Genomic DNA, 144,179 nt, shown 5'->3' with positions numbered 1-144,179 from the left:
CAATACAGTATCGTTAGCTAAAGGAACTACACTGAAGAGCAGACCTCCAGAATTTATTAATCTAACAATGAAACTCTGTACCCTTTGACCTTCACCTCCCCATTTTTCCCTACCCACAGACCCTGGAAACCACTATTCTAGTCTCTGCTTTTAGAGCTTGACTATTTTAGATTCCACACACTAGAAGTGAGATCTTGTCATTCTCTGACTTCTTTCACTTAGCATATTGTCCTCCAAGTCCATCACATTGTCACATATCACAGGATTTCTTTCTTTTTAGAGTCTGAATAATATCTCATTGTATGTATATAAAACACTTTCTTTACCCATTCATCCATCAATGGACATTTAGGTTATGCCATATCTTGCCTATTATGAGTAATGTGGTAGTGAACATGGGAGTGCAAGTATCTCTTCAAAATCCTGATTTCAATTCATTTGGATAAATATCCAGATGTGGGATTTCTGTATCATATGGTAGCTCAGTTGTTTATTTTTGGAGGTATGTCTATACTATTTTCCTTAGTGGCTCTCCCAATTTGCATTCCCACCAACAGTTGCCAGGGGGTCCTTTCCTCCACATCCTCACCAATGCTTGTTATTTTCTGATTTTTCGGTAATGTGCATCCTAACAGGTGCGGGTGATATCTCATTGTGGTTTTTTTTTTTTTTTAAGTTTTTATTTATTTGACAGAGAGAGAGACAGCCAGCGAGAGAGGGAACACAAGCAGGGGGAGTGGTAGAGGAAGAAGGGCTTCCAGCAGAGAAGCCCTGATGTGGGGCTCGATCCCAGAATGCTGGGATCACACCCTGAGCTGAAGGCAGACGCTTAACGACTGAGCCACCCAGTCGCCCCTCATTGTGGTTTTAATTTGCATTTCCCTGGTGATTAGAGATGAAAACTTTTCAGTACTTGTTGGCCATTTGCATCTTCTTTGGAAAAATGACTATTCAACTCCTCTGACCATTTTTTAATTAGATTGTTTTTTACTTTTGAATTGTACAAGGTCCTTATATATTTTGGTTATTAACCCCTTATCTGATATATGGTTTGCAAGTATTTTCTCGCATTCTATATGTTGCTTTTTCATTTTGTTGTTTTATTTTCAGAAGCTTTTCAGTTTAATGTACTCTGACTTGTTTATTTTTGCTTTTCCTGCGTGTGCTTTTGATATCATATCCAAAAAAAATCATTGCCGCAACCAATGTTAATGATTTTCCCCCTATATTTTCTTCTAAAAGTTTTATGGCTTAGGTCTTTAATCCATTTTGAGTTTATTTTTTTTTGTATGGTATAAGATACAAGTCCAATTTCATTCTTTTGTATATGGATATCCAGTTTTCCCAGCACCATTTATTTAAAAGGCAATCCTTTCCTCATTTTGTATTCTTTGGTGTCCTTGTCAAAGATCAGTTGACCATATATGCATGGGCTCTCTATACTGTTCCACTGGTCTCTGTGTGTTTTCATGCCAGTATCATAATGTTTTGATGACCACACCTTTGTAAAATAGTTAGAAATCAGGAAGCATGATGTCTTCAGCTTTGTTCTTTCTTAAGATTTCTTTGGATATTTGGGGGGCTTTAATACCACTGGAATTCTGATAGGAACTCGTATTGAATATATAGATAGCTTTGAGTAGTATGGACATTCAACAATAATTATTAATTCTTTCAATCCATGGACACATAATATCTTTCCATTTATTTGTATATTCTTCAATTTCTTTACTTTTTATTTTGTTTATTTTTTTAAGTTAAAGTATGGTTGGCATACAATATTACATTAGTTTCAGGTGTATAACATAGTGATATGATATTTATTTACATAATGAATTGATCGCCATGATGACTATACTTACCATTTGTCACCATAAGAAGTTATTACAATATCATTGATCATATTCCCTATGCTATAATTCACAACCCTGTGACTTATTTATTTTATGACTGTCAGTTTGTACCTGTTAATCACCCTCACCTATTTTACCCAACCCTCCACCCACCTCCCATCTGGCAACCACCAGTTTGTTCTTTATTTATGGGTCTGTTTCTGTTTTGTTTTTTATTTTTTAGATTCCACATATAAATGAAATCATATGATATTTGCCTTTCTCTCTGTTATTTCACTTGGTATAATGCACTTTGGGTACATCCAAGTTGTTGCAAATAGCAAGATTTCATTGCTTTTTATGGCTGAGTAATATTCCATTCCACATGTATATGTATATATACACCATATACATACACCATATGTATATATATATACACATCTTCCTTATTGATTTATCTATTGATGGACATTCATGTCACTTCCCTGTCTTGGTTATTGTAAATAGTGTTGCAGTGAACATAGGGGTGCATATATCTTTTAGAATTAGTGTTTTTGTTTTCTTTGTATAAATACCCATTGCTGAATCATATGATATATCTATTTTTGAGTTTTTTAGGAATCTCCATATTGTGTCCCATAATGGCTACACCAATTTGCTTTCCCACCAACAGTACGTGAGGATTTCCTTTCTCTACATTCTTACCAACGTTTGTTATTTTTTGGCTTTTTGATACTAGCCATTCTGACTTGTGTGAGTTGATATTTCATTGCAGTTTTGATTTTCACTTCCCTGATGATTAATGATGTTTAGCATCTATTCATGTGTCTGTTGATCATCTGTATGTCTTCTTCGGCAAAATGCCTATTCAGGTCATCTGCCCATTTTTTTAAACTGGATTGTTTGTTTTTTTGGTGTTGAGTTATACAAATTCTTTATGTATTTTGGATATTAACCTATATTATTTGCAAATATCTTCTTGCATTCAGTAGGTTGCATTTTCATTTTGTTAATGGTTTACTTTGTTGTGCAAAGCTGTTTAGTTTGATATAGCCCCAATGATTTATTTTTGCTTTTGTTGACTTTGCCTAAGGAGACAGATCCAAAAAAATATTGCTAACACTGATATTCAAGGAAGCCTTTTTTTAAAGATTTTTAAAGATTTTTTGTTTATTCATTTGAGAGAGAGAGAGCAAGCAACAGCATGAGTAGGAGGGAGGGTCAGAGGGAGAAGGAGAAGCAGACTGCCTGCTCAACAGGAAGCCCAATGGAAGGCTTGATCCCAGGACCCTGGGATCATGACCTGAGTTGAAGGTAGATGCTTTAACTGACTGAGTCACCTAGGCTCCCCAGCCTATGTTTTCTTTTAGGGGGTTAGTGGTCTCAGAGGTTACATTTAGGTCCTTAATCCATTTGGAGTTTGTTTTTATTTATGGTGTAAGAATGTGGTCCAGTTTCATTTTTTGCAGGTAGCTGTACGATTTTCCCAAAACTATTTATTAAAGAGATTCTCTTTTCCCTGTTGTATATTCTTGCCTTCTTTGTTGTAGATTAATTGACCATATGAGTGTGAGTTCATTTCTGGGCTCTTTATTCTGTTGTATTGATCTATGTGTCTATTTTTGTGTCAGTACCATGCCGTTTTGATTACTAGTTTTGTAGTATAGGTTAACATCTGGGATTGTGATACCTCTAGCTTTGTTTGTTGTCAAGTTTGCTTTGGCTATTCAAGATTATTTTGTGACTCCATACAAATTTGGGGATTATTTGTCTAGTTCTGTGAAAAACGCTATTGGTATTTTAATAGGGATTGCATTAAATCTGTAGATTGTTTTGGGTAGTATGGACATTTTCAGAATATTATTTGTTCCAATTTATGAGCATAGAATATCTTTCCATTTGTGTCATCTTCAATTTCTTTCATCAGTGTTTTATAGTTTTCAGAGTATAGGTCTTTTACCTCTTTGGTTAAGTTTACTCCTAGGTATTTTACTCTTTTTGGTGAAATTTAAAATGGGATTGTTTTCTTAATTTCTCTTTCTGCTACTTCGTTATTAGTATATAGAAATGTAACAGGGTTCTGCATATTGATTTTGTATACTGCAACTTTACTGAATTTATATCAGTTCTAGTAGTTTTTTGATAGAGTCTTTAGGGTTTTCTATATATAGTATCACGTCACCTGCAAACAATGACAGTTTCAGTACTTCCTTACCAACCTGGATGCCTTTTATTTATTTTTCTTATCTAATTGCTTTGGCTAAGACTCCCAGTACCATTTTGAATCAACGTTGTGAGAGTGGACATACTTGTCTTTTTCCTGATATTTGAGGGAAAGCTCTCATTTTTTCACCATTGGGTATGATGTGAGCTGTGGGTTGTTTTTATATGGCTTTTATTATGTTGAGATATGTTTCCTCTAAACCTACTTTGTTGAGGGTTTTTATAATTAATGGATGTTGTATTTTGTCAGATGCTTTTTCTGTATCTATTGAAATGATCATATGGTTTTTATCCTTTCCCTTGTTGATGTGATGTATCACATCTATTGATTTGTGAATATTGAGCCACCTTTGCATTCCAGGAATAAATGCCGCTTGATCTTGGTGAATGATTGTTTAAATATAGTTTTGGATTTGGTTTAGTAATATTTGTTGATGATTTGTGCATCTGTGTCCATCAGAGATATTGGCTGGTAGTTTTCTTTTTTTGTGGTGTCTTTATCTGGTTTTGGTACCAGGGTAATGCTGGCCTCATAAAATGAATTTGGAAGTTTTCCTTCCTCTTCTATTTTTTGGAATAGTTTGAGAAGCATCGGTTTATTGGAGATTTTTCTTGCTTCTTGAGGTTGGCTTGTATAGCTATAATCTTCCCTTTTAGAATGGCTTTTGCAGCATCTCAAAGATTTTGGACCATTGTGTGTTCATTTTTATTTGTCTCCATGTATTTTTTTTATTTCTTCATTGGTTTCTTGGTTGACCCATTTATTATCTAGTAACATGTTATTTAACCCCCATGTGTTCATGGTCTTTCCAGATTTCTTCTTGTGGTTGGAAAAGATGCATGGTATGATTTCAAACTTTTTGCATTTGTGGACACTTGTGAAACTGGTTTTTTCTAATGATGTAAGGAAGAGAGAGGGAAGAGTGAAATCAGTTGCAGGTCTATGGTATATTTCAGTTGCTATAAGTTATTTACAAATTGAAGGGTATAAAATAGTCAAAGACAATGAAAAGCAGAGGCCCCCCAAAAGCAGATAAATAAGAAAGATGTGCTATAAATAATGCTGGTTTTCCTTTGAAACAAATTTTTCCCTATAATCTCTCATCTTAAAAGAATCTTAAAAGAAAAATTATTGTTTATCACAAAACAAGGCCAATTTTATTCGTTTTGGCCTGATTGTTTGTATAGATACAGCTAAAGTGTTATTTTACCATCTAGGTCTTTTAAAATTGCTTAATTTTGCATCTACTTATTTTTATTCAGTAGGTATGTCCAAATCTAAGAACTGTGTATGTGTTGTATTTATATTTATATTTATCTCTCCATGCATATTATTTGTGCTCTACGTGTAATATAAATATTATATACATAAAGTTGTACATTTAATCATTGTATAATTTGGTCTTTATCTTGCTAATGTTTTATATACCCACTATTTTATCCACTAAAATGCACTATTTCACCTATGGAGTAGTCTCCTTTACCTCAATAAAATGAGGTCTATTGAGTATGTTCATTCCCCCATATTCTTTTCTTCCCTCTGCCCTCTGCTCCTCCTATTTTTCTTTTCATTCTGTATTTCAAGTCATGTAATCCAATCACCCATTGAAGGACATCAGTTTTTGGCTATTACAAATAAAGCTTCTTTGAACATTTATATATAGTTTTTTGTCTGAATTTAACTCTTCACTTCTCTAAGTTAAATGCCCAAAAGTGAAACTGCTAGGTTGTAGAGTAGTTGCATGTTCGGTTTTTAAGATTTATTTATTTACTTACTTACTTACTTACTTATTTATTTATTTATTTTTAATTATTTTGTTTATTGACAGAGAGACAGCCAGTGAGAGAGGGGACATAAGCAGGGGGAGTGGGAGAGGAAGAAGCAGGTCCCCAGAGAAGTAGGGAGCCCAATGAGAGGCTCGATCCCAGGATCCTGGGATCATACCCTGAGCCGAAGGCAGCCGCTTAACGACTGAGCCACCCAGGCGCCCCAATATGTTCAGTTTTTAAAGAAACCTCCAAATTGTTTTACAGAGTGACTGATCCTACTTTCTATTCCAACCAGTGATGTATGAGCAATTGATCAAGTTTTTCTGCATTCTCACCAGCAGTTGGTATTATCACTATTGTTTATTTTAGTCGTTCTGAAAGATGTATAAATGATAGCACACTGTGGTTTTAATTTGCATTTTCCTGAGAGCTAATAAGGTTGAACCACTCTTTATGTGTTTATTTTTCGTATGTATATCCTGTTCAGTGAAATGTTTCTTCATATTTTGTCTACTTTCTATTGAGATTTTTTGGTTTTCTACCGTTGAGTTTTGAGACCTCTTTATATATCCCAGGTGTGAGTGCTGTCTTAGTCCATTCAGGCTGCAATAACAAAGTATCACAGACTGGGTATCTTATAAATAAGAGAAATTTATCTCTCACAGTACTGGAGGCTGGAAGTGTGAGATCAGGATGCCAGCATATTTGGATGAAGGCCCCCTTTTGTGTTCCAGACTTCTCATTACATACTCACATGGTCGAAGGGGCTAGGGGCCTCCATGGAGCCTTTTTATAAGGAATTAATCCCAATCATGAAGGTGGAAAGTTCATGACTTTTTCACCTCCCAATGATCCCACCTACTAATACCATCTTCTGGGGGTTAGGATTTTGACATATGAATTTTGGGAGGACACAAACCTTCAGACCATAGCAAACCCCTTGTCAGATGTATGGTATACAAGATCCCACGCTGTAGCTTGTCTTCTCATCCTCTTCATGGAATCTGATGCAGAATAATTTTTTAATTTAATGAGACCCATTTATCAATTTTTCCTTTCATAGGTTATGTTTTCATTGTCAAATTTAAGAACTCTTTGATTAGACCTAGATAGCGAAGACTTTCTCCTTTGTTTCTTTCTAAAAGTTCCATAGTTTTAAGTCTGTTATTCATTTTTGTGTTAATTTTTACACAATGTATGAGACTTATATTGAGAATCTTTTTTTTTTGTCTGTAGATGTCCAATTGCTCCAGCACCATTATTGAAATGGTCTGCTGAACTTTTTTTTTTTTTTTTAAGATTTTATGTATTTATTTGAGAGAGAGAGAAAGGGAGGGCAGGTGAGTGGAGGGAGAGGCAGAGGGAGAAAAACAAGTAGACTCTGCACTGAGCACGGAGCCTGACATGGGTCTTAATCCCACGACCCTGTGATCATGACCTGAGCTGAAATCAAGAGTCCGATGCTCAACTGACTGAGCCACCCCAGAGCCCCTGGTCTGCTGAACTTTTTTTTTTTTTTTAAGATTTTATTTATTTATTTGAGAGAGGGGGAGAGAGAAGGAGCAGTGGGGAGGAGTAGAGGGGGAGAGAGAGAGAGAGAGAGAAACAGGCTCCCTGCTAACAGACTCCCTGCTGAGCAGGGATTCCCTATGTGGGGCTCATCACAGGACCCTGGGATCATGACCTGAGCCAAAGGCAGATGCTCAACCAACTGAGCCACCCAGGCGCCTCTGGTCTGCTGAACTTTTCAATTGGAAAATTATTTTTAAGTGTTGTACTTGAATCCCTTTAAGTACTTTTATTGTTTGTCCATTTTTTTATATTCAGATTTTTATCTGTCTTTTTCCAGCAGTTTAGTTTAATCATTATTAAAAACTCCTGTGTCCCTGGCCTTTCTCCCTCTGGGAGCTATAGAATGACTATCCTTTTTCTTTATTTTATCATTGAGCTTCAGGTCTGCGTATCTAAGTATGCTGATGAGCAGAAAGGCTTTAGGAGGTGAAAGGTGAAGAAGTGCTTAGTCCGTGGCAATGCCCAGGCAGGCTAGCAGGTCCTTGCTAGGATACCTGAGGGAAGTTCCTCTCTTCCCCATTCCCCCTGTGTTCTTCTAGCCTCTGAGACAGGGGGGATAAAAAGTCTACTGAATTAGTAGCTCTTTTTTAGCACACTAATATTGGTATTCACCAGGGAGTTCTGAGTTCTTCACATGAGTCATCACTCCCAATAAAGACTAACGCCTCACCCAGCTGCTTTTGATCCCAGGAACTATTTGGCGTGGGAGAGGAAAATAGTCTGGGGTTGGAAATGCAGGGGAAGGAAGATCTATTTAGTTCCCAAGAATATGTGCTTCATGGAGAGTCTTTTACCTTATTGTTTTTAACAGCTGCATAGTATTTCTCATGTGGGAAATACTGTATTTCTAGCTTTGTCATTGAATAGCCTTTGCAGTGGTGTTATCCTGTGTTCCACCAGTGTTCAACTAGAACAGTCTAACATACATCCCTAATACTCAAATTTCAGTCTCTAACTATCCACTGCTCTAGGGAACCAGTATTCCTTGTAAAGTTTTTTTTTTTTTAATTTCTTATCTCCATACAGGGAACTTTAAAATGGGCACAGAACATCTTATTGCCAGAATCAAAATTCTGGAGTACCAGTGTGAACAGGCATAGGAACAACTGAGATCTCTCTGGCCAAACTGTGATAATTTGAGCATTCAAAGGATGATAATTATACTTTATTGGAATAATTTTAATCTAGAACAAAGTTATGAGTGCATAAAGATACTCCAAAGGAAAAGCATTAAGAACAATGTACCAGACTAAAATGGCAGTGTAGGAGACCCTAGCCTCTGTCCCCCTGTAAAGATCAACAATTAAACAGCTATCCGTGACCAAAAACAGCTCTGGAGGAGATGTGGAGTCCACTTAAAAACTCCAGCAGCACAGTGGAACAAAAAAGCTGGAGAATTCCTACACAAACAGGGAAGGAAAACAGCTTCATTTTTCCTGCATCATTCCATTTTCCAAGTGGGGCATCACTCAGTGCCAAGTGGGAACTCCCAAGCCAGAAATAGTTCCCTTCACTGAGACAGGGAGAGCAGAGGGAGCAACTAGCCTCCCGAGCCTTTCAAGCCACCCACCCCCTACAGTCCATGAAGGACCTGCTTTGGTTTCACCCCATGCAGAGACAGGCAAAGTTGAGATGTATAGAGATGGCTGGGAACAAGGAATAAAAACAGGAACTACCAACATCAGGCTCTCGGTGGGATTGACCTTGGTTCCCAGCGACCAGTACTACGGGGTATTCTAGCAATGACCAGCACAGCTGCTACAGACCTCCTGCAGATCTTACCAGTTTTCCACCCCTGCACATATTCCCATTCCCAGATGCCAGATACCTGAGTCTCTCCCAGCCCCCTTAAGCATCCTCCCCACCCCCACCCCTACTACCCCCCACCCTGTGCCTGCTGTAGCGCCTCTACAGCTGACGAATGCAGGATGCCAGCCCAGACCCCCATAGCTGTCCTCCACCAATGTGGGTGCCCTTGAGGATAGCCCCTCCAGGTGTACACTGCACGCCAGTGGCCTGGTGCCTGTCACTAGCCTCCACTGATGTGTGCAAGCACATGGCAAGATCCTGTGGCCAAGGAAAATGCATGTTTACAGCCAAGATCATCATAGCTGTTTGTGGGTCCAGATTCAGCTGATCTCCTTTTACTGGCTGGCAATACTGGGCTCACCTATAGCTATCTCAGCCTTGCTGTGCACCCGCATGTTCCTGCTTTGACTCACATCACTGGCCTCCACTGCCATGCACCTGTGGAGAGACCATGGAGCCAGAGGAGTGTGTGCCCACAGCCAGGGCCCCCACAGCTTCTTGTGGGTACGGATCTGGCCCTGTCTCCTGCCGCTGGCCTATACAAGGAGGCTCACCTGCAGGTAGCCATCCCTTCCATTTGTATACCTGCATGACCCCAACCTGACTCCCAACCCTGGCCTCCTTTGCCATGTGTCTGTGGCAAGACCCAGCAGCCACAGAAGTGCATGCTGACAGCCAGAACCCCTATAGCTACTATGTACCCACAGTTGGCCCCAGCCCTTGTTGCTTCCCCTGGCTCTACCAACTACATTTGTATCTACAACTGGCTCTTGCCACTACACAGACACCTACAGCTTCCAAGGCAGAATCATTAAGAAATAGAAAATCAGAACTGACCAATAACAAATAAGGAGATTGACTCAGTAATCAATATTCTCCAAAAAAAAGAAAACTTCAGGACCAGACGGTTTCAGTGTGCATTATACCAAACATTTAACGAAGAATTAATACCCAAACTCTTCCAAAAAATTGAAGAGAAGGGAACACTTTCTATCTCATCTTATGAGGCCAGCCAGACAAGGACACTGCAAGAAAAAGAGATTACAGCCCAACTTCCCAGATGAATACAGAGGCAAAAATCTGCAACAAAATACTAGCAAACTGAATTCAACAGTACACTAAAAGGATCATACACCATAAGCAAATGGATTTATTCCGAGGAGACAAAGATGGTTCCACATATGCAAATCAATAAATATGATACATCGCATTAACAGAATGAAAGACAAAACCAGATGGCCGTTTCAGTAGATGCAGAAAAAGCACTTGACAAAATTCGACATGCATTTGTGATAAAAACTCTCAACAGACTGGGAATAGAAGGAATGTACTTCACCTTAATAAGTGCCATATATCCCAAAACCACCACTATATCATACACACTGGTGAAAGGTTGAAAGTTTTCTCTCTAAGAATCGGAAACAAGACACTCTCACTCTCATGAGTCCTTTACAACATAGTATTAGAAGTCCTGACCAGAGCAATTATGCAAGAAGAAGAAAGAAAGCATCCAAATGGGAAAGGAAGCAGTAAAATTCTCTCTTAGCTGATGATATGATATATATGTATACAAAATCCTGAGACAACTACACCAAAAAACTCTTAGAACTAATAAACGAACTCAGTAAAGTTTCAGGATGCAAAATCAATATACAAAAATCAGTTGCATTTTTTTTTAAAGATTTATTTGAGAGAGAGAAAGAAAGAGAGAGCACGAATAGGGGAGAGGCAGAGGGAGCAGAAGAGGGAGAAAATCTCCAACAGACTCCCTGCTGAGCACAGAGTAGGACCAGGACAATCCCACAACCCTGAGATCATGACCTGAGCCGAAATTAAGGGTCGGGTGCTCAAATGACTGAGCCACCCAGGTGCACCAGTTGCATATTTATACATTAACAATGAATTATCTGAAAAAGGAAAAAATTCCCTTTTGCAATAGCATCAAAAACTACCAAATACCTGGGAATAATAAATCAAGGAAGGAAAGATCTATACACTTTAAAGTATAAGGCATTTCTGAAACACATTGAAGACACATAAATGGAAAAGTGTTCCATGTTCATCGATCAGAAGAGTTAATATTATTAAAATGTCCATACTTTTCAAAACCATCTACTTCAAAATCCCTATCAAAATTCCAATGGCATTTTTTTTTACAGAAATAGAAAAAACAATCCTAGTATCTATGTGGAATTACAAAAGACCATGTATAACCAAAGCATTCTTGAGAAAGAACAAAGCTAGAGGCATCTCACTTACTGATTCCAAACCACATTACAAAACTATAGTAATCAAAACGGCATAATACTTGCAGAAAAACAGGCAGAGAGACAATGGAACAGAATCAAGAGCCCAGAAATAAACTGATGCATATATGATCAATTAATATTTGATAAGAGAGCCAAGAGTACTCAGTAGGGAAAGGACAGTCTCTCTTTAACAAATGATGCTGGGAAAATTGGAAATCCACAGGTAAAAGAATTTAAATGGACCTCTGTTTTATAGCACTCACAAACATTAACTCAAAAAAGGATTAAGGACTTAATTTAAAACTGGAAACCATAAACTTCTAGAAGAAAGCGTAAATGATAAGCTCCTGACATCAGTCTTGGCAATGATTTTTTTGTGTATGACATCCAAAGCACAAGCAACAAAAGCAAAAAAAGAACAAAAAAGAACAAGTGGGACTACATCAAACTGAAAAGCTTCTGCACAGCAAAAGAGACAATAAACAAAATGAACAGGCAACCTATGGAACAGGAGAAAATATTTGTAGATCATTTATATGATAAGGGGTTCATATTCAAAATATATAAAGAACTTCTATAACTCAATAGCAAAAAAAATTCAATTATAAAATGGGCAGAGCACTTGAATAGGCATTTTTCTTTCCAAAGAAGACATTCAAAATAGCTCATAAATACATGAAAAGGTGCTCAACATCACTAATCATCAGGGAAATGCAAATCATAACCATATGAAATATCACCTCACACCTGTTAAAAAGGCTATTCTCAGACAGAGAAGAGAGCAAATACTGGCAAGAACGTAAAGGAAAGGGAACCCTGTGGGCTGTTGGTGGGAATGTGAATTGGAAGAGCCACTGTGGGAAACAGCATGGAGGTACCTCAAAAGAGTAAAAGTGAGTTTTAAAAATGAAAACTGCCATATGATTCAGCAACCCCAACTCTCATTACATATCTGAAGGAAATGAAATCACTATCTTAAAGAGATATCTGTACCCCCATGTTCACTGCAACATTATTCACAATACCCAAGACTTGGAAACAACATAAATATCCACCAATGGATGAATAGATATATAAATTTTGGTACGTATATGCAATAGAATATTATTCGGCCATGAGAAAGAAGGAAATTGTTCCACTGTGGCAACTATGGATGGACCTTGAAGGCATTACGCTAAGTGAAATAACCTTAAAGATGAATACTGTGTGATTTCAGTTATATGTGAAATCTAAAACCACTGAAATCCTAGAAACATAGAGTAGATCGGCAGTTGTCAGTGGCTGGGTATTGGAGAGGTGGGGAGATGCTGGTCAAAGGAGACAAACTTCCAGGTATCAGATGAATAAATTCTGGGGATGTATTGTACAGCGTGCTAACTAGAGTTAACAATACTGTATTGTGTACTTGGAAGCTGCAATGAGAGTAGAGTTTAATGTTCTCATTATAACAACAAAAACAAAATGATAATTGGTGTAGTTTTTGGAAATGTTGGTGAGGTTGGTGGGGTCCGGAGCTGACGGCCAAGAAAGAATTCTTGAGATGTCTTTGGTGCAAAATGGTGCTTTTATTAAAGCCTGGGGACAGGACCTACAAGCAGAAGGAGTTGGGGCCACTGCTGCCCCGGGATTGTGAGAAGCAAGTGATTGTATTCCTTGGGATTGGGAGGAGAAAAGATAAGGGAAGATCCAAAAGGACTTTCATATGTTAAAGAAGATTCAGGATCCTAGAGGAAGGTCCTAATCTGACTGTCTCAAGTATTTGTCAAAGGGCTGCAGGTTATAAAGACATTTAATTTTATCTACATTTCCGTCTGCTTATCCACTTTCCTCCTTGCCTTTGTTCCCCATATCAGTAATTATGTTAGATGATGTGTTAACTAATCTTATTGTGGGAAACATTTCACAATAAACACGTGCCCCAAGTCATTACATTGTACACCTTAAACTCACACAATGTCAATAAAGCTAGAAAAATAAATTAAATGAATAAGTAAGTAACTAAAATCCTCTCCAAAAAAACCCCCAAAACAACAAAACCCAAAAATCAATGTACCGAAAGGGTAGTTGTAAATGCCCACGCAAAGAAAGTGGCTCTGTTAGGATGTATTAACATTTAATCTTGTTATTCACCTTGTTTTTATTGATTAGTATTAGTATTAGTTTTGCTGCTTTGTGCTTATTACAGATGAACAATACAAATTATTATGTTAATTTTTGCTTTAAAAGTCCAAATTTAAAATTAAAAGGTAATAGTGTAGCTTATTAATAGGAGGGAGATTATCAATAAAATAGCTGTACAATGATGGTTGATGAGATCTCTAGGGAACATAAAAGAAGCCACAATGTCTCTTCAACAGAAATCAGGCAATGCAGATACTGATTATAATTCAGGTAAGAATGCTAATCTGATCATTCTTAATCATGTCATATGAAATCACACAGCAAACTGAAGTAAGAAAATGGGTAAGGTTGAAATTTAAGATATACCCTGAGGACACATAAAAGTTACACAAAATCCAAACTTACTCTAAATCCTAACTGAAAGTCAGGGACTTGGGTGGGATCCCTTGTTACCAAAGCGGATAGATGACGACAACAAGAAGGGCTGGCGTGTTCCGGCAAAATAAAGCAGAATTATCCTGGAAGTAGCATTCTGAACCCATGTCCCAGTCCAGAGTCTCCGACTATAAGCCAACTCTCCACGCAGTTCTGAATCACAGACAGGGTGACCTTAGCAAGTCTGACAATATTGCTGTTCTTTTAAGCTGAGAAAGTGACTTTTCAAGCCCGGGAAGAGGTGGAAATAAAGATAGAAATGTAGAAAAAGTTAAAGTAAATTAATACCATGGTATTAGTACTTTACTGCTTGGTTTAGGAATAAGCTTTACAGCAATTGTGTAACTTGTCTGTGTCATTTTTGTACTTTAAAATGTTTAAAACTGAGAGAATATAGTTGTAATTTGACATACTTGATAGAATGCCATCAGAAAGAGCTGACTTAGTAAACTGCTATGTTGAGAAGAGGTTTGTGGAAGCCTTCATGTCCTAATGAAGCTCTGTCATCATTGCTCTGGAGTTGGTGTTGGTTTTGGTTACTGTGTGAAACGCTTGAACAATCTCGATATATTGAATTTGTGCAGGTGGTTTAAAAAGTTTAAGAGAAATTGCTTAATAAAGCTTGCATATGTTTGGGAAAGATTTAGAGAACTTTAATCTGTCAAAATTATAAACTAATTGAGCATTAACAAGAAGAAGTGAAAGAGGGTATTTTTAAAATTTTAATACAAAGTATACTTGATTTATAAATGAACTAAAATTTGTAAGTTGAGCTTAAAGGCTTCTGACAAACTCTGCTGTTGATTTCAAGTTTAATACATTGAATATGAATTTAAACACAAATAGCATATTGTTCTTCTCCCTTTGCCTGGTTAATGTCTAGTTTTTGGCTTTCAGGTTACATATTTTTCAGTAAAGAAAGCATCTGTGCTGGTTAGAAATGCATTTGGTTGGGAGTAAATAAAATCAACAGCGACTTAAAGATGTAATGGGTTTATTTGTCTCACAAAATAACAAATACAGGGATGGTGTAGTTGCTTAAAGATATTTATAAGGGGGCGCCTGGGTGGCACAGCGGTTAAGCGTCTGCCTTCGGCTCAGGGCGTGATCCCGGTGTTGTGGGATCGAGCCCCACATCAGGCTCCTCCACTGTGGGCCTGCTTCTTCCTTTCCCATTCCCCCTGCTTGTGTTCCCTCTCTCGCTGGCTGTCTCTATCTCTGTAGAATACATAAATAAAATCTTTAAAAAAAAACATATTTATAAGGACCCAGGATTCTTCTTTCTGCTCTGCCATCCTTCAGGTGTGCCTTTTGTCCTTAAAATCATTAGTCCTCGGCTGCTGCATTTAAAGGCATGTGCCCAAGTTCAGGCAGGAAGAAAATGATAAGAGACAAACGGCAAAGAACAAAAGCCTCTTGTGAGACTTTGTCTTTTTTATTCAGGAAAGATAATGTTTCCCCTGGGACTTTTGGCTACCTCCTCATTGGCCAGAAATGTGCCACATGGTCTTCCCTAGCTGCCAGAGAGAGGCAAAAGAGAAGAGAACTGGGAGTGGGTGCTGAATAACTACCTCTGATCTCTGAGACCGNTTTCTTTCTTTCTTTCTTTCTTTCTTTCTTTCTCTCTCTCTCTCTCTTTCTTTCTTTCTTTCTTTCAGAGAGTGCATGTGCATGAGCCAGGGGTGAGGAGAGGGGAGGGGCAGAGGGAGAAGGAGAATCTCAAGTAGGCTTCATGCTCAGCATGGAGCCCAATATGGGGCTGGAGCCCAACAGGGGTCTCCATCTCGTGACCTTCCAGTCAAGACCTGAGCCAAAATCGAGTCAGACGCTAAACCGACTGAGCCGCCCAGCATCCCTTCCAACACCTTTTTTTTTTTTTTAAGATTTTATTTATTTATTTGGCAGAGAGAGAGAGAGTCAGAGAGCACAAGCAGGAGGAATGGCAGAGGGAGAAGGAGAAGCAGGCTCCCAGCTGAGCAGGGAGCCCATCCCGGGGCTGAATCCTAGGACCCCGGGATCATGACCTGAGTTGAAGGCAGACACCGAACCGACTGAGCCACACAGGTGCCCCACCTTTTTTTTTTTTTAAGTAAAGATTTTATTTATCTACTTGAGAGAGAGTGAGTGAGAGAGTGAGTACAAATGGGGCAAGGGGCAGAGGGAGAGGGAGGAGCAGACTACACTGCTGAGCAGGGAGCTTGAGGCAGGGCTCAATTCCAGGACCGCAGGATCATGACTCAAGCAGATGGCAGCCGCTTAACCCACTGAGCCACCCAGGTGCTCCTCCAGCAGCTTTTCCTGAGGAGCTTGCTGTTCAAAGTGTGGTCACAGACCGGCAGTGTCAATATCAGTGGGGAGCTTGTTAGAAATGTAGAATATCAAGCCCTTCCCACATCCATCAATCAGAATCTGTATTTTAACAGGATTCCTAGGTCATTTGCTCTCTGGACTTCCCAGTTACATAAGTCAATGCATTTCTTTTGTGCTTAAACTTGTTTCTGCCGTTTGCGGCTGAAAGAGTCCTGACTGATAAAGACAGTAACTATGTATCATTAGGTGCTTTAGTCTTTACAGTGATTCACACATTATTGTTGTTTTGTATTTATAATGGAATCAATCAATTACATGCAGTTGGATCACAAAACAGATACATTAAGAATAGCAAATACATTTCAACTCTCATGCTAACCTTGGTCAATTGTTAGTGGCTCCCTGGGCACACTCATTGTGTTTGCATATGGGGACACTGATGCCACCTTTTTTTTTTTTTAAGTTTTCATTTTTATTTATTTGACACAGAGAGAGAGAGAGAGGAGAGAGAGAGAGAGAGAGAGAGATAGCACAAGCAGGCAGAGCAGCAGGCAGAGGGAGAGGGAGAAGCAGGCTCTCCACCAAGCAGAGAGCCCGATGTGGGGCTCCACCACGGCCGAAGGCTGACGCTTCACTGACTGAGCCACCCAGGTATCCCTGATGCCAACTTTTTATCTCTGGGGCAGATTCACATCTCACAGTGCAGTGAGGGTTGGTAGGAATAGTCAGGTCGGCTTCAAGGTTGCTCCTTATTCATGGATTCAACAATTCATATATTCTTTTCCTGCACAGACAGGTAAAGTATGTGCATAGAATTGTAAAATGTGGAATCTGAAAGTAACCTTGGGACTCTTCTAGTCTACTATTCTGCTACCTGAACTTAAGCGCTCTACCAGTAAAGGTAAAAAATAATTGTCATAATAAAAAGCATTAGCCTAGTAGTCATAATCTTTCAATTTTATGTTTTTCTTCCTCCACATTTTTACACAATTTGTGCTTCCTATTTTAAAAATCAGAATCTAGATAGGACAGCATCTGAATTAGAATAAAATTACATATTAACTGTTAAAATTATAAAAGAATTCTTCTATGGTGTTCCTGTAGGAACATCTTGACTTCCAGGTGCTGGGTCTCTCATGTAAGTTTAAGCTCTCCAACTTCTTACTTTCATAGGTGAGGAAGCTGAGACTTCCTTGGTTATGAGACTCGTCCAGATGGAAGCCTGTAAACTGTGTTCTGAATACATTTCCTTCTTTCCCACTACCCAGAGGGATTTCTCTCCTTATTCCCTCTTCCTCTTTCTTTTCACTGCCAGACACACGTCCACAGATACAGGAGTCATCCTTTACCATATATTTGCTAGGGTCAACTGGTCAGAAATCAGAGATGAGAGGAAACTTAAATGAGAAAGGACTTGGATGAGAACCCAGGATGACATGGAAAGAAAACAAAGCGATATAAAGGAATAGCATGAAAGAGCTTGTTGGGGGTGATGGAACTCTTCTGAGTTCCAGTTGTGTGGTGGCTGCATAGGTCTCTACAGGTGCTAAAATTATTAGAACTGTACACCTCTCCCCCAATTTTACTGTATGATAATTTTAGATAAAAATAAATAAAATCAGAAAACAAAGTGTTGGGGCACCTGTGTGCCTCAGTCAGTTAAGCATGGGACTCTTGATTTCAGCTCAGGTCATGATCTCAGGTTCATCAGATGGAGCCTGCTTAAGATTCTCTCTCTCCCTCTGCCCCTACCCAGCTCTCTCTCTCTCTCAAAACAAAACAAAACAAAAAAAAAAAAGAAAAAAGAAAAGAAAAGAAAAGAAAAGAAAAGAAAAGAAAAGAAAAGAAAAGAAAAGAAAAGTGTCAAACAGTGCAAGGACACCATGCCTTCAGTCTTTCCCGTCTTCCTAAATAGTCATAAAGGAAATGTGATGAGGATGTAGGCTATATGGGGAGTGACTTGTTATAAATAGTATAGGTTAAAAGACCTACCAAATTTATACACATGCTGATTTCCAAGACTATATATTGTGAATGTTTCATTTTGTTTTTCTTTTTTTATGAGCAAAGTGCATCTTTTTGGAAGCAAGGGGTTGGTAACTCTTTTTTAGGTTGGTGTGATACATGAATAGTTTTTACAGCATGCTTTATTAAATAGTAAACTATTGTGCAATTCTTAGTATATTGTTAGTCTTATCTGGTTCCCACAGAGATCTAGACAAGTAAACCATAGGTTAATAAGGGTATTTTTTGTTTCTTTGCCTACTTGACTCATGTATGCTATGGAAAAGGTATTGACGCCAAGCTGAGGCTCTTAACCTTGCCATACCTAAATACTCTATTTTTGAAATCTGATTGCATAATCTTGTATAGTTCCTATTTACAACATTGATATTGAGCATGTTTAAGCATTTAGGACCCACTTGGCCCAAGTTAACACTACGGATTGACCACTTTCCTTTGCCTGAAGACTGTGTCTTTTAGCATCTACCCTTTCTCTAAATTAGCTTGCTTCCAGACTTGCTACATTTGATTTGCTCTGCTTTCTTTGTCCCTTTGTCCTCAAATGGGATGGCCTACATTACTGATTTTTATTACAAGTCCTCCCATCTTCTCCATCACACTTTTTTGGGTGGATCATGATTCATGTTCTACTCTTAGTGACACATGTATTTTTAATATGATCTAACAGTTGAGGAAAATGTCACCTCTCCTTCTTTCACATATCACATATTATTTATTGTAATCTGTTGCTCAGATTCAATCTCTTTCCATTTCTGAGAAATCACCTTCCTAAATGTACTATCTCAAATCATGAAATTTACAAGTATTTCTTTAAAACGAGCTCTCTTTTAACATAGGATTGTTCCTGTTAAATTACTTACCTGAATGTGACTGCAAAGAAAATATGAAGGATTTACAGGCATTTTTAAAAATTCAATAAAGAATGCTTTTTCTTTGCTCTTTAAATAGCTTTCAACCAGAATGGTCGACGAGAGGCAAAGATATAACCTGTTCATCTGGTTCCACTTCCCATATGGAAAATCTTATAGGCTCCTAGCTTTCCTGATTAGAAACCTTGTACTTTTTTTTTTTTAAAGTGTACAGTTGTGTGAGTTTTTTTTTAATTGATAGGCTTTTTTTTAGAATAATTTTGATTTACAGAGAAACAGAGCAGATTATAGAGAATTCCTATATACCCTCTTCCCTACAACCCCAGTGTTCCCTGTTAACATCTTACATTAGTATGGTATATTTGCGCCAATTAATGGGTCTATTCTGATAGACTGTAATTAACTAAAATCCATATGATTCTGATTTCCTTATATTTTCCCTAATGTATTCTCCTGTTGGAGGATCCCATCCAGGATACCACATTACATTCAGTGGTCCTGTCAATTCTTGGCCAACAATTTCTCAGCCTTAACTTGTTTTTGATAACCTTAACAGTTTTGAGGAGTACTGGTCAGGTATCTTGCAGAATGCCCCTCAACAAAATTTGTCTGATGATTTTCTCATGATTAGACTAGAATTGTGCATTTTGTGGAGGAAGATCACGGAAGTATAGTGCCATTCTCATCACATCACTGCAAGGCAACATACTATGCACAATGAGTTATCTTGTTAATGTTGACTTTAATCATCTGGCTATGTGACATTTGTCAGGTTTCTCTACTGTAAAGTTACTCTTTATTTTTTTGGAGGAAGTCACTTTAATGGTGCACAGCCAAAAAGTGGGGAGTCATGTTCCCCTTCCTTTAGGTGGAGTATATGCATAATTTATTTGGAATTCTCCTGCATGAGGTAAGATTGTTTTTTCTCCCCCATTTATTACTTTATTTGATCATTTTTTTATTAGTATGAATCCATGGTTATTTGTTTTATACTTTGTATTATAATCCACTAAAACTTTATTTTCATAGTCAAATTGTTCTGACTTTGGCCATTGGAAATTCTTTCACCTTGTGCCCTATGACATACTCCAATCAATGTGGATGTTTTTATTTTTGAGTATTCCCTTACTTTATTAAACTACAGATGCTCCCAGCTCATCTTGTGTGTTTTCTGCCCCGGTCCTATGGTCAGATAATTCTCCAAAGAGGAGTCTTGCACTTTTGTAAGCACAAAGTAGCTCCTTAATCAGCTACTCCAAACATGAAAACTACTCTCCAATATCTCATTTTTTCTTGTTTACTAAAAACAAAAGGTGGGAAAATGTTTAATAAATGATATAACCAGGAAATACAAATTCCCAGTGAAGATTTAAGGAAAGATGATTCAGATTTAGTATATAGAACATAAAAGTGAGACAAATTGTTTGAAATAATAACTGTCCAGGAATAATAAGGGCTCTTTGGGTTTCATGTGTATAAAGGAAGCTTATAAAGATAGAAGATGATTGTGGTTGGGCTCCTCAAATAGTAGGTACAGAGGGATTAGGAAATGAACTTGGAAAAAACATCTTTTTTAGAGATTTTATTTATTTATTAAAGAGAGAGAGCACAAGCAGGCGGAGCAGCAGGCAGAGGGAGAGGGAGAAGCAGGCTCTCCACTGAGCAGGGAGCCCCATGTGGGGCTCGATCCCAGGACCCTGGGATCATGATCTGAGCTGAAGGCAGACACTTAACCGACTGAGCCACCCAGCTCCCCAGAACTTGGAAAATTTTGAAAGAGAAAATTATGTACACTCTCAAGTGGAAAATGAAATAGACATTTTTTTAAAAGATTTTATTTATTTATTTATTTGACAGAGATAGAGACAGCCAGTGAGAGAGGGAACACAAGCAGGGGGAGTGGGAAAGGAAGAAGCAGGCTCATAGCAGAGGAGCCTGATGTGGGGCTCAATCCCATAACGCTGGGATCACGCCCTGAGCCGAAGGCAGATGCTTAACTGCTGTGCCACCCAGGCGCCCCTAGACATATTTTTTTTTACCGATTTATGTAATGACATTTTAAGATAGTCTACCTAAAATATTTTTCATTAATTTTCCTCTTTAAATACTAATTTATAAATTACTTTGCCTAAGAATTATTTAATGTTCTCAGACCAAAATCAGAAAGATTTTGAAGTGAAATCGCTGCCTGCAAACTAGCATATCTATCATATGATCTGATTTGCATAAACATACTTAATTATATTCATGGAAAAAATTTTGAGGAATATTTATCAACTTAAATATGGTCATCTATTTCTGCAATATTGGTAGGGTTTTTTCCTCTCTCTCTTTTTTAAAACACACTTTAGAAATAAAGAAAAAAAAATAAATGAATTCAATAAACATTTCACAAAGCCAAAACACATTTTTAGTAATATATGTAATTTCTGCTAAAAATTAAAACAAAGAAAGGATTCATAGATCAACTAGGGTTTGAGTTAGGTTTGAGGGTAAAGACTGGCCATTGCTTAAAGTAGTGGGTTGAAGGGTTGGCCAGAAACAATATCTTTTTTTCTGGAAGGAAGAACTAATACCAATTTAATATTAAAAGGCTTTGATACTTTAAGTTTTTTCAAAATGTATTTCCCTATTTATAGGTTGGATAAGCTCTAAAGGGATGAGAAATCTCTGGAATTGAGAAATAGGGTGTGTTAGGGGTGCCCGTGTGGCTCAGTCAGTTAGGTGTCTGCCTTCAGCTCAGGTCATGATCCTGGGGTTCTGGGATTGAGCCCCACAGGGAGCCTGCTTCTCCCTCTCCCTCTGCCGCTCACTCTGCTTGTGCTCTCTCTCTCTCTGTCAAATAAATAAATAAAATAAAATAAAAAAGAAATAGGGGGTGTTATAGTGATTCATGTTTGGCACCTTTCATGCTAATTCATATCTCCAGCTAGAGTTTAAAAGGAAAGTGGCAAGAGCAGGGGAAGTTCTTGACTTAAGGCATATGTTCTCAATCTTTTTGGTCTCTGGACCTTGTTACACTCTTAAAAATTTTTGAGGGACTCAAAGGGCTTATATTTATGTGGTTTATACCTAGCAATAGTTACCACGTTAGAATTAAAAAGAAATTTTAAAACCCTAATTGTTAACTGAAAAAGTAATAAGTGCAAACACAGTTTAACATACATCACATGTTTGTATGAAAAATAACCATTTTGAGATATTCTACTTATCTTGACATGGCTTTACATTTTTTGCATATCTCTTTAATATCTGACTTAATAAAAGCATTCTCTATGATTCAAGTATGTGAAGAAAATAGGAGGCCTTAGGAGAATTTAATAGTCTTTTCGGTTAAGTGTGGATATTTTTCTCTGACGTTACAGAGAATTTGGTAAGTGGTAATTTCTTAAAGGTTATTTGCAGTGAAGAATCTGAAACCATATCAAGGAATCTTTTGTACTTTGTTTTTATGTGTGTGCAACACAAGCACACATACACACATGTATGTATTGATCTATCCATTGGTCTATCTGGCACTTTGAATGGATCTTTTATCCATGAAAGATTTTTTTAATGGCCTGCATTGGTCATTTGGAAAATATTGGTTCACTGTGGCATGTAGATCTTTCATATGTTGACATATCTTATCATACAATATCAAAAAGTCCCATTTATTAATATCACTAAAGTCTGTAAGCTATTTTTTTTAAAGAGCTGCAGATCATTAAGATTTTTTATTTATTCATTTGAGAGAGAGAGAGCACAAGCAGGGGGAGAGGCAGAGGGAGAGGAGGAAGCTGACTCCCGGCTGAGCAGGGTGCTTGAGGTGAGGCTCAATCCCAGGAGCTAGAGATCCTGACCTGAACTGAAGGCAAATACTTAATTGACACCTTAGTCACCCAGGTGCCCTTAAGCTGTTGTTAACCTTACAAATCAAACTGCCAGTTATTTTAACAGCAAAAGACGGGTTTATTTGAGAATATCAGAGAGTTGCAATTGTGGACAAGCAAGCAAACAGGATTTTAAATGGGCTTTGAAGGATTGGTACAAATAGTTTTAAGAAAGAGGGTTGGAAGGGAAAGGGTTTGAAGAACAAGACTCTTAAGATCTTGTGGATACGAAAGGCAAATAAGGAATAAAGCCAGGCTTTTGTTCCCTGTGGTTCTGTGTATATGAGGAGGTGGTGGGTGAACCTACATTTTTGTCAGCATTATCGGTTAAAATTAAGGAATTAACACCTTTTAGACTGATGTGGTGGTTTTCGGAAGGTGGGGACACAGTGGTGAAGACCGTGAACGGAAGTTCCTTTATTTAAAATACATTTATGTCTCAGAATTTATCTATAGACAAAAATCCACTGGAAAAGGAGTATGTCAGACGGGAACATAATTTTGCTAATATATTTTTGACAATTTGAAAAGCCTATGGAAGTGTTGGCAAGGAGATTGTAAATGTCAGAATATTCACATAGGTCTGAAACAACTCAAAGGGAAAGTACTTTTGTTGAAAATACCTTTCTGACATATTGTTACTAGTAGTGCCAAAACTTGGTGGGTACTGAGTCTCTCGATCTCAGCGAACCGTGATTGTCTCATTAACAGGGAATATCGCAAGGAGTCACTTTGAATACTGTTTTCCGTGGCCTTTCGCAATTGCACTAAATCGGGCTCTCTGCGCTTGCCGTAACGCGGACTCTACCATTGCTTTCCGAGGGGGGATTTGGAGGTAGCGGAAGAAGGAGCCCGAAGGGTGTGTGTGGGGGGGGAAAAGCCGGGCGCTCCGGAGGACGGTTGTTTTACGGATCCCGTAACCAGCCCCTCCTACTCCCCTTTCCCCTCTCCCCGCCGCCCCTGTCCCGTCCGGGAGCGGCGGCGGCCTTGAGCTTTGCTGTATTCCCGCGGTGGCAGGTGAGCGTCCGGCGCGCGGGCTCCACGGGCTTCGCTCCCCACCCCCCGTGTCTCCTGGGCCGGTGGCGGCGGCCGGCCGGGGAGGCGGCTTCGGCGCACAGTAATGGCAGCGCTGTGAGCAGGGGAACGCGAGCTGACAGCCGCCGCCGCCGCCGCCGCCGCCCACCTTCCTCACCGGGGGCTTCGTCCTTCACTCCTTCGGGCTGCCTCCCCCTCCCCTTGTCCCCTGTCCCTTGTCCCGCTTCTGCAGAAGGTAACCCCGCTGAGGGTCGGGGAGCCGGGCTGCAGGCGCCGGGAAACTTCCCTTCCCGGTTAATGGGTGGCGGGGATGGGGCGGAGGAAAGGAGTTGGGGGCGAGAAGGGGGGAGGGGAAAGGGATGGAAGGGGGGCGGCGAGGGAAGATGGTGTCCTGTAAGTGACCCCGGCTCCCCGGAGCGCTGACCCCTAAGCCCGGCCACCCCCTGGACTGGATCCTGGGCCTCCCCTACCCGGCCTTGGCCGCCCCTCCCTCGGCCCCATTTTCTTCCGAAGGAGGGAAGGTGGGAGTGCTTGTACTCTTCTGCTTGTTTACGAGCTCACACGGATACACAACTCTGTGTTTGGGGGCGTGTGTGGGGGCATCAATTTCTTACATCCTTACCACGAGTATTTTCACTTTTGTTTCCGCAGACAGTGAAGATTGATAGCTATGGGGAGGAGTAACCTACGTGCACTCCAGACCTGTCTCTACACTTAGGGTCTGGTGAAATAAGATCCTTAGACTCCTCAGAGCACTTACACACTAGGGAGTCTGGACCGTTCCCTACAACCCCTCAGATACGTGCATGTAAATAAAACATCTGTGAATTGCACACTGTTATTGTTAAATCATCTCCTTTCCCACAGGGATTACTATTACCAGTTGATGGGTGGTACCGTGTAAGTTTAAATTTTGAACATAATTACATTAGATAACTAGAATAGATAAGATTTGAAGATATTAACGTTCACTCTAGGCTCTTTGACTTGACAATATAAAAATCTTCGAACTAGATCTGTCCCAAATGTACCTTCAGAGTAAACTCTGGGAAATAAACACTTTGTTCTCATTGATTACTGACTACCAAGTAGATACCTTAAAGCACTCAAAAGACTATTCCCTACCCTTTAGAGTCTCACATTCCTTTCCAAGGCAGACAAATTGGTTATACTTTGCCTCTTTTACCCAAATACAGTGTTTGGAAGACCCTTCCAAAAGAGTCATAGGTGAAATTACAGATGTACACAGTGTTTTGAGTTATCCTTTTTTCCTTTTCAGATGCTGTTTATAATTTGGGGAAACATTTCTGCAGTGTGCATGCGCATAGTGTGTGCAGAATGCCTTTTCTATGAATTTGAATGTTCAGGTGCATCTGAAATAATCTCTCTCTCCATCCTCTGGTGATTTTCAGTGTTTGATGAAAGTTAAGATGGTTTATCCGTGTCTTTTATCCTCACCAGTTTGTCATTTTAAAATTAAGTGATGTGGACCTTCTTTAAAGTCAGTTTTGCCTTATCTGTCAGTTAAATATTAGTACCTGGCTCGTATATCAAGTATTATTGCAGGCGTTAGGGATACAGCAGTAAGCAGAACATGTGAAGTTTCTGCCCTCCTGGAGCTTCAATTCCGGTGGGGGTTGGAGAGATGGATAAGACATAAATAAAAATAATTTCAGAGGGGCGCCTGGGTGGCACAGCGGTTAAGCGTCTGCCTTCGGCTCAGGGCGTGATCCCGGCGTTGTGGGATCGAGCCCCACATCGGGCTCCTCTGCTGTGAGCCTGCTTCTTCCTCTCCCGCTCTCCCTGTTCCCTCTCTCGCTGGCTGTCTCTATCTCTGTCAAATAAATAAATTAAAAAAAAATCTTTAAAAAAAAATAATTTCAGGGACTCATTAAGTGCAGTGAAAGAAAAAAAAAATGGGAAGTTGTGGTAGTGACTGAGAAAAGACTACTTCAAGTGCCCTGGTTGGGAAAGACTTGTCTGAAGTGACCTTTGCCCTGATACCTGGAAAGTCAGAAAGGTTTTGCCTTTGGAGTCTGAGGGAGGAGTATTCCTATCTAAGGAACAGCACAGGGAAGTTCAAAGAGGTGGTGTAAAGCTTGGGGTCAGTAAACTGAAAGAAGCTCAGTGCATGTGGACCTTAGCGGGGGATCAGAAGTTAGATCAAAGCCAAGTGCCAGATCTGGTGAGGTCTCATTGTCCAAAGAGTTTGGCTTTTATTCTTAAAGTACATTGAAAAGCTATTGGAATTTTTGTGAAACTGGAAGTGATCTTGTCTGATTTACAGTCTGACTGCAGGGAGATTGGATAAGGAGAGAAAAGAAGCAGACCAGTTAGAAGGCTGTGGTAGGTTAGGGCCTGGCGTGTTAGAGACAAGTTAAAGATTTTTGAGGTATATTTTGGAGCTAAAGGTATTGATTGAACTTGTGGCTTGCATGAAAGTGCGGTTGGTTGGGACAGGGGTGACTCCTGGGTTTTGGATTTCAGCTGGAGGGTGGTGATGCCATGTATTGAGATGAGAAAGTGGTGAGGGAAGCATGTTAACATGGGGATACGCTTGGATAGGACATGTTAAATAGGAGCTGTTAGATGTTCAGGTGGAAGTGAGAAGAAGTAGGCAGTTGGATATACAAGCTGGAGTTCAGTGAAGAGCTTAAGAAGTCATTGATTCAACAAATGTTTTTCAAGCACCTGCAGTGGACCTGGCAGTGGGGATATAGTAGTGACAAAAATCTCCGTCTTCGTGGGACTTAAATGCTAGTGAGGAGAGAAAGAGTTGGGGCGTCATCAGCTCTTATCTGTTGGTTTATTTATGTTTTGAATAAAAACTACATTCACATAATTCAAAATTTAAAATGATGGGGTACAGAGTGAAAATCTCCCCTATTTTTTGTCTCCTGTTACACCCAGTTTTTGTGGCGCTAAAAAGAGTTCATGTTTTCTTACATACCTTTCCCAAGATATATTTTATGCACATATAAACAAATATGTATATACTGTTCTCCCCACTTTGCCAGAATGGTAGCATACTTCACCTGCCTTGATGCCTTGTATTTTATAGAGTATGAAATGGTGTTTATGTTATGAAACAGATTGAGACCACCTAAGGAAAGAATGTAGAGAGAAGTGGAGAAAGCCTTGGAATACTGCAACATTTTCTAGTTGGTCCCTGCTGTCTGAGTTTTGGAGTTGTTCAAAGAGCTGTTACTCTTTGTGAGACTTTTTACAAAAGTTCGCACTGTTTCTTTTGTGTTCCACCTTTCTTATCTGCCTGTTCTCTTTATAAGCTGGAAAATGCCTGATTGTAATTGAAGGCAGTGTTTTCGTGTATATACTGTCAATTAAATTCAAGAAAATTGTAGATAGGATCATCCCTGGAATCTTAATATTATGAATACTTTTGACTGATTATTTTTAAGTCTAGGAAAAACAGGCAGAGATTTGGAATGTTAGATTTATAACAGGTTATTGATACTTGAGATGTATGACTGAATCCTTGCTCAGTAATCAGTTAATCAAAATATCTGTTCAGAGTGATCTGGCTCTTTGCCTGGGTTTGAATCTTAACAGTAATGTTTCTATTATATTGCAGATGTTAGTATAATCCTTGTATTATTATCTTTAAGAATATTTAGAGTCATCCTATGTTACTACTTTGTGTTTGGGAAGGCATATTGGAGATACTACTAGAACAGTGTAGGTCTTTTGATCCTTAAAAGTTTTGAGACAGTGAGTAGTGTTAAGATCATTAGCATTTGCTACAACCGTTGGGCTGCAGTTGAACCCTGTTGATTGACCAATCTGGAGGAGGGGAGATGGAATATTTTTTAATGAATTTATAATGCTTTATATATTGATTGACATTTTGATTTTCAGTTAGCTGTCTTTAGCCAGTGACTTGCTATGCAAATTTATCTACCTGTTTTTTCCTGAGATTGTTCTTTTTCTTTTCTTTTCTTTTTTTTTTTTAAGATTTTATTTACTTGAAAGAGAGAGAAGGAGAGCACAGAGGGAGAGGGAGAAGCAGACTCCCCTCTGAGCAGGGACCCCAATCCAGGGCTGCATCCCAGGACCCTGGGATCATGACCTGAGCTGAAGGCAGATGCTTAACTGACTGAGCCACCCAGGCGCCCCTGAGATTGTTCTTGATTTAAGAATTGTTTTGTTTGGTTTGATTTTTGTGGTCATTATTTTTATCTTTACTTCTTTTGTATTCTTTTTTGCTGGAGATCAAAGTAAGCTACTAGTTATTAGGTTGGAGAAATATAATCTTTGATGGAAAATATTTAATAGTACTTTTTGGGGGCGCCTGGGTGGCTCAGTCATTAAGCGTCTGCCTTAGGCTCAGAGCGTGATCCTGGTGTTATGGGATCAAGCCCCACATCAGGCTCCTCCGCTGGGAGCCTGCTTCTTCCTCTCCCACTCCCCCTGCTTGTGTTCCCTCTCTCTCTGGCTGTCTCTCTCTCTGTCAAATAAATAAATAAAATCTTTTAAAAAAATGTTTAAAAAAATAGTACTTTTTGAAGCATTAGACACTGGTTATGTATAAGACTACCATTTGAAATATGTGTAGTGAGTATGTTAAGCTAACTTAAATTCTGTAAATGTACAGGTGTTAATGTTCTATTTGAAGATTTCAGTTATCTAAATGATTTTCATTTATGTACTTTAACATCATACATGATGTTACTCTTGTAATTTAATCATTAGCCTGATTGTGTGTGTCAGAATTTTTTTTATCAGCGAAGTTGACAATTTATCGCTTTTGTTTCTCTTACCAGCGGTAAGTTTCTTGAAGGCAGCATCTCTAGCTCCTGCAAGTACATAAGTATCTCAATTATTTAAGTCTTGTTTCAGTGTAGGTTGCTTTTCAAATATTGAAATGTTGGATTTGCCTACCCTGTGTAAATACTTCTGAATTTCTCAACTTTATTTTAACTCACTTGAGGGAGAGAATGTATAGGATACTTAAAAATATTTTTTTTTGAATTTCGGAACATACACCTTCACCCAGGTACCTTTCACCCAGCTTTCCCTAATGTTAATAACTTACGCAACCAGGGCACAGTGATCAAAACCGGAAACTAACATTGGTACAATACTGTTAACTAAACTATAGCCCTTATTTGAATTTCACCAGTTTTTCCAATAATGTCCTTTTTCTGTTTCATGATTCAAGCCAGAATCCTACATTGCATTTAGTTGTTGTGTCTCCTTAGTCTTATCTGATCTGTGATAGTCTTTTCTCTTCTTTCATGACCTTCCCTCTTGTGATGAGTGTGTGGTCATTTATTTTGTAGAATGTCTCATTTTGGGTTTGTCTGATGTTTTCTTGATTTATTGAAGTTTTGCATTTTTGGCAAAAATACTCTAGAAGTAATGTTGAATGTAATGTTGAGTCCTGCATTCAACTACTAAGGTTGAGTACAGGATGTCAGTGTATCCTGTTCGAGATGATATTAATTCTCATTTGGTGGACGTGATGTCTGTCAAATTTCTCTACTTGTAAAGTCACCATTTTTCTTGGGGAGATTCTTTGAAACTGTGCAGATATCTCTGTTCTCAAACTTTTGCCCACTTGTACAGATCTTGCCTGTAACAATTATTATAGTGGTGTTCGTCTGATGGTGATTTTTTTCTCATTTTCTTCTACATTTATTAATTAGAATTTTTGTGTAGGGAAGAACTGTCCCTTACTTATTTAGTAATTTGTTTGTATTAGTATTGAGTCATAGATATTTGTTTTTTTCTATGGTTTATAATCTAATGCTGTCATTATTTTGTTGCTCAGATGGTTCCAGGTATGGTCTTCAGGTTGGCTCTTTGTCTTTTCAACATGCCCCCATTCTCTTTTCTTTAGGGAAACACTTCTTTTCTGGCATGATAACATTTTCTAGGTTTATCATGTGTTTCTGTGCTGAGACCCTGGAATCAGTCACTTGTCCAAGAGCTCCAGTTCCTTCTATTGGAGATCATATTTAGAAACCAAGATCTGAATGCTATGTGTGCTTATTGCTACTGAGGTGTCATTGCTCCTATTAGGCCCTCTCCGCAGACAGAGCTAGAAATATATGTATGTATACACATTAATCCACACATATACAAACATCCATATTTATTTCTGTATCTTTTTATCTATGTGTGTATTTATTAAAAACCATGAGTTCATAGTGATAACTCTGTGATTTCAGTCAAACACTGTAGAGTTTATGCTAGCTGTCCCCCTTTGTTTATAATTACTGTTTTCTGACAGTGAGAAATAGAGTATACTTTGGTATGAAATGACCAGAATAATGAATGTAACAAGAAGATCCCCAAATAGTCCTGACCTTAAGAAACATGTTAAGCTGTCTTTCAAAATATTTCTTTTATTTGGTAAAGGTCCATATAAACCAAAAGTAGTCACATTTTGTCTTCCTAGTTCTAAGTTTTGTTGTAATTACATTTAAAATTTTTTTAGAGATCACTTTGCACTGAGATTTAGATACTTTCTTTTGCATCAGAACTTTGTTGTCCATATGATCTGGATTTTAAACACTTAGAACGACTGTGCTTTTTTTGGTATTTTTTTTTATTGTGGTAAAATGTACATAACAAAACTTAACCATTTTAACCATTTTTAAGTGTACAGTTCACTAGCAGTAATTGTACTCACATTGTTTTCACAACCATCACCACTATTTTCAAAACTTTTTCATTATCTCAAATAGAAACTGCAGCCATTGAGCAATATTCCTTTTATGTGTATTGCATTTTGCTTACCCATTCTTTTGTTAATGGGCACATGAGTTCTGTCCACCTTTTGGCTATTGTGAATAATGCTGCGGTGAATGTTGTAACACAAATATCTTTTCCATTCTTTGCTTTTCATTTTCTTTGTGTATATACCTGTAAGAGCAATTGGTGCTCTCATATGGTAATTCTATATTTAGTTTTTTGAGGGCCTGCTGAAATGTTTTCCATGGTGGCTGCACTATTTTACATTTCCCACCAGCATTACATAAGGATTCCAATTTCTCCACATCCTCACCAACATTAGTTATTTTCCATTTTTGGCTTGTTTGCTTGTTGTGATAATAGACATCTTACTAGGTGGTGAAGTAGTATCTCATTGTATTTTGGATTTCCATTTCCCTAATGACTTGTGATGTTGACCATCTTTTCATGTGCTTGTTGGCCATTCGTGTATCTTTGGGGGAGATGTCTGTTCAGGATTTTTGCCCATTTAAAAATTTGTTGTTGTCAAGATGTTCTTTATATACTTTGGATATTAATCTCTTTTCAGACATATGAGATGTAAATGTTTTCTCTCATTCTGTGGATTGTCTCATTCTTGATAGTGTCCTCTGATGCATGAAAGTTAAATTTTGATGAAGACCAATTATCTGTGTTTTCTTTTGTTTGTGTTTTGGTATCATACCCAATAAATCATTCTTAAATCCGATGTCAAAGCTTTCCCCCTGTGTTTTCTTCTGTGAGTTTTTAAATTTTATATGTTTAGATCTGAAGTATAGGTCTTTCTTCCATTTTGAGTTAAGTTTTGCATATAATATAAGTAAGGACAGTGTATTTTGTGTGGATTATCTATAGATGGCTTTATATTTGCACTTAGTTATCTCCAAACTTTGACTAGCTTGGCAGTTAAATTTTAGAAGGCTAAAAATCAGTTATAAAGAAGGTAATCAAGGATTAAGGAAATTGGCATTATGATGAAAGGAATTGTATTTTTTTCCTATCTGAAATAGGTGAACATTAAAATGAACTGCTTATGAGAAAAACAGAATTAAAGAAAGCCTTTTAAATTGATATATGGGAATAAAGTATGAGAGAGTAAAAGCATATAGATTTCAGCAGTGGTACAGTTTTGGTCTTCATTAGATTCAAAAACATGGATGGAAAACTTAAATTACAGAAAAGAGTAGAAAATAATACTACCTAAACTTAACATTGTCCAGCAAACTTGAAATGTATTTATAAATATTGTCTTTACTGTTTTTATGTTGTGCAGATGGAGAAAATGAAATAGCAGCCAGCCTAGGATCACACTGTCATCGACAGAGTCAGTTTAGAATATTAGCTTCCTGATTTACACCTTTTCGTTTTTGAGACCAGTATTTTCCTTCTTTCCTTCCTCTCTTTCTTTCTCATGGCTTGTTTGTTTTCTTTTGTTTTTCAAGTAAACTCTACCCCAGTGTGGGGCTTGAACTCTCAACCTGAGATCAAGAGTTGACCCTCAGATCAAGAGTCACAGACTCTACTGACTGAGCCACCCAGGTGCCCCTCTCTCTTATGTTTTGACATCTGGCAGAAACTTTTCCACCATCCTGACATTCAGCTTTTTAGGTGGGACTTGCCTTCTTTTAGAAGGCATCCACTTCCTCTGAGCCAACTCTAGTTTCTACAGTGGCAAATAATAAATGCAGTACAGGACAGTGGATGAGAGCTTCATCTTGAAGCCAAATGGATCTGGATTCAGATTCGGGGATTGCTAGTTATTAGTTATATATGTATTTTACCCAAATTTTCTAAATGTCAGTCTTTTCATCTTTAAAACAGGGAAAATGGTAATAGCTGTTTTAGGGTTATTCTGAGGAATTGATGAGATAATGTATGAAATGTATTTAGCATGGTTTCTGGAATATATGAAGCCAATAAAGCTTTGCTATTATTATTATTATTACTGTTATTATTATTATTATTAACAGCTCTGTAATTAGATGCTTTTATGATGATTGTAAGGAATGGGCAAGGTACATCTTGCTCAGGGTCCTTCCTGTAGGAAAATTGTTGTCATTATTTTGCATTTCTTTTTATAACTTGCTGTGTTGGATTGTCTTTATTATTATTTTTTTTAATATTTATTTTTTTAAGAGAGAGAGCACAAGCAGGGGGAGGGGCAGAGGGAGTGGGAGAGAGAGAGAAGCAGACTCGCTGCTGAGTAGGGAGCCTGACATGGGACTCAGCCCCAGGACCCTGAAATCACAACCTGAGCCCAAATCAGGAGTCGTATGCTCAACTGACTGAGCCACCCAGGTTCCCCTGGATTGTCTTTATTCTTTACCTTAAGGGACACTCAGGTGAAAGAATGGGATTGTAAGAGGTTGTGTTGTCCCTGCTGTTTTTTGGATTTTTAAACAGGAAGTGGTGAGCAAAGGTGATGTGTATTCGCCATAGCTGTTTCACCTTTTCTTATTCTCCCGTGTCTGTGTCTTCTACAGCTGTGCCAGGATTTAAGTGGGAATTAATACATAGCAGCTCACAAGTATATTAATTTGAATGGAAAAAAGGACCAGTTGAGAAATAATGATAAAGTTGATAGGAATTGGAAGATGAAGCAAGGACTCTAAATTTTATTACAGCCAATAATAAACCAGTAGAAACTGATTAGTATGTGATTCCCTCCTCCATATAAAAGCTTTGTAACCCATAACAATGCAGATAAAGCAAATTATAAAATATTAAAATATTAGTCTTAGCGTCTTAGCCTATATTTGTGAGAAAAGGTTTAAATTCAAGATTTTTAAATATATGTGATTTAATTTAGCTCTCAAAAGAATAGGATGACAAATATTGCAATTCTTTGGGTAGTGCAAAGACAGGATGATTAGGGTAACCCTTTTTAATGTTTGGGTAGATCAGGCCTAGGAAAAATAGTGCTCTGGATCTTGTAATTATTTGTGGAAAGGCTGGTTGGTCACAGCTTTGTTTAGCATGCATGCCAGGGGGAGCTTGCCTGCCTTTGAGGGAGTTAGACAAATTCAAGTTCTCTAACTCATTTGAGATATTTATATGAGAATGGCTTTCTTTTTCTTTTTCTTTTTTTTTTTTTTAAGGCTGGTTGGTGTCTTAAATTCATTGCCTAAATTGTTAAGAAAAACAGTGAGAAAGCAAGTAAAAGGAACATTAAACTTCATGTTGATAAGAGTGGTGTGAAAACTTGAAAAAAAGTACAGTCTGTAGAGACTTGGGGGAGAATCTCAAGTTCATTGAGGAGAGAAGGGTCTTTAATTCCAGTCAAGTGGGTTTATTTTGGAAGCATTTGCCTTCTATAACTTACTTGTAGTGTAAATACATTCCTTACTCCCCCCGTCCTCTTTTTTTTTGAGATTTAAGGGTTTCTTCCAACTGAGATTGATGAGAGACTTCTGTATTTCTCTTTACTATTTTTCCCCTACTTCATCTTTTTTTTTTTTTTAAACATATGATGGAAATGACATTTGTGGAGCAGTTAGAGTTCCATGGATCAAATCTTACTGCAACAAAAAGCATTGTACCCCATGCCTCATAAATAACAAAGGTATCTTTTGGCTCTATTTATTGGCTCACTCATTTGAATATAGTAAGATGAAATTGTTTAGATGCAATCTTGGAGCTTATTTTTATATGAAATGACAGCATTTTTAGTCAGTGTGTAGTAGAGGTAGCATTTCCTATGGAAATGAAAATACTGCAAAGTTAATAATGTTCTGTATTGGGCCTTAAGTATTTTCTTTCAAATTATGTTAATTATAATGATATTAATTAGGATTTAACCTGCTCTAAGCTCACTAAATGTCATTTGAAAAACTAATTACGGTATATTGACTATCTGAAATTTAGGCCCCAGTATTATATTATTGGTAATTTTTGGATGGCCAAATTTTTGTCAGTGGTGATCAATACTGAAATAAAGAGTCATCATTTGGTTGTTTTGTTTTGTTTTGTTTTGTTTTTTTACTAAGAGTAGAATCACGCACGGGGTGCCTGGGTGACACAGTTGGTTAATCATCTGACTCTTGCTTTTAACTCAGGTCATGATCTCAAGGTTGTGAGATCAAGCCCTGCGTGGGGCTCCACTCTCAGTGCAGAGTCTGCTTGAGACTCTCTCTACCTCTGCCTTTGCCCCTTCCCCCCCATGTGTGTATGCACGTGCGTGTGTGGACTCTCTCTCTCTCCAATACATTTTTAAAAATGAGATAATCACAATATTAAGTGTTTAGCCTTTTAGATTATTCATAAATCGTACTTTTGGAAGTCATCTGAAATGTGGCATACTAAAGCATTTATTAGTAGTTAAGCTGTAGTCACCCTCATCAAGATGTTAAACATGGTTGTACATTTTACTAAAATAGTTTATACTTCAAATAAAATACTTATCCAATTATGTGTGTCAGTTCTGTACCTAAAATGGAATGTTTTGAGATTCTTTTACTGCTTTACCTGCTGAAATGTAATTATCCAAATCAGTTCTTTATATGAAAAATGTTCATGGGTGCCTGGGTAGCTCAGTCGGTTAAGCATCTGTTCCGCTCAGGTCCTGATCCCAGGGTCCTTGCATCAAGTCCTTCATGAGCTTTTTGCTGAGTGGGGAGCCTGCTTCTCCCTCTCCCTCTGCCTGCCGCTCTGCCTACTTGTGCGCTCGCTCTCTCTCTCTGTCAAATAAATAAAATCTTAAAAAAAAAGGAAAAATGTCTAAATGAAGAATAATATTGTTTCAAATTAAGATCCATCTGATCTTGGCAAAGTTATTTGTTTTTTATGTCTATTATTCATAAATTTGTTTTTAAAACAATTTTGTCAGGCTATGTTAACACATCATACTTTAGGTAGTAACGTGTTCTTTGGAGCTCTCTTTTAACCTCAGAAACCTAAAACTCACTGGTAAGTGAAAATTCTTAGTGACCGGTCAGCTTTTAGTATTCTGAGGAATGAAGTATGTGTAGTGAGGAGAAAAACTTAAAAGAGATTTTAGAACATTTCTATCGGAAATCTAGATAGCTCATCTATTTGATTTTCCTGATTACTTTTTTATTCTCATCTTTAGGTTACTTAGCTATTCTCTTAGAACTGATAACTTGTTTTAAAATCTTTGTCATCAGAATATTATTAAAATATTTACCAACTTTTGGAAAGATGTCAGAGTGGTAAATTAGACAGAATTTTTTTTTTGTTAAACAATAAAATATATAATGGATATTAAAGATTGTAAGTTAGTCTTTGAAGAATTTTAATCAGAGTGTGTGAAATAATCAGGTATGCATTTTGGAAAGCTTACATTGGTCATAGTTTGTGACGTGTCAAGGGGTCAAAAGAGGATACAGGCATATCACTTAGGAAGCTGTGGCAGTGATCAGGTAAGAGGCGGTGGTTTTGATTAGGATGTCATTGGGAATGGGAAGAAGTGGATGAATTCAAGAAATGGTTAGAAGATAGAGTTGACAGGACTTATTGATTGGATTGATTTGTAGAGGAGGATAAGAGAAATCAAGAATGACTAATAAAATTTCTGGCTTGAGGAACTCTGGGTGATATCATTTACTGAGATGTGGAATACTGCGGAAGGATGGACATCTTGAATTTGAGGGGTCATGTTTATGGAAGTATAACTTAGACATAGAATGTTCTTTGAATTTTGACAAATTTATATGGTCATGTAAGTACCATCGCAATTACTATCACGCCAAAAGTTTCCTATTACTCTTTTGTAGTCTTTCTTGAGCTTCTGACAACCAGTAATCTGATGTATGTCCATGTATTTTTGCCTTTCCCAGAATGTAATGTAAATCGAATCATATGATATTTAGTCAAATGAGTCTCTCCTTTCACTTAGCTAATGCTTTTGAGAATCGTCTATTGTCCGTGTATCAGTATTTATTCCATTTTGTTGCTGAATATTATACCACAGCGTGGATGCACCATGTTTTGTTTTTCCATTCATCAGTTGATGGACGTTTGGGTTGTTTCCAGTTTTGTATCTTTATTTCTAACGTATAAATACTCAGGAAGGGTATTGCTGGGTTAAATGAAAGGTGTGTATTTAAGAGAAACTGCCTAAGTTGTTATTTCATTTTGAATTTCCACTTGCACAAATGAGTGTTTGTTGCTCCACATCCTCATCGGCACTTGATTCGTCAGGTTTTTGACCCATTCCAATAGGTCATAAGTGGTATCTTATTGAGGTTTTAATATGCATTTTTCTAATGACTGATGATGTTGAACATCTTTTATGTACTCATTTGCTGTCAATATTTCTGAACTCTTTGGGTCTTTTGGCTAGTTTTTAATTGGATTGTGTGTTTTCTTATTACTGAGCTTTGAGGGTTCTTTACAGAGAGTTCTTTGAGAGTTCTGGGTACTAATCTTATGTGTGTGTGTTGTGTATCTGTCATATATCAGATCTATATCTCACAAATATTTTCTCCCAGTCTGCAGCTTTTCATTTTCTCTTCATTCATTTTTTTTCTCTTGAGGTATAATTGCCATATAACGTATTAGTTTCAGGTTTGCAACATAATAATTTCAGTATTTGTATGTATTGCTAAATGATTACCACAGTATGTATAGTTAACATCTGTTACATAGTTAGAAAATTTTTTTTCTTTTGATGAGAACTTATAGGATTTACTCTCCTAGCAACTTTCAAATATATATTATATGGTATTATTAACTGTGGTCATCATGCTGTACATCACATCCCCAGGACTTATGTATTTTATAACTGGAAGATTATACCTTTTGACCCCCTTCACCTATTTGCTCACCCTTTACTCCCCACTTCTACCAGCCACCAGTTTATGTATGAGTTTGTGTTATTTTGTTCCATACAGATTTTAGCATTGTTTTTCCTATTTCTGTGGGGAAAAAAATGCTATTGGAATTTTGATAGGGATTGCATTGATTCAGTAATTTGCGTTAGGTAGTATGGACATTTTAATACGGAATAGCTTTAGCATGGAATATCTTTTCCTTTGTGTTTTCTTCAATTTTTTGTCAATCAGTGTCTTACAGTTTTAAGTGTATGGGTCTTCCACCTCTGTGGCTCCTAGGTATTCTTTTTGATGCAATTGTAACTGGGATTGTTATCTTAATTTCTATTTCTGGTAGGTAGTTATTAGTGTTTAGAAGTACAACAGATTTTTGTGTACTGATTTTGTGTCCTACAACACTACTGAATTAGTTTATTCTAACAGTTTTTTGGTGGAGCCTTTAGCATTTTCTATATATAATATTGTTATCTGCAAATAGTGACAGTTTTACTTCTTTTCTAATTTGGATGCTTTTTACTTATTTTTCTTGTCTAATTGCTGTGGTTAGGATTTTCCATAGTATGTTGAATAAAAGTAGTGAAAGTAGATATACTTGTCTTAAGGCTTTTAGCTTTTCACTCTTGATTACAATGTTAGCCATGGGCTTCTAATATATGGCTTTTGTTATGTTGAAGTACATTCCCTAAACCCACTTTGTTACAAGTTTTTATCATAAATGGATGTTAAATTTTGTTAAATGCTTTTTCTGCATCTATTTAGATGATCATATGGTTTTAATACTTGATTTTGTTAATGTGGCATATCACATTGATTGAGTTGAGGATGTTGAATAAATTCCACTTGATCTTGGTGTATGATCCTTTTCATGTATTGTTGAATTTGGTTTGCTAGTATTTTGTTGAGGATTTTTGCATCTATGTTCACCAGGGATATCAGCCTATAATTTTCTGTTCTTGGCGTCCTTGTCTCATTTTGGTATCAGGGTAATACTGGCCATGTAAAATGAGTTTGGAAGGGTTCCATCCTCTTCTGTTTTTTGAAAGAGTTTGAGAACAATTGGTATTAATTATTTGAATTTTTGGTAGAATTTACCAGTGAAGCTATTTGGTCCTGGACATTTGTTTGCTGGGAGGTTTTTGATTACTGATGCAACCTCCTTACTAGTGATCAGTCTGGTTAGATTTTCTATTTCTTCATAATTCAGTTTTGGTAAGTCGTATGTTTCTAGGAATTTACCCATTTTTTAATACATTGTCAAATTTGTTTGCATATTATTCGTTCATAGTCATTTCCTAGCGATCCTTTATTTTTTCTGTAGTATCAGTTGTAATGTTTTCTCTTATTTCTGATTTTGATTCTCATTTTCTTCTTGGTGAGTCTAGCTAAAGGTTTGTCAGTTCCGTTTATTTTTTCCAAGAACCAGCTCTTAGTTTCATTGATCTTTTCTATTATCTTCTTACTCTTTATTTCACTTATTTCCACTGATCTTTGCTATTTCCTTCCTTCCATTAACTTTGGGCTTCCTTTGCTCTTTTTTTCCTAGTTGCTTGAGGTGTGAAGCTAGTATTTATTTGAGATTTTTGTTGTCTCTTGTAGCATGTATTGCTACAGGCGTCCGTCTTAGAATTGCTTTTGCTGTATCCCACAAGTTTTGGTATGTTGTATTTTTCATTTTCCATCCCTTTCAGTCTTTTTTTATTTCTCTTTTGATTTCTTTGACTCTTTGGTTGTTCAGTAGCATGTTGTTTAATCTCCATTTATTTGTGAACTTTCCAGTTTTCTTCTTGTTATTGATTTCTAGTTTTATGCCATTGTGGTTAGAGATAATGCTTGATAGGATTTCAGTCTTCTTAAATTTATTAAGATTTATTTTTTGGCCTAATATATGACCTATCCTGGAGAATGTTCCATGTGCACTTGAGAAGAATGTATTCTGTTGCTTTTGGATGGAATGTTCTATATATATCTATTCAGTCCATCTGTTCTAAGATGTTTAAGGTTGATGTTTCCTTCTTGATTTTGTCTAATATAAGTTAACTATCCCAGCTTTCTTTTTGTTTCCATTTGCAAGGAGTATCTTCCATCCCTTCACCTTCAGTTTGTATGTATCCTTAAATCTGAAGTGAGTCTTTTGTAGGTGGCATATAGATGGGTCTTGTTTTTAAATCCATTTTGTCACTCTTTGTCTTTTGGTTGGAGAGTTGTGTCCATTTACATTTGAAGTAATTGATAGGTATGCACCTACTGCCATTTTTTTTGTCAATTGTATTCTGGCTGTTTTGGAGCCCCTCTTTGTTCCTTTCTTTCCTTGCTCTCTCCCTTTGTGGTTTGATGACTTTATTTATTGGTGTGCTTAAATTCCTTTTTCTTTGTCTTTGTGTATCTTTATCTTTTGTGTCTCTTTTGTTTTGCTTTGTGGTTACCGTGAGGCTTACATATAACAACTTATATTTGTAACTGTTTAAATTGATAACAATTTAAGATTGAAAGCATTCTAAAAGCTCTACATTTTTACTCTCCCCCGCATTTTATGTTTTACATCCTTTTGTGTATTGCTTAACTAATTATTACGGTTGTAGTTATTTTTACTGCTTTTGTTTTTTAACCTTTATAACTAGCTTTATAAGCAGTAATCCACTACCATTACTATATATTTATCATTTTCTTGCCAGCATTATTCCAAGACCAGAAGTTGTTAATTTTGATGAAGGCTAATTTTTTATCAGTTTTTTTCTTTAATGATTCAGGCTTTCTGTGTCATAACTAGGAAATATTTGCTTAATCTTTTGCTTAGTTTTTAAGGTAATCTACATAAATTATCCCCCAATTCTCCACCAGAGCTGCTCATTCCTTGCAGTGTCCAAACAGGTTATGCAGTGAGGGTGGGGTGGGTGAGGAAGGAATGGGTCAGGCAAAATATGGCTCAGGGGCCAAATCCTTCCCTCTCCCTGTTTTTCATAAGTAAAGCTTTATTGGAACACAACCATGCTCATTCATTTGCTTATTGCCTGGCAGAATTGAATTAGTTGTAACAGATCCTGGATGGCTCTCAAAGCCTAAAGTATTTATTATCTACTCCTTTACAAGAAAAGTTCATTGACAATCTGTTAGTTTCTCCTTCCCCTTTTCTTGGGGATAATTCCCTGGAGCCCTTTATTCTTATGTGTCTCTCTGGACAGGTTGTTTTTAAACTCTGTATAGTTGCTATTCTGAAAAACTCCTGTTCCTCCTTTGTTAGATCCCTCTATTTCTGGGATCCCTAGTCATTCTTGGTTTGTTTCATCTCCTCCTGATAGATTATATCTTCTATTTTCCTGTGAAATAAGGGTGCATGGAAAGTAAATTGATATCACTCTTGATAGAGAATTCTAGGTGGTTAGTCATTTTTCCTGAGAATTTTGAAGGCATTGCTTTATATTACCTTCGAGCTTCCAGTGTTGCTCTTGATAAATCTAGACTTTCCAGCTTAGGGTTTGCTGTAACGTGTTCTTCTTTTCTGAAAACTTTTGGAATCTTTTCTTTATCCTCAGTGTTTTAATATGGCAAAAGAGATGCCTGTTATTTATTTTTAAAATCAAATATTCTGGGTATTGTGTAGACCCTTTTTAATTGGAAAACTCATGTTCTTCAGTTCTAGGATATTTTTTTCTTTGATAATTACCTCTCATTCTGATTTTCTTAGGATACATATTGATAGCATGTCAGACCTCTTAGATTACTATCTCTTTTCTTTTTTAGGGTTTTTTATTTCTTTTGTGTGCTCCCCTCACCGCATGTTTATGAAACTATTGATGAGGAGAAGGATTTTTACCCCTTTCCTTTGGAAAATTACAAATACATACAAAAAAATGAGTAGTGTAATAAACCCACATGTACTTGTCACTCATTCTAAATATTAGTTCATAAGAAAGCTGTTAATTTTTTTTACTTTTAAATATTTTTCTGCTTAAAGATTTTATTTATTGTTAGGGTGCGCGAATGCAAGCAGGACCGGGAAGCAGGTCCCCGCTGAGCAAGGAGCTTGATGCGGGACTTGATCCTAGGACTCTAGGATCATGACCTGAGCCAAAGGCAGACACTTAACCAACTGAGCCACGCAGGGGTCCTGCAAGCTGTTAATTTTGAAGCATATCTCAAATAGCATTTCATTACCTTCATAAATATTTTGGAATATGACCCTAATAGATAAGGACTCTCATTTTTTAAAAAAAAACTTCTTATTTTATAATTATTATGAAAAGTAAAAAATTATTTAAGGTCATCAAATATGCCATCATTGTCCAAGTTTCCAGGGGTATCATAATTTAATGCAGAAGACCTTGAATCTACATCCAAACAAGGTCGTTCATACTGTAATTGATTAATGTGCTTTTTAGTCTGTCTTATTTCACTTCCCCCTCTATATCTCTCTCTCCCTTTTTCTCTTCTCTCTTACATGTGTACATAGTTTATTGAAGAAATCTGATTATCCACTAGTTTCTTACAGTCTGGATTTTGCTGACTTGTAGGTTAAAGGTTAGTAATGCTTGAATATATAATATATGTAGCATAGACCGCATTCAGACAACCTCTTTTTTTGAGCAACTTCATTCACTTAGTATGTTTTTGAGGTCCATCCATTTTGTAACATCTTTCAGTACTTCATTCTCTTACATTGTGGAATAATCATTGTATGGATATACTGCATTTTATTTATCCATTTTTCTGTTGATAGACATTTGAGTTAATTTCTGCTTTTTGGCCTTTACGAATAATGTTGCTGTGAACATTTGTGTACAAGTTCTTGTGTGGCCATGTTTTCTCTTGGGTATATTTGTAGGAGTGGAATTTCTGGGTCATATGATAACCCTGTTTATGTAAACCACTTTTGTAATTATTTAATTTACTGTTGATAATCATACATATTTAGAAATGGTTCTCTGAGAAAATCTAGCCTATAAATTATTTTCAAATGTAATGAAAATTTTATAGATATTATAATTAAATAATTTGACATAATTTATTTGGAAATGTAATGTAATGAAATGGAAATGAATTTATTTGGAAATGAAATGTAATGACACATGAATTTGTTTGCAATTGTTTTCTTTTTTTAGAGCATGTGATTTATTTTTAGGGTTCATAACACTCACAGGCCTTGGGCATAGTACCTGTGTACTGCCTAAGTGTTAAAAACCCTAATATTGGGGCACCTGGGTGGCTCCGTTGGTTAAGCGTCTGCCTTTGGCTCAGGTCATGATCCCGGGATCCTGGGATCAAGTCCCGCATCAGGCTCCTTGCTCAGCGGGGAGCCCGCTTCTCCCTGTGCCTGCCCCTCGCCCTGCTTGTGTTCTCTGTCTCTGTCCAAAATCTTAAAAACAAAACAAAACAAAAACAAAACCCTAACATTGCTTGGGTGGAACTCAGAAAAAAGCTAAGGTGGTAATGTGAGAACTTTGTGAATACTCAATGGGACATAATCTAAGTGGGGATGGAAATGGTCTTGGCAGCATGTCAGTCATAGGACCATGATGTAGTCTTTAGTAAAGCACAGGGATAAAGAAGACTCACTTATTTTTACGAGTTAGCAGACAGCTTGGGAGATGTAGAAGAATAGTGCAGTGATCATGCTCCTGTTTCTTTATTTGCTCTGTATCATTTTAATATAAATTCGCCATAAATAAATTACCATGTAAACAATTAAGATGAAGGAACTTAGATTTTTAGTTAAATGAGTTTTCTGTTGTGAAGCAGAGAATTTAGGAGACAATTTCAGCACACTTTCAGCTATTGGTTTATTAATTTCTAGTATGTCTCAGTAACCTAGTGTTTTTCTCACCTTGACTTTAATATTTTCCATCCATCTAAAAATGGAGTATCAATGCATATGTACCCACTCTACCATAACCCTGTTGGTCTCAGCAAAGAAGTCAGTGTCACTCTAATTCTGTCAAAACTTGAATAAAGGTAAAAGGCAATCTATAGTAGCCTTTAAAATAATTTACAAGCAGTGGGCATAATACCATTTTTATAAGGGGAAAAAATTATTGTGAAGGGAACATTGACAACTTTTTGGTATACAGTAACAAAATAGGCCTTATCTTCAAGAAACACTCAGATAATTACAGTTCAGGTTGGTTAGTGCTCTAACGGTGGTAGGTACAGTATTTTCTCATGTGCTACATAAAATAGAGCACCTAACCTGGTTTAACTGGGTCCAGGAAAGTTTTTTAAAGACAGATATACTAGACCAAGGCTGTAATATCAGTAAGAGTTAGGTGAATGGGTAGAAAGAGGGAGGAAGAAAAAGAGAAGAATTTTAGGTAAAGAAAACAAAAAGAGTAAAGGCTGGGTGTATGAATCAGCCTGTTGAGTTTGATGACCTCTCAGCAGAGAGAAGTTACTGGATTGTGACGTCAAGGAAGGGGTCCCATGAGAAGAGGAAGCTGGAGAGATGCTTATGCTAATAAGGTCAAATCATAGAAGCTTAGTATGCCAGATTGTAAGTGAGCTTAAAGTTGGTGCTATCTGTAGTGGAAAATACCAAACAGCTTTAAGTACAAGAAAAACTCGGTCAGTTTTTTGGTTTAGGTAGGTTATTTTTGTCTTTGATTGCCAGTTCTGAGAGTCTAACCTTGAAGGTCATGAATTTTGTTTATTGACCACTGTATCCTCAGAGGCTAGGATGGTGCCTGGCAAGTATTTAAGATTCACCAGAGATGTTAGTAAAGCAGTATAGTTGCATATAGCAATTAAGAGCATGGGATGCAGCGCAGGTCTGAATCCTTCTGAGACCGCAATTAAATAGTGCTGTGACCTTAAGCAGGTTCCTTACTCACCCAATGACTCAGTTTTCTTATCTGGAAAATGGAGAGAATAATTGGACCTACCTAATCAGATAGTTCTGAGAATTAAATGAGTTTATATAAAGCACTTAGAATAGTGCTTGGTTCATAATAAGTACTATATAAATACTATAGGAATGGATGAATTTAAGAAATACTGAGGAACGCAGTTGGATAGGATGTGGTAAATAAGGATAAGAAGGAGTTAAAGTTAATTCCCTTTGTAGGGCTAAAGCTTTAGGTCCTCCCTCCCTTCCTGTTTCTCCCCTACCCCTATTCAACAGCATACATACACGACACACACACATATACACTCACTCTTCCTCTCACAGATTACTGCTCATCCATTCTAGTTAGTACTGGAAGTTTAAAGCCTGGTGGTTAGTCTCTGGTATGTTGAGGACAGACTGTTGATTCAGTGTGGCACACCCTCTTGGATTTTGTTTGGTTTCTATCTGATTCCTTTTGTTTCTTAAAGTCTCCTTGGACTCCTTGAGTTCTTTTCTTCTCAGGAGAGAAAAAAGAAGAAGGGCTTAGAGCCACCTCCAGTTGGTGGGCTGGGGGTATGTGGCCACTTTCCTCCCTTTGTCTCCTTTTTTTCTTTATGCTTCTTCCCCTTCTCCCCATTGTTTTCCTACCCCCAATTTTCCTACACACTAGAAGAGAAGAGCAAGGATTTCCTCCTTATTTGGCCTTGCCTACAGTCTAGGTTGGTGTTCACAGTTCCACTATTTCTGGAAAACTTTGGGGAGGATGTTAAAACACGTGTCAGAAAAGTATTCCCTTCTGCAATGAAATTTAACTTTAAAAGAGTTCTCTTTTAATCTGTTTTTCTGATGTGATATTGAGAAGCATTTGGAATCTAGCACTTGAGCCAAGTTTCTCTACCCTTAGGAACCTTTTTTTCAGACACTGGCTAACTTTGAGAATATAGCTTGTCTGCTAGGCAAAAGAAATCTTTTAGCGCACTTCTAGGCTAGTCAAGGTCGCCAGAACCAGATGTTCATGCTAGAGGCATGCTTTCATTAGGGGAGTGGGACTGGATACTCTGAGAATCTAAGATGGAGCCTCATCTCTCTGCTGCAACCCTGATAGTCTTTGAAATCTACAAATTTTTTTTATGTTTTTAGATTCATGTGGATTTTGCATTCTACTCTACAGTTCATTGTTTTGATAGAAATGTAAATTTCCTCTCTAATCTTTTACCTAAACTAATGCTCTGGGAAGATAAACCCTTTTACTTCCTTGTGTCTTCTTATATTCCCCCACATACTACCTGATTCTCCAGTTTAAAGAGTACATACAAGGATTTGGAGCCAAAACCTTTTTATTGAGTGTCTTTGCATATTTCTCATGATGGGAGTTGGCTTTTTGGCTAATGGGGCTCCAGCTTTTTCCCCTCAACACATTGAGTCTTCTAAATCCTTGAAACGACGACTCTTGATCATAAATAACTTGTAATAAAAGCTTTCCATTTGCTAGAGTTTGTAATGAATGTAAATATTCTATGTAATTCCTTGCCTGGATAGTCATGAAAAGATAGTGGCCAGTGTTTATTGTGTTTTTACTATATGCCAGGTTCTGTTCTCACCCCTTCTGTCTGTTATGCTGTTGAATTATGTGATGCTTTAAAAACAAGTAACTTGTTTGTAGAATTCATGCTAACATTACTATTGTTTTTAATTAACAGATTTCAACACTAAACTTGCACAATGTCTTTGAAACCAAGAGTAGTAGATTTTGATGAAACATGGAACAAACTTTTAACGACAATCAAAGCTGTTGTTATGTTGGAATACGTTGAAAGAGCAACATGGAACGATCGCTTCTCGTATCCTTTTAGTGGCATTGATAAATGTTCTTGTATTGATAGTGATATTGTATCAGTACCTGTATCAGTGAACATTGGTAAATGTCCTAAAATTGATAAACTTGTTGAAAAGTGAGAATAGGTTTTTGCTTATATAAGTGGAAGAAATGCTAGTGTGACTGCTTTCGCATATATTGTTTACGTTTCCAAGTTCACCTGTATGTGTCAGTCAACAATCTGAACCTTTCATTTAACAATACTTATTGAACACTCATGTATATGTCGGGTACTACTCGAGGCTTTGGGAATACAATTGTACACAAAACCACTTTCCCTTCATTCTACCAAGGGAAACACATTTTTAAAAAATCTGGTGCCAGTGCTTCTACTAGCAGGTAGTGATAGACTCTGTAGGGACAAATAAAGCAGGGTAAGGGCATGGAGAATGGTTGGAGTACGTATGTATGCGGCTCCCTTAGGTGGGATGGTTGTGGAAGGCCTCTCTGAGGAAGATGGTGATTTGAACAGAGACTGGACCAAAGTAAGGGAGCAAGTCATACAGATACCTGGGGGAAGAATGTTTCAGGTAGAGAGTGAATGGCAAGTTTAATGACTTGACAGCTAGAAATATATTTTTTTAATTGGGTTGTCTGTATTTGTGAATTAGCAATTTTATATGAGAATACGAATTTGTGCTTTCTCTGCAACAGTCTGAATTCCAGTGTACTGCATTCCTACATGACAGCAACCCCCCCTTTTTTTAAATATATACATACTGTATATATTACTTACATATAAAAAACACTGTGTCACCCTGGCATTCAGGATATAGACTCTGGCACCAAGAAAAAACCCCCAAACATTGAAATACTCAAGCTTTTTAGTATTTGGGAGATTAAAGGGGACTCTGGGAACCCTTGGCCACAGGTTCCTGGGGCAAAGCCATGGATGGCAGTCTCACCAGCTCTGCCAGTGTCTACCAGGGACCAAGGCTGGGTGGGCATGGGGACAACATAGGTACATTGGAACATGTTTACTGGCAGACTTCTGAACTGCCTCAGTCTCTTACCACAGGAAACATCACACATGTCCTGTCTCAGGGTAAAGAAAGGGGGTAGGTTGAGGTCTGGGTGTCTCTGGGTCCAAATGGCAAGGGCCTTGCTGGAGGCCTGGAGGATTGGATGGATACTGTAGGAACCAGGATTCTTTCTCCAGAAAGGGAAATTAGGATGTGAAGGCATTAACCAAAATATGTGCGGAGATTCGGTTTTTTCCAAGTCTGTGCTGCCCTTTGGCAGTCTTCTGTGTCTAAGGGATGGCTACCCTCATTATTTGGGCGTATGCTCTTTAGAAAAGCTTGGGTTTTAGAACAGTGACTCAACTTGTTTAATGCCTGATTCAGTTTTTATATTAAGCTGAATGTTGATGCAAAAACGGTGAGGTTCTTTTAGACCAACAGCAAACCATCTCATTCATTACATTTGCAGTCATTACTAAGAATGTTAGGCTTTTTATGTTCTAGGCACTAAAAATAAATAAAATAATGGTAATGTTTCTGGAAGCCTTCATAGTTTGCAAGGGTGTTTTATATTTTTTATATTATTTGGTGCCTCAGACAAGCCTATCAGATTGGTGGGGCAGATATAATTGTCTTTATTTAACAAAGGAGGAAATTGATACTCACATCATGCAGGTAGTAATTGAAGGAGCACAGACTTGAATATGAGATTTCTAACATCTAATTCCCTATACTTGGCGGTATATCCAGAGGATAATTGATATGGATCTGCCTTTGAAGAGCACTTATTAAATTATTCTGATTTTTTAATGGAACATCATGGATTGTTTTTGCATAGGAATCTTTTTCTTTTTTGCATAGGAATTAATAAAATGGAAAATGTTAAAGCTGCTTGTGTGCTAATGAGGTTTCACTAGACAAGTACGTAGGTAGTTTTAAGGCTGTTTCAACTAAAATAAACAGAGAAAGAAGGAGTTGGTCATGGAAATATCTGACTTCCCTGGGAAGTGTCGCTTCGGTCACTGTTATTTCTAAGATGTTTATTGTTTGATTCATCTAAGATGGTCCAGTTAACCGTTCATGAATTTTCTTCTCCTCCCTTTAAAATAAAGAATATCTGCAAAAACAATAAAATTAAGAATGGAATTTCTTTAAATTTTATTTCGGAAAATAAAGGACTGTGTTACTAATTGTTCTGAAGTAAAATCCTTTTCCCTGTTAATTTGCCCAAGAATATAAGGTTGACTTCTGACTCTTAGATATCTTAGGTAGAAGTTTAAAAGGCTATAAAACTTTAATCTTTTGAAAATGAAAAGAAGCCTCCCCCAAATTGTGTATCACCGTATGTGATAGTAATTGATCTTTTATAAAGCATTTTTGGGGTGTGTGAAGTGTAATGTGGTTGACCCTTGAACACAGGTTTGAAGTGTGTGTATCCACTTATGTGCATTTTTTAAAAAAAGATTTATTTATTTTAGAGGCTTTAGAGAGAGAGAACTAGGGAGGGAAGGGGCAGAGGCAGAGGGAGAGTAGAGAGAGAATCTCAACCAGACTCCCTTCTGAGCGTCGTACCTGATGGGCTCAGTCTCAGGACCCATGAGATCATGACCTGAGCGGAAGTGAAGAGCCACCTGTCTGACCAGCTGATCCATCCAGGCGCCCCTCCTCCCCCTTTTTAAAAAATAAATACAGTATTGAAAATGTATTTTCTCTTCCTGACAATTTTAATAAGATTGTCTTTTTTCTACCTTACTTTATTGTAAGAATACAGTATCAAATACATATAATATACAAAATATGTGTTAATCAACTATGTTTCAGATAAGGTCAAGTCAACAGTAGGCTATTAGTAGTTCAGTTTTGGGAGAGTCAAAAGTTATATGTGGATTTCCTTCTGTTGGGCGTTTGGCACCCCTCCTTCGTTGTTCAAGGGTTAACTGGTACATGTGTGGAAAAGTTCAGAGGATGTAAATGTGGGGTTGAGCAGATAATTACAATGCAAACACCTGCGTAATCACTGCACAGGTGCCAGGAACATGTCCGTCTCAGTTCACAAGCCCGCTGCTTATCTTGGAGGGAATTACTGTTGTGACTTTTGCACCTATTGTTTCCTTGTTTTGTTTTGTTTTTTAATAGTTTAACTGCTTATGTATACAGCCCTAACAATTATTGGTTCTTTCTATGTTTGGAACTTTATATAAATTGAATCATGCTGTGTATATATTTCTGGGTCATAATTTTTTCTTTCAACATGTATATGTATGTGATTAATTTGTTACCAGTGACGTTGTAAAAGTTGTATTACTAGCCCCATTTTATAGCTGAGGATGTCAAGGTTTAGTGATGGGATAAGATGACTTACTCGTATTGTGGGATAGAGTGCTGAAGTAAAATGCTCGTCTCCTTATACTCTTGAAGTGGGCATTAAGGAAGCTTGGTCTGTCAGTTGAAGTGTTTAACTTGTGGAAGTACGGAATTTATGGAACCCTGTCCACAACATTTTTACTAAATATAAACTCCATAAGGTCAGGGATTCTTATCCATTTTGTTCACTGCTATATTCCCAGCATCTGGCACACATAGGTATTCAGCAAATATTTGGTGAGTGAATAACTACTATCAGCTAAATGTCATTAAGCATACTGTACAGATGAAATAAATAACATTAATATTTAGCTACTTCTCTTATTGTGTTGATAAGCAGGTTTCTTAACACTCATCCTTCATAAATGTACTGCATCCAGGTATAATGCAAGGCATTCTGGTTGATAGGTAATGTCAATAAAATACATCAGTTTTTAAATACATAACAAATTACCACAAATTTAGTGGCTTTGAGAAACATCCTTTTATTATCTCACAGTTCTGTGGATCAGAGGTCCATGGTGTGACTGGGTTCTCTGCTCAGGGTCTCACAAAGCTGAAATGAAGGAGTTGGCTGGCTAACTCTCATCTAGAGCTCAGGGCCCTCTTCAGAGCCCATTGCTATTAATTGGGAGAATTCAGTTCATTGTAGTTACATGTCTGAGGTCTCCATTTTCTTGTTGTCTCTTGGCTGTGAACTGCTCTCAGTGACTTGTTACATCTCAGTTTTTGCATTTGACGCCCTTCCATCTTCGATGCCAGCAGTGGCATGGCAGATCTCCCTTTGTTCTCTCAGACTTCCCCTTCTGCAGTTAGCCACAGAGGGCTAGAAGCAGATGGGGATCTGCTTTTAAGAGGCTCATTTGTTTGGATTAGGTCCACCTGCAGAGTCCAGGATACTCTCCCTATTGGGGTCAGCTGATTAGTAATCATAATTCTGAATTTTTGCTCTGAGTCCCTTTTGCCATGTAAAGTAGCAGTTCCAGGTATTAGGGTGGAATATCTTAGGAGGGCATTTTTAGAATTCTGCCTAACACAAGTAGTAATACTTCCTAACAAATGCGTTAGGACAGCTTAGGGGGTTTGGGATTTACCCTTTGCTAAGAATTTCTATCAAGTGCTTTTCTATAGTAAGGCTAGGTGTAGATCCAGATTTACTATTATTTTTTTCTGGGTTGGAGTTCTTTGGCTGTTTTGGTTTACTTTTATTCATGGTTTTCTGCCTTTTGGTAGCTGCCTTTTAGGACAATTCCCAAACCCTGCTAGAATCTCTCCTACTTAAGGGCAAGTTAGATTCTAAATGGTTTTATGTAAGTCTAAAGTGATTAAGTGAAGAGAAATCTAAAATGCCTTCATGATGTATTTCTCCCAGATAGGAAAACCAGGTTTTAAACCCAGGTGTACCATTGTCCTCATTTCTCATATGTATTTTGTCAGGCATCTTTTCAAACATAGACCAGTTTGACTACATTTGAAAATATTGAAGTAGGTCATCTCCGTCTCTGACGATCCTCATAAATTTTAGGAGAACTTCTTATTAACCTTTTTCTTAGATTGTACAGATTGGGAAAGGTTTTATCTATAGTTTTCTCTGCTTGAAGCATCAGTAACATTTTAACTCTATTCCAAATTAAATCAGATTAATATTTGATTATTGTGATTCTGTATTATACACTATAAGGTTTTTCCATTTAACCAGTAATTTTATATCCTTGCTTGCTAGTTGATGATTTCATAGATATTGCATCTTTTACATGTTGCATGTTTATTCTTTTTCTTCAGAAATGTCAATAAAGATCTTTGCTTTTTATTGTCAATACTTTAATGGGTCATTGTACCATTTTCAGTTTTAAGATAAGCTTTCCTTTTTTTTTTTAAACTTACCAGCACTGTTAAAAATTTGTTTCCTGTTATATGTAATACACATAACTTAAAAGCATATCCATATAAATCTCTTACAAGCTATACCTTCATAATGAGAACCCATAAACATACAATGTGTGCTGCTTCTCCCATGGCTTCTTTTCTGTCCTTGCTTTCCCCCCCCTTTTTTCCTGTTTGTTTGTCTTAAATATTTTATTTTTAAGTAGTTTCTACACCCAACGTGGGGCTTGAACTCACAACCCTGAGATCAAGAGTCTCATGTTCCACTGACTGAGCCAGCCAGGTGCCCGTCTTTTTCTCATTTCTAATGAGAGTCATCTGTAAGTGGCCCTCAGCAGGACCAGGGCACACAGGATGAGGGTCTAGGGTGGCGGAGGGGGAGGTGAGAGCCCAGACAGAAAAAGACTAGCAGCAAGAGTTGAGGGGGAGCAGAGACAGAAGAAAGGAAGGTGGATTTTGCAGCCCAGTGTCAAGACCCCCGAAATAATAATAATACAGTGTTACTCCTCCTTTCCAAGTGGGGAATTTTCTTTCTTAGAAAATGGTTGATGGTGTGTTTCCTGCTGCTGTGGATAATCTTTACATCCCCATTGTAGAACTCATTGTTTTGGACCCAGTACACAATAGAATTAATAGTGTTGAAATCAAAATTAAACCCAAGCCTAGGTAGCACCTTTAATAGAGAAGACCAAAATAAATGATTTTGCTGCTGTCCAGCTCTGTCTTTTGGTTGTTAACAGAGTTCAGAACTTGTGCCCTGGAATAGTTTTGTTTTTTGACTGAGAATTTTTATACCTGGAAAGATCATAATAGAGGAATTTTTATATCCTGACTCCCTAAAGAGTAACTTAAGGAAAAAGATGACTTTGAAGAAGAGAGTGTTTACGTCTAAAACTGGCCATCTCCAGTTATTTCCCATATTTTGTTTTTTAAAGTGCCTTGCCTAAAAGCAAATCATAATTGAATCGTAGAGGGTTGGGTGCTTTTCCTAAGGCCTAAATATTTCCAGGGTGGTTAGATATTTGAATAGGTTAGAGGAAAAGAGCATATTTAGGAATATCTTTTAGACGGTTAAGTGACATTACACAGTGGTTAACTGAGACCCCAAACATGGTGATTTAAAAAATTAAAAGATTTATTAAGGTAGACTCTATTAAAAAGAAACCTACAAGTACATCCTCACTGAGGATTCAAACAGTACATAAATCCTGTATATGGATTGAAATGGGAAAGTCTGTATTCCCTGCCCCACACAGATCCTTTTTCCCTAAGTGGAAAGAAGGCAAGTCCTGTAGTATGACTCCTTTTAGCCAATTTTGTTTACATGTATATGCAGCGGATATATCGAGATCCTAATTTTGGTGATACAAAACATTTGGGCACATAATTAGCATATCATGCTGAAATTACGGTATTCAATCATGTTAATTTTTCAGTATCAAGTTGTGTATTCTAGAAATAAGTGTATTATGGCTTCAGGGAAAAAAAAGGTAGAGCAAATATGATAGATGAAAATTCTTGAAGTAGGTATTCAGAACTTAAAGATCTTAAATACCTTACACCTTTGCCAAAAGAATTGTTGGTGTAGATCCTGGCTAAATTTAGTCTTTATTTTTAAAAAACTGAAATTTAAGTATAGTATACACACTGACACAGTAACATACAGGTGAATTTTCATAACATGAACATACCCATGTACCAAATAAATAGGACTCCTAGTATCCCAGAAGCATTCCCTCTCAGTCAGTGGGGGTAACTACTCTCTTCACTTCTAATACATTTAATTCTGACAACACTTTTATATCTGTTTTTACTATTGTAAGATTGTGATGAGTAATTGAGATTAAATATAAATGTATATTTATAACAAAACTCTTATGTGGTGAACTAGGACTTTTTTTTCCCCCTGAGGAATTTGTAGCTGAAACCTCCAAGCTGGATCCAGGAGCTCATCTAATACATTATTTGGGAGCACCTTGCTTCTGTATTCATACCTAGCTCCTTCTCCTCTCCCCAAACTGTTATCACTTCTCTATAGAATTTGTGTCCAGATAAATTTCTAAATTCTTTCTTAGGTGATATATGTTAAAATTTCGATTTTCTTTGTAATATAAGTTAATATTTGTATGTTGTTGGTAAATAGTTCTTATATTTTACTTAATCTTCTATTTTATAAAGGTTCATTATATCTCGATTGATTTAAAGTAAGCGTAATAGTTTGTTTCTTACTGTGTATTTTTTTTCTACAAAAAATCCTGGCACAGGAGTGCCTGCCTGGGTGGCTTAGTTTAAGTGTCTGCCTTCAGTCTCACGGCATTGGGTTTGAGCCCCAAGTCAGGCTCCCTGTTCAACAGGGAGTCTGCTGCTCCCTTTCCCTCTGCCTGCCACCCCCCTGCTCTTTGCTCCCTCTCCCTCTGCCTGCCACCCCCCTGCTCTTTGTCTCTGTCTCTCAAATAAATAAATAATATCTTCAAAAAACAAAAACCTGGCACAGCAATATTACATTGTATGGATATGTTTGCTTCTTTGGTTTTTTTTTTTACTGTAAATATTTGTTTATATTTAGCACAATAGTATATTGAAGAATGTATACATATATACATGAAGATATTTTATTATTTACTAAATATATGTAATTAAAAACAAAAGGATTTAGAAGGAACCTGGGAAAGTCTGACCAAAATCTACGCATCATGACCTCATATGGAGGGGGCTGCTTGTTGTTTCTGGAGTAAGGATACTAGGTAAATAGAGCGTGCGATACTGATTCCCTACCTCCCTTCCATCACCAAGTGTTTAATAAGTGCTTTTTATGTGCCAGGAATTGTGCCTTGGAGGTGGGAATCTAGAGATGATTAAGAATAGGCCTGTGTGGATGCCAAAGGTATAAATAATTTCTATTGTATAAAAGTAAGTCCTACAGAAGAAGAATATATAAAATGTTATGGAGATATAGAAGAGGAACAATCTTCATCCCTACCTTTCTATATTTTTTTATAATGAAAGATCGTTTCTTAAAATTTTTTGAGTTTATTATTATTACTATTTTTTTAGTAATCTCTATACCCAAGGTGGGGCTTGAAGTCAGAACTCTGAGATTAAGAGTCACATGCTCTTCCAACTGAACCAGCCTGGCACCCCCCCTACCTCCATATTTTTAAGCAAAATTTTTATTTTGAAATATTTCCCGATCCTTATATTAAGTATCTTGAATATATTTATAATATAAATAAAACGATATAAGTATATTAAATTTGTGACTCCATCCCAAATAACCAACCTTATTTTCAGTTTTGATCTGCATCTCTAATTAGGCTGTTCTCAGATTGCTTCATGTGTGCTTTATCTTCAACATCTGGTCAGTGATGCGTAGTTTATGAAGCACTTTAACATTCATGAACTTACTTGGGCCTTAAAAGGATTCTGTAGAGATATCAAGAGGGGGTTTATCACCCTTAGCTTAGAGATGAGGAAATGGCAACACAGAAAGGTTAAGAGACTTGGTCAAGATCACTGGCTAGTAAAACTAAAGTCTCAGTCACATCCCGTTTCCTCTGTCTCCTGATTAAGAACTGTCTGCCACAGCAGATCTACCACTTGTGATACTTAGCAAGGTAGTTAGTTGATATTCAAAAACTTAACTGATTAATTGATGTTACTATTCATACTGTAATTCTTCTAACAGAACAAATACTGAAGGATAGTGTGTAGGTTGGAGGATGTTCTGACGAGTAGTATGATGTGGGAAAATGTGTCAAATGAGTAATTTTTGTAACTTTGTCAGAATTGCATAGACATATTTGCTTGTGATATTCCATAGCCCTTTGTTGATATTATGCTTAGGTCCATTCTTACATAAACCTTATTTTGTAGGTTTCTGGGTAACTTGATTTACCAGAATGCTGCTCTGAATTTTAAGCTCTTTGAGAAGAACCATTTTCCTTACAATGCTCTCTAATAATTCTCAAGAAATATTTGTTGAATGAATAAATGAATAACACAGTGCTTTTTAAAGTAAGCATGGCTATACATTTTACTTTTTCTATACCTGTATAATCTTAAATTGCGTGAAAGGATTTTTCATTTTTTAATGGCAAACTTGAGTTAAATCTCTTGTTTCAAAGTAATATCTCCAATGAATATGAAAACCTTAACAATTTAACTAGAGATATCTATGCTTTATGTGTGGCCTATCCTGAACCCCTTGGAGAAAGACTTTATACAGAAACTAAGATTTTTTTGGAAAATCACGTACGGCATTTGCACAAGGTAAGGCTTGGTGCATACATGATATAAATATGTCTGTAGCTGGGTGGTTATTAGACTAGTTTATTGTTTTCCAGTGCAGAACTTACATCAGATTAAGGTTATTTGCTTTGTTTCCTTAATAGCATTTTTCTGATTATACATGTTTAAAGTTTATGAGTTGAGCATTATGTTGTTAGATTCTCCCAGGGAAATGTTTAGTTATTCGGGATCATATAACTAGTAGCTAAAATTGTGGGGTTTCAAATCAAGGTTTGTTCAACTTTAAAATTTTCCTTCTACGTCCTCTGGATGGTGTTTAATAGAACCTAGTTTTCTCTTACTCTTGCATCCTACCTCTTGGTAAATCTCTGTCTTTATTATTTTCAACTGTTTAGCTGCTTCTTCATGTCCTACATAAAGTCTTACAAAAACCTAAAATGAAAAAGGAAAATGGTAAATTAAAAAGCATGATAGAAACTGTCCCTGTGACCACTTATTTTAGTTAGTATGCCATATGTACAAGGGCAACACCCAGACTTAATTTGTGTATGAACAAAGAACTTGTGGGATTTGGCTGTGGACTGTAGTTCTTATTTTGGACTACTGATCTGATCAGGAACTGGAAGAGATCACTTATTGTCTGGGCTAGAAACTTGACTCTACCTTTCATTAGCTGTGTGACCATGGGCAACTCACTTAATCTCCCTTGAAATGTAAGTTTATCTTTAAAATGGAAATAGACTAGAGGATATTATGCTAAGCAAAATAAGTCAGTCAGAAAGACAGTTATCATATGGCTTCACTCATATGTGCAATTGAAGAAAATAGAGGATCCTAGGGGAAGGGAGGGAAAAATAAAATAAGATGAAATCAGAGAGGGAGATACACCATAAGAAACTGTTTTAAATCTAGGAAACAAACTGAGGGTTGCTGGAGGGGAAAAGGGTGGGGGGATGGGGTAACTGGGTGATCATTAAGGAGGGCACTTAATGTAATGAGCGCTGGGTGTTATATGCAACTGATGAATCCCTGAACTCTACCTCTGAAACTGATAATACACTATATGTTAATTAATTGGATTTAAATAAACTAAAACTAAAACTAAAATAAAATGGAGATACAATAACACTATATAATACTGTGTCTAACCTTGGATGTGGCTAGGTGCAGGTAAGTTTTAAAGTGGTGATAACCCCAGAGCACAATTGATCATGTGATGTTTCTCTTTTAAAACTTTTGAAGCAAATATTCTTCTTTTTATTATACATGGCAGATACATTTTAGTATTCTAATATGTACATTTGTCAGCTCATGAAAGCAGTTTTGATAACAGGTACTTTAAATTGTTCTTATAATGTTTAATAATTTAGTTTACAAGTTAAAGGTCTGTTATGATCATCTTGTGAACTTTGGTTATACCATAACTGTTACCTGTGTAAGGCACTTACAGATTTCGCAGTTTTATATTTTAGCATGATTTGTGTTTCTTTAAATGTTTTATTTTGAAATACTTTCAGACTTACAGAAAAGTTGCAAAAATAATGCAGAATTCCTGTATCCCTTTACCAGCTTCTTAAGGTTAACATCTTGTATAACAGTGGTACAATTATTAACACTGGGAAATTAACATTGGTATAGTTGCATTTTAAAATGATGTGAAATAGTTTTATGAAAGTTTATAATACGTATATAATTGTATACCCTATGTTTTCTCAGATCCTGTGACAAAAAAGAAGTTGGCTAATATGTTGATGACAAAGTAAATTATTAACATAGCCAACAGATTTGAAGCAGCTTCTCCTGTGAGAAGAAAATTTTATTTGGGGGAGGGAACTTTTTTAATTACTAAAGTATTGCATTGCCATTTTAGATAATTTAGAACATACAGATAAGCAAAAGGAAGAAAATGATCACCAAAACAACACTCATAACATACTTCCAGAATTAACTACTGTGAATATTTTTTATGATCTGTACTTAAGTACACCCATTTTGGCATATGTAAATATATATATAATTTGATCCTTGTCTTTTGCATATTTTTGCTTTGTGTAGACTTCCATTTTTATTAGAAAATGGAATCGTATTATATACTTTATAATCTTTATGATTTTAATAATATTATAAGTCTCTTTCTTTGTCATTAAATGGACTTTTATAATTCTGGCAATGATTGTAAAGTTTTTCATTGTGTGGAGATGATACAGTTTGTTTAATATTCTCATACTGCTGGACATATGGATTATTTGCAATATATATAATTTGTTTTTATAAGCAATGCTTCTGTGAATATCTAGTAGCTAAATTATTTTTGCGTAGCCAAGTTTTTTATAGGATAAATTCCTAGACATAGAATTATTAAGTCATAGGTCATGAACGTTTTTTATTGTTTTAACATACAGTAACAAATTGTTCTTGTATTTATTCACCGAGCAGAGCAGTTTCTAAGGGTGCTTTTTCCCCAACATTATTAATAGTAGTTGCTGTTTTTAATTAATTTATTAATATGATGGGCAAAAAATACTATTTATAGGTTATTTCTGTCTCTTGAGCCTTAATTATTAAAATTCCAAGTTTAAAAACATAGCATTTCAGCAGAGAATTAATTAGATGGAAATTGAGGTCATGACTTCCTTAAAGTTATATGGACAGTTAATGAAAGAACTGAATAAAAGAACCTAAGATCTTTTGAATATCAGTTCAGTGTATTTTTGCTGTTAGACTAGATTTCCTTCAAAAATAACTTTTAAAAATTAGATCTCAGATTTAAGTTTGATTTTTATTTTTCAAAAAGTAATAGATTTCTGTGAAATAAATATAAAACAACTTATTTGGGGAATATAGGAAAGGTGTCAATTTTCATAAATAGTCTTATTCACATAAGTGAATAATTCAGAGTCATGATATATTTATATAATTAGCAGGATGATCAAAAGTGAGGGATTTGAGGAGGCACACAGATATGTGGCAGTAGAATTACGTCCTCTTTTAAACTGATCTTAATATAATATTCTAGCCCAAAGACAGTCTCACACCATTATATTTTACCTTTTAGAGAGTGAAACTGTTTACTCTCTAGTATGGATGCTTTATTTTCATACCTAAGACACATTTTTTTCTGGTCGTTTCAGTTTTACTAAAAGTAGTTAAATTAGAATGTAATTTGTAATTGTAATTTAGAATACTTTTTAGAACATTAATTTTTGATAATTTTCATAGTTTAGAAATGAAAATGATTAGTGCTTTCCAAGTAAAAATATATTTCTTCTTTATATAGAGAGTTCTGGAGTCTGAAGAGCAAGTACTTGTTATGTATCATAGGTATTGGGAGGAATATAGCAAAGGTGCAGACTACATGGACTGCTTGTATAGGTAAGTATGCCTTTAAACTCTTGACAACCTCAACAGTGTTGCCTGTAGTCAGTAATTGAAGGAGTTTTGGGTTTTGGCTTTTTGTTTTTAAATTTTTAAATGAATGAACAAAACTAAAGCATTCTCTGCTCAATGGACTTTGTTTGCTATGGGGAAAGGTCTGTAGTCTGGGTCCTGTGGGTCTTTGGGAGCCAGGCAGTGTATGGAAAGTTATTCTCTGAAAATTAAGACTGTATTTAATTTCATAGTTCTATTTTTTTCATATTGTTTGGGACTCTCTCTCCCTATATATATAGCACATGTTAAATCTTGACAGAGTTCCAAAGTGCAGCTTCAGCTTGGATGAAACTTGGTGGAGTAAATCCAAGCTCATGTTCCCCTCCAGTATGCTCTTATTTGACTCTAAGATCCAGTATTTTACGTTTATGGAAACACTATTAGTTCAGGCACTCAGCAGTTGTTCTCTTGAAGTTCTACCTTATCCTTTAGGCATTATATTAAATTACCTACAGTGTCATAATGCCCTGTGATCTCTCACATTTCCCTGTCTCTCCTTGTGCTATCATATCTGTCTGGAATGCTTGTCTTCCTTTCTCTGAATGACTAATTCTGATGTGTTTTTCCATCATTCCTGTCTCTGAACTTCCCTCTTCCTGTCTCCTACTTAGATCTGTTGTGTTAACTGTCACTCCGGCATGTTCCTGTGGCACTCTGCGCTGATACTCTCTAACCCGTTCACATAGACAGTGGAAATAAATTCCTGGGTACATAAGGCAGATACCTATTTATTGAAGAATAGTGGATTAATAAGGAATAGTGTCATTAAGCCACCTGGGCCTTTCACCCTTGGAATGACAGTATCTGCTCTTGAAATGGTTGTGGCCTATGATGGAGGCGGTGATCATTTTGGCCTGTGCACTGTGACATGGGCAGAGATGGACCCCTGCCTCAGTTTCTCATTGAGGAGAAGCTCCTCAGTTCTCCCCAGTGAGCAACTGAGGAGTGAAGCCGGGTGTCAGAGCATTATCTGTACAGTTCTTCATGCATTGCTGGAGTACCATACCACACTGAGGCCAGGGCTTGGTTCTCTTGGCATGTTTGTTCTTTGTCACTGGTTCATGTTCCTGTAGGTTTTTATAACAACATTGGATTTACTTACTCTAAGTTGCCTCTGTTAGAAACTGGAGCTTATTTCAACAGCCATTAGCTTTTATTTCTTCTTAGAAGAGCCAAATGTAATAAAATCAGAAGCCAGCAGTCGCTGACAAGCACAAGGTTTCCTGTGGCTTTGACTTTTATAAAACAGTGTTTGCCATACATTAAACATCCTGACATTTCATGTTTTATTTTCCCTCATCCACCAAAGTGAGATAGTCATAAATAGAACTTTTAAGAATTCCCTAGCTAAATTGTGGAGGAGAATTAGAGGAATTTTTAGAGTATTTTTAAATGTTTTTATGAAGTAATTTCTAGCCTCTTCTTTATTCTGATTGATTTATAAGATGGATATGCATTAGCATAGGTAATTTAAGGATTCTGGCTTTAAGGAAAATAATGATATTTCTGCCTCACGTTTCCCAGTACTCCATATCTCTTTAGACACTGCTGGCTCTTGAAGTGGAATACGTAAGATATTAGCTGGAGAACTAAGAACTCTTGAAATCCGGTTGGTAGTGAGTGCTAGAATATTTTGAGCCCTTTCTGCACATTTTATTTACTTTAAAGAACTCTGTATTCATGAGAACAGTTTTTGTAATGGAATTTCCTAAGATTGAAATGCTTGGTTTCTCTGAGGCTTCAAAGTTACTTTGGCTATTCATTATTGTCGGGTACTATTTTTAATTGTGTCAGTGCTAATATTTGAGGAAAGCAAAGGATACTTAGTAAGTACTTTGTTGATGAAATAAATTATAAAAACATTATAAAAATTATAAAAACTATTGCATTGTATGGGAGCAGAACAGCCAGGTATTTATTGCCTGTGTGGTAGAGTATAAAATATTTTAAAGAAATTATTGGAACGTGGTTTCTTTTATGATTTCCTAGAACATATGTCTTTATTTAAAAACAAACGTGTGGTGAATAAAATTGACTGTAAAATACTCCAGTGACTTAGAAATTAAGAATTGTATCCACATCAAAATGAAAAATTGCACTGTTTACATTTTAAGTTACATATTTAAATTATTTTAAAAGCTTGTCTATCAAGCTTAAACTTAACATCAAGAGTAGAACTCTGGAGTGAGAAAGATTCAGTTAATGTAAGCTCAAGTTTTATTCCATGAGGTAAAGAGAATAGTGACTTGTCCTATCAGAATAAAACATAAAACTCCACTAAGGTAATAATGCTGGCTCAAGAATATACATACAGTGATTCTAGACCTCTGCAGATCTAGTAGCTGGTTCTTCAGCATTAACAAACCACTATCCTGAGAAGTTTATACTTACTCTGTAGGTATAAAGGAGCTGCTTAGGATTCTGAATAGGTTAAGTAATTTTTAGATGAACTGGAGATGGCAGAAACAGGAACTAGAGACCAACCATGGGAGTGTTGCACAGGATCGAAGCAGAGAGTAAACAAAAGGCATTGGAAGAGAGAAGGAAAGTAATGGGAGAGGATGATGAGTAGTTTAGGAGGACACAAAGAGCAGCTGATTAGAGGAGTGAAATGGAAGGAGGAGAAATAAATGTTTCTAATCTTTTAGTGGGATTACTGGGATGGCCATGGTATCACAGACCAAAAAAGAAACTGGTTTGGTGCAAAGTATCCATATAGGAAGGCACATATAAATGGTAAAGATATGACAAATTCCCACTATTCAGGGAACACGTGTCACTGTTGAAATATTATATTTGTTTTTGTTTATATATTCTACCAGATGTGTAAACTCTGTGCAAGAAGCCCACATTTTTGTTTTTCATCTTTCTGTACCTGGGGCCTGGAACACTACCTGATTTAGAGTTCATGCTTGGTCGGTACTTGTTGAATGAGAGAGGGAGAACTCATGAATTTCTGTGCCAGCTCTGCCACTTAGCAGATTGACCACTGGCAAGTTCTTTAAGCTCTCTAAGCTGCACTTTTCTTACATATAAAAGGAGGACCATAATAGCACCACACATACCTGCTTCATAGTAGTCAGCCTTACAAAATGCTTAGGGGTATGCCTGACACATGACACGAGCTCAGTAAAGGTTAGTGTTTACTTTTATTTCCTGGCATTTGTGGCTTTTATGATTTGGCTCCAGGCCGCTTTTCCCAGTTTGTATTCTAATATTAGCTTTTGCTATCCCTGCTGTCTGGAATGCTATCCATTTATGTATTCAGTAATTCATCAAGGAAGTATTTTTTGAGGACTTCATATTTACCTGCCGCTGGTTCTGGATGCTGTGTTATCAAGGTCCTTGCCTTGTAGTTCTTATATTCTAGAGTGGTAACAGATGTACAGAGCAAATAAGCGAATAAAAGAATTGGATTATTTCACAAAGTAGTAAGTACGTGAAGAATATAAAACAGTTGTGTGTACTTACTTTAATGGGAGTGGGAAGTTAAAGTTCATTTGGATTGGTATCAGATCAGGCCTGAGAGAAGTGTGTTTGAGCAGAGACCTGAATGACAAAGGCCAGAGGTTAAAATATCTCTCCAGTTTATATATCCCTATTTCAGGCCGGATATCCTAGATGCTCTCTCTCTAGCTTTTACTTCTGTCTCTCTCAGGCCTATTCCCTTTTCTTCAATTGGAAGGCATGGTTGAAAACCCAGCATGAAATTAGGAGGATATGCTCCTAGAGAGAATGGAAGGAAGGGTGAAATGGCGTTTTGAAGGAAAAATATAATAGGACTTTGTAACATATGGGTAGAGGAGACTAAAATGTCAAAGAGAGTACCAAGATTTTAAGCCTTGGCGTCTAGAGGCTTGTAGTAAGTCCGTGTGGGAGTGCAGCTTGTGTAAATGGTTCTGTCTATACAGCTTTGGACTTAATTCCAGGAATTGTGTTTTTCATCATCTCCTAGAGTTGTTGGTAGAGTTATGCAGTTCGAATTTTTATTATCTTTGTTTTCAGTTTCATTTGTCTGCAGACGTGAAGTGGACTTTTCATTTTGATGCAGTGAACACTTAGAAAGTATGTTTTTTACTATAGAGATTTCGTGGTTCTTGCCTGTTTGTGTTGTCTATAGCTATTTACACATGGCAGAACCTTTCAAGTCAGTACTTTCAGGTGGTGAGCATTATAGGCATTATAGTGAAATCTAAGAATGTGGTAAGTGAGTGCTAGAATATTTTGAGCCCTTTCCACACATTTTATTTACTTTAAAGAACTCTGTATTCATCTCAGTAATTTGTAAAGTTCATTATAGTTATTAGCCTTAGAATATGTTGAAACATTATAAAGCTGTTTTCCTCTGGTAGACAAAGTGATATTATATTTGTCAGTTTTGCTCATACTTCTTACTGTCTATAATAGTCTATTTCATTTTCTTACCTACTGATTGTGATCTCTTTTTGTTGTTGTTTAAAAATGAAAAGTTACATCTTTTCCTGGTGATAGACATAAATTGAAGGACTGACTTGAGTTTTATCTTCTAACTATTTTTTTAATTCTTTGCAAAGTGAACTTATCTTGACTTCCAAGAGGAATCTGGAAATGAGCAAATTAGATTGTAGAAGGATTGTAGAAGCGCCTTGGGTAGGAGCTGTTGGGCTCTATGAGTACTGGAAATTTTTAGAGCAAAACCCTTGAGTTTTTTATTTATTTTTTTATTATAATCATATTTTTTATTATATTATGTTTATCATCATACAGTACACCCCTGGTTTTTGATGTAAAGTTCGATGATTCATTAGTTGCGTATAACACCCAGTGCACCATGCAATACGTGCCCTCCTCACTACCCATCACCAGCCTATCCCATTCCCCCATCCCCCCTCCCCTCTGCAGCTCTCAGTTTGTTTCTCAAAGAAGGGGGGGGGTAATCAGAAGGGGGAATGAAGCATGAGAGACTATGGATTCTGAGAAACAAACCCTTGAGTTTTTTAAAGTGAGGTTGAGGTAATTGGGCTTTTTTCCCCGTATTCTAGAGGTTATTCTTTGGCTGTTAAAGCCTTTGGCTGATACTTTTGATCCTTTTAAATTACATTTCTAACTCTGCATAATTTCTTTGGATCTGTTACCACACTCTTCTATAGTTGATTTATAACCCTTAAAATTGTTATTTTCAAGTTGCAAGTTATTTGTTTTCCTACTGATTTTAACATAGTGTCCAATGGTACTATATTTGTTTTTCAGGTATCTCAACACCCAGTTTATTAAAAAGAATAAATTGACAGAAGCTGACCTTCAGTATGGCTATGGTGGTGTAGATATGAATGAACCACTTATGGAAATAGGAGAGGTAGGAAATTCTTTTAATGACTGGCAAACATGAGAGTGTTTTTACATCTATTGAGGGAATTTGGTTCACTCTCCTTTTTTTTTAAGGACATCATGTTAACTATCTTAAAATTGTCGAGATTTGAAACATCCTGAATGTTAAGTTAGTAAAACACTGCAATGATTTCCTAAGAATCTTCACATAGATGAGAACAGAAGAGACATGATTAATATTATTTAGATAATTAAATTAATGATGCATGAATAAATGACAGGTTAATAGTTCCACTATGTGAAAAAGCTCATAAAAAGCCTTTAGGGAAGTACTTTCTAAAAGTATTTAGAAAATAATCTTGAGATTCTTGTAGTTAAAAAGCACAAAGGTCAAGGTGCCTGGGTGGCTCAGTTGATTGAGCATCCGACTCTTGATTTCAGCTCAGGTCATGATCTCAGGGTTGTGGGACTGAGCCCTGTGTCGGTCTCCATGCTGGGTGTGGAGCCTGCGTAGGATTCTCTCTCTCCCTCTCCTTCTGCCCCTCCCCCCACCTCATGTGTGTGCGTGCTCCCTCTCTCTTAAAAAATAAAGTGCAGAGGTCATAGGTTTAAATGAGATCCTGAAAGAGAGGAAATACAGAATTATGGATGTAACAAATTTATTTTAACTTTAAAAAGTAATTAAAGAAGTTCAGAGTAAAACAATGAAGTGTGGAGGTCAAGTAGTTCTGTCAGATTCTTGAGGTACAGTGCAAATTCAAATGTGGAAAGTTACATAAAGCATATATTCATTGTGAAAGAAATACTCCAGTACAATGTTTGTTTATTCATGGAATACATATTTATTGAGTAGCCAAACACTGGCAATACAGTGGTGAACAGACAGAAGGTCTCTGTCCTCATGGGGAAGCAGTGCCAAATAAGTACAGAAATTAATGTGAAATTGTGGTGAGTGTTAATGAAAGAAATTAACAGCCAAGATGCAGCATTAGTAGAAATTTTATTTAGAATAATCCTTTTGGAAGAAATTTGTCATTGTCTTTCAGTAGACTTAAAAATGTGCAGTATCTGTTAACCAGAAAATCCCATGTCTGGTAATCTGTACTGTGAAAATAATAAATAACGGGGAAAAAAGTTTAAATATTTTAAAGTATTCTTTGCAGGGCGCCTGGATGGTTCAGTCGGTTAAGTGTCTTCCTTTGGCTCAGGTCATGATCCCAGAGTCCTCAGATAGAGCTCTGCATCCTTGGTCAACAAGGAACCTGCTTCCCCCTCTCTCTCTGCCTGTTGCCCCCCTGCTTATACTCACACACTCTCTCTCTCTGTCAAATAAATAAATAAAATCTTTAAAAAATAATAATAAAAGTATTCCTTGCAATCATTGTTAATAAGGGTGACAAATGGGTAGGCAATCTAAATGTCTCATATTCAACGGTAAGCACCATACATAGATGAATCTGTACAGTATGATTTTGTTACAAAGGCAAAGAGGTAAATTAGTAGAAAATGGTTTATAGAAACTTTAATAAAGGGGGAAATTTTTCATAAAAATATTTGGATGCATTATATGTTTAATAGGAATAAAACTGTAGGAGAAGAAGGATGTAGAGTAACAGTTGCTTTAGTTTGTAGGATTATAAATGAATATTTCAGTAATTGTCCCTTATCACCAACACCATCAAGCTCACTCTTCCTCCCAGAGGAAATCACCGTAAACAGTATGTCTTTCCCGAATTTTACCTGTGCATTTGCATATAGATATTTATACTGTGCACATAATGGTTTAATTTTGTATTTTAAACATTAATGATATCATATGTACCATAATGATAGCATACCATCTATCATGCAACTTGTATTTTTTGCCTGTTTTGTTTTTTGGTTAATGTGTCTAGTTCTTTGCATATAAGTTTATTTTTGTGAGAGCTCAGTATTCTATAATAGGAATATGGAATAATTTATTAATCATTTATTAAACTGTTCTTAGTTTTCAGTTCTTTGTTGTTATGAACAATACTGCTGTGAATATCATTGTTCATTTATTCATTTATCAAATTTTTTTTAGCCCCTCTGTGTGCCAGGCACTTTTATATATGCTAAGAATACAGTAGTGAACGAAGTAGATACAAATCTTACACTTAGGGAGTTAACACTTATGTATATATCTCTTTGTACATGAGCAGAAATTTTCTTAGAGTGGGTACCTGAAAGTGGATTTTCTGGATCCAAGCACACCCTGAATTTTGATAGCCCCTCCAGCTTGTTTCAAAAGGCTTCTTAGTTTGTTCTCCTACCATAGCTATAACCTCTCATTTTCTTTTGTATCACCTTTTTTCCATTTGTGCTATGTAAAAAGCAAAAAATAAGGGAAAACTTGAAGAATGGCCCTTGTGGGAAGGCTGATGCTCTTACTTATTTGAAATGGAATTACCAATTGATGAGAATAAAGTTACCCCAGGGAAATAGAATAGAGAGGCTAAAACGAGACTAATGGCTGTATAGATGGAGTTACGTTGGCAACAGAGGAGCAGTCAATTTTTGGTACTGGAATAATTTGTACTCTTTATGGGAAAAATATATTGGAGTTTAAATATGAAAGGCAAAACTTGAAAACTTTTGGAAGGCAATATAGGAGCACACATATCTCTCACATTAGGGTAAGGAAGTTCTTAAAAGATGAGAAAAATATAAACAGTAAAGGAAAAGATTGATAACTTTGAGACATTAAAATATAATGTATTTTGGGGCGCCTGGGTGGCACAACCTTTAGGCATCTGCCTTCGGCTCAGGGCGTGATCCCGGCGTCATGGGATTGAGCCCCACATCAGGCTCCTCCGCTATGAGCCTGCTTCTTCCTCTCCCACTCCCCCTGCTTGTGTTCCCTCTCTCACTGGCTATCTCTATCTGTGTCGAATAAATAAATAAAATCTTTAAAAAAAATATGTATTTTTACTAAAAGAACACTGTAAAGGAACTCAAAAGCTAAGTCACAAACTATGAGTGAAATACATAAGTCTGTCAAGGGATTAATTTCTACAATATGTAATGAACTCCTAGTTTTTATTAAGAACAAGATAAATATTATGGGATAGTGGGCAAAAGAGATGAATGGGTATTTCACATAAAAAAAACTAAGATGTACAATAAACATAAAAAGATGCCGAGCCTCACACAAGAAGAAGCCAGTTAAAACCACAAGGATTTACCAAAACAATCTACAAATTCGGTGTAATCCCTATCAAAATACCAATAGCATTTTTTCACAGAACTAGAACAAATAATCCTAAAATTTGTGTAGAATCACCAAAGACTTCAAATAGCCAAAGCAGTCTTGAGAAAGAACAAAACCAAAGGTATCACAATCCCAGATTTCAAACTATCTTATAAAGCTGTAGTAATCAAAACAGAATGGTACTAACACAGAAATGGACCCTAGATCAGTGGAACAGGATAAAGGACCCATGCAAACAAATCCACACTTCTATGGTCAGTTAATCTATGGCAAAGAGTCTAGAATATGCAATGGAGAAAAGAGTCTCTTTAATAAATGGTGTTGGGAAAACTGCTCAGCTACATGCAAATGAATGGAACAATGCCTTACTTATACAGTACATGAAAATAAACTTAAAGTGGCTTAAAGATCTACATGTGAGACCTAAAACCATAAAACGCCTAAAAGGAAACATAGGTAGTATTCTCTTGGACATCATCCATAGCAACATATTTATGGGTATGTTTCCTCAAGCAAGGGAAACAAAAGCAATAATAAACTATTGGGACTACGTCAGAATAAAGTTTTTTACATAGCAAAGGAGACCATCAACAAAACAAAAAGGCAACTCAGTGAATGAGAGAAAATATTTGCAAATGGCATCTAATAAGGGGTTAATATCCAGAATACATAAAGAACTTATACAATCAACATAAAAAAGAGAAGAGATACAAGTGGTCAACAGACACATGAAGAGATGCTCAAATCACTAATCATCAGGGAAATGCAAATCAAAACCACAATGAGATATCACCTCACATTAGTCAGAATGGCTAGTATCAAAAAGACAAGAAATTGCAAGTGTTGGTGAGGATGTGGAAGGAAACCACCATGCGCAGTTGGTGGGAATGTATATTGATGGAGCCACCATGGAAAACAGAACGGATGTGCCTCAAAAAATGAAAAATAGAAATACCCTATAGTCAGTAATTCCACTCCTGGGTATTTTACCCAAAGAAAATGAAAACACAAATTTGAAAAGACATATGCACCTCTGTGTGTATTTTACCATTATTTACAATAGCCAAATTACAGAAGTAGCCCAGGTGTCCATTAATACGTGAGTGGATAAAAAACATGTGATCTGTATATACAAAGGAATATTACTCAGCCATAAAAAAGAATGAAATCTTGTCATTTGCAACAACATGGTTGGATCTAGAGAGTGTAATCCTAAGTGAAATAAGTCAGTCATAGAAAAAACAAAAACAAAAAAACAGACTTAACTATAGAGAATGAACTGATGATTACCAGTGGAGGTTGGGTGAGGGGATAAGTGAAATAGGTGAAGGGGATTAAGAGTACATTTGTCTTGATGAGCAATGAGTAGTATAGAGAAATGTTGAGTCACTATATTATACACCTGAAACTAATATAACACTGTATGTTAACTATATTGGACTTATATTTAAAAAAATATGAGAATATGTACACATTTGGTAGAACTATAGGCAAGGGAATGATTTAACACAAAATTCAGGTTTGTAGTAACCTCTGAGGGGGAAGTAGGAGGGCATTTGGAGCAACAGTAATTGGGAAGTTGTGTTTCTTAAACTGGGTGGTGAATACAGGGATGTTCTATTTTATTATTCTTTTAATTGACTTACCCTTTATGTTTGTATGAGAGGTTTTATAATTTTAAAAATCAGCCAACAGCCAAATCACTTTGAACATAATTCCGTTGTTTCTCTTAGTCTTGGCATTTATACAGTCTTTCCATAATACCAAGCATTTAACAATAAATTAGTTTATAAAAATCAAATCAATTATTTCTTTAAGATTTTCAATTCAGTTGAATTCAGTTCAGTTTCAAATAATTCAAACCTTAATTCTGTTCTTTGTGTGAGTCTGATAGTCATTTCAATTTAAATTAGAAATTTATTTTTTATGTATATTTAATTTTCGTTTGACTTTTGAAATATTAATTGTAAATACTTGATATGTATTTTTACTTTAAAAATTATTTTTAACATTTTAACAAATGTTAAAAACAAATACTAGGTAATTCATCCTTGATAATTTTTATTTTTCCTGGCAGCTAGCATTGGATATGTGGAGGAAATTGATGGTTGAACCACTTCAGACCATTCTTATCCGAATGTTGCTCCGAGAAATAAAAAAGTGAGTACTGACATTTGTCTTCTTGAGTCAATTCTAATTTGCTGTTTGAAATGGTTTCAAACAGTGTACAGTTGCATGGCTGTTAACTAGACATCGGCCTTGGTTTACTTAAACGAGCCTCATTTTCCATCTAATGCCAATATTTTAAAATTGTTTTATAATCTTTTTTTGACAGGTCTTTGGTCTTTAGCCCAATATGCTTAGTAAATAAATAAGTCCCTGAAGGAAGTGACCTGTCCTTTTTTGTTGCAAGCCTGATACCTCTTGGATCTTCCAGGGCATAGCTGAATTGTTTGAACATATTCTCTCAGTTTAAATCTTGATAAGGATAACCTACCTATTCTAGAAAACAGATTTTTCTAGGTAGTTGGTTACTTCTTAGCCCCAGTGTTAAATTAGTAACTTGTCTATATGTGAGATTAGTTTGTGGGAAAATGGCTTCCCACTCTACTCATGGCCTGAAGTGGTGGACTGTTTACCTAATTGCTGTGTGAATAGAATTTAAGATTATAAGTTTTCCTGTGGAGTACAGAATAGAACATCCTTGGGTCAGCTCTGGCCTAGAAAATTACTAAACTTCAGCTTTGGGGAATCACAAGCACTAAAAGTCAGTCATACAGATGTGTGTTTAATAAATTTCATTTTGCTGGAACTGATGTTGTAGGAATTATCTAGACCAGTGAATTGCAGTGTGATAATGGCCACTCCATCTGAAAATGCTTTCTTTAAGAATACCCAAACATGAGTTTTTTATGTGATGGAAAAAAAGGAAAGCATTGTTCTTTCTATGGGCTCCTCATAGGACTTTAAAAAAACCAACTAAATAAACAGAAACAAAAAACAAGCCACCAAAGAGGATAGGGAATATTTTAAAATTTAATGTTAATACTAAATAGTAGAAAGTAGTTGGTAGCAATTAGTAATGGTTTTAAAAAACTGTCCCTCACCCTTTTAATGAGGGAGATGGAGAGAAAAGGATAGTGAAGCAGTCAGGTGGGACAATTTTTTTCTTTCTCTTTTCTTTACTAAACCGTAATTAACTAAAAGAATACTCCAAACAATATTTGTAGGTTCTAATGTATTTATTTTGCTATGAAATATTAACTTGTTTCTCGGCTTGGAATTCAGCTATTTACATTAAGTTTATTGAAAATACTGTTAAAATTTTCTAAATGTAGTTTTTTGAAACGTCTCTTTTAATATGCTTGTCCCAACCTAGTACGTTTTCTTAAGTGTGATTGTTAGCTTGTTAAAAATGAATTGATGAAAAACTAAAGAAAATCTAACTGTATATGAAAAATAATACAATAGTAATAAAACAATAATAAAATAAAAATTAAAAAATAATACTATACAGGATATTCTGGAAAAGACATAGAGATTATTTGGTTAGAGATATTATTAGGCCAACTTGTCTTAATTTTGTTGTTATAATCAGCTTCCATGAAAATATTATTTGACATGCCCTAATGTCTCATTTTTCATGTGTACTCCATTAAGTAGGTGTTATCCCACATTTTACAGCTAAGGAAACTAAGGTATAACAACAATAACAACAACAACAATAATAAAATATGGGAGCTATGTGCCAAAAGGTGTCCTAAAAGCTTTACCTGCATTATCCCATTTAACCCTCACAACCCTGGGATGTTGGTATTACTTCCATTACCATTTTACAGATGAAGATGTCAGTGGTAGTACTCTAACAAGGCTAATTTGACTCCAGCCCCTATCTTCTTAATTCCAGGGATTCAGATATGGCTTCTGCTAACTCTAAATCCGTTATGCCTGTCTTTTAAATCTAAAGACTATTTCTTCCATTCCTAGTTCTAGTACTTTAGCTTTTATATACATTTTAGTTTTATAATGCTTTGAATATTCTAGTAATTTCACACATAATTCTTTATTTGATCTTAAGGAGGCAGGGCAAGTTTTATTTATAAGTAAGCAAATTGAACTTCAGTTAGTAGAAATGACTTATTGAATTTGAAATACCTAAGGAAAGAGACTCCATGCCTGCAAACTTCCAGTTTGGGTATTTCCATTACATTGTTTTGTTTTTTTTTTTTAAAGATTTTATTTATTTATTCGACAGAGATAGAGACAGCCAGTGAGAGAGGGAACACAAGCAGGGGGAGAGGGAAAGGAAGAAGCAGGCTCATAGCGGAGGAGCCTGATGTGGGGCTCAATCCCATAACGCCAGGATCACGCCCTGAGCCGAAGGCAGATGCCCAACTGCCTGTGCCACCCAGGCACCCCCCCATTACATTGTTTTAATACCTATTTACCCATTGTCATTTGAGATAATATGGCCAGATACCATAACTTCCATTACACGGACAGGTGGCTGTGGTAGGTATTTCCTGTTGGTAAACTTGTCTGAGCCTTATAATGGGATGTGATGGTGAATATTATCATAGGCTCATTTTACAAATGGGGAAAATGAGGCTTGAGAGGATAGTTAACTTACTCAGGTCATGTATCTAGTATATGGTTTAGTGAGAATCGGAAGTTAGGTCATTCTGGCCCTTGTGTCTGTGGTCTTACCCATGTATTACCTATTCTTAGCAGTAGTTTGCTGAAGTTGCTTCTCATTGCCATTGCTGCTAACAGAGAAGTATTTTATTGTGTGTACCTACAACTTTTTTGTGGAAAGAGCTCCACCAAACTTATGGGATAAAATCTTTTCAGATCTAGCAGAGCATATTACAAATTTGATTTCCCGTCAACTTATTCACAATTTCCTTTCCCTGTAATCATCCCTAGGTTCCTAGATATTCTTTACAAGTGTCTGAAGGGCATTACTGTGAACTTGTGGTTTCTCAGATCTGACCACTGAAAATCAAGCTTACACAAAGGGTGTTTAAAAGCATTATCTTTCTACAAAAAATTATAAAAGTAAAATATGTTGATTGTACACAATTAAAAATGTGTAGAAGGTTAAAAAGAGAAATTAAAAGACTTTCACTTTTCCCCTGATGCCTACAGTTCTGTTATTTGAAGCAAACCACTATTAAGGATTTAAAGTATTTTCTAATAGAAATTCTCTATGTGTTTAAGATCGTATACATGTGCATATATGTGTGTGTACATACGTTTATATGGATGTGCTTATGTATATATCTACACACACATATATTACATATAATAGACACATATACGTATGTACTTGCACTCACGGAGTTTACGTAAGTATTAAGAATACTTAAAAACATGTTTCTTAAAAATTAGAACAGATTAGTGGTTGGTGTGAGACTATAAAGTGGTGGTATGAGGGAGTTGCTTTATGGTGATAAAGTAGTTGTAAAACTTGAATATAGTGGCAGTAACATGAATCTAGATATGTGATAAAATTGCATAAAATTACATATATACAAACACAAATGATTGTGTATAAAAACTGAATAAGGTCAAAAATCTGAATAAGGTCTATAGGTTGTATCAGTGTTGATTTCCTGTGATTGATGTTGTATCATAATTATGTAAGATGTTACCACTGGAGAAAACCAGATGAACATTCTTAGGACCACCCTGTATTATGTTTGCAACTTCCAGTGAAGCTGTAATTATTTCAAAATTTAAAAATATATTTTTTAAGTTTAATTGGCACATAAAATGTGAATATCCCTGTTTTCTTCCTTTAAGCTGCAACTTTCTTCTCTTCCCAACTAACTACTACGGATAGTTGGCTGTACTTAAATAATTGTTTATTTAAGTACGGTGGTTTCTATTTGTGTGTGTGTGTGTAATCTTTATATTCCTTTAGGAAGATGTTGTAAGCTCTGGAGCCTCCCCACATAAAAATACTCAATATGCACATGTGCACAAAACTTTACGTACTTTTTAGAAGGTTTGTGGATTCCTAGGATCAGAATTGCTGCCTTAGCATTTACGTGGTGGACTTCTTTATCCCCAAGAGAATCATTTGGCAAATTGTAATCTGAAAAAAAGTTTCTATACTTAATATTTGTTGAATTGGAAAAGTTTTTATTGTGAAATTGTAACTCAGCAGCAAAGCAGTCATGACTTTAGCATCCTCTCTCTGTTGTGTAATCATAAACAAAGGCAAGAATTAAGTGACAAATGGAAAAAATTTTTTAACTTAATAGCTCCTGGGTTTTTTGTTTTTGTTTTTAACTCTTCCTACTTTCACCACTATTGTAACATCATACCCCTGTTAGATACCAAAGTTTCCTACAAGTGTGGTTCCCTGTCAGGGCTCTTTTCTGTTCCGTTTGTTTGTCCGCCCTTGAGCCCATACCTCACTGTGTTTGTTATTATAGCATAATAAGTCTTGATATCTGGTAAGACAGATTTGCCTTCCATAAGCCAGAAGTGTTCTTGCTGTTATTTGGCCCTTTACTCTTTCATATACAGGTCATAATGATCTTTTTTTAAAGGTGATTATTTTAAGTTACCTAGAAAAAATTTTCTGTGGGATTGAAATTGAGTAGAATATATAAGTTAGTTTGGAGGGAATTTATATCTTCATTAAATCTTCTATTCTATAAACATATCTGCTGTTTTTAATGCCTTCTTTAATATCTCCTAATACGTTTTTATAAATTTATTTGTAAAGGTTCTTCATTCGTTTTGTTTCAAGATACTTCATATTCTCTGATACTGTTACAAAAAATTTGTGTAATTATCCATTCTGTTTTCTGCTAGTGTATTGAAATACAACGCTCTTAATATGTAAATCTTATATTCAGCTACCTTGTTAAATTCCATCATTTCTAGCTGCTTCTCCAAGGGAAAAAAGTGTCATTCCTAATAATTTGTGCTTTTTTTGTGTGTGCTTTCTATGTAAGGTATCATAATCTGTAAATGATAATTATGTTTCCTTTGCCGTGCCCGCACACACCTCAGTGATCAGGACCTCCACAGCAGTGTTGAAGGGGAGTGATGATGGATAGTGAGGATCTTTGTCTCATTCCGAGTTGTAAAGGTTACACGTGTAACATTTCCTCTTTTAAAATGATGCTTCCTCCAGTTTTTTTATTAGATACTCTTTCTCAGAATGATGAAATTAATTTGAATTTGGTATTGAATTTTATAAAATGACTTGTATTTGTATTGAGTGATCATGGTTTTTTTCTATTAATCTATTAGTGTAGTAGGTTACATTTATGGATTTTTTAATATTAAACTATCCTTGTATAACTAGAATAAAACCCAGGTTGGTTGTTGTCTATAATAATTTTTATAACATTTTTGCATTTGATTTGCTAAGTAATATTTTATTTAGAATTTTGAATCTATATCCATGAATGGAATGGGCCTATAATTATTTTTTCTCATAATGTCTTTGGGTTTGGTATCAGACTCATTCTTGTAGGATGGATTAGAGGCTATTCCCTCTTTTCTTTTGAGTAAAAGAGTGTATAAACCTGGGATGATCATTTTTTTTTTACTTTATGTAAACTCAGTTAATTAACATATAGTGTATTATCAGTTTCAGAGGTAGAGTTCAGGGATTCATCAGTCTCATATAACACCCAGTGCTCATTACGTCATGTGCCCTCTTTTAATGTCCATGGGTGATCATTTTTTGGAGTGTTTAGTAAAACTCCCTGCAAAACCATCTGGGTCTAGGGTTTCTTTGTAAGAAGAATTTTTTTTTTCACATTTACAAATTAACCTTTGCCTTTATTTTCTATTATTGAAGTATAGCTGACATACTATGTTATATTAGTTTCTGGTATACAACATAGTGATTTGACAATTTTATACATTGCTCAGTGCTCACCACAATTAAGTGTAGTCACCATCTGTAACCATAGATTATTAATATTACTGACTATATTTCCCCTGCTGTACTTTTCATCTCTATGACTTACTTACTTTACAACTGCAAGTTTATACCTCTTAATCCCCTTCACCTATTTTGCCTGTCCCCCCTGCCCACATCCCCTCCAGCAGCCACCAGTTTGTTCTGTATTTAAGAGTCTGGTTTTTTTGTTGTTGTTATTGCTTTGTTTTATAGATTGTACATGTAAGTGAAGTCATGTGGTGTTTGTCTTTTTCTTTCTGACTTATTTCACTTAGCATAATACCCTCTAGGTCCATCCATGTTGTTGCAGATGGCAAGATCTCATTTTTAATGTCTGAGTAATAGTCCATTATATATGTGTACTGCATCTGTATCCATTCATTTTATCAGTAGATACTTTGGTTGCTTCCCTCTTTTGGCTCTAGTAAATAATGCTACAGTAAATGCAGGGGTGCATATATCTTTGTGAATTCGTGTTTTCATTTTCTCTGGAAAAGTACCCAGTAGCGGAATTACTGAATTATAGGATATTTCTGTTTTTCATTTTTTGAGGAACATCCGTTCTGTTTTCTGTGGTGGTTGCATCAATATACATTCCCACCAACAGCACATGGTGGTTTCCTTCCACATCCTCACCAACACTTGCTATTTCTTGTCTTTTTGATGCTAGCCATTCTGACTAATGTGAGGTGATATCTCATTGTGGTTTTGATTTGCATTTCCTGATGATTAGTGATTTGAGCATCTCTTCATGTGTCTTTTGGCCATTTGTATCTCTTTGGAAAAATGTCTGTTCAGGTCCTCGGCTGATTTCTTAATAGAATTGTTTGGTTTTTATGAAGTTGATTGTGTAAGTTTTTTATGTATTCTGGGCATTAACCCCTTATTGGATATATCTTTTGCAATACTTCTTTCATTCACTGGGTTGCCTTTTTGTTTTATTAATGGTCTCCTTTGCTGTGCAAAAGCTTTTTATTTTGGTGTAGTCCCAATAGTTTATCATTGCTTTTGTTTCCCTTGCCTGAGAACATATCCATAAATCTGTTGCTAAGGCTGATACTACTGTGTTTTCCTTTAGGCATTTTATGGTTTCAGGTCTCACATTTAGATCTTTAATCCATTCTGAGTTTATTTTTGTGTATGGTGTAAGAAATTGGCCCAGTTTCATTAATGTGCATAGAGCTGTCAAGTTTTCCCAACACTGTCTTTTCCCCATTATATATTGTAACTTCCTTTGACATAGATTAATTGACCATAGCAGTGTGGGCTCTCTATTGTGTTCTGTGGATCTATGTATCTGTTTTTGTGCCAGTACCATACTGTTTTGATTTCTGCTGCCTTTTTTTTTTAAAGATTTATTTATTTATTTTAGAGAGAGAGAGAGCACAAGTGGGGGAAAAGGTAGAGGGAAAGGGAGATAAGCAGACTCCCTGCTGAGTGGGGAGCCTGATGTGGGTCTCAATCCCAGGACCCTGAGATCATGACCTGAGCTGAAATCAAGAGTTGGATGCTTAACTGACGGAGCCTCCCAGGCACCCTGATTACTACAGCTTTGTAGTATATCTTGAAATCTGGGATTGTGATACCTTAAGCTTTGTCCTTTCTCAAAATTGCTTTGGCTGTTCAAAGTCTTTGTGGTTCCATACAAATTTTAGGATTATTTTTTCTAGTTTTGTGACAAAAATGCTATTGGTATTTTGGTAGTGATTGCATTGAAGTGGTAGATTCCTTTGGGTAGTGTGGGCATTTTGACGGTAGTGCTTTTTCCAATCCACAAGCATTGTTTGTGTCATTTGCAGTTCCTTTCATCAATATTTTATAGCTTTCAGAGTGTAGATCTTTCACCTCCTTGGTTAATTTATTCCTAGGCATTTTATTCTTTTTGGTGCAGCTGTAAGTGCAATTTTTAAAAACTTCTCTTTCTGCTTCTTTATGATTACTGTATAGAAACACAACATTTCTGGGGCGCCTGGGTGGCACAGCGGTTAAGCGTCTGCCTTCAGCTCAGGGCGTGATCCTGGCGTTATGGGATCGACCCACATCAGGCTCCTCTGCAATGAGCCTGCTTCTTCCTCTCCCACTCCCCCTGCTTGTGTTCCCTCTCTTGCTGGCTGTCTCTATCTATCTCTGTCGAATAAATAAATAAAATCTTTAAAAAAAAAAAAAAAGAAACACAACATTTCTGTACATTAATTTTGTATCCAGAAAGCTTACTGAATTCATATATTCTAATAGATTTTTGGTGGAATCTTTAGGTTTTTCTATATATAGTATCATGTCATCTGCAAATAGTGATAGTTTTACTTCTTTCTTACCAATTTGCATGCCTTTTCTTTCTTTTTTGTATTTGATTGCTGTGGCTAGGACTTCTAGTACTATGTTGAATGAAAGTTGTGAAAGTGGACATTTTTGTCTTGTTCCTGATCTTAGAGGAAAAGCTTTCAGTTTTTCATCCCGGAATATGATGTTAGCTGTTGGTTTTTCATATATGGCTTTTATTATACTGATGTATGTTTCTCTAAATCCAGTTTGTTGGGAATTTTTATCAAAAATAGTTGTATTTTGTCACATGCTTTTTCTGCATCTATTGAGATGATCAGATGGTTTTTGTCCTTTCTGTTGTGAATGCAAGGTATTACATTGATTTGTGAATATTGAACTGCTCTTGCATCCCTGGAGTAAATCCCACTTGATTGTGGTGATTATGGTGATCATGGTGAATGATCCTTTTAATGCATTGTTGAATGTGGCTTGCTAATATTTTTGTTGAGGAAATTTGCATCTGTGTTCATCAGGGATATTGGCCTGTAGTTTTGTTTGTTTTTTCTTTTGTGTGTGTGTGTGTCTTTGTCTTGGTTTGATATCAGGGTAATGCTGGCTTTGTGGGATGAATGTGGAAGTTTTCCCTCCTCTTCCAAGTTTCTTGGAATAGTTTGAGAAGGGTCAGTATAGGGGCGCCTGGGTGGCTCAGTCGTTAAGCGTCTGCCTTCGGCTCAGGGCGTGATCCCGGGGTCCTGGGATCAAGCCCCACATCAGGCTCCTCCGCTGGGAGCCTGCTTCTTCCTCTCCCACTCCCCCTGCCTGTGTTCCCTCTCTCTCTGGCTGTCTCTCTCTCTGTTAAATAAATAAATAAAATCTTAAAAAAAAATAAAAAGAGAGAGAAGGGTCAGTATTAAGTCTTCTTTAAATGTTTGATAGAATTCACCTGGGAAGCCATCTGGTCCTGGACTTTTTTTTATTGGGAGTTTTTTGATTACGAGTTCATTTTCATTACTAGTAATTGGTCTGTGCAAATTTTCTATTTCTTTCTGATTCAATTTTAGAAGAATATATGTTTCTGGAAATTTATTCATTTCTTCCAGGTTGTCCAATTTGTTGGCATGTAATTATTAGTAGTAGTTTCTTATTTGTGTTTCTGTGATGTGGGTTGTTACTTCTCCTCCTTCATTTCTGATTTTATTTATTTGAGTCTCTTTTTTTGTTTTGGATGAGTCTGTCTAAATGTTTATCAATTTTATCTTACAAAGAACCAGCTCTTGGTTTCATTGGTGTTTTCTTCCTTTTTAAAAAATTTTAGTCTCTAATTCATTTGTTTCTGCTATAATCTTTATATTTTCTTCCTTCTGCTAATACTAGGCTTCATAATTTTGTAGTTCCTTTCAGTGTAGGGTTTGATTATTTGCGATTTTTCTTGTTTTTTGAGGTGGTCTGTATCAATGTATACTTCTCTCTTCGAACTGCTTTTCTGTGTCCTAAAGATTTTGAACTATTATATTTTCATTTTCATTTGTCTCCATTTATTTTTTGAGTTCCTCTTTGATTTCTTTGTTCACCCATTGGTTGTTTAGTAGCATGTTTTTTAGCCTCCATGTGTTTGTGTTTTTTTCTATTTTTTTTTCTGTTCTGGTTTCTTACTATTGAGATTAGAAAAGATGCTTGATATGACTTCAATCTTCTTAAATTTATTGAGACTTGTTTTGCAGCCTAATGTGATTTGTCTGAGAAAACGTTCCATGTGCACGTGAAAAGAACGTATTCTGCTATTTGTGGATGGAATGTTCTGATATATCTGTTAGATTCATCTGGTCTAATATGTTATTCAAAGCTGTTGTTTCCTTTGGATGATCTGTCTATCCACTGATACAAGTGGGGTGTTAAAATTCCTTACTACTAATGCATTACTGTCAATATCTCCCTTTATGTCTATTATTTTTTGCTTTATATATTTAGGTGCTCCTGTGTTAGGTACATAGATACTTAAAATCGTTCTATTCTCCTTTTGGATTGATCCCTTTATCATTATGTGATGATCTTTGTCTCTTGGTCTGTTTTGTCTGATGTATGTGTTTCTACTGCACCTTTTATTTTCACTCCCATTTGCTTGGAATATTTTTTTCCATCCTTTCACTTCTAGTTTGTGTCTGTCTTTAGGTCTGAAATGAGTCTCTTGTAAGCAACATACAGATGGGTCTTGGTTTTTTTATCCACATCACCCTCTGTCTTTTGATTGGAGCATTTAGTCCTTGAATATTTAAAGTAATTACTGATAAGTACGTACTTACTGCTTATTATTTTGTTCATTGTTTTCTGGTTGTTTTTGTAGTTCTGTTCTTTTCTTCTTTGCTCTCTTCCCTTGTGGTTTGATGGCTTTCTTTAGTGTGTTATGCTTAGATTGTTTTCTCTTTATATTTTGTGTATCTGGCATAGGTGTTTGATTTGTGGTTACCATTGGGTTCTTTTTTTTTTTTTTTTTTAAGATTTTATTTATTTATTTGACAGAGATAGAGACAGCCAGTGAGAGAGGGAACACAAGCAGGGGGAGTGGGAGAGGAAGAAGCAGGCTCATAGCGGAAGAGCCTGATGTGGGGCTCGATTCCATAACGCTGGGATCACGCCCTGAGCCGAAGGCAGACGCTTAACCGCCGTGCCACCCAGGCGCCGCTACCATTGGGTTCTTATATAGCATCCTATATGTATAGCAGGGCATGTTAAGTTGATGGTTGCTCAAATTCGAATACATTCTGAAAGCATTAAATTTCTACTCCCTCCCTCCATGTTTTATGTATATGATGTCATATGTTACGTCTTTTTAATTTGTTTATCTCTTGACTGATTTTGGTAGATGTAATTGATTTTATTACTTTTGTGTTTTAACCTCCATAGTGGTTTTATAAGTAATTAATCTATATTTACTATATGTTTGTTTTAATTTGTCTAATTAAATACATTTTATTATTTTCTTCTAGTTATGCCCTTTCTTTCCACTTAATGAATTCCCTTTAACATTTCTTGTAAGGCTGGATTAGTGGTGATAAACTCCTTTAACTTTTGTTTGTCTAGGAATCTCTTTATCTCTCCTTCAATTCTGAATGATAACCTTGTCAGGTAGGGTATTCTTGGTTGTAGTTTTTTCGTGTCAGTACTTCAAGCATATCATGCCACTTTCTTCTGGCTTGCAAAGTTTCTGCTGAAAAATCAGCTGATAGTCTTAAAGTATTTCCCTTGTACATAAGTATTTTCTCTTGCCGCTTATTTATTTTTTAAGATTTTTTTATTAGAGAGAGAGCATGTGAGTTGGGGGGAGGGGTAGAGGGAGAGAATATTTAAGCAGACTCTCTACTGAGTGCGGAGCCTAACCCAGGACTTGATCTCATGACCGATGAGATCGTGACCTGAGCCAAAACCAAGAGTTGAACACTTAACCGACTGAGCCACCCAGGTGCCCTTACTCCTGATGCTTTTAAAAATCTCTCTTTATTATTACTTTTGCCGTTTTAATTATGTGTCTTGGTGTGGACTTCCTTAGGTTCGTCTTGTTAAGGGTTGTGTATGCTTCTTGGACCCTTACGTCTGCTTGCTTTCTCAGATATCTTTTTTCAGCTATTTTCCAATTGTTTCTTCACATAAATTTTCCAGCCCCTTCTCTCCTTTTTCAGGGCTCCCTAGCATACGAATGTAATTACTATTGATGCTGTTGCAGAATTCTCTTAACCTATTATTTTTTATTTTTCTTTTTGTTCTTTTTTTGTTGTTGTTCCTGTTCAGCTTGGTTGCTTTCCATTACCCTGTCTTCCAGATCACTGATTCATTTTTCTCCATTTTGTAATCTGCTGTTGATTCCCTCTAGTGTATTTTTCATTTCAGTTACTGTGTTCTTCAACTCTTTTTCTAATATTTTGTATCTCTTTGTTGAAGTTTTCACTGAGTTCATCCACTCTTCTCTCAAGTCGGGTGAGTATCTTTATGACCATTACTTTGAACTCTTTATGAGAAATATTGTTGATCTCCATTTTTACTTGGCTCTTTTTCTGTTACTTTATCTTGTTCTTTCATTTGGGATATATTCCTCTGCCTTCTCATTTTGTTTAACTCTCTCTGTTTGTTTCTGTGTATTAGGTTAGCTGTGTTGTGGTGTTGAAAGTAGTAGCCTTGTATAGAAGAAGTCCTGTGTTGCCCTATAGCACAGTTCCCCCCCGCCCTGGTCTTGGTGCTCCGTTGGTGTTCCCTATGTGAGCTGCATGTGCCTTCCTATTGTGGCTGAGCCACAGTTGCTATGGGCATGCTGGTAGGTGAAGCTGGCCTTCAGCCCAACTGGCTGCAATAACCCACTTTGCCTGCTGTTGGGACACTGGGCAGAATTTGCTCCCCACACTGGTGAGAGGCCCAGGTGCAAGTGGTGGTTGGGGCTGGCATTCAGCCTAGTTGTCTACAGTTAGTCTCTGCCACCATTGCAAGTGTACTGAAGGGCAAGGGCTTACTCCATGTACAGCCAGCCTGGCTGTAGGAACTGCGGGTGGGCTGGTGTATGGTGTTGTCTCCCCAACTTGTCAGGGCAGGAGTCACTTTGGAGTGGCACCGGTCTTGGCAGGGGCAGCCTGATTGGTATGGCAGGGCAAGAGCCACTCTGGAGGGATGTCTGCTGAGGTGTGTTTATTGGGTGGAGCAGGTCTATAGGGGAACACTGGGGCGGGGAGGACCTACTGTGGTAGCAGTGTAGATGGGAGAATGTTAGAACTGTGTCCGGTTATCTAGACCAGGGAGTAGAAGAGAAATGGCGCCCACCACCAGCGTAGTTCCTTGAGAAATCTTCTGCAGAGCCCTGCCGTTCCAGCACATGTCCTAAGATCAGTCAATAAACCTTCACATACACCTGAAGCACTTTTCAAACTGCTGCTTCTCTGCTATGTCTCTGCCAAGTTGTTTAGTGTGCTGGTTCTTTAAGGGCAGGGACTCAGTTTCCTGTTGCCCTCCAGCTCTCCAGGGGTTAAGCTCTGCCGATTTTTAATGCTCCTGAAGTTAAGCTGGATAATTTTCAAAGCCATACATTATGGGGACTGATTAGGGTGGATCCCCAGGGCTGGGAGTGCCCTCTGTAGGGTCTGATCCCCTTACTCTTCCTCACTTGCCATGTCCCTCCCACGTTGTAGTTAGTTGCTTGGGTTTGGTTCCAGATTGCATCTCTGCCCCTCCCACCCTTTTTGATGTGGCTTCCTACAACTAGCTGTGGAAGATTTGCTCTGCCAGTGTTCAGATTATTTTCAGAGTTAGCTGTGTAGATGTAGTTGTTGCCTTGGTGTGTCTCTCCATGGGATGAGGTGAGCTCATGATCCTGCTGCTCTGCCATCTTTCCAGTCTCTAGCGTTTTGCCGAATCTTAAGAGTGCTGTATTCCAAAACGGTTGTCTCAGACTTTTTGAAATAAGATTTTTACACTGCCTATAGTTAGTTTTTTCAGTATGATATTTATTTCTTCTACATCAGTTGTGAATTATTTTTTCAGAATTATTGGAAGTAGCTGTTGACAGTATTTTGTTTAAAAAACTTTTTATTTGGGGCGCCTGGGTGGCACAGCAGTTAAGCGTCTGCCTTCGGCTCAGGGCGTGATCCCAGCGTTATGGGATCGAGCCCCACATCGGGCTCCTCCGCTGGGAGCCTGCTTCTTCCTCTCCCACTCCCCCTGCTTGTGTTCCCTCTCTCGCTGGCTGTCTCCTGTCTCTGTCAAATAAATAAATAAAATCTTTAAAAAAAAATAAAAATAAAAAACTTTTTATTTGAAAGAACTTTAAATTTACGGAAGAGTTGCAAAGCTAATGCAGAAAGTTCCTGTATACTCCTGTTTTCCTTATATTATCATCTCACAACCCATGGTGTATTTATGAACATTAGTACAAAACTGTTAACTACAGATTGTATTTGCACTTCCCCAGTTTTTTCACCGATGTGTTCATTCTGTCCCAAGAGCCAGTCTAAACCACTGTATTGCGTTTAGCTCCCTTGTCTCTTTTGGTGGAGAATTTTTTAGTCTTTCATTGTCTCTCATGAGTTGACACTTTTTTAAAAAAATTAGTGGTCAGGTATTTTGTAGTATTTCTGTCAACTTTGATTTCTTTGGTATTTTGTCATGATGAGACTGGGATTATGGGTTTGGGGGAGGAATTCCACATGGTGATATTGACGCCCTTCTCACCATATAATATCAAAGAGTAAAGAATATCAACAGTACTTTTTTTTACGTGTGATAAACTTTGATCACATGGTTAATGTATTATTTTCTTTTTAATCCCCATCTGGAATATTTTCTTTCATACTGGTGCTTATGTGCATCTTTTCTTGATGACTTTTGTGAGAGGTTTTTATATTTTGTTGCGTTTTTTTCAGAGAATCAGTTTTCTCTTATTGATCTTCCCTATTGTATCTTTCTTTTTTTATTATTCCATTCTTATTTTTCTTTTCTTTCCTTCTTCTGGGAGACAAGAATGTTTTTGGATTAGCTGAAATAGACATAGAATCTTTGGTGAGGGGGAGAGTTCAAAATCTTTATCCAAAGTATGTTTTTACTGTAATCTGTGGTATTCATTCAGTTGAGATACGAATATATAGTGTAGAGCTTGAGGAAGGGTTCCTAATGTGAGACAATATGTAGAATTCCTGATACTTAAAAATTGTTTTCTATGTGGTAATCTCAGTTAAAGGAAATGAAGACATTAATAGTTTAGTTTATTGTAGTTTATTGTAGTTACTTAGAGCTCTGTTAATAATTTTTAAAAATATTGAAGAATAACAGTAAGAAGTATTAGTTTAATAACTGCCCATATTTCCTACTTAAGTAATGAAATTTATTTTTAAAAAAGAGCAATTAAGAGTAAGAAATAAAATAAAGTGAAAATTGATTGAAAATTACACGTTTACCAAATACCAGAGTGGAGTAATTTATTCCCCAGGGAATATCTTTATACACTTCTGTGATTTAGCTGCATTTTAGCTGCCAACTATTTTTCCTTTGATGCCAAAAGAATTTTTTTTAAATCAAGTTACTAAAAGAGAGTGTTAACAGTACCCATTTTATATTGCTGTTGTTAAGATGAAATGAGATGCTTTGTATAAAGTATTTACTACAGTGCTTGAGGCATAAGATACAATAAGTGTCAGTAATATTAGTGTCCAAGTGACAACTTTTTATAATAACTCCCTAAAGCAATCCAACTTGTGTAGGTATTCTTTAAACAGGTTCTCATGTAAAGCTTGTCAAGACAGTTTAACCTTTTAATACTTGGTAATGAATGCAGATAACTTATATCTGTTATTCTTCACATCTGTACCATTTTTTAATATTTTATTTATTTGATAGAGTTGGGGGGTGTGTGGCGGAAAGAGAGCACAAGCAGGGGGAACAGCAGAGGGAGAGGGAGAAGCAGACTCCCCGCTGAGCAGGGAGCCCGATGCAGAGCTCATTCCCAGGAACCTGGGATCATGACCTGAGCTGAAGGCAGATGTTAACCGAATGAGCCACCCAAATCTGTAATGTAATTAGCAGGTTGAAATGCCTTTTGGATCAATTTTTTTTCTCACCCTTGGGGGTTATGCTGTTTTACTTCCCAAATTCTCTACAAAGTATTCATTGATGTATTCAGAAAAATGATTCTCAACCTTCGTGGTCTTGCTCTTTCTTGATTTTTTTGCCCCTCCCCACCTTCTTTTAAATTTTAAGCATCCCTCTCTGAATCATATGTATGAACAACAGACAGATTGGTAATCAGGGCATTCTAATTTCCTTCACATACTCTGTTTCCTGAGTAAATTACTTCATTGGATTCCATACTTATAAAATAGGGAAGATTGGATCAGCTGACTTTGGAGGCCCCTTTCTGTTTTCCAATATATGGTTTTATATGAGGTCTAATTAGATTTAAACTGTCATAAATAGGATGATGAGAAAGTGTGATAATAAATATTCTGTGACATGAGACTGGTAAATTGCCAAGAGCACAAGGAAACATAGTTTGAAAGAAATGAGGGGAATTGAAGAGAAGATTATACAGTGAAAAGACTTCAGAGTAGAGAGTAATAACGAGCAAGCAATCCTTGACTGATAGAACTGGTTTTCTTCCTTAGATGGCTCTCACTTAGTGCTAAAATTATTTAATGTAGTCTGAAAGGTTATTTTTATCATAATGGCCAAGAGTTGCTAAAAGAAAAGAACACGTGGCTTTCTTAATTCTTAAGTAATTAGTATATTGTTTGCACTTAGATATTCAACATTTATTGAGTAACTGGTACTCTAAAACTGCGTTCCAGCAGCTGTCTGCATTTCATTTTAGCCCTATGATTCGTAAGCACTGTCCTTTTGCTAAAATGCTTATTACTTCTACCACATAGGTAGTTATCTGATACTAATGGGATACTCTTTTCCTACAAATGGGGTTAGATAATCGATACCTCAGTTAATTTTATGATTATAATTTTTTTTAACCGAAGTAATGTACTTTCTCTTTCAGTTGTGTAGTCTTAAGTTCATCAGTAGATGAATTAATTTGGTTGGTACCATTAAAAAAAAGATTACTTCCTAGTGTAAGTTTGGTTATGTGAAGGTGTATTAGGTGTATTTTATACCACACCATCACCCACATCTCTAGGAATTTTTGTGTATGATCTACACAGAACTATCTTACATTTCCTAATTATAAGAGAAATATATAGATCATAAAGATTCCCCAATCCCAAGGTACCTTCTTGGAAGATTTCAGAAAATTGAGGGCTATTTCAGCGTTTAAAGAGGTAAAGTTATCTGGCAAGCTAATGGAGGATTTTTCCTTGTGAGGTCAGTATCTTCCACTAAGTGAAAATTCTTATGGAGCATGAATACTGAAAAACTTAGTATAAACTGTATACAATATAAACTGTAGTTAGGATTTCATGACTTTGGAGAAAAGTTGTAATTGGGTGCGGTGGTATTTCTGCAGGAAAGACAAGAAGAAGGTCTAAAAGAACACAGACCGAAAAGACAGCAATGTATAATGATGTAAAGGGACGAAAGGAGGAGCTCATGGCTTAAAGATCATGCATCATCTGCTTTTAAGAAAAAAACTAGGACTGGTCTCTTTTTGCTTAATTGTGTTCTTGTAAAAGATTGCTTCTCTTGAGATATGTGAACACTATGGGAATAATCCCAGTTTCATGCATTTTGAAAAAAAGTGTTTTAGAGAAATACTAGATTTGCAAGTGAAATGTAGGTTGTAATTTTTTGTTGTTGTTAAGAGATTCAATGAAACAATGGTTAAAAATTTTTTTCATGGTAACTTTAAATCTGTACACACAAAATGTAATTGAAAATCCTTAAGTAAATGTGTTCCTTTTGTGTAAGGAAGAAAACATCTGATGTAACCATAGATTGTATATCTGCTTATTTTTCAGTGTTTACTTCACTTGGAAAGTTAAAAGTAATTTTATTCATATGTTAACTTATCTTTTATATTAATATAGTAGAATTGCCAACTGGGACTTTCAGTGCAGTAACAATCTAAAGTTGTTTATAACTTTAATAAATAAAAATTGTAACTTCATATATTTAAATTTCACAGTGTAAGATTTGAATATTTTCAGTGATATATAAAATGGCAAGCATAACCAAATAATTGGAAACATAAATATTGTGGAATAAATTTTCTGCAAGAACTTTAGTTTTACTTTAAAATTAAAATTGGAAGGGTGCCTGGGAGACTCTGTTAAGCTTCCAACCCTTGATTTTGGCTCAGGTTATGATCTCAGGGTTGTGGCGTCGAACCTTGTGTGGGGCTCCATGCTCAGGATGAAGTCTGCTTGAGAGTCTCTCTCCCCCTGTCCTTGCCCTCCCCTGCACATGTTCCCCCTCCCTCTCTCAAATAATAAATAAATCTTCAAAATTAAAACTGGGTATGAAATTATAGAAATGGACGAAATAGATATATTATTAAATGCTGGTAAAAGGAATTCCTTAGATTCTTAAGGATATTATTGAAAACACTGAGTTTTTAATGTTAAAGGGATTCAAAATTGCATTTCTTTTCTCCAGTAATTCTGTAGTTAACTTTCTAGTGTTGAGTACTCTGAACAAAAGTAAAAACTAAAATGAAATTCTTTCTTCCCTTTGAATTTGAAACACTCTGTAACATAGGCTGCTATGGCTAATTTGTGTTTTCTCTGATACATCCATGTGTTTGTTATTTCTATTTCTAAATTGTGTAGAGGTTGGAGACTTCATTGGGGAGAACACAGTCTTAGATACTAAGATAAAATCTAACTTAGTAGTCTTTATTCTTTTGTGTATCTGAATTCCTGAGAGATATGTTTTAAAACTTCCTAGCTCATTTTTAGATTTATTAACTTTTTTCCTTGCAGTTGTTGGTCTTCGTTTCATACCTCTGTTGTTGAGTAAATATCAGGATTGTCATCTTCATGGTTATTTTTATTGTTATGTAGTATTTTTGTCCATCTTGTACTCTTTTTCTTCATTGTGGCACATATTAATATTGTTACATCAGTTTTCTTTGTACTTTTGGGGATTTTGGTGTGTGTGTATGTGTGTGTGAACTTTTTTAGTGATACAGTAAAGTATGCAACATAATTTTACAACACACTTTTACAGCCTAATGAATTATTATAAGATGAATATTCTTGTTACTATCACCCACGTCAAGTAATAGAACCATGCCAGCCACCCCTGAAGCCTTTGCATGTGTCGTATCCCTTCCCTTTCTCCACAAGTTTATCACTATCCTGACTTTTAAGGTAATTCCTTTCTTCTTTTTCTTATGGTTTTATCACCCACATGTATATTGCCAGACTCTGAAAGAGTTTAGTCTTGTCCATCCAAAAGAATTTTACATGTCTTTTAAGTCTTTTAATCAGCAGGTTGCTTTTCCATCCTTTTTCCCTGTTGTACTTTGTTGATGAACCCTGGCTGTTTGATCTTTTAGACTTTCCCATTGTCTGGATTTTGCTGATTGCATGAGGGACATTTAAATATGTTCTTTTGTCCTCTGTATTTCCTCCAGATTGGCAGACCAGAGGCTTACTCGTTGGTTCCCTCTGGCAAAACTATAGATATTCTTCCATAGTTGTCTGTTTTTCACTTTTTTGGATGTAAGCAGCCACTGATGTTGAATACCAACATCTTTTTGTTTATTGAGGTTTGTAAAACTGTCACTTTAATTCTACCATTTTGTTTTCATTTTTACCTGGAATAATCTTATAAAGACATGCTTCCCTCTTGGTTACCCAATGGTAAAGGTCATATAGGAAGGATAAAATAACTGCTTGTTTCTTTCCTTTACTCATTTGTCAAGGTAATGAGTTGGTTTGCTGTTATCCTCAGAAAGTGACCAGTTACCTTTTTTTTTTTCATTATATTGTGATGAACTTATAGACCTAAAAACATTTGATTCATTTCTATTCATTGTCTGTCTTATTAAAGTTTAAATTGCCTCTCTTTGGTTAGTTTGTGCCATGGTCTTTTTATATGACCCTGGTCATCCTTGCTATATCTTCCTTGCTATCTAGTGTGTCAGGATGTTCCAGACTTATCTTGTACATTTTCTTCCCTGGACCTTGTAAGTAGCTACTCAATGAAAAACTTAGTTTTAAATACACAAGCGACACATAAATGCATTCTTGAAAAACTTTGAATGAACCAGATTCTTTCTCACTCAGTCTTCCTCTACCCAGAGGTAATCCCTCTTACTATTATGTTAACTGTCTTTACAAACCCTTTTCTATGAATTTTTATGTTTACATAAGTACAATACAGAGATCGTTTCTTTTTTTATGTGATTTTTTTCTAACTTTTTACAATCATAAATGATACTTATACTTACTAGCTTCTTTTTTTAATCAATTATATATCTTGATAGTTTTTCTGTTAGTACATAGTACATTTTTTTAACTGCTACTTAATATTTGATATTATTAAACTCGTCTCGTGAGTGTATTAGGTTTCCAGTTTTTCCACTAATACAACTCTTGCTTTTTCTGTGCACAAAAGTGCAGGTGTTTGTTTGGAGTCATAGCATATGTGCATTTAGAATTTTGCCGGTTTGCCCTCTGAAGTGCTTCCACAAGCGGAGTCTGAGAATGCCTGTTTCTTTACCACTCAGCAATCTTGCTCTTATGAAATCTTGCTAGTCTAAAGGGAAAACATTCCCTTGATTTCCCAGGCCTTCCTGAGGTGGAAACAGGGAGAGTAGGAGGTGTTCTCTGGTGAGGGCTGCTGCAAGTGGTCTGGTTGCAGAGGTTTCCCTTCTTTTGGGCTCCGCTGCCTCTCACGCACCACTTACTTCTCCAGTGGGGACGCAGACACAGCTGCGGCTCGGTGCCTGGCTTCACAGCCCGGCTGATGCTCCTGATAACCGAGCTGGTTTTATCACCCTTTGTGTGCCATCCAGCTTTCAGGCTCTCCCCCTTCTTTGCTTGTCTTCCTCCACTCTCTTCCCTCCTCTCTTTGTAGCATTCTTTTGTGCATTTTGGTATGTAGTTTTATTTTCCTACGTTACTCAGTCTTCTTTCCGTCTTTTTTCAATTTCTGTAAGTCCAAGGACTACTGCCAACAATGGGGTGTTAATAAGTATCCTTCTTGTCATTTCTCAGATTTAGAGTGGGAGCAGGAGACTGCATTTAGTTTGCTGGAACCCTAATCTTATTTTAAACATAAGGGTAAAGGAAGGTTTCACTAACTGATTAAGTTGCCCATTGTCATATATCAGTATCAGGACTTTTCAGAGTTCCAGCCTAACTTTTGATGACACAAATCTGGTCTGCTATTTGAGTTAAAAGCTCATTTACTTTTCTTTAAAAGCCTTGATTTTAAAAGCACAATCACAGCTTTTTTGGTCTCCTGCTTTAGTCTCCTCTCTATTAAAAATGGTTCTATTTTGCTCCTATCAGTACTTAAAATAATAGGTGATGTTTATTGTTTACTCAGGTACCAGGTACTGTGTTACATGCCTTCTTTTTTTTTTTTTTTTTAAAGATTTTATTTTTATTTATTCTACAGAGATAGAGACAGCCAGCGAGAGAGGGAACACAAGCAGGGGGAGTGGGAGAGGAAGAAGCAGGCTCATAGCAGAGGAGCCTGATGTGGGGCTTGATCCCACAATGCCGGGATCACGCCCTGAGCCGAAGGCAGACGCCCAACCGCTGTGCCACCCAGGCGCCCCTACATGCCTTCTTGAATTTGCTTAATCTTTACCACATCCTTGCATCTCCATGAGGTCCTTTTATTATCCCCACTTTACAGAAGAGGAAATCTGGATACTAAGAGCTTAAGAAATGCTTGGTGACATATTAATGCAGCCAGAACTCAAACTCAGGCAGTCTGACTTCAAAATCCTGGCCTTAAGGTCTATGCTAAATGTTCTGTTAGTCCCCATCATCCCATCTGAGTGGTTTCATTATATTGGCAGTTTCATTATGATTGCTGTAGATGTTTTCCATACAGTCCTGTTAGGATCAAATAATAAGCCACATTTCTAAAAATTCTTCATATTCTTTTCTCAAGGTTTATCTCTTGGGAACCACTGTTATTAGATGAAACTAGAGTTTTATTCATATGACCAATTTAGTCAGTGCTTTTGTATATTCCTGACAGCATCATTTCACAGTTTATTTCCTTTATTTGTCAGCCTAATAGAAATGCTGTATATTTATAATGGTCTTGTGCAGTTGTAAAAATATGTGGTGATCTTAAAGATTGAATAATTATGCCTCAGAATTTCTGCATTCAGTTGTTACTTTTTTAGGGAGGACAACTTAGTTATTAAGCACTGGGAATATCAGTGTTTCTTCTAGACAGTATGTTGCCTGATTCCAGCTTATCTGGGCCTTTTGGGATCAGAAACAAATGGCAGGAGTGTTGAGAATATCAGGAGTGGAAGTTTTCCTGGTGCTGAGCAAGGAGAATAGGTTTTGGTCATGAAAACAGTTCTAGGTAACCTGATTTTCCAGATATTCAGGTGTTTCTCATTCTTGACTGATTTTTATTTGATCTGAGGCAAAATTAAAAGGAAAAAAAATGTGTTTCAAATAGATAAGATCAGTTAGATATTATTTCACCAGATTTAATTTGGGTTTAGGAAGGAACTAATGGAAGGTGAGTAGAGGAAATGAGCTCACTCTATGTGATCTTAGAGAAACTCATTGTTTTTATTAGTAATATCAAAATGTAGACTTTGTATCTGAGATTCTATGACTGACAGAATTACTGTACCCATATTAATTCATGTACAAAAAACTTTTCCCAGACTATCCAGATAAGTGAAGAATGAAAGAGGATTAGAAGGATAATACAGAGGCAGGGAGGGACAGTGTTAGGTCTATATCCTACTATAAAGGACAAGAAGCTTTTGTGATAGAATATACTTCCTGTTGCTCTGTTTGTAAAATAATCACTGGTTCAGAGAAAAAAACGTTTTAAAGTGAGGTGAAAGATTGCCAGAGGAAGGTAAATGTTCGACTGCATAATGGTTTGATGAGAACATTAGTACTGGTGTCAGAAATTTCCAACTTGGTGCCAGACGGTTTGTGGCTTTAGGCAAACTATTTTTTTCAATTTCATTTTCCTCTTCCTGTAATTACAAAGGCTGATACTCAGGTACATTTCTTATCGTGATTAAAACTTGCATTACACATAGTGCATTGGCTAAGTAGGAGCTTACCAAATGTCACATGGATAATTGAGATGATTTTAGATTCCTTTGCAACTGTGAAGGAATGTAAAAATATAAAAACATATCTCACTAAATTTCTAAAAAGAAAAATACCTTTGTGTTTGAATGGAAAGCAACTCAGTGGCTCTAGCAGATCTCTTAAAGAACAACAGCTGTTAGTCCCTTCAGTGAGTGATAACATATAAAATGTACCTTTGAGGAATGTGACTGTGAGACCACTGTCAACATAGCTGTAATGGTTCAGACTGAGTTTGAGACCAAATCATCTTGATAGGAGAGTTTGTGGTAAGTGAATTCAAATATTCTTTACCAGCAGTATTAAAGTCTTAATGGGCTCATGTCTACTCTAAAATGAAAGAAGTGTCATTTCAGTGTCAATGTAATCAAATGTATCAATGTCACAATCAAAGCTTTTCTCTTATTTGTTGAAATGACATCCAATGAGTACTATTAACTATCATAAATATTAATTCATCTGTGATATGAAAAAATTATTTTTAAGCATCAAGCATGCATTGACCTTTAAAATACTTAGACCAGTAGACCAAGCAGCCATATTTTGGCATACTTTGGTATTTTTCCATAGATAATTTGTATTCTCAATATTTTTTTGTTATATCTTGTTTTAGTGATCGTGGTGGAGAAGACCCAAACCAGAAAGTAATCCATGGGGTTATTAACTCCTTTGTTCATGTTGAACAGTATAAGAAAAAATTCCCCCTAAAGGTAAAAAGCATCCTTTAAAAACATAATCAGACCTTTAATTTCTTAAACTACTTGTTCTAATTTTTTAAATATGATTTTAATTGATTTATTTAGTTTTATCAGGAAATCTTTGAGTCTCCCTTTCTGACTGAAACAGGAGAGTATTACAAACAAGAAGCTTCAAATTTATTACAAGAATCAAACTGCTCACAGTATATGGAAAAGGTAGGAAAGAACATATGTTAAATGCATCACCTCTTATATATCGGGCATGGTTTATTTAAATTTGTTTTCTTAGTTAATATATTTTTTTGGTGGAAAAAGGTGTGTGGTTTTTTTTGATCATTACTCTGAATTGTAGTTAATATATAATACCTATTAAAAAATCGTTGTTCTTACTGTGGCATTCTCCATGAGAAAAAGTTCTATCCAATTTTCATCATGGTTGATGCTTCTTGATAAATCCGCATCGCTTGATTTGCTTGTCTTTAAAATTAGTATTCACATTCTTGGCAAAAGAATAAATTATATTTGTGTTTAGTAGATGTTTAAAGAATAGGATAAGCATAGAAGGTAGGTGTTTGGGTTTTTATCTTTCCGTCTTTAAAATGGAAGGAAAAATATAATAATTCTAAATACTTGGATAGGTTACTCTTTTGGTCTGTTCAGGTTTTGGAAGACTGAGAAAAACCTCCACAAGAAATTTTAATTAATCCTTAAACTAACACATATTGATTAGTATTATTAAAATTCCATGTATACTTTTTTTAGTAAAGGAATAGTCGTGTTATAAAGTCAGTCATCATATAAGATGTTAAATTTTTAGCCAGGTTTTTTCATTTGTAGTATTGAATTCCAAGCATTTTATTATACCATGATTTTTGTTAGTTTGTTTAGCCAAGAAGATAATTTGTTGCAAGTGGAATAGCTGTAGAGTGGCCTCCATAGAGCACAGGTCAAGAAATATCAGTATTTACTGATATATTGTTATATATTTCACAAACCCCAGGTCTAGAAGTCTGAGTTGTTTTAATTCCCTTCCTGCTATCGTCACTGATTAGCTCTAGTAAGTCTTCTAGGACATCTTTCTCCATCTATTAACTGCAGGTTACACCAAGTCAGTGGTTCTTAGTTTTAAGCCCTTTTGCTTCCTAGACTGTCGTTAAAGATTCTAGATCCAATCCTGAAAAGTACACAGGGATTATCAGTAATACATACACTCCTTGTTATATTTGGCTCTCAAAAAGAGGTCCGTGACAAAAATATTGTATGTTCCACTTACATAGAACCATACACTGTCTAGAATATGGTATATCTAGAATAGGTAAATTCATAGAGACAGAAAGTAGATGAGAAGTTATTGGGAGGAGAGAGTGAGTTATTGTGTAATGGTTACAGAGTTGGATGTGATGAGTAAGTTTTAGAAACAGACAGTTGCGCAACAATGTGAGTGTCATTAATGCCACTGAATTGCACACTCAAAAATGGTTGCAGTGACATATTTTATGTTACATATATTTTACCACAATTTTGAAAACACTAATAATGTAATATACCCCAAAGCATTGAATTATATTTTTAAGTGAGTAAGTCATACGATAAGTAAATTATATCTCAAACTGTTAAAATGAGGGCCATTGGAAATTATGTTTGGGAAGTAGCATTCACAAGGGTAGTTCATTTAATTAACAGACTAACGTAGCCTTCCTGCTTCTCTTTCTCTATTTTACCTGTAGTTTGGGCCTTTTCTCCCCAGCTGTAAGTGGTTTTATAGCTCTTTAAAGCCCCACATTGAGACATTCCACTCTTGTCTGCCTTTCTTTTGATATGCACCCCTTTCCTGCCATTATCATTATTTTTTTTTTTCCTTTTCTCATCGTCCCTCACCTCCTGACTCTAATTCCCATGGCATTTAGTTAAGCCATAAACATTAAAGCTACAGTACACTATAGTGACTAATAGGCATAATCCTTTTAAGGGATATTTTTCTTTTAAAAGAAAAACTTTTTGACGAAAATGACTTTCTTAGTTGATTAAATATGCACTGAACATCTTTTAGTCCAAATACCTTTTTTCCTCCCTTTGGTTTCTGTGACTTTGCCCTAGACTTCTGGCTCCATGGGAGAGCATAGTAGGAAAGATAGAACCATGAGTCTCTTTTCAGTCTTTGCCTCATTTTCATCAAAAGGTATCTGAGAGGTATCCAGGAATGATGTGTTATTTCCCCTCTCAACATCAGTTTCCTTCCCAGTATTACCTTCTTATGCCCAGACAAACTCAGCAGTATTCTCCGAAGGCTTAACTGTGCATAGTTCCGTGGGTCCAGTTAAGTTCAGAAACTGTAGTTACATAGCTTCACATTGCAGAACATTTTCTAAGTCTAAACATTTGTATGTGTATGTGCTATGCCAGCATGATTTTTACTGTGAATGTAGTTTTGTTTTGAGGTAGAAATTAGCCAGATTCTCTAGTTTTTATCTTTATTAGCTGGTTCTCTTTATTAGCTGGTCCGTGTATTGTTTGTAGCCCGGTGTTTCTTATATAGGATAAGCTTTACTAAAGCTCTTGATTGACATATTTAACTATGATTAAATAATAATTGACTTCTAAAATTTTAATGAAATGTTTGATGATTATCACGTACATACTGTTTACATTTACATTTTATTAGACGAGGGACCAACATAAAATAATTAATCTACTTGATCCAGTTGATGTAAACTATTTTTAGTTTGTTAAATATTCAGAAAGTGACCATCTGTTCTGGTTTTTAATAATTTTTACCCACTTTTCCTGTTGCATGTTAGGTTGCCTGTGTAATAGGATGTTCAGGGTCAGTAAATGAGGACAAAATGCAGACCACTTAACTTTTGTCCATGTTCATAAGATTTTGGTAAAATGTAGGTGATAGTAGCCTAAATAAAAATTTGAAATGATTTATGGAATGTGGGTTTAAACGGGTTATGTAATCCTTATTTGTTACCTGGCCATCTTTAATTGAGCCATTAAAATTAGGCTACCTAAGTTACTTACTGATATTACAGATTTTTCCTCATTGTAGGTCATGACTATAAGAATATATTTCTAAAGGTTCTAGGTAGATTAAAAGATGAAGAAATTCGATGTCGAAAATACTTGCATCCAAGTTCATATACTAAAGTGATTCATGAATGTCAGCAGCGAATGGTAGCAGACCACTTACAGTTCTTACATGCAGAATGTCATAATATCATCCGACAAGAGAAAAAAAATGGTAAGTGATATGAAACAGTGAATGTGAATAGAAATTAAATTATAAACCCACTTTCTACATCATCTCCAAGCTTCCTTAGATTTCAAACATTTTTGGTAATAGTCTAAAATGCTCAATATGCCTTTTTTTACCAATTTTTAATAATCTTTTTTAAAAGACTGTTTTGGAAAGGTATGTTTTCAAAGTGTATTCCAAAGCCAAAAGAAAAACTAGGAAAAAGTGTTGGCACATTTTTACATATCACAAGGGCTGATGATTTCCTTAATACATTAATAGTTTCTAATAAACAGGAAAAAAAGCAAAGATGAAGGAAATATAAATAGATTTTAAATATATGCAGATAATCAGTTTCGTTCAAAATAGAAGAAACTACAAAATAAGGATATAAAGAAATACTAGTAATAAGCAGTAAAAAGTGGAATTTTTTTTAAAGATGTTATTTATTTGTCAGAGAGAGAGAGAGCACAAGCAGGGGGAGTACCAGGCAGAGGGAGAAGCAGGCTTCCCACTGAGCAAGGAGCCTGATGCAGGGCTCCATCCCAGCACCCTGGATCATGACCTGAGTCAAAGGCAGATGCTTAACCTGCTGAGCCACCCAGGCGTCCCAAATTGGAATTTTTTTTAAAGGAGAAAATAGCACTAAAAATTTTCAAATAACAGAGAATAAACGTAGTAAGATATGTGCCAGACCTACATAGAAAATGAAACATTGTTGAAAGCAACATAGATCCAGGAGAATCTACTCAAAACTGAAGAGGTTTTTTGGTTTGTTTTTGTTTCTTTGTTTGTTTTAATTCTGAAAGTTAAACTCTTAGACTAAGAAAAGTCAAGACAGTCTTGAAGACCGACCATCATGGGAAGACTTTGCAGGATAGCATGACTTATGATAAAAAACACAGTAGGACAATGAGACTTTGGTGTGAGGTAAACAAATAGACCAATGGAATAAAATAGGTTAGAAATAACCCATGCACATATAGATACTTGATTTAAGGCCACTGTAGAGCAGTGGGTGAAAGATAGTCTTTTTAACACATAGTGCTGGGTCCATTGGATATTCACTTGGGAAAAAGTAAAATTTGATCTCTACCTCAGATACTATATACAGAATCAATACATTATAGGCTTTTGACCTACATGTAAAACACTTTGAGAAGATAATATAGGAGAATAACTTCATGACCTTGAAGTAGAGAAAGGTATTTTAAATGAGACACACAAAATACTAACCACAAAGGAAAGATTGCTCAAGTGGACTGCATTTAAAAAAAAAAAAAATCCCTTTGAATCATTAAAAGACCATTAAAATCATCAAAAGACAATCATAGGGTAATGTATTTGCAAACACTGAAAAAGGTTTATGTCCAAAATACAAAATGGTGAAGAAATTTGCATAGGTACTACAGAGTAGAAGATATCCAAGTGGCCAGTAAACATATACAGAGGCCCTCAATCTTATTATAATAGGGGAGTGCAAATTAAAAGCCACGCTAAGATATCAGTAGTTATGTTTTGATATAAAATTTAAAAGACCCCCAATATAGTAAGTGTTGGGAAGTGCGTAGAGTAGCAAGCATTTGTTATATACAGTGGGCTCGGGCTATAAATTGATGCAACTACCTTGAAAAACTGGCATTGACTCTTAAGGCTGAATGTGTGCATATCTTCTGATCCAGCCATTCCAATCCCAGATATATAATCCCCTGCCCAAACTGCATGCAAATATATACAGAAAGGTACAAGAATGTTTATAGCAGTATTATTTGTTAATATAAACCAGAAACAACTCAAATGTCCAATAACAGTGGAATAAAGTGCAGTACTCCTACAATGGAATATTATTAGAGAAGTGAAAATGAACAATTACGCTACATACAAAATGTAGATGAGCCTTATAAACATGTTGAACAAAAGAAACCAAACATGAAGGAATTGTATGATTCCATTTTTATAAATAGTTCAGAACAGGTAAAACTGATCTGTGGGTTGGTAGTCATGACAGTGATTACCTCTGCAGAAGACCAAGAGGAACAGTGATTGGGAGGAGGTATGAAGGGAATTTCTAGGTGTAGGGAATGTCTGTTTCTTACTCGGGGGGGTGATGACATGGGTATGTATGTGTTCTCTTGTGTTAATTCATTAAGATGTATACTTATGGTTTGTACACTTTTTGTATATGTGGTATATTTCAATAAAAAGTTTAAAATAAAAAGCACTGCACTGAGACATCATTTTCAGTTGTCAATAGGAAGGATCAAAAAGTTTGATAGCACTTTGTTGGCAAGGGAACTTTCTGCTATTGGGTGCCGTGTTATAAAGATCTGTATATAAGATGAAACTCTGACACAGTAGCCCCCCTTCTAGGGTTTATACTAAGATATTCTTGCCCATATACAGGATTATTAATTGTAATATTATAATATCAAGAGATTGGAAACAACCAAATTTTCATCAATTTTTAAGAAATTATAGCCATATAATGGGGGTGCTATGTAGTTGTAAAGTAACCTTTGTGTAATGATACAAAAAAAGATCTCTAAGTTAAATTGTTATGTTCTGCAGTTGGAAATGATACATAAAATATGCTACACTATTTGTGTAAAAAGAGGCAGAGGGAAGACTATATGTATTTGTTTGAATGTGCATGAATCATCTTTGAAATGTTATTAACTACAATATTGCTTTCCTGTGGATGGTTGGGAGATGGGTGTAGGGGACTTTTTTTGCATTCTCTTGTAATTCTGCATTTTGGACCATACATTACCAAATACATTGAAATATTTTTTGAACTCTTTGGAAATTTAATAATCAAATTTCTTTTTCTCTTCAGACATGGCAAATATGTATGTCTTACTTCGTGCTGTGTCCACTGGTTTACCTCATATGATTCAGGAGCTGCAAAATCATATCCATGATGAGGGCCTTAGAGCAACCAGTAATCTTACTCAGGAAAATGTGAGTTATATAAGGAACTGGATATTATTCTCTTAATCAGATTATTATGGAGTTTTTCTTATGATTTTACTGTTTTAAACAATGATGGAAAAGTTCTACCATGATAACATATGAAACAACTTTATTAAAGTGTTTTAAACCTGTAGTTTTTTGGCCTCGTTCTGGAATTATCATATTAGAAAAGCATTGAATGAAATAGGCTTCTTCTTAGTTGCATCATGTGTTCATTTAGCAATTGTTAATTCTCATAGAAAAATATGTTTGTTTCTAAATGATTGTGTTTCTGTGTAATTGTCATTAGTAGTTGTAGTGGTAATGGTATTAATCAGTGGTAATGTAGGCAAGTTACAGTTTGCTTTCTTTATATATGCTCTGAATTTGGAAGCAAATTTAAATTAAAACAATCTTCCCTAAATATATGCTTGCTACCAAAATATTCAGCAGTGATTCTCATGTCCCTAATAACTTTCTGAGGAGTTCCCTGCCAATCGAACGACTATTTACAGCAAGGTGTCTTTCCTCTCAAAATGTGTCAATCTTTTTGGATCACATTCTTTGTTATTACTAGTGATGGCTTAACCAGTAAGATAGACATGACATGAAATGTTACTTCTCTTCCTGAAGTAGAGCTTTGGCTCTTCATTTGCAATAATTTCTGTATGGAAATCATCATTCAAGAGCATTTATTAAATGCTGATCACTTCAGTGATTTTATGTTCTGCCACAGTAATGCCTCAGTAAAACCGTTAGTTTATATTGTTAGTCTTTAACTTTAGGGTGTTGAATGATATTGGGCAAAGAGGCCTAGGGTGTGGTGTCAAGGACAAGGGGGTGGAAGTGTAAGAGTATAAATCTGTAGTAGACCCGAATAATTTTATCTGGCCTTAGTTCCCTCCATTAAGTTCAAAAACTCCCTTTTGCACTGCTAGATACTTCTTCCCTCTGAAATATGGGGGAGTTGGACTGCTTGGTTCAGCAGTCTGTTTTCACAGACTCTGGCTTTTTAACTCTTCTTTCTCTCTTAGCCTTCAGTAGCTTTGAAGACAGTTTTTGTTTATGTAATTCTCTATGAAAGTGATAGGCTTGGTAGTTCAGAGCTCTATCTTGTTACCCTGAAGATTCTGTATTCCAACACAGAGAGAAGTGTTTTTAGTGGGTTCTTCTGGCAGAAGAACTCCAGTCCTGCATTTCTAGTGTTGAATAACAAGCTAATTTCAATATTAAAGTTGTAGATTTTTAAGGCCATCTTAGCTAAAAATATTTTTGAGGGTTTGTGTGTGTGTAACGTTAATTTTCGGGGAAAACTTTACCTGTAATTAAACAGTTTTTTAGTAAGCCTTATTTTATCCTTGAACTTATTAAAATGTGATTTTGTACTTTGTATTTCATATTTTTAGATGCCAACACTATTTGTGGAGTCAGTTTTGGAAGTGCATGGTAAATTTGTTCAACTTATCAATACTGTTTTAAATGGTGATCAGCACTTTATGAGTGCATTGGATAAGGTAACTTTTTAATACATACATATATATATATATATATAATTCTACTTATTTAATCACTATTCTTTAGGCAGTTTCGGAATTAGGGCTCCTAATTATGTATATGATTTCTAATCTAGACAAAGTCAAAATAGAAATATAACTTTTAGATTCATAACTGAGTGGTTAAATTGAATGCTTGAATTATATGGGAATTGCATTTCCCATGAGTATGCTATATAGGGGGGAATTGCTAATAAACTAGTATATTCTAAAAAAAAGCATGTGTAATTTTAATATTCTTTAATGCTGACTTTTCCTTTAAATATAATACTAAGGTACTATACTGAATAATATTTGAAATAAAAATAAATATGTTTTACAAACTTTTGGATTTTGGTATACTTTAAAGGAAATTTGTTTACATGGTTATTGTAAGATTTTTAAAACTGTAGTCTTATTTTATCTATGTTCAAATACCAGTAATGAATTATGAGAATATCTTTCAGTAGGAACAGTGTATATAATTTTAATATAATTATCATGAGGAACACAGAAATTTACCCTGAGTTAAATATGAAAACAGGAACACACTACCATAGATTGCCTTGTTTTGTGTGAGGCAGTAATTTTTGGATGTACAGATTATAGCATACTATATTGAACCAGCTACACTTTTACCCCATTAGTGGGGGCTAATTACTGGTCTGTTTTCTTATTTAGGCCCTTACATCAGTTGTAAATTACAGAGAACCCAAGTCTGTTTGCAAAGCACCTGAACTGGTAAGTTTTGATGGTTGCTTAAAAGTAACCTTACGAAAAATCAAGAAAAAGAAAACTGAGGAGAGTGTCAAATTAATTTGGTTTTGTAGTATCTTTTAGAAAAATAGAGGAAATTAAATTATTAAAAATAAAAACGATTATGTACATTATGTATAATTTGGCATTTAAGGAATGCAATCGGTCATGTACTTAAAGCCTTTTTTAAAGGGATAAGTGACAGGGAAAATACTCCCATTTCACATTTGGCGTTTAAAGTACGTGTGCTTTGGAATAATTTGCATTACTTCTCATAGGGATTTTATTTCATCTGAAATCTAAAGGAAATCGTATGGTAAATTTTTGATAGTCTTTACAGGAAACTTGCTTACGAAGTTATAAGAATTTTAAAAAGTACTTGTTGAATGTAAAAAATATCAGAGCCTCTCAAAACTCATCTAGCTGTTCTTTTGAAACTTTTATTATTTATATCAGTGCTTTATTGGGCTCTGCATGTTGATTAGATTTTTTAACTTATTTCTAGTTTTTTTTATGACATGTATTTTAAGTTCTTTGGGGCATGTTCATAATTTTCAAAACATAATCTTCAGGATGGCAAAGACCCTATCCATTGATCTTACTTTGTATTGTTGCCACTTCGCCTCCTTTGAGGCGTGATACATATAGAAGGGCCCTTTCTAAGATTCACTGTCAATTTCTACCTGAGCTTGCTAAGTACTGTGACAACTTATTAAAGAAGTCAGCGAAGGGGATGACCGAAAATGAAGTAGAGGACAAACTCACGAGCTTCATTACTGTTTTCAAGTATATCGATGATAAGGATGTTTTTCAAAAGGTAAGTTGTTAACAGAGAAGCTTTATTTGTGTTTTAGTGAGCTTTGATTTAGTTTTGAACTGTAAATTCTCAGAAAGAAAGTAATCTTTAAAAAATGTTTTTAATATAGTTCTACGCAAGAATGCTGGCAAAACGTTTAATTCACGGGTTATCTATGTCTATGGATTCTGAAGAAGCCATGATCAATAAATTAAAGGTAATTTAGCCTTTGATCTGATAATGTCCTAGAAGTTATTTCATTGGCACATAAAGATGTTCATCACAGCATCATGTGTAGTAACAAAATACTTTATCCATAGGTGACTGGTTAAAAAATAGAGAACGTATATTCATGTGGGGGATATGCAAATACTATATTGAGAAGACAAAATCTCTCTTTATATATTGATTTAGAGTCATCCACAGGATATAAACAGTGTTAACTTTACAAAAGACTTGTATTACTTATTAATCAGTACACCTAAATTATTCCTTGAAGTACAAGTTTTGGGGTGCAGTTGAATTTCAGGTCATTTTTACATCGTTTTAACATACACACTGATGAGATAAATAGTAGCTGATTCATATTTTTCCTGAGTTACTTAGTAGTTGATAATTCCTGTATAGTAGACATTGAATATACTATGTGGTCCTTTTTAAATATACCAATCAATAGTCATCTTTTGATTTTTAAAAATGATGTAAACATAAAGCATTTTATGTCCCAGGATTAGAGATCCAAATTTTCTGACCTGTTGATGACAGAGTTTTGAATAATTTAAAGGAAGTGGATTTCTTCATTATTCAGTAGATGGTATTAAAAATATGCCTAAGTACCCTCCTTTTTAAACTGACTACTGGCTCAAATATGTTTACTCATCTTTCATGTGTGTTTGATACTGTATGTAAACTTTATAAGGTATCTTACGTTTAGTAATGGAGCATTTTGCAGTGTCGAAATAAGATACATGGATTTGTAAAGAAGTTTTTGTTTTAAAGGGAAATTTATTGTTTCATGAATCTGTTTTCATTTATTCTGAATGAAAAATAAAAAATTTTTGAAAGGTTTTGTTTTGAATAGCTGCTTTGGATTATGAATGATATAGGCCTTTGGAGTGAATATATAAGCAGAACCTTTGACCATAGACCTGTCAGTAGAAACACATTCTTAATAATCAATATGGTTTTTTATTTTTCTTTTTAAATCATATTTTTAAAAACTTTCTTTTACAGCAAGCCTGTGGTTATGAGTTTACCAGCAAGCTACATCGGATGTATACAGATATGAGTGTCAGTGCTGATCTCAACAATAAGTTCAACAATTTTATCAAAAATCAAGACACAGTAATAGATTTGGGAATTAGTTTTCAAATATATGTTCTACAGGTATGAGTATGTGTTCCATTGTGGGCATTTACTAACCTTTTCAAATACTCTGAAGCAAAGGATTGATGAATGGATGCCTGATTACATTTTTTTTCAATCAGTGGATGGTAGCTTCTTAAGTTACGTGTTATATTGAATTGGAATGAAATGTGTCATGATAGAAACATTGATGGGTTTTATCAACATTTTGAGGAAGGTAAAAAAAAAAGTGCTTTAGTCGCATAAATCATTTTTACAAATTTTTACTTTTAAGTTAGATATTTATCTGCTTAACTTTTTTCCTTCTAGGCTGGTGCATGGCCTCTTACTCAGGCTCCTTCATCTACATTTGCAATTCCCCAGGAATTGGAAAAAAGTGTACAGATGGTAAGTTTGCAGGAAATACGTTAGAAGACCAAAGAAACTTTAATAATTGTCCTCATGTTACTTTAAATATTTTTCCAAAGTTTTAAGGGCTCATATGATACAAAAGTATATGCACAAATGATATTTTGTTTTCCTGTAGGAAGAATGTAAGTTATTGTAGTTCCTGATATTAAAACTAAAATGCTAAGGGTGTCGTATAATTCTTTGTCAAAGTGTGTCTCTTATTTTTATTAAATCTGTTATCTGCTCTTAAGCAGTTATAAATTACAGAAATTTTTATGTTAGAAGAAAGTTTAGAACCCAGTACTTAAAACAGTCATTTTCTAATTTTTCATTTGAATTTGGAGCTATTTTTATGCCTCCACATTTATACCTTATAATAGTTATTTTTATTTCTGGGCTGAATTTAGGTAAATAAATTTGGAATGTGAAATAATCTAGAAAAATGCTTTAAAGTGTGACTGAATATAAACCTTACAATGCTTACCAAAAAGCTCTTAAAGAGACTGTATCTTCACAGCTTTATTGGGATATAATTAATATACCATATGTCCTAGCCTGTTCAGGTTGCTCTAACAAAATACCACAGACTGGGTAGCTTATAAACAACAGAAATGTATTTCTCACAGTTCCGGAGGATGGAAACCTGAGATCAGGGTGCCAGCGTGGTCAGGTGAGGGCCCTCTTCAGGTCATAGACTTCTTGTGTCCTCGCATGGTAGAAGGGGCTGTGGGGTCTCTTTTATAGTAAGCACTAATCCCATTCATGAGGACTCAACACTCATCATCTGAGCACCTCCCAAAGGCCTTACCTCCTAATACTATCATATTGGGCATTAGGATTTTAGCATATGAATTTGGAAGGGACACAAATGTTCAAACCATTGCACTATATAATTCATTCATTTAAAATACAGAATTTCAGTGGTTTTTAGTATATTCACAGTTGTGCAACCACCACACAATTTCAGAACATTCTTATTGCCCCAGAATTGCCCCTCCAAAACCCCCTACTCATTAATAGTCATTCCCCATTTTCCGCCAACTCCCTTCTCCACCCCTCCCAGCCCTAGGCAATCTGCTTTCTTTCTGTATAGATTTGCCTACTCTGGACATCTCACATAGAGTCATATCATTTGTGACTGACTTCATTCACTTAGCATAATGTCAGTGTCCATCCCATGTTGTAGCATGTATCAGTAGTTAATTCCTTTTTATTGCCAAATACTATTCCTTTGTATGGATGTACCACATTTTATTTGTCCATTCATCAGTTGATGGACATTTGGGTTGTTTCCTCTTTTTTGGTATATGAATAATGCTACTGTGAACATTCATGTACAAGTTTTTGAGTGGACATGTTTTCATTTCTCTTGATTTCCTAACTCATAAAAAGGGGTTTCTTATTTCTTGACTGGATGGAAGTTTGGGTAGCATTTTTCTATAGAAATCTTCATTATTATATTTGGGCAGTCAGTTGAGGTTGTAAAACAGAGTTATGCATACATTATGAAGTTTAAAATGAAAATAGTATTTCATTACACTATTCCCTAGAGATGTTTGCAGTGGGTAATTTGAGTCATTTTTAAAAGTGTGTTTTTTGTTTCTTTCAAAACAAGGATTATAAAGAAAATAATAGTGTAGGTTCTGGAATCATAATTTCTGGTTTCATATGTCTGTTCTGCCATTTAATATGCTCTGTGACATTGGGCAAATAACTTTCTGATATTTCTGATGATAGGAGTACTCAGAGTGTTGATATGAAGATAAAATGAAATAATGTAAAGCACTTAGCATGGCATATAGTAAGTACTCAATAAATGGTAGCTGATACAGAAGAAGTAATAGTTAATGGCAGTACTGGTAGTAGCAGAGTAGAGAAGTATAAACAACCAGGTAGATTTCAAGATACCAAGCATAAGGTAGACTTTCCAACTAGGAGTCTAACATAAGGACTTCTTGCATCTTCTTTAGAAAGGCATGATAGCACAACTGTCTTAAAAACTAAATGAAGAAAAGCATTCGTTTGGGTGGGCAGGTTATTATGGATTTTGCAAAAAGTATAAATGCAAGCTAGGGATTGGAGATGGGATAGCCACGTAAGGCATTTTGATGTACTCGCCTTTGACAGTACTAAAACTTAGTTCTTAAGAGCCTGAGTTTTTGAATTGCAATTAAGGCAGAGAATAGGGGCTGCCAGAAATAGTTTCTTTCTAACTTTATGTTGTTGTTCTCTCTCCCCTTGAAATAATTTTCCAGTAACAGTTTTTTAACCCCTTCAACTTTTATTAATGTATAACCTTCATCAGGTTTCAGTTTCCTCATTTGCACACAGAAAGTGGGTTCTTTTCGGACTATAAAATTATGATTCTAGGAATATTGTCTTCTCCATTTGGATTTTCTCTAATTACCAGTAGAGGGAGTTTGTCCTTCTGTTTTTTCTTAGTAAACCCAAGTGTTCAGTTACATAGGACTCAAAATCCATATGTGTACTTAACAGTGTACGTTTTTGCATGTAAATTAATTCATCTTGCCTTAGTGATCATTTATATATGTTACATCTTAATCTTAAATATAGCTGTTGGTCAAAAATTACTTCATTTTACACATATGAATCTTAAAACTATGGAAATTAAAAGTAATTTATTTTATACATTAGACTAATAAATCTTAGTTGTTGTATTTCTTTTGTATCTGGTCTACAAATCTAATAATACCGAAGAAATACAAAGTAGTGTGTATTAATGCAGCTGTCTATTAGAAGTGAATATGAATTGTTTATTTTTAAGATCCTTTGAGTTCTAATTAATACCTTCAAATGGTATTTAAAGGATGGTGTCCAAGCCTGAAAATTCTTTATTTTAAAATGAGAAGTTTAGGCAAGATATATTTTTTTACTAATAAACTTTGGTAACATAATTGTTTAATGACATAATGAAGCAAGGTTTTATAGCTTTTGTCTTTGAATATCAGATGAATTTATAATGTTTCCATTTTGTACTCAATCTTTTTGTTCTTGACTAGTTACAAATATGAAAATCTTTATAATCAGATTTTAATTTTAAGGATAAAGGAATGTTTTCTGTTGGCATCTATATCATTACCAATAAAACTTTATTGATAGTACTAGTTGCTAGGAGTAGAAAGAGTCAAAACGTGCCTTCGGAGCTTGGAATATACAACCTGATGCAGGGCTTGATCCCTGGAATATAAATCCTTGCACTTAATTTAAAAAGAACATTTTGAAGTTTGGTTTTCTCAATTTCAAAATGTTTTATTTTGCTTTTGTCCATAAAGTCATTATAAATATTTCATAATTAGGAGTTATATAATAAAATTGAATTTTATTGACAACCTTGGAGGTTATTAATTAGTCAAAGCCTACTTCTAGGATCCTTTTATGACATTATTTTGACTTTCATTTGTCTAGATTAGAACCAGGCAGAAAATCTTAAGTATTCCAGGCGTCATTTAAAATCTTAAGTATTCCAGGTGTCATTTCCTATTTATCGTGCCAGGGGGTTGGTGAATTTGCACCATTGAAGGGTAAGCGTGCTCAGTAAGTTTCAGCTTCCCGGGACTAGGCAGACTTGGAATGAACTGCTGAAAGAATTCACTAATTCTCTTGGCTGGAAGGTCAAACATTGCTGATAGCTTTATTGAAACTTTGTTTTGGGGGTACAGAAGGTTTGATATAAAATTAAAACCTTTAGGTGTAATATTACATGTGGTACATCGCGCTGAAAGTATGTCCACAATTCTGAATTGTGATGTGATGTGTTTGCTCATTTTTCAGTTTTATAATGAAATTGACTATTTCGGTTTTTGGGTTTTGGGGGCGTTTTTTTTTTTGGTTGTTGTTGTGTTGGGTTTTTTTTACATTTCATTGTCATTTTCTCACTATATATTAGGTGCTGACTCTTTAAAAGACATTTTTTGGATTGATGTCGTACAATTACAAATTCAGTTCAAGGAAGTTTTTTAATTTTAAAGCAACATTAATAGAATGTTAAATTTTTTATAATATCAACAAAAGAAGATAAAAGATGAGTACTTTGAAGCTTTGTTTGTATTGGTGTTTGGCTGGATTGTAGATATCATGTTATAGGTAATCACAGAAATATTAACCTGTCACTTCAGCAAGGGCATATGTTGGCAAATAGGAAAATAGAAATGAAGGTCATGATTTACGTTTTCATTTTGAAATTTATATGATAGTGTTTTTGGTCAGTAATTAGTATTTATAAAGTCCAAATTGCTATCATTCAGAGCTGATAATTAATCATTGACTATGTCATTTCTGAATTTATACAAAAAGCCAAATGTGCAGGGCTTAGTGGAGAGAACCGTAGACAAAGTTGTAAGTGAAAAGAGCTGCGCTAATATGTGCATGATCGTGGTCAGAGACTTGTATGGATATGTTTTCTCACATATAAAATGAGTAAGTATACCAGATGAGTTATAATGTCTTTCCTAACATCAACTTTTTTGTGTAGTAATAGTTAAGTAAGTTATGTTATAGTAGGTGACAATAATTAATTTTTTTTCTTTTTTACAGTTTGAATTATTTTACAGCCAGCATTTCAGTGGAAGGAAACTTACATGGTTACATTATCTCTGTACAGGTAAAATGCATTTAATTATATCTAGTGTAGTGAAATTTACCTGATACGAGTATGTTAATAATTTAAGAAAAGATTTCTTATATCCTAATGATAGTTTTTTTTTTCATAATGATGGCTTTTAACATCTTTTCCTTTATCTACCCTGCTGGTTTTCATTAAAGCAACTATTGATGAAGTTTAAGTGCAGCACTTTTTGTTTTTTTTTAAGATTTTTATTTATTTGAGAGAGAGCAAGCAGGGGGAGGGGTAGAGGGAGAGAGAGACGCAGACTCCCCACAGAGTGGGGAGCCTGCTGCGGGGCTCAATCCCAGGACCCTGGGATCATGACCCAAGCCGAAGGCAGACGTTTAACTGACTGAGCCACCTAGGCACCCCAAGTACAGCACTTTTTAATAGTGCTTTATAAAATTATGCTGCTTATATTATTACTGCATATTAAGAAAGTTTCTGAATTTTATAATAGTTTATTACATTTTTGTAATACACCAGTTTATCTAGACATTAGAAATTTTACCTAGAAACCAAGACTTGAGTCAGATACTCCTAAAAAAAACTGTTTTCTCTAAATATGTCTGAAATCCTCAGAAAGTTCTTTAACCATTATGGCATCAAAAGGCGATCTAACAATTTGATTGTTATTTGTGGTGCTATAGTGAACTGCAATAGTAAATGCTTTTTCCAAGTGGTTTCTATTTTTAGAAAAGTTTAGTCAGAATCCAGTCCTTTCTTCTTTTTGGAACAGTGAGGTCCATTTATTTGATAGTAGGATTAATACCTGAATGATCGAAGACTGTGCACAATTGCTCTGAGTTGCGTGAAGATGTTAGCCAAAGCAAGCAAACTAATTCTCTCTACTTTCGTTAAAGCTATACTTTGAAGTACATTGAATCAACTTTCCCTTTGTATAAGGAAAGGGTATATATCTCTTAGAAATGGTATAAGAAAATTTGATCAATCAGGTGCCATAACACTTACTAGGAAATTTCTGTTCACTCACACGAGAGAAATTTCATTAAGAGAAACTTCATCTAAGTAATTTCTTTTAAGTGCCATTTATTTGACTAATTTATATTTGTAATATATCTTATTATGTTAGCAATACATATTAGTACATAATTAGTACATGGTAATACTTATACAAAGTTATCTTTATTAAACAAGTTGGGCATTTACATCTTTTCAGCAGTTTGTGAAATAAAGAGATATGATATTTTTAATAAGTGGTCAGTTTGTACTTGACCTTTAATTTTACATCTGTTATGAATTTTTTCTATTCTTATTTAGTAAATATAATTGGTTTTAAGAAAAACATTGCTCAACCAGTGTTTTATTTATTTATTTTTTTAAAATTATTTATTTATTTATTTTAGAGGAGAGTGAGTGTGCACAAGTAGGAGGGGCAGAGGGAGAGAGAATCTCAAGCAGACTCCCCGCTAAGTAGGGATCCCGACATGGGGCTCAATCTCAGAACCCTGAGGTCATGATCTGAGCCGAAACCAAGAGTTGAATGCTTCACTGACTGCACCACCCAGGTGCCCCACTCAACCAGTGTTTTAGATAACTAAAAGAATTTCTAATATATCTTAATGTACTTGAATTTAATTTATTTTTACTTTCCCTGAATGTCTTGCGGAGTTTAAACTCTCTTTGTTTTTCTAATTACCTCAGCAATAATCAGCCTGTCTCCTAAAGTATTTTAATGAGGGGCTCACTTTTTTGGTGTTCAGCAACTAATTGTATATGGAAATAAAGAAAAAACTATGTATATAGTTTTTGCCATTGGAATTTGGCCTGAAAAGTGTTACCAATAACACCTAAATAGGAAAAAGAACAACATTCTTTTCCTGTTTTTAAACTATACTAAATTCCCAAGCTGGTCCATAATAACCAGTTTTTTTTCTTTTTTTTTTTTTTTTTTTTGGTTTTTTTTTTGNTAGTGTTGTGTATATGTGTCTTAATTAAAGCCAAATAGTTTATTCCTTTGGAAAAAAGATGTTAGCCTTGTAAATTCATTTCCTGTTTTGAAAGCAATGAAAATACCTGTGATCTATCAGTGAAGCCATTGGCTAAGGTTTTATTTTGGTTTTGTTTCTCATTTATTCATTTACTCATTAACAAAAGGTTCTCAAACACCATCCACCTTTAAGATGCGTGTTCTCGTGTCCCCACAGTTGTCATAAGGCTCCAGGGCTCCTTTAAAACATTGGCTCTGATTCTGGACTGATCACTCAGAGTTCTGTTTCTTGAGAACCCCTATCATTCATACTTACACGTATAATCAAAATTACTCTTTCCTAGTTCACTTCCACATTTCCTGGTATTTTTTGTATTGTAATCCAAGAGTCTTTACAATTGATTGGAGATGGTGTATCGAGTGGTATTTGGAGGAAGTTAGAACCAGAAGATATAGGGTTATTAACCTATTAAGTCTGTAACCTTGAACAAATTACTTAACTTCTCTAAGCCTATTTCTTCATCTTTATCTTTGTAAAATTCATTTATCAATTCAGAGAATCATCTTTGTTCCTAGTACTTCTGTATGCCAAGTACAGATAAAATACAGCCCTCAAAAAGCTCACATCTAATGGGAGGACAGACAAGTAAATAATTATGGTAAATGTTTTGAATGTTATAATAGAGAGGCAAGCCCAGGGTATTAGTTTCCCATAGATTGGTGATAGCATACAGCCACTGCTAAAGGAAAGCTTCTGAGTAAGTAACATCTAAACTTGGTTTTCAAGGGTGAATAGGACTTAGCTAAGATAGGCAAAGAAGAATGTTGAGAGCATATTACCAACAGAGGTAAGAATTTTAAGTAGTAAGCAGCTATGCTATGAGATGTGACAGAGCTACTGAATGAGAGAACGATGAAAACTCCATTGGATTTATGACTAGGATATGGGATAGAATTATTCTGAGAGAACAACTGGATGAAGAAATAACAAATACGGAACCCAGAAACTTATACTGTCTGGATATAAATAAGTTTTATTTATGGCACATCAAGATTTTGTAGGAATCCCAAGTCAGCTGCTGAGAGAGAAGTTGAGAAGTGAATTCAGGGAAGATAACACTTCCTTGGTTAATACATAAATATGTAGCTAATATATAAATAATACATATAATTAGATCACAGTAGCAATTAGTGGACTGTGTGTCCTATAAGTGTTGGTTATTTGCCAAAATGAAATCACACCATATTGTTGCACATACCTTAAAAGGTAGTGATTCTTTCCTTGACTGAATTCTTGTCATTATTGATTTCAAGTACTTTAACAGCTAAAATTATGAGGGATTTTAACATTATGTAATGTCCAGTCCATATGTAGATTTCCCTGACTGTCCCCAGAGAGACTTTATTGCCTGTTTTAATGTAATCTGAGATCCCTAATTGCATTTGGTTATAGTGTTTTCCCACTTCCTTTTCCCCACCACTTCTTCCCTAACCCCCTTTAGCCCTCTTGACATACTTTTTTGAAAAGACGAGACAGTGTTTTGGATTTGTCACATTATTTACTTGTGATGTATTTTATTTGTTTTCTATTCCTTATACTTCTCTAAATTAGTATTTCTAAATTAGGTCCAAAAGTTTGGTTCTATTTAAATTACATATTGTCAGCAGGAATACTTTTTAAGCAGTCCTGTATACTTCATAATGCATACATCCGGAGGCATGTAATACCAAATCGTCCCACTATTAGAGACACTAAAGTTAGTCACTTGGTTAAGGTGGTGACCACCAGATTTCTTCATTGTAAAGATACTCTTTTCCCTTTTCAATAAACAGGGGATCCGAGGGGTGATACGTAGGTCCCATGTGAATACCCTTTTTCAGGAACAACCTTACCTGATGGCTTTGGCACCCACTGATGATCATGGCTTGAATCAGTTATTCCACTACTGGCTCAAATTTGCGATACTCTGTCACTCATTCAGCATTTAGTAACTGACATTCTTCTGTAAAGAAAGGCTTTGCCTTAGAGACTGAGGAGCTGTTGGTAATAAGAGAGTAATTTGGGTGAAACTGTTGTGAGTTCTGCCCACTTGTTACTTCCTGTAGTTGTAAATACCTCTTTAGTTATGTTTGGTGTATTTTTTAAAGTATGTGTGTATCAGAATGCCTTATTCTAGTTTGGAGTTACATCGAGTTTGCCAACCTATTCTGTGGGTTAAATGACCTGTTTTGTCATTTTCCTTTTCTGTTTACATGGCAGTAATTAAATGAATCATCAAATTAGGGATGTCCTTCCCTGTGCCCTCTACTCTTTTACCAGTCTGTTCAACTGTGAGCTAATAGAATGGTGCTGAAAAGGGGGGCAAGAGGCCCATGTACCCCTAATGCCAACAATTAAAAAAATAGGAAAAAAAAAAAGAACCTTGATACAGTACTAACTAGTTTTCCTAGTGTTGCAGAATGAACTTGATAATAAGTAAATGATACTTTGACCCTTTACTTGCATTGTCTCCTAATGCTTCTTGGGTTCTGTTGGTGATAAAAGATTGTTTGGTGTGGCAAGGAGCTCGTTCTGGGTCCCAACCCATGACAGTATATTATAGCAGCAGTGATGTGTGGCCTGATGGTCTGCTTCATCGTCTAGGTGCTTGATGCATTGTTTCATACTTGTTTCTGACGTATGATTAAATAGTCCTTGTACAAATGATCCAATTTATGTGGTATTTTGCTTTCACCACATTTCCCAAACTTACATGTTGAGATGAGAGTCCTTAAAGTATTCTTTGTACTGTTGGCAGGACACTCCTAATGTTTACGTTTTACTTAAGCTCTGTGTGTGAATTGATTATTCTAATTAATGTATTAAACCTCCTTTCATCAAAATTCAGAGACCAGGAATTTTTTCTTAGGTGTTTCCAAATAATTATCTGAATAACTGTTGTTTCTGAAATAGGTTGGGGCATAATGACAGAATAGGCATCTCTGTGAGTATAAGTTGGAGAATTGACTGCATATCCTTTAAAAATTTTTAATTATATATATATAAATTTAAAAAGCACAAAATCTTCATCAGAGTTACTAATTACCACTAACAGGGAGAATGCGTAGCCTCTCGGGCAAGTTCATGTGAAACATGGCTTCCTTGAGATGTAGAGCTCTAAAACTAGATCTTGTGGTTTATTTTATAATCCATTAATGATCAAATAATGCCGGCTGTGTGTATGTGAGAGAGACACACAGATACATACCATCACTAAACCACAGCTTTATGCTTTAGGAGACAGTGCATTGAGCTTTTTATTTTACATGTTATGCAGTACATACATGTTGGTCATACTGTTTGTTATAAACTTTTCAGTGTGCTATCTCCCTGAGATGTTGCAAACCCATAGTGTGCCTAAACCTGCTGTATCCTTTCGAGCTTTCAGGGTAGTGTAGAAGCTAGAACTTTTTTATTCTATCAACTATTTGAACAAAATAATGGGTCTATCTTTTTTGTTCCTCCTTCCATTTGTTTTCCTCTAGGAAGTTACTGGGGAAAATAATGTTTGTTTATGAGACAAAATAGCATTGTTAAATTTTAGCAGAAACTGTGGGTTAGACGGCGCCATTGGAGAAGCATCTCCTGTATGCTTGTAGACCTCCCTGAGTGCTTGAACCTTGCCAGAGAGAGACAGCACATGAGGCGGTTATTGGTTGCAAGCTGTCATTCTCATCCATTGTCTATCTGTCCATTTCTCCTCCTACCCTCACCTCCTCTTAACTGCTTTTTCTTGCCCAAGTCATAGCTTTTCTAGTTGTATTTAAAAACATTGTTACCTACTGGTAGAGGTAGGATAGTTTAATTGTGATTTATACTGCACACTCAAAACTAATAGCCTTCTCTCCAACCCCCCAGACAAACAAACTGATTACACTGCTAGCAAGAGTGGCTTCATAACAATTTAATAAGTCCTTGGTTCATTCTTTCAGGAGAACGAACCTGAAATAAACAGCAATTACTCAAGTCATTTTGAAATGTTTCTTTGAATGATCAGTTTATTGTCACAATTTTGTTTTAATTGTAGGTGAAGTTAAAATGAACTATTTGGGCAAACCGTATGTAGCCATGGTTACCACATACCAAATGGCAGTTCTTCTTGCCTTTAACAACAGTGAAACTGTCAGCTATAAAGAGCTTCAGGACAGCACTCAGATGAATGAAAAGGAACTGACAAAAACAATCAAATCATTACTTGATGTGAAAATGATTAACCATGATTCAGAAAAGGTATGGGGTAGTATTTCAAGGAATTTAAGCATTATAAACATTTTATCTTTTTCATGAGATGTTTGCAGTTTTTAAAGTAAGGTTATAATTGGTAATGCCGTTTGTACTTTGGAAAGCACTTGAGTCAGCGAACAGTGCTGCCAGCTTCTTACAGCTATGACCTTCTGGAATCACAGAGAAGTTGGTGTCTGTATGCCCTTTATAGTTTGATTTAATTTGTCCTGTACAGTGACAGTGCACTGAAAATTGTGAAAGAATTGCCATCAGGTGGATTCTGGTTAATTGAGGTTAGAAACTGTAGCGTATCATTTTTTTTATGTGTTTAATTGATATTTATTTAATTACATGGTTCTGTAATAGGAAATGACCACCTATTAATATTATTTGTATGCGTATATAGCTTGTGTGACCGTCCTAAATTCTCTCACTCTCCTGTCCCTTCATTCCAGGATTCAACTAATAACCACCGTATATTTGTACTACCTGTCACAAGAATAGCAAGCCAGTAATATACTTCTTTTCTTTTTAGCTTTTTTTCCTAGTAACAAGCTTTTGTTATTGTTATAGTATATCTTGGATATTTAAGTGGTTCAAAAGCAACAGATGTGAGTTAAATCTCCTAATTCAAATTGTGCCTATAAGAAAAAAATTCTTGTAAATGAGGTGTTATTTTTATTGGTGAAGTTAGTAGCCTACTGTTTCTGTCATCAATTCATTTAATTGATGATATATTTTTTAAAGATGTGTTTATTTATTTGGGGGGGGTGGGAGGGGCAGAGGAAGAAGAGAAGCCTAAGCAGACTCCTCACTGGGTGCAGAGCCCAACATGGGGCTGGATCTCACATGACCTGAGCTGAAACCAAGAGTCAGACGCTTAACTGTGCCATCGTTGAGCCCCTAATTGATGATATTTTGTAGCCTATAATTGAACAGCTTTATTTATTTTTTTTTTAAAGATTTTATTTATTTATTTGACAGAGAGACAGCCAGCGAAAGAGGGAACACAGGCAGGGGGAGTGGGAGAGGAAAAAGCAGGCTCCCAGCGGAGGAGCCCGATGCGGGGCTCGATCCCAGAACACCAGGATCACGCCCTGAGCCGAAGGCAGACGCCTAACGACTGTGCCACCCAGGCGCCCCAAAATGGCATATATTCTGAAATTCAAATCAAGCTTTTCTTAATACTGAGAAATGATTAATTTTTCTGACTTCAGAATCCTAACAAAATATTAAATTCTTAAGATTTTAATTAAGTCAATTAGTTAATTGTAAGTTAAGCATGAATTTTTTAAAACCTAAAGTTTAAGTTTAAATTTGTAAGCTAAATTAAGTGCTTAAGAAGTTTTATAGTTTTCTAAAATATATTACTTTTGCTGCCCAGGAATGTACAAAATATAGATTGCTTGTTTGCACATTAAATTTTAATTATGAATCTGCCATTCCTTAGCAGAACTTCTTAGCTTATTATTGAGAATGAGTTCTTTTGCCAAGTGCTTCTTGATCCTGCTGATGAGAAAACTCACTGTATGATCAGAGTGGCTTTTTTAAGCCTGATAGAGAAGTTGTGATTATAAAAATTGGCGTAACAACTTTCACTTGAGAAAAGGCCACTTAAGAAAACATGAGTTCATGGGTAAACCATGAGAACAACACCAGGGTCATGTGTGCCGCTGGAAACTACTTGCTCTGTTGTCCAGTTATGTACAATCTGTATTTTGTTATGGCAGCACTTTAAAAGACATTTGGTTGTTCACTTTTTCAAAATGGGTTGATAGAAAAACTAGGAACCTAGTAGTCCATAAGAATTAAAATGTTAAATTCTCTTTAAGCCAGTGAGCTTTGACTGTTTATCCAGTGGTTATATATATAATAGTTGGGCCAGGAAATGGCTTATTTCTAAATCTTAAACAGATTAAAATTCAAGTGTAAAATTAGAAAAGAATTGTTTTTTTGCTTCTTTCTTTGTTTGACGGAAGACTTTACTTCTCTCTTAAATAATCTTTATAATGTAAAATGATGAGAGTTTAGTCATCTTTGGTCATTTAATTTTATGGCACATTATTTGCAGCAACTCTTATTTAATTTTAATTTTTATAAATATAAATGAATTATTTTTAATTGTAGGAAGACATTGATGCAGAATCTTCATTTTCATTAAATATGAATTTTAGCAGTAAAAGAACAAAATTTAAAATCACTACATCAATGCAGAAAGACACACCACAGGTAAGTGATTCTTAATCTCATTTCTTTCGGAAATATTTAAGCATTGGACTTCACAAGTGGTAACTGAGATAATGCAAAACTTTGCACATCCGAATTAATAATGTGATGCATTTTTTTCTGGTTTATTCTCTGAATTTACTAATCTTGCAGACAAAACCGCTGCCAGTATTTTATATTATAAAAATAGTAATATAATGGGTATCTAAGGAAAAAGGTGTTGCAGTATAGTCCTGCTTGTTTTTAGACTATATTAAAATGTGGAGCGTTACTTGAATTCTTCACAAAAATTCCTACCTTGAATAGTAATATAATCTCTCATATTTTTCATTTGTAAAATAAGGGAAAGGTTTGTTTCTAACATTTCTTTCAAAGAAAAGTTGTTGGAAATGTTTCTCAAAATTTCATGTGCAAATGAACCACTTGGGATCTTGTTGATACTCAAAGTGTGATCTAGTAGGTCCAGGAGTGTTCAGACTACCGATGAGCCGGTTTGCAAGGTGAACATCTGCTGTTGATTCTTTTAACTCAGTAATGTATATTGCTTTGCTATGGGATAGCTTGGTAATGTCACTTAAGTTTCTTGATTGCCTTCTATGTGCCACCCTATCCTTGCACACGGGGCAGGGTGTAAAGTTATATAAGATGTCAGGCCCTCTCCAGGAACTTAGTCCTCCTTGGGGAGACCAATGTTAGTAATTGTTAATTGAATTTGAACCCTAAAATGTTTGCAATCCCATTTTTCTCTAGACTAATGAATAATTTGTAATATGTGGATTGTATTTTATCTTTTATTTTTAAAAAGATTTTATTTGTTTATTTGAGGGGAGAGGGGCAGAGGGAGAGCGAGAGAGAATCTCAAACAGAAGTCTTGAAAATTACTGTTTTGTGTCCTTTAAGTTCTATTTTATTGCCTGTTTACATTAAATACATTTTACAATAGTGTTTATTTTTTTTAATAACCTTCCAATTTTAACCCAAGAAATTATAAATAACTCACTGTAGATATTTGTTTGGTAATGGTTATATGATAATGGGCACATGATAACTGTATAATTTTGATGCTTGGTATTGATTGGAAATTTATGTAAACTCACTGATAAAATGGATTATGAAAGGCTCAATGACTTAATATCTCATTTGCTTTTTCCCCCCCTGTAAAACAGGAAATGGAGCAGACTAGAAGTGCTGTAGATGAGGACCGGAAAATGTATCTCCAGGCTGCTATAGTTCGTATCATGAAAGCACGAAAAGTACTTCGGCATAATGCCCTTATTCAAGAGGTAAAAGGGGGGGGAACCCTCAAGGCTTTTTGGGGTAATGGGTATTATCAATGAATGGATTAGGAATGTTTCTTTGTCAAAATGATACATAAATAATAGGACTCCCAAATAGCATAAAGAAATGCCTCATTACTTAATGAAAACAGTACTCACTTATAATTTCAGTATTAAATTCAGGTTTGCTTTGACTTAGATTTAGAGGTCTAAAGTTCACCAGTATTTTGAGCCTTCTGTCCAATTACTGAAGGAAATTGCCAATTTCAAATATTCATTCATAAATATATGAGTGTCTGCATGTGATGTGGTTCCTGCCCTTTTGGGGTTCACCTTCTAATAGGAAAGAAATACATTATTGAAATAGTATTCGAACAAAATAGAATTACATTAACACGCACTGAAAAAGAGCTACAGTAGTATGAGAATGTACACAAAAGTACTGACTTAGGGGATGTTGGGGAAAAGCTTTCTTGAGAAAGTGTTAGTTCAGCTAAGACCTGGAAGGTGAGTGAAGGTTAAATAGAAGCTGGAGCGTGTGGATGCGTATTTAGATAGATGAATTAATTTATAGTTTAATTTAGTTATGTATGCATATTATTGGATTTGGCTCTATCTGTATTCTGCTTTGTAATTCCTTCACAACAGAAACATTAGGCTTTTTCCTTATTTTGTATTAATTTTTCTTTGTCATCAACAGTGATCTAATTGTTTCGTCTTTCCTTGTGCACTGCTGTCTGAGCTTAAAAAATTTAATACTGTTCATGGCATTCACTTGCTTGATATATCACATCCATCCATTTAGGTTGATTTTATTCATTTTAATTAATATGATTTAATAACTACTTTAAGTATATTTTTCCCGTATGGATTAGGTCTGTTTCATGGAACCTCAGTGCATTTGAGGCACTTCACAGCTGATTGGTTAAAAGAAGTTATTTAGAGCTGACTAATTAGCAGTAGTTTGACATCCATGTCTCTCTTACACAGGTGATTAGCCAGTCAAGAGCTAGGTTTAATCCTAGTATCAGCATGATTAAGAAGTGTATTGAAGTTCTGATAGACAAACAGTACATCGAACGCAGCCAGGCGTCAGCAGATGAATACAGTTACGTAGCGTGATGTCACTCTCCTCTAGTGTGGGTGTGAGAAGATCATTGCCGTCACCATTTGGTGTGTTCCTGTGGGAAAAAGCAGGCCTGTGCCTCCGTAATTTGGTCATTTGGCAGCCCCTGTTTTTCTGCTGTTTACAACATCACCAGTGCCACGTCATGAGCGTCAGAGAAAATGCCTAGAGATATTTCAAGCTCATGTCAGTATGACATTTCTTAAAACTTTATTAAAAGAATGAGTGAAGTATTGCTGAAATGCAGAAATTTGGTTGGGTACCATGCTTTTTCTCCCCTTCACGTTTGCAGTTGATGTGTTTTTTTTTTTAATGTATCTTAAAGGACATAAAATAAAAAACTTAAATATTGTAATATGACAGATAACCTAATAATTGTATCTACATTAAAATGACAAACATGATATTGCTGCTTGTCAAATAAAAAAAATAAAGAAATGAATGCCTTTTTTATGTGGATGGAGTATCACACATAATAGTATATACATAACTGTTCATGAGTCATCAAGGCAGCTAATGCAGCTTTAGTTGCATTTTTATCCGAATGGTTTAATTCACTTTTACTCCTACTTAAGTCCTACATGAAAAATGTCTAGATTATTGTTCTTGAATGCATAAAAATGCATTCAACATAAAGAATGTTTTATTTTTATGGATTGGAACTGCGTTGGATAGGAGCGTTTTGAATGTTGAAGATTTAATTCTATCAAGAGTTTCTGGTGATGTGCTTACACCACAGAAATAAAGGATGAGAAGAGTATGTGGTGGCCTCAAGTCTGGCATAGAAAGAGTTTCTCATTCAAAAGTTGTCTTCGGTTTTCATAATACATTAATTCTAATGTAGACAAACACCCCAGCTCTCTTACCTCCCCTTCTACCTTTCTCTGAGTTATAGGAGATCCTGTGATACCAGTGTATTCTTCCCATTCTCCTACCTACGTATTACCCTTCCACCCCCTAACATTTTGACACTAGATTCACTCTCACAAGTCACAGGTGTGCTTAGCAACATATCCTAAGTACCTTCTTTTTTTTTTTTTTTTTTTTTTTTTNATGGTGCATTACACCAGGTGCCACTTATATCGAGACATGAAATTCCACTATTTTGTTTATTATATATATATTAACAGCAGTATTAGAATACTCTGGTTATTGTATTTATTATCTATCGACCCCACTACCACTATGACACACATAATGTAATTTTTTTAAGCTGGAATATTTTAATACATACCCCACGTGAATCATTTTACTTACAATACTTCTGACCAATAAGATCTTTTTTAAAACAATAAAAAACACAACTATAATAGCATTATTACACCTAACAAACAATAATTACTTAATATCATCTAATATGTGGCCCATATTCAAATTTATTGCAAAATGCTTCTACAGTTGGTTTGTTTGATTGCACTTTTTCTGACTCGTGTCTAAATGTTAAAAAAAATCTACTTCCAATGACTTACTTATATACTGTATTTCTCATTTTACCTTTCTTCCTAGAGAGGAAGTAATGGCAAACCATATAATATTGTACATCCACTGTCAAAAAACAAAGCTTTGTTTTGATAACTTGTTGATAAAGTTTCCAAATTGATTCCTTTTTTTCTTAAATATTTATAAATGTTAAATTAAGTCTTAATCTTGGTATCTAAATTGTCAAGAAAATACATTATACTGAAAAATGGACAAAATACATGTACTGAGGTCTAGAGAAATGACTGACAACAGTTTTCTTCACACCTTCGTCTCATTTTACCTGAAAAGAAACATTAAAGATATGCTTGTGCGTGAGGAAGAAGAGGCCAGACACATTTGACCAAGTTCAAATGAATTCTAACACACACCTTCCGCTGAGGAGAATGAAGGGAAGGTTGCAGTCTGGTCAAGTTAGGTCAAGCATTTGAAGTCCTGACTGCAGAAGATCCAAGCGTACAGCCCAGAGCACTAACCTGGCAGGCCCTGTGTACAGTACCCAGTGCTCTATGGGCAGAGGGGGTCGGAGCTACAGAAGGGGGAATGAGGGAAGGAGAGGGAAGGGTTCTCTGTGCTTGATCTTGGAAAACAAAAATAATGTGAACAAAACTTTCGGGAGCTTTTACGAAATTATTATTAATACTGAGATAGTTAACACGTGTGAGTCAGCGATAACCTTTTTCAGCCAGACAGCATACAGCTTTTGTTCACACTCTATCCTCTTTGAAACTGGATTATTTTAATTGCTGCTTTGGGTTTATTCTAGGGGTTTAGTCCCAAGATTTTATGACAGTTTGCTTTAATGTAAACAAAAGGAGATACTCTGGGGTTTGTGTTTTGCTTTATTTATAACTTACTACCTTTCCAGGATTTTATAACCTGTGTATTTGCTACAATGCTATGAAGTTTCTGTTAATTTTTTTAACCTTCACTGAGCACAGACTATGACTGGTGCTTCCTCATATGTTATTTTGTTTGAACCTCAGATAATCCTGTTAACCAGGCAGTGCTCTCTCCTAGATGAGGAAACTAAGTGAGTTTTCCAGGAGTCATGGGCAGAAGCTGCCGAACCTGAATTTAAATCCCAGTCAAAATGTGGACCTAATACAGTCTCTCTCTCTCTCTCTCTCTCTCTCTCTCTCTCTCTCTCTCTCTCACTGTCTCTCTCCCTCTATAATAGCCTATAAGATAGAAATAACTTCAGTTTTTACAGAAAGAATAGTTTTTCCTGACTTTAAAGAATAAAAATTTGTTTCCAGGTGATTTGTGAGAATCAATGCTTCATATTTTTGTTTCTTAAGATACTTATTTAAGAAATATATATACATTGTTAAACAACTTGGCTTATAGCTAGTTCTTGGCAAAGGGTACTTGTAAATTTAATATTTTACATTCACACGTACAGCTATAGAACACTTATTTCAAGTATATATACTCAGTGCAAACCTGTGTTCGGTTAAAATTTCTCCAGCTCTGTAGTAGCAGTAGATAAGTTATTGAGCTCTTCATTTTGGTTCCTAGTACACATTCTTGGTGGAGCAAGGTCAAAGTAAAGATGTGAACTTTTAGAGTACTAGTCCTAAGGGCAATTGTACATAGACTGTAGCTAAATGAGTAGAAATAATATGGAGAGGCCCACTGGTTAAAGTTCATGAAGCATGTCCAAAGCTGAAGCAATTAAATTAGGCAATTCTTATGTGAGACCTACTACCCCATGGGCTAGAATTCATTAAAGGTAGGATTCACTGATAGGGAGAAGCCCCCTTCATATGTAGAGACTGTACTACACAGGAAATTCTAAGGATTTGTCCTTCCCCTGCTCTCCATCCATAGTTCACCCAATTCACCTTTTATCATCTAACAGACATTTACTGGGGCCAGGGTATTACATGGGTACCATTCCCATTGTAATGACAAGCAAAAGATATGGTCTGTGCCAACATGGAGCTTTTAGACTCATAACAATCAGTCATAAATATGCCATTTCTAATGTAAGTGCTTGTGAAGGAAAACCCTGGGTACCTTGAAGAGAGTTGCATAAGAGGTTAGAAGGGCAGAAAATGAAAGCGGGAGAGCGTATTCTAAATAGTAACAGCAAAGATCCTGAGGTGTATGTAAGGAGTGGGAGAGAGCCTGAGAACCAAAATACCTCTACGGCTGAATTATGTGGATTTTATGCAGGGGAGTTATATTTGCCAAAAAAAAAAAGTATTTTACTATGCTTTATAGTGTACATATTTATATTTTTTCTTTGGTGTTTGCGAACTATTTCAAAGTACTGTTCACAAATTTCAGTGGAAAATGGATAACCTGCATTACGGTGAAGAACAGACTCTACAGGGCTGATGATGGGTAGTGATAGTGTTAATACTTAGGAGATCGTGGTGAGGTGAGCAGTTAAGGTGGTGGTGTTAGTGGCCATCTCCAGAGTGATAAAGTAGATAAAGCTGACATGACTTAATAATGGGTTGGGCTAGGGTGAATGAGGGAAGGGATGAGTCAAAGATGCCTTGTAGATTTTTGGCTTTCACAACTAATGCCATTTAGTGTGTTAGAGGAACCCTGGAACAGGACGAGGGTGGAGGAGGAACTGAGCTCGGTTATAACACCTTGCATCCGATGTGCTTTTGTCATAACCGAATGGAACAGGCAGTTGGTCATACAGTGTGAAACAGCTTCATAGTAGTTCTACAGTTGGAAACAGCTTCGTAGAGGCTCCTGCCCTGAATCTTAGAAACCATTCCCTGGAGGCTTTTTGATCCATTCTCATCTCCTTGACTCTTTTGCCATAAATTAACAATGGCCAGGTTAAATGTGATTAGAGATAAACATTTATTACCACACAAATGTATTACATACATTTTGAATCATAAAAACAAGAATGAAAAGGGATGAGAATATTTAGTACTTCGGTGGGTGGTCTTTGTTACCCCACTTTGAGGCAAGGACACATTTATGGAAGTGGGGTAATTGAGCCAAAAGTTAATCTGCCGTACGATTACTTCTTATATTCACAAATCTTTGTCAGCTACTGGTTACGCACTGCCCTTGAGGGAGAAATATATCCATGTTTTGCATTCTCCTGACAAGCTTAACGATACCATTTTTCAGCAAAAAGAAGGAACCTTTGGGAACCAACTTGTGGAAAAGAAAAGGAAGGGTTTTTCCATTTTTGTTTATTATTTTCTTTTTCTCCATTGTTAGTAGCTTACTATTTATAGTTACAGTAGTTGAAGAATTACAGCTTGTGTTGAAGTTAGCAGTCCTGGGAGCAGGTAAAGTTAGTGGGTTGACCAGATATTTTCCTTGGAAGAACTTTGGTGTTGTAGGGAAAAGATGAAAAATTTCTGGTGTAATCAACTAGCTCATGAGACTGCCCCTAGCACTGCACTCAATCATCTGCTGAGAGCCCCAACGTCTTAAAGTGGGTGGATTTTACCTATTAGTTTGTCTCTTAGGGAAGAAAGGACAGACATGATAAGCAAAGATCTACTTTTAGTAAAAATAAACTGGCTTAGCACAAATTGTACCTAATATTTGGCCCAAGAGGCCACTGATGCAGCAGAAATATTCTGACATTAAAGGAAAAGTTGAATGCTGAATAGAAAACAAAAGGCTGTTTTAGTGTTTTAGTTTATATAGTGCTGAAGCAACAAAATTTAAATCTGTGCTATGAGGTAAGTATCTGAGATTCCTTGTTTAGATTGTATAATTTAAAATAACCATCTCTATATGTTGACAGCCAAGATGAAGATCTCCAGCCACTTGGTAAATTGGAAATACATGATATAAGAAGAAATCAGAAAGGTGCATCTCTCCCCACTTGTAAACTATGTGCTTGATCCTTGTTGGGGCCACCCTGTCCACTGTTCCACGAAACAGGGAAGAGTGACACTCAGAGTAAAGGAAGAGGTGTCCATAGCCTAACACCCCAACGTTTTTGTGCTTCCTCTTTTGTGCTTTCACTTGCATTGTCCCATGTCTGAAGGGAGGGAGGCAGTTTGCATTCCATAGGAGATTGTCCCTTTAGGAGGCCAACCCTAGCTCTGAAGAAGTTAGTCAAGCTCACTGCTGGCCCAGTAATTTAGATCCAATCTGATTAGATCCAGAAGTCTGGAGACCAGGGGGAAGAGCTTGAGGCAACTAATCTGGGATTCTCTGTGAAGCAGAGAGAAAGGAAGAACCAGAGAGCAACCCGATTCATTTTTGTCCCTAGTATAGACTATCAGACCCATCAGGGATGACTCATAATAGGGCAAGCAAGTGGCTAACTATGGAATCTCATGGAACACAGTGGAGCACAGTAGTAGAGTGGTATGGTTTCTGAAAATACTCTAGAGAAATACAGTGAAGCGTGATATGGACTGGAAATTAAGGTAAGTCCTCTTCTGAAAGTGTTTACTTTGTTAACTGTTTTGCTGTGGGTGTGTATGTTCATTTTTATGAGAATGATAACATTTAGCTACATATTAAGTTCACTTACTCTACTGGGCTGGATAGTGTCCCCCCACTCGCCCCCCAAATTCATATCCCCCCAGAATCTCTGAATGTGACCTTGTTTGGCTATAGAGTCTTTGCGTTTGTAATCAAGATGAGGCCATCCTGGATTAGTGTGGGCCTAATATATTAACTAGTGTCCTTCTAAGTAAATGGAAATTTGGACACAGACACACAAGAAAGAAGGCCATATGAAGACAGAGGCAGAGATTGGAATGTGCAGCAACAAGCCAAGAACACCAGGGATTGCTGGGAACCACCAGAAACGGAAGAGACAAGGAAGACAGCACCAACACCTTGGTTTTGGACATCTAGCCTCCAGAATTGTGAGTGAATAAATTTTGCTGTTTTAAGCCACCAAGTTTATGGTGCTTTGCTTTGGCAGCCCTAGAAAACTAAAACAGTTCCCTTTATATATTTTTAAAATGGGTTTGTTTAAAATTTTTTTCTGGCCTTTTAATATTTTAAATAGTTTACATTCTAGCTAGGAGATTACACTTTCATATAAAAGCCAACTAAACACAAAATTTTCCAGTTTTTCCTTAAAAAAACATAGAGAAAATAGTTCCCAAAGAATCACCATTTACCAGCTGACGAATATATACACAAAAAGCCAAGTGCTCACCTGCAGGTATGATTGGTTAGCATATTTGGGTAGAAGGTTGTTCTTAAACTTTGTATTCAATCTGATGTGAGCCTGTAAACTGCACTGCTCTCTGGACAGAGTCTTCACTTCTGCCTCTGCTGCATCTTCATGGAAATCATATGACTGATCCCACACTTACCAGGAGAAAATGAGGAAGACTTGGAGCAAACCCAAGTCCATGGTAAGAATTATATAAAAAAGGCCTCAGCCAATGGTATATAGCATCCTATTGGCGTGTAAAGTGAGGTACATACTGTGAAGAAACTTTGGAGAAACTCTAATACTAATAAAAAAGTACTAATTATTTGTTGGAAAACGGCACCCAGTTTTCCATGAAGCAGTCTTTGTTGATTCTTCTCTTCTTCTCAATCTCTAATGTAGGAGTGTCTCTTGGTTCAGTCCTTGGACTTTTTCTGTCTACATCAACCTTTTTTGGTGATCTCACTCAGTGCAATGGCTTAAATGCTCTCTGCATACTAGTAACATCCAAAATAATAACCTCCAGTTGAGGCCTCTCTCCCACATTCCAGGAGTGTGTGTCCAATGACCAACTCAGTGTCCATAGTTGGATGGCTAAATGAACATCTCTATGTTAGCATATCCAAAACTAAACTTCTGGTCTTCTTCCTGCAACCCCATACGTGTTCTACTTATAGCCTTTCCCATCTCCATTGATGGCAACTCCTTCCTCCTAGTTTATCAGGCCAAACCTTGGAGCTTTCTTTACTCTTTCTTTTACATCCACTTGTTGGCTCTATGTTCAGAGCATATTCAGAATCTGGCAGATGGGTTGCACCAGAGACAATGACAGTATTCTGGCAGAGCAGCAAGTGTATGCATCAAGGAGTAGGCTGCAGATAAGCATATCAGCATGACTGGAGGCAAGGGACAGTCAGCAGTATGGACAAGCAGAACGTGCATCAGCAAAGGGGTCAGCAGATATCAGGGCCCAGCTATGGAGTCTGGAATGTGCAAGCCAATGCCTAGCATTTTTATAACAGAGATCATGTACAAGAAGCAAGAAAAAACCTCAATTAACCCAAGTGGAGCCAGCCTAAAGGTCTCAGAAATAGGAAGAAGTTCACTCATCAGAAATGGACACCAGACAAGCCTGAACTAGCAGTGCTGGACTATATCTCTTCTACGGCAGGGATTTGGTCTGGAGGCTGGAATGGGGCTACACCTGCAAAGGAGGTCAAGAGGCCCCACTTTGGAGAGACTATGAGATACTGGGGTGATAGTAAAACTGCCCTACCACATTCTAATAAGATTACCAAGGAAACTTGTTTCTGATATACTCTGATTCCAAACAAGGAGGATAGACAGTTGAGTGTATGTACTAAGGACCTAGAAATGGTAGTTTCCAGGCTTGTATCTTATGGGTCCCAATAGGATTAATGCAGAGTAGATTGGCCTTAACAGTCAAATAGTTAAACCTCATACTGAAAAATCCCCTTCCATATGTTTTTGGCTTAAATGAAATAGCTTTGTCTTTCATGTGCAGCAAAAATACCCAAGGAGATGCCTCTAGTTCTCCAGGTTAGAGTGTGAACATTCTAGATGTTCCCTTTGTGAGCCAAATGAGAGGAAACTCCAGAATCTCTAGAATAATTGGTAACATGAGAGACAACAAATGCTGTCTGGGTTTTTTTTTTTTTTTTCCTGGAAGGAAAAAGACTGAGGGCATCTTTTTCTTGACACCAGGCTGAAATTGCTTGGACAACCAAAAAGTCTGCTTTTCTAGAATTGAAGAAGTGTTAACAAGTTTCTATGCCACTGAATTGAAGGGTCTGGAAAAATCTCTGACCAAAAACACCTTCCAAACATCACCCTCACCTCAGTGTCTAAAATTTCTCTATTCAAGATTCTTGTGGAGTTGAGTCAAAATTCCTGGTTATTTTGTGAATTGGTTTTCTGGGAGGGCTCATGTGTTTCAGAATGCCCCTACTTTCCACCAGATAAACCTAGCAAGCTACATTTCTGTCTGCCTAAAGGAGTCTGGTCACAAATCTCGAGCTCTGGTTGGAAGGAGACCACCTGAAGATCTCTGGAGGTGGGAGGATCAGCCCAGGAGACTGTCAGAAAAAGGCAGGGACACTGGGAGGAAGCAGGAGTTGGGGGACAAACGTTTCCCATGGGAGCTCTGCTGGAGGTCTTCCTTTGGTGGTTTGAGTTCTGGCAGATAGAGGCATTCGTTGTAAAAAACTTAGACATTCAGTTATTGGGATGAGTTTTTACTATCCTGGGACATGAAGTTTTGTCCCTCCAACTAGAGTGGCAGCATTTTGTCATGTTTTCATGGCAACTGATGTGTGCGTGTGTGGTGTAATAGATGGTATGATGATAGGGTGACTAGGAATGGGTCACAGAGTGCTAAATAAGGATCTTGAAACAGAATGATTCTATAAGCAAAACCCCAATAATAGCTGTAAACTTGAAGTACTAAACTATCTGATTAGACCATGGCCCACCCATGTGTCCCATTTGGGTCACAGGGGCAATAGGGTACTTATAGTATTCTCAAGATTTCATCTTATTAGTGAGGGAAAGGAGTACCTTGGTGTAGGGAAATAGTTTGTACTATGTTTTTGTTTTTTGTTTTACATATAATAGTAAATATTTGTTTATGTGTACCAAGTGTAGATGGTTACCCTAGTGGAATGGAAAATTAAAGTAAAACTTGGCATCTGTCAGGTAGCTAAGGAATGTTAGAAAGACACACCTGTTTCTTACTAAGTGCCATATTCACACACTGGAAGTTCTCCATTTCCTTGACCAAGAATACAGAAACTTAACATAGTGAAGAGACCTCACAGAACCAGAGAAGTTGTGCATTTCAGTGCAGTTAAAATCTTGCTTATCTGAGAGGCTCAATTCTCTGATGCCTTACAACCCGTTATTTTTTAGGACTTGAAATCCTGTTCAGGAATAACTTATACAAGTAACCCTAATACTACTATTTCATGAATGAATACAAGTGAAGTTCTACTGGTTTTTGAACCAAATTCAGAGCCAAAAGCCTTGCCTTGGGATCAGAGTCAGTGCCCAGGTATCCCCAATAGCCCCCCACCCCCAGCATTCTTTCCAGCTGGAAAACAACTTGCCTGCAAATCTCCAAATTAACAAGAAGAAAAAGGGAGATGAGAAAGGAGAATGTGATCACATCACCAAATTCAAGGAAAGGAAACAACAATATAAAATAAATAGTAAACAAAGCAGTATGAATGGATTAAAATCAAGTACTCTATAATCTTTGTTACACTAAATGTGAAAAGATTGAATTCCTTACTATATTAGAAGACAGACATTATAACTTATATGTTGTTTATAAGAAACACACTTAAGGGGCACCTGGGTGGCTCAGTCACTTAAGCATCTGACTTTTGGTTTTGGGTTAGGTCATGAACTCTTGGGTGGTGAGATCGAGCCCCACATCAGGCTCCATGCTCAACAGGGAGTCTGTTTGAAGATTCTCTCCTGTCCCTCCCACCCTCAAATAAATAAATCTTTAAAAAAATAAAAATGCTGGCAAATGCAGGGGTGGGGGAGGGCTTGTGCAAAGTTGCCACTTAACCTTAGACAAAGTAGTAAGTTAAGGTTAAAAATACAAAATAAAATAGAAAGTGGCCTTATAATAAAGACAGACTTTATGTAAAAGATATACCTGGTATAAACCTGTATCCACCAAACAACAGTAGCTAAATATATAGAGCCAAAAAATAATTAGAAATGCAGAGAGAATGTAGTAAAAATGTGATTGTATTGGAAATCTAAGAAATAAACTCTGTATGGAAATTTCTAAACATATATAAAAGAGGAAAGACCAGTGTAATGACTTTGTTGTCTTAATGTTTTCATCACCCAGCTTCAAAGATTATTAACATTATAAGAGATTTTAATGTATCTTTCTCAGAATGGCCTGTTAGATAAAATGGCAAGTAAAAACAGAGAAATTGAACAAGATAATTAATGTAGTTTAATAGATATGCAGTTTCATATATGGAGAACTTTGCATTCAACAAATTGTGTGTGTGTTTTGGGATAAGAGTATGCCTGTGGTTTAACAAAGATCAATTACAAAATGAAATTAAGAAAATAATTTAATTTACAATAGCATCGAAAATAATAAAATACTTAGGAATAAATTTAATCAAGGAGGTGAAAGACATGAACACTGGAAACTACAAAACATTGCTGAAAAAAAAGTTAAAAAGACCTAAATAAGTGGAAAAGCATCCTATGTTCATGGATTGGAAGACAGTATTTTTAAGATGGCAGTACTCCCCAAAGTAATATGCAGATTTAACACAATCTCTATCAAGATTTCAACAGCCTTTTTTTTTTCAGAAATGGATAAGCCAACCCAAATTCATATAGATCCAGAATAATCAAAACAATCTTGAAAAAGAACAAAGTTGAGGAACTCATATTTCCCAAATTTAAACCGTATTACAAAGTTACAGTAATTAAGACAGTGTGTTGCTGGCATACAGATTAATAGAATAGACTTGACAGTCCTGAGAGAAGCCCTTACATTTTATGGTCAATTGACTTTTAACAAGGATGCCAAGATTATTCAATGGGGAAATAATAGTCTTCCAAGCAAATGGTGTTAGGAGAACTGGATATCCATATGCAAATCAATGAATTTGGACCCCTACCTCATATCATATAGAAAATTAACTCCAAATGGATCAAAGATGTAAGTGTATGAACTTAAAGTATAAAACTCTTAGAAAAAAAATCTGGGTAAATCTTTATGACCTTGGATTAAGCAACAGAGGTTTTTTATAGATAGGACACCAAAAGCATAAGCAACAAACAAAAAAATAAATTGGATTTCATCAAAATTTAAAACTTTTCTCTGTCAAACAACACTATCAAGAAAGTGGGTGGCTCAGTTGGTTAAGCATCTGCCTTTTGCTCAGGTCAAATCGAGCCCCACATCAGGCTCTCTGTTCAGTGGGGGAGTCTATTTCTCCCTTTGCCCCTCCCCCCCGCTCATACTTTCTCTCTCATTCTCTCTCTCTCAAATAAATAAAATCTTTTTTTAAAAAAGTATAGAGTTGATAAAAGATGTAATTAAGGGAAATGGTGGAGTAGGAGGACCCTAAGCTTTCCCCGTCCCATGTGTACAACTAGATAGCACTCACATCAGTGCAAATAACCCCCAAACTGACTTAAAGACTGGCAGAACAATCTCCAGAACTAGAGGTAGAGAAGAGGCCACATAGAAGGTAGGAAGGGCAGAGATGCTGTATGGGAGTGAAATGAATCATGGCCATCTGTGGCAGGAGGGAACTAGGGTCACAGTAAAGGCCGAGAAACAGACTGTCATACTGGGAAGCCCACATGGGGAAGATGAATCCCCATAATATTTGGCTTTGATAGTGAGAAGGGCTGAATTTTGTGAGTTCTTACAACCAGTAGGACTTAAAGCCTGGAATTTTAAAAAATTGCTGTGCTCAATCTAGGAGAGTCCAGAGGACATTAAAAAGTGGAGTCCTGCCCTTAAAGAGACAGCATGTTACAGAGTCAGCAGAGACACAGTCTAGAAGCAGCAGTTTGAAAAATGCATGGGTCACATGGGAGGGAGAGTGATTTACACAGAGCATGTCCTAGAGACAAGGATCATGAGAATACCCCTCTAGGAAAAAAGGAGCTGACAGGTGCCACTTCCCTCCCCAACACCCCCGTCCCAGCATAAACACATGGCCACCTGCGGGAACCACTGCAGTCCCGCACTTGCTGCCTAACTTGCTTCAACCAAGCCCCACACAAGCCCCTGTGCTTCATTGAATTCTTCCTTCCCAGTCATGCTTGCCTCCGTCCCAGCACTGTGGGACCCCTCTCATAGAAGACTGGTGCAGACTTCACCAGCAATGGGTTTCCTGGCCCATGATTTTTGTGGGGCTTCCGTTCCAGTGGTAGTGGCACCAGGTCTCATTTAGCAAACAGACCAGTGCACACCTTGTTAAAATTAGTCCCACCCAACCGGGTACCAAACACTGCCCAAAACAGGCAGAAAGAGCCTCTTTGGATAAATGGACTGAAGGAAAAATCAGCCAGGGCTCAACAGCAGGGCACATACAACACACATAGGAGACACTCCCGAAGTGCCAGGTCCTAGGGAATGGGACACCACACTGCAAGGCACTCACTACAGGACATCTTCATAAGGATATTCAAGAGTAGGAGACTTAGCTGACATTTCTAACACACAGGAATGGACACAGAGAGTTAGACAAAATGAGGAGACAGAGGAATATGTTCCAAATGAAAGAACAGGACCACACCACAGCAAGAGATCTAAGTGAAATGAATATAAGTAATACATGATAGAAATTCAAAGTAACGATCATAAAGACACTGGACTTGAGAAAAGAGTAGAGGGCCTCAGTGAGATCCTTAACAAAGAGATAAGCCAATTAGAAATTAAGAACACAATAAATGAAATAAAAAATACACTTGATGGAATAAATAGCAGGCTAGAGGAAATAAGGAATGAATTAATAACCTGGAAGATGGAGTAATGGAAATTAATCAAGCTGAGCAAATGGGAGAAAGAATTATGGAAAATGAGAATAGGTTTAGGGAACTCAGTGACTCCATCAAGCATAAAAACATTTGCATGGTAGGGAGCTCAGAGTAAGAAGAGAAAAGGGAGGAGAAAAATTATTTGAAGAATTAATAGTTGAAAATTTTCCTAATCTGGAGAAGGAAACAGATATCCAGATCTAGGAGGCACAGAGATCCCAAAAAAAATCAACCCAAGGGCGTCCACACCAAAACACATATTAATTAAAGTGGCAAAAAGCAGTGATAAAGAAAAAAATAATAGCAGCGAAATAAGACAGTTACATACAAAGGAAATTCCATAAGCCTATCAGCAATTTTTCAGCAGAAACTTTGCAGGCCAGAAGAGAGTGACATGGTATATTCAAAGTGCTGAAAGAGAAAAATCTGCAGCAAAAAAAAAAAAAAAAAAAAAAAAAAAAAAAAAAAANAAAAAACTATCCAGCAAGGCTATCATTCAGAATAGAAGGAGAGATAAAGAGTTTCCCAAACAAAAGCTTAAGGAGTTCATTATCACTAAATCATCCTTTAAGAAATATTAAAGGGGACTCTGAATGGAAAGGAAAGACCATAAGTGAGAGTATGAAAAGTAAAAAACACAAAAGCAGTAATAGTATTTCTGTTAAAAAAGTCAAGGGATAAATAAAATAAAAGATGTAAAATATGACACCATATACCTAAAACATTGGGGTGGGGAGTAAAGAATGGGTTCAAACTTAAGTGACCATTAGTTTAATATGGACTGCTCTATGCAGAAGACATTATATACAAACTGGTAACCACAAATCAAAAACCAGTAATAGATACATAAAGGATAAAGAGAAAGGAATCCAAGCATATCACTAAAAAAAGCTGGCAAACCATGAAAGAGAGCGAGAAGAAAGGATCAGAGAAAAACTATGAAAACAACCACAAACCAAGTAACAAAATGTCAATAAACATATATCAATAATTACTTTGAATGTAAATGGACTAAACGTTTCAATCAAAAGACATAAAGGACATGCCTGGGTGGCTCAGTGGGTTAAGTGTTTGCCTTCAGCTCAGGTCATGATCCCAAGGGCCTGGGATCAAGTCCCACATTGGGCTTCTTGCTCAGCAGGGAGCCTGCTTCTCCCTCTGTCTGCTGCTCTCCCTACTTGTGTGTGCTCTCTATCTGACAAATAAATAAATAAAATCTTAAAAAACAAACAAAAAACCCCTGAAGTACATAAGGTGACAGATACAAAAACAAGACCCATCTATATGCTCCCTATAAGAGACTCATTTCAGACCTAAAGACACCTGCAGATTGAAAGTGAGGGGATGGAGAAACTACATGTTTCTTTCTCCATGTCTTTAATATTTCTTGATATCCATGCAAATGGATATCAAAAGAAAGCCAGAGTAGCAATACTTAACATTGGACAAAATAGACTTTATTTATTTTAATTTTTTAGAGAGGGAGGAGGTAGGGGCAGAGGGACAGGGAGAGAGAGAATCTTAAGCAGGCTCCACACCCAGCACATACCATGGAGCCCAACTCTAGGCTCAATCTCGCAGCTCTGAGTTTATGGCCTGAGCCAAAATCAAGAGTTGGGCGCTTAACTGACTGAGTCATCCAGGCACCCTATCAGACAAAATAGACTTTAAAACAAAGACTATATAAGAGACAAAGAAGGACGCTATATAATGATAAAAAGGGATGATCCAACAAAAAGATATAACAATGGTAAATATTTATGCACCCAACATGGGAGCACCCAAATACATAAAACAGTTAATAACAAACATAAAAGAATTGATAATAATATGATTACAGTAGGGGACTTTAACACCCCACTTACATCAATGGACAGATGATCCAAACAGAAAATCAACAAGGAAATAGTGGCTTTGAATGACACATGGGCTCAGGTGGATTTAACAGATATATTCAGAACATTCCATCCTAGGGGGCACCCAGGTGGCTCAGTCAGTGGAGCGTGCAATTCTTGATCTTGGAGTTGTGAGTTTGAGCCCCATGTTGGGTTTAGAGATTACTTAATAAAATAAAATAAATAAAATAAAATAAGAACATTTCATCCCAAAACAGCAGAATACACATTCTTTTCAATGCATATAGAACATTCTTGAATAGATCACATATTAGGCCACAAAACAAGCCTCAACAAATTCAAGAAGATCGAAGTCTTACCATACATCTTTTCTGACCACTACGGTATGAAACTAGAAATCAACTGCAAGAAAAAAATCAGGAAAGAGCATAAATACGTGGAGCTTAAATAACATGCTACTAAGCAATGAATGGGTCAACCAAGAAATCAAAGAAGAAATAAAAAATTACATGGAGACAAATGAAAATAAAAACACAATGGTCCAAGATCTCAGAGATGCAACAGAAATGGTTGTAAGGGGGAATTTTATAGTAATACAAGCCTACCTCAAGAAGCAAGAAAACTCTCCAATAAACAACTGAAACTTATGCCTAAGGGAAGTAGAAAAAAACAACAAAGAAATCCCTAAACCAGCAGAAGGAAGGAAATAATAGATTAGAACAGAAGTAAATAATACAGAAATTCAAAAAACAATAGAACAAATCAATGAAACCAGGAGCTGTTTCTTTCAAAAGATCAACTTCTAGCCACTCATGAAAAAAAGAGAATCCAAATAAACAAAATCACTAATGAAAGAGGAGAACTAACAACCAACATCACAGAAATATAAACAATTGTAAGAAACTATAATGAAAAATTATATGCCAACAAGTTGGACAACCTAGAAGAAATGGATACATCCCTAGAAACATATGAACTACCAAAACTGAAGCAGGAAGAAATAGAAAATTTGAACGGACCAATAACCAGCAAAGAAATTGAATCAGTAATCAAAAAACTCCCAAAAAACAAAAGTCCAGGACCAGATGGGTTCACAGGTGAATTCTACCAAACATTTAAAGAAGCATTAATACCCATTCTTTTCAAAGTATTCAAAAAAACATAGAAGAGAAAGAAAAATTCCAAATTCATTCTATGAAGCCAGTATCACCCTGATACCAAAACCAGAAAAGACACACACAAAAAAGAGAAGTACAGGACAGTAGCTCTGCTGAACATGGATGCAAAAATCCTCAACAAAATACTGGCAAACTGAATAAAAAAATACATTGAAAAATGATCCACCACAATGAACTGAGATTTATTTCTGGGATGCAGAAATAAATCATCATTCACAAATCAATCAACATGATACATCTCATTAACAAGAGAAAAGATAAAACCATATGATCATTTCAATGGATGCAGAAAAAGCATTTCACAAAGTACATCTATTCATGATAAAAACCCTCAACAAAGTAGTGTTAGAGGGAATGTACCTCAACACAATAAAGGCCTTATATGAAAACCCCAAAGTGAACATCATACTCAATGGGGAAAACTGAGAGCTTTTCCCCTAAGGTCAGGAACAAGATAAGGATGTCCACTCTCACTACTTTTATTCAACATAATACTGGAAATCCTAGCCACAGCAGTTAGACAACAAAAAGAAATAAAAGGCATCCAAATTGGTAAGGAAGAAGTAAAATTTTCACTGTTTGCAGATGACATGATACTTTATATAGAAAACCCTGAACACTCCACCAAAAACTACTAGAACTGATAAATCAATTCAGTAAAGCCACAGGATACAAATTCAATGTACAGAAATCTGTTGCATTCCTATACACAAATAATGAAGCAGCAGAAAGTGAAGTTAAGAAAACAATCCCATTTACAATTGCACCAAAAAAAAAAAATCTAGGAATAAACTTAACCAAAGAGGTGAAAGACCTGTACTCTGAACACTATAAAACACTGATGAAAGAAATTGAAGATGACACCAAGAAATAGACATTCCATGCTCATGGATTGGAAGAACAAATATTTTTTAAAAGTCTATATCTCACAAAGCTATCTACAGATTTAATGCAATCCCTATCAAAATACCAATAGCATTTTTTGCAGAACTAGAACAAACAATCCTAAAATTTGTTTGGAACCAGACAAGACCCCAAATAGCCAAAGCAAACTTGAAAAGCAAGAACAAAATTGGAGCTATCACAGTTCCAGACTTAAGTCATATTACAAAGCTGTAGTAGTAATCAAAATGATATGGTACTGGCATTAAAAACAGACACATAGATCAATTGAACAGAATAGAAACTCCAGAAATAAACTCACAATTATATGGTCAATTAATCTTCAACAAAAGTGGAAAGAATATACAATGGGGAAAAGTGTCTTCAACAATTGGTGTTGGGAAAACTGGACAGCTACATGTAAAAGAATGAAACTGAACCACTTTCTTCCACCATACCCAAAAATATATTCAAAATGGATTAAAGACCTAAATGTAAGTTCTGAAAACCATAAAAATTCTAGAAGACGGCACAGGCAATAATTTCTCTGACATTGGCCATAGCAACATTTTTTTAGATATTTTTCCTGAGGCAAGGGAAATAAAAGCAAAAATAAACTATTGGGACATCAAAATAAAATGTAAATGTAAGTTCTGAAAACCATAAAAATTCTAGAAGACAGCACAGGCAATAATTTCTCTGACATTGGCCATAGCAACATTTTTTTAGATATTTTTCCTGAGGCAAGGGAAATAAAAGCAAAAATAAACTATTGGGACATCAAAATAAAAAGTTTCTGCACAGTGATGGAAACAATCAACAAAATTAAAAGGCAACCTACTGAACGGGAAATGATATTTACAAATGGCATATCCAATAAAGAGTTAGTATCCAAAATATATAAAGAACTTAAACAACACCCAAAAAACAAATAATACAATTAAAAATGGGTAGAAGACATGCAAGACATTTCTCCAAAGAAGACATTCATATGGCCAACAGACACATGAAACAGACACAACATTCATCATCACAGAAATGCAAATCAAAACTATAATGAGATATTACTTCACACCTGTCAGAATGGCTAAAATAAAATAAAAAAAACATAACGAGTGTTGGCAAGGATGTGGAGAAAATAGGAACCTTCATGCGTGGTTGGTGGGAATGCAAACTGGTGTAGCCTCTGTGGAAAACAGTATGGAGCTTCCTCAAAAAGTTAAAAATAGAGCTACCATATGATCCAGTAATTGCACTACTGGGTATTCACCCCCAAAATACAAAAACACTAATTCAAATGGATACATGAACCCCTATGTTCATTGTAGCATTATTTACAATAGCCAAATTATGGAAGCAGCCAGAGTGTCTATGGATAGATGAATAGATAAGGCAGTGGTGTATAAAAAAAGAAGATAGATATAGATATATATCTATACACACACACAATGTTATTCAGTCATAAAAAAGAATAAAATCTTGCCATTTGCAACAACAGGAATGGAACTAAAGAGTATAATGGTAATCAAAATAAGTCAGTCAGAGAAAGACAACTACCATATGATTTCACTCATACGTGGAATTTAAGAAACAAAACAAATGAGCAAAAGAAAATGAGAGAGACAAACCAAGAAACAGACTTTTAAATATAGAGAACAAACTGATGGTTTCCAAGGGGAGGTGGGTGGGGATATGGGTAAAATGCGTGAAGGAGATTAAGAGTACACTTACTGTGATGAGCCCTGAGTAATGTATAGAATTGTTGAATCACTACCTTGTACACCTGATATTAATATAACACTGTACGTTAACAATATTGGAATTAAAATTAAAAAACTGAATTTGAAAGTGTAGGGTTACATCACAGAAATAGAGAAAATACTTGTGACTCATATATCAGATAAGCGCCTATTATTAAAAAAGATATATATTATATATATATATAAAGAACTCTTATGATTCAATAATAAAAAGACTACTAGCCCAATTTTAAAAGGGCATTATATTTGAACAGACATTTCTCCAAAGAAAATATACAGTGGCCAATAAGTACATGAAAAGATGCTCAATACCATTAGCAGGTAGCAGCAAATCAGGGAGATGAGATACCACCTCTACCCACTAGGATGGCTATGATAACGAAAGTTAGTGAAGATGTGGAGAGAGAGGAACCCTTTGCTTGTAGAAATGTAAAATGGTGCAGCTGCTCTGGAAAATTTATTGGTTCCACAATAAAGATCGAATTACCATGTGATCCAGCAATTCCCTCCTGGGCATATACCCAAGAGAACTGAAAACATATTCATACAATAACTTGTACACAAATGTTCACAGCAACAGTATTATGAATTAATACTGCAAAAAAGAGGGGCAATAACTGAAAAATAAAATGTAGTCTATCCATACAATAGAATATTATTCAGCCACACAAAGTAATGAAACTCTAACATATGCTACCACATAGATAAACCTTGAAAACATTATGCTAAGGGAAAGAAGACAGTTACCAAAAAAAACCACATCATGATTCTGTTTATGTGAAATGTCCTGAATAAGCACATCCATTGTGACAAAAAGTAGATTAGTAGTTATCATGGGCTAGGTGAAGGGGGAATGTGGGGCAACTGCTAATGGGTCTGGAGGTATTTTTTTTTTTGAGAGAGAAAAAATCTTCATAGGTAAGGGCGATAGTTGCGTAACATTGTGAATATATTAAAAACCATTTAATTATATACTTTATAGTATGTGAAATATAGTTCTTTTTTTTTTTAAAGATTTTATTTATTTATTTGACAGAGACAGAGACAGCCAGCGAGAGAGGGAACACANGGTATGTGAAATATAGTTCTTTTTTTTTTTAAAGATTTTATTTATTTGACAGAGACAGAGACAGCCAGCGAGAGAGGGAACACAAGCAGGGGGAGTGGGAGAGGAAGAAGCAGGCTCATAGCAGAGGAGCCTGATGTGGGGCTCGATCCCATAACGCCGGGATCACGCCCTGAGCCGAAGGCAGACGCTTAACCGCTGTGCCACCCAGGNCGCCCTGAGCTGAAGGCAGATGTTTAACCGCTGTGCCACCCAGGTGCCCCGTGAAATATATTTCAATAATTTTATGGTATTTGAAATATATCTCAATAAAAAGTTAAATATATATATATGAGAAAGATCAATAATAGAGAAAAGCTGATAACTATGGAACATTTAATAGCATTGTATGGTGAGAGATGGTAGCTACACTTGCTGTGAGCATAGCATGACATAACCTTGTCGAATCATTACGTTGTACATCTGAAACTAATGTAACATAGTGTGTGAACTATATTCAAATAAAATAATTTTTTTAATGGAAAGTGTACTGGCTATGTTATCTCACCATAGCAATTCAATTAGATAGATAATAAAAATAGATAATACAAAGATGTCTAAAGTCATCTTAAAAACTTGGAAATTAAGGATCACTTTCCAGCACAGTGATCTAATAACACGAAATGCTGGTGAGGATGCAGAGCTTCTGGAACGCTCATACATTGCTGGTGGGAACATTGACTGGCACCGATATTAGGGAAAACCTTTTGGCACTTTCTTGTAAAGTTGAACACACACTTACCATATAACCCACTCCTGGGTATTTACCTAAGTGAAATGAAAACCTATGTTCACATAGAAACCTCTATGGGAATATTTCTAGCTGCTTTATTAATAATTGCCAAACCCTGAAAAAAAAGTAATTGCCAAAACTTGAAAACAACCCAAATGTCCATCAACTGCTGAGTGGATAAACAAACTGTGGTACATCAAAGCAATGGAATACCACTTAGCAATAAAAATAAATGAACTATTGATACAAGCAACGACGTGCATGAATCTTGAATGTATTATGTTAAGTGAAAGAAGCCAGACTCAAAGGCCACATACAATATGATCCCATTTAAATGACATTCTGGAAAAGGCAAAACTACAGGGATGGAGAACAGATCAGTGATTACTAGGGTTTAAGTCTCGGTGGGGGGAGTTGACTACAAAGTGGTAGCACAAAGGAAGTACCTGGGGCGAGGGGGTAGTGTGATGAGCTGTTCTGTATCTCCATTGTGGTGGTTGTTAGATGACATTTGTCAAAATGCATAGAAAAAGAGTTGTATATGAAAAAGTGAATTTTATTAGGTAAGTTAAAAAATAAAAGGAAACATCCTCCAAAATAACAGTTGGATCAAAAAAGTAATAATCGAAATTACAGATTCTAGAACACTTTGTGCTAAAATATATAGGACAGTTAAAACTATATCCCAAAGAAAAATTATAACTTTAAATGCCCTCAATTATTGAAGAATAAAAAATAAAAACAAAAAATAACAGCACTCATTCTTATAAGTTAAATAAGAACAATAAAATTAAAAGAAAGTGCAAAAAAGTAATTAAAAACATTAAAGCTGGGGGGCGCCTGGGTGGCACAGCGGTTAAGCGTCTGCCTTCGGCTCAGGGCGTGATCCCGGCATTATGGGATCGAGCCCCACATCAGGCTCCTCCACTATGAGCCTGCTTCTTCCTCTCCCACTCCCCCTGCTTGTGTTCCCTCTCTCGCTGGCTGTCTCTGTCTCTGTCAAATAAATAAATAAAATCTTTAAAAAAAACATTAAAGCTGAAATCAATAAAATAGAAAACCAATATTTTTATAAGGACAAATAAATCCTAGTGCTATCTGAAAGTTGAGAAAGGAAAAAGACATAACCACATATACACAGATATTAAAATAATTTGAAGAGACTATTGCTTGCAATTCTTTGACAAGAATTGAAAACTTAGAGGTAATGGATGTTTCCTTAGGAAAAATACAATTGTCAAAATTGATACAAGAATAATGGAACAATTACTATACAAAAAATTGGAGAGTCAGTTGACAATCTGCCAGTCACACATGATTTCACAGTTGAGTTCTATCTGATCTTTAAAGAAGACTTCATTCCAATGTTATTTAAACTATACTAGGCCATAAAAATGAATTCGTTCATTCATTTATGAATCTTGCATAATTTACATCAAAGTCTGATAGACAACGAAATTACAGATCAGTCTCCTTTATGAATACAGATGCAAAAACTACTGCATAAAAATATTAGCAAATTCAATAAAAAAGCATAACAAAAATAATAAATTCTGACTAGTAATGCAAGATTGATTCAATATCAGGAAATCTATTGATATAATCCAATCACAAGTAAAGAACAAAAATCTCTATAACCATGTCAATAGTTGCTGAAAGTCATTTGGTAATAATCAGTATTTATTGTTTTAAAAACTCTAAATAAAAAATAGGAATAGAATGAAAGAAAACTGTACTTGAATGTAATTATACCAAATTTATCTGAGCTAAAAACAAAAATCGAAACAAAAACTAACAAAAAAGTCTGTGTCTATTATTGATATCTTGTAGTTTCATGGTCCTACATTCTTTTCAAAACTCTTTCAGAAACAACATCTCTCTTTGTTCTCACATCTCTGTGAAGCCAGTTAAAGAACAAACTTCATCTATGTTGCTTCTCATTTTTCATGTTTGTAAAAAAAAAAAAAGAACGTGGTCTATGTGATCCCTGCAGACACACATAGTGATTAAAGTCCCACTTCTGGTTGAATTACCAAGCTGGCAAGCAGCAGAGAAACACAGAAACTTGGTAAAAAATTCCAGCTCTGTTCTCTTCCCTGAACCCAGTAGAGAAACCATCACCCTGAATCCTCCACATTCCAGGGAAGAAAAGACTCTGGGGCTCTTAACTGCTGAGTTATATTTTTGTTGTGATCTAGCTCCCTTTGAGGGAAGAAATAAGAAAAATGATCATTTGTTCAAGGTTTACCTTTTTTTGATGAATTTTCATTTTCTTATAATTTCAAACATGCAAAAATCTTGTGAGCATAGTACAGGGAACCCTGTGATTCCCCTCTCTCAGGTACACCAATTATTTACATTTTGCCCAATTTACTTATTATTTACTCTGTGTAAACATTTTCCTCCTGAACAGATTGAGAATAAGTTGCTGACATTATCCCCCCTCCCTAAATATGTCAGTGTATTCTCTCGCATGGAACAACAATCAGAAGCTGGAAATTTAACATTTACATACTGCTATCTAATAACTCCATACTCAGATTTCATACTTTTCTCATCCAGAATCAAAGTCCAGATCATACACTATCATGTCTGTTTAGTCTGTTTTAATCTGGAAACATGTCTCAGTAGTTCTTTGTCTTTCTTGACCAGATTCTTGAAGAGTAGGAAGCAGTTTGGTGGATGTTTCTGAGAAGGAGAAAAGGAGCCCCTGATAACTGGGCTCTGGCTGGCGACTATCAGTTAGGCCACAGTGTTGTCCTGAGCTGGCCGGGCACTCACAAGAAGGTCTTGGTGTCCCGTTGAACACCAACAACCTCACAGAACACCCACAGCACCAAGGCCACTTTGTGACTGTGCTGGATTATGACAAAAACAAAACCAGCCTATAATCATGTCTGAACACAGACAAAACATGACCATTGCCAAAACCACCAAGCACCCGGTACCTCCCCGTCGGGCCAGTATGAATGACTGCTGCCTTACCAACCACAGCTCTAGCCTGCCCTCCTGATAGAGAAGATGATTACAACGCCCAGCTATAACTCCCTGCTGCTTCTCGACAGTCTCCAATCCAAAGCAAAGCCCTGCTTCCTGAAGCCCTCCTCCAAATCCGGGAAGTCCTCTCTAACACCCCTCTGACTGAGATCCCCACATTGTAGGGTGTATGCTCTCCCTCACCCAGACTGCGACGCAAACCAGCTCATTCAATCACAGATGTGCTCCTGTCAGTCTTTGACGCAGGGCATTGACCCCCTCGGCTGGGGCTTGTTTGATGTTTCCTCACCATTAGATTCAGGTTAAGGTGGGGTCTGCCAGGCTTCTCCACTCTAGTCATTATTTTTCCCCTTGTAATTAAGAAGCAATTTGTGGGGATATACTCTAAGACTGTGTCAAATACCCTGTTACTCATTAAACTGTCATCCAGGGGAAGGCTTGATTCCTTGCAATAATGACTCTGGATGCAGACTCCGCCTAATGCATAGCCTATCTGCTCAGTTTCACTGTTGCAGCAATAATGCTGTCCCCAACACTGTGATTGATTCAAATTTTGGATTCACGAAAAGGTGTAAGGCCTGACTTCTGAAAGGGACTGTGGTCTAAGGCCCAGTAACTCCAGACTT

General features: G+C 36.1%; 1 protein-coding gene across 3 annotated transcripts; it reads left to right on the top strand.

The window, feature by feature from the left end:
• Positions 1 to 23,920: 23,920 nt before the first annotated feature.
• On the top strand, positions 23,921 to 120,325 carry CUL2 (cullin 2). 3 transcript variants are annotated; one of them, XM_034643529.1, is made up of 22 exons: positions 24,182 to 24,357; positions 25,402 to 25,489; positions 46,163 to 46,303; positions 55,715 to 55,817; positions 59,074 to 59,168; positions 64,455 to 64,560; positions 69,842 to 69,924; positions 93,302 to 93,398; positions 93,492 to 93,602; positions 96,468 to 96,630; positions 99,461 to 99,585; positions 100,983 to 101,090; positions 101,790 to 101,849; positions 102,553 to 102,681; positions 102,791 to 102,877; positions 103,894 to 104,046; positions 104,335 to 104,412; positions 108,970 to 109,036; positions 115,058 to 115,260; positions 117,382 to 117,483; positions 118,647 to 118,763; positions 119,748 to 120,325. In XM_034643529.1, exons 3-22 carry the CDS (start codon positions 46,185 to 46,187, stop codon positions 119,877 to 119,879), a joined length of 2,238 nt encoding a protein of 745 aa, XP_034499420.1. In that variant the 5' UTR covers positions 24,182 to 24,357; positions 25,402 to 25,489; positions 46,163 to 46,184; the 3' UTR covers positions 119,880 to 120,325. The 3 variants fall into 3 exon arrangements, with proteins under 3 accessions (XP_002925457.1, XP_034499420.1, XP_034499419.1); XM_002925411.4 differs by lacking the exons at positions 24,182 to 24,357; positions 25,402 to 25,489 and adding an exon at positions 23,921 to 24,104; XM_034643528.1 differs by lacking the exon at positions 25,402 to 25,489.
• The last annotated feature ends 23,854 nt before the right edge of the window (positions 120,326 to 144,179 follow it).

This window comes from Ailuropoda melanoleuca, chromosome 15 (assembly GCF_002007445.2).
Source record: "Ailuropoda melanoleuca isolate Jingjing chromosome 15, ASM200744v2, whole genome shotgun sequence".
Taxonomy (NCBI): Eukaryota; Metazoa; Chordata; class Mammalia; order Carnivora; family Ursidae; genus Ailuropoda; species Ailuropoda melanoleuca.
This window is presented reverse-complemented; position numbering and strand designations above follow the sequence as displayed.

What these genes read in the sequence shown, in the direction of transcription:
- CUL2 (XM_002925411.4), top strand. Translation starts at nt 46,185, where the DNA reads ATGTCTTTGAAACCAAGAGTAGTAGATTTTGATGAAACATGGAACAAA. An exon ending in TGGAAAAAAGTGTACAGATG is followed by an intron (nt 104,413 to 108,969) that starts GTAAGTTTGCAG and finishes TCTTTTTTACAG; the next exon opens with TTTGAATTATTTTACAGCCA. An exon ending in TTAACCATGATTCAGAAAAG is followed by an intron (nt 115,261 to 117,381) that starts GTATGGGGTAGT and finishes TTTTAATTGTAG; the next exon opens with GAAGACATTGATGCAGAATC.